Genomic DNA, 143369 nt, shown 5'->3' with positions numbered 1-143369 from the left:
ACACACACACACACACACACACACACACACACACACACACCTAACACAACTAACGTGTCTCCATCTCTCTGTGTGTAGAAATGGAAAAGTCCTGTACGGCTATGTTCCTCCTGCCTCTGCAGCTCCTCCTCCTCCTCCTCCTCCTCCTCCTCCTCCTCCTCCATCATCATCAAAGTAAGTCCATTTTGGTCAAAATGTACAACATCCACCTTATATTGAATTTCTTGCAGCTGTTGTCTGATTGCAGGTGTTATTTGTCCACCAAGATGATTTGCATTCATATAATTATCAGACTTTTTTTAATGGCACGACACAGAACAGGAAATCTTGTATTATTCTTGCTCATTTTAACGTTCTCTCTCTAAAGTCGTTCTTTTCTTTCCCTGTTTTTCCACAGCAAGAGAAGGCGTGCAGGACGATCGTCCTTACGTGAAGAAGCCGCCCAACGCATTCATGATATTCATGAAGGAGCAGAGGCCAAACTGTACCGCTGAACTGCAGAGCCGTGGGAGCTCTGCAGTTAACAGTGTCCTGGGGCAGAGGGTGAGTGTGTTTGATCAGATGCACCATGGGGGCCTGTGGGACCCCGGCTCTCATTCATGTGATTCCGTGTGCATATTAATACAGCTGCTAATACGTTTGTGTTCATGCGACCTGTAGTTGTGTGTCGCGGTGTGTGCTGACAGTGTGTTGTTGTCTCTCCACAGTGGAAGTCGCTTTCCAGAGAGGAGCAGGCCACATATTATGCAGAGGCAGACAGGGAGAAGGGCCTCCACGCACAACTCCACCCAAACTGGTCCTCCACCAACAATTATGTATGTACATTCTGCTGACGTACAACTCATACATGTTAAACACCGGCGCACGAGAGCTTGTGAACAAAAAGGCACTGAAACTAATCTTATGTTTGTATCGGCTCATGGTGATCCAAAGTCTAATGTGTTGGTTTTTTGTGTAGGGCAAAAAGAGGAAGAGGGAAAGGAGCAACGCTGCCAGAAAGGCTGAAGGTAAGTCAATATGTCTGTGGATGTCAAATAGAATGTAAACTCAATGAGGGATCATGTTGGACGATGTTAGAACGTTCAGAATGGAGAGAATAGGAAGCAGCACCTTTTACCACGTGTTAACAAGTCTTAGTGGATTGATCAGTGCTTTTGTTTGTTGCAGCTTCTGCATCTGGGGAGGAGACCAAGCCAGCCAAGAAGCAGCGTGTGCTCCCACAGCAAAACGTTGTGGAGGAGCCCTCCACCTCCTACACACCTGTGACTGAGCCCTCCACCTCCTACACACCTGTGACTGAGCCCTCCATCTCCTACACACCTGTGACTGAGCCCTCCACCTCCTACACACCTGTGACTGAGCCCTCCACCTCCTACAAGCATGTGGCTGAGCCCTCCACCTCCTACACACCTGTGACTGAGCCCTCCACCTCCTACACACCTGTGACGGAGCCCTCCACCTCCTACACACCTGTGACTGAGCCCTCCACCTCCTACACACTTGTGACTGAGCCCTCCACCTCCTACACACCTGTGACTGAGCCCTCCACCTCCTACACACCTGTGACTGAGCCCTCCACCTCCTACACACTTGTGACTGAGCCCTCCACCTCCTACACACCTGTGTCTGAGCCCTCCACCTCCTACACACCTGTGACTGAGCCCTCCACCTCCTACACACCTGTGTCTGAGCCCTCCACCTCCTACACACCTGTGACTGAGCCCTCCACCTCCTACACACCTGTGACTGAGCCCTCCACCTCCTACACACCTGTGACTGAGCCCTCCACCTCCTACAAGCATGTGGCGGAGCCCTCCACCTCCTACACACCTGTGACTGAGCCCTCCACCTCCTACACACCTGTGACTGAGCTCCCCTGCCTCTCCTCTGACTTATGTGCAGAGTTCGCATTCTTGGAGGAAATCCAGAATTTTGGCTTTGAAAACTTGGAAGAGTTAACCAAAATGGCATTTCAGCTGGCAGCGCAGTTCTAGCCACTTGTTTTTTCTGTTTGTATAGTTTTGTAAATTAATTGTATATTGTATATTTTGTAAATTAAACTGCAAATTAAATAAATTGTAAAATACCTTTTTGTGTCCATATCTGTAATTCACACTGGTGGTTGTCTACTTTACCTCAAAGCATGTGTTGTGTGTGCAAATAAGAAATCAACTAAAAAGAGTGGAACATTACGCAGAATGAGCAAACATGGTTTTACTTCCCGTAAACTACAAAGAGGGAACCGACAAATAGAGAGGTTCCTGAAGTGTCATAGGCAAAGATTCAATTAAGCATCTCCAACTGGGAGTACCTGCTTGGAAACCACAGATGTGTACAATATTTGGCAGATATGATTCTTTTAGATGATTCTTCAATGATTCAATCAGTCATCATGCAGCCCGGGGGCCAGCAGCATGGGGATCCCGACCCCGAGGACCAGAGTGAGGCTCTCCAGGAGCCCCAGGTGCCGCCGGTGGTGGGCCTCGGCCCCGGTGTGCTGCTCGTGGTCCGAGGGGGGAAGGCCCGTCTTGCTGCTGCTGACCTCGGGGAGAACGTGCACCGTGGCCACGTAGAGGAAAGTCCGGCCGAGAAGAGCATCCACACACCTGTCGCAATGAGCTGGTTCTGAGACGAGCAGCCAGACTGCAGACGCAAACACAACGGATCAAATAACGGCCAAGTTGAAACTGGAGGAAAAAAGACCCAAGATGGCTGAAGGGTGCTTTCTTACTGTGTGTAATATGAAGTAAGTGGGGACGGCAAGTAGAGGTGCTGCAGCTGAAAAGGCCAACAAATGTCCCTGAATGTATGTCTTTTCAAGGCCAGCATGCATCCAAAAAGAGACCAAACCAAAAGCTGCAGGCACCTATAGATAAGAGACCATCTCTATTCCATCTCCTTACATACTTCTATACATCCTTCAATGAAATGTTCTGTCAGGGAAACTCACCTTGTGTAGCATCACTGCTAAAAATACTACAACTTGCACCGTCACTTGACCCGTGGCCACAGCTGCACCCACAGCGAATCCATCAGCTACAATGCAAACACCAACAATCAGATTCATGGGCCCAACAATCTAAATAAACTACATTTACATCAAACTGGTGGATGAGAGTCATTTGATGTGTCTGTCTGCACGCCAAGTTTTTCACAAAGAACGGGTGTGTGAGGAAAAGTAGGGCACTTGGAACAAATCACATGAGATCACATGAGGAAATGAACTCCAGGGCATTGTTGGCTTCATGAAAACATACAATAAAGCAGTATAATAAATGCTGTATAAGTTACCTGCAGCGTGAATAACCAGCCCCAAAGTGGCCGTGATGCCACACTGTTGGACAATCGAGTCGCCTGGTCTGAGAGAAACTTCCGATCTGATTCACTACGAACATTAGGATGAACCTGAAAGTCAAAGAGACCCTGATGATGAAGGATGAGGTGAGGATGGCTCGGCTCACCTCTCCACGACTCTCCCAGTAAGCCCACTCCCTCAGGGATGGTGATGCCAGCGCTGTCCCACACAGGAGTCCTGCCCCCAGGATGGACACGAACCGCAGGCTCCTCTGTGGAGCCACACCAGATTTAAACAATACCATATATATCATGATTGTATTATAGAATTATGAATATTCTAATAACAATATTTCAATTTGACATACAATAGCTGGAGCGAGTTCTCAGATTTCCATGATAATAAACACTGGTGCTCATTCACAAGAACGTCAACAACATCCTCCAACAACACAACAAAAGAAGAGAAACTCCTCCTCCTCCTCCTTCTTCTTCACAAGTGATGATGTGCTACATCTTATCGTCGCTTCTGCTGGAAGCTGACAGTCTGTTCTCACCGTGTCACTTGTTGCAAACCACAATACCTGCGTGCCATTCTGCCTTCCACGTCACACCTCGAGGTTTCCTTGAACACCACTGTAGCAGGAGGAGGAGGAGGAACAGCAGGAGGAGGAGGAGGAGGAGCAGTAGGAGGAGGAGGAACAGCAGGAGGAGGAGGAGGAGCAGCAGTAGGAGGAGGAGGAACAGCAGGAGGAGGACGAACAGCAGCACCCAGTGTTGGACACTGAGAACTGCACAGGCCCGCCCCATCAGATCTGGTCCTCCAATCATCGACCTCCATTCTTCCAGCCTCAACTATAGTAATGCATCATAAGAGCTTGAGAAACAGTGTTTCCACGACAGGACAGGAACGAGAAAAAAACCTGTTACCTGTGTTGTCAGTTATTAGATAATTTTACCTCTTTGAGCAGCCAAAAGTAATATAATAATATAATAATGCACACAAAGGTGCTATTCTGAGTATGAAGTGTGCTCACACTGGAGAAGTATGCAGACCGCATGCATACTAGATATCCAAATGTTTAGCTGCCGTTCATATTCACTGGTTTCTCTCAATGCGATGCACAAAGAAAATGAAGGAGTTGCTCAGAGCTGGAATAAACAAACTGTGTAGTGGTGATAACATTTTAAACAGAAACACTTCATATTAAAGATATATTGGTGTTTTTTTGTGTGGTTAATTGTTGATGTTGCATTTATTGTATTGTTTTCTGTATAAATGGTTAATTGTGTTGTTGTGCATACTATTCCTTTATCATTTCTTTGTTTTATGTGACTCTAGTTAAAAAGCAACACTTGTTGTCAACAAACTTGATGAAATAAAGATTTATTGTTCAAAGAGCTGGGGGGGGGGGGGGGGGTCATGATGGATCTGTTGTACTGACGGCCCTTTGGAAAGAATAATAAAATGAAACTGTCAAATGATGACATCTGCTATTATTACTCTTCCTATCTAGAAAAACAGAAAATGCCAAACTATAAAAAGGCAAAGCAAACAGACAAACACATTCTAAGTGTTGACAGTTCTGACAACGCAGAGACATTGTGTTACCATTACAATCTAGAAACAAGCTGAGAACTTCTATTAGAAAGTGATTGGCTGTTGACAAAAACCACAAGTCCCACCGTCTATACAGAGTTTACGAAGATAATCTGAAATAAAAAGGATTCATCACGAACACTTGGAGTTAGAAAAAGACTACTGGAAATCATTGCAACCGTCAGACTGACAAAGGTAGATCATGTACTCAAATGGAATGCCGTGACATGATACTAGACGCTAGTATTTTGTATGTAAAGTATAAAATGTATAATTTCTGGTTAGCTATTGAACAGTCCTTTTGAAGCTGTGTAAATACAGCTATCGCACCGTTACTTTAGCACTTTCAACTTACCAAACGTTGTGGAATGAACCTCCATTCAGAGTTAAACACTGGAGTTTTTAGAAAAGATGAGATTCTGGTTTTCTAAGTATCTCCCTCAGACCTTAGAGGCTTGAATTCTAGATACTGTGTTTTATGAATAACTACTGGTTGGAACCCAGCTATTGCAATAGGCTATAGTTTTGCCATTGGCCGATATGGAGACGTAGGCCTATGGAGGCAGCATGGTGGAATTAGCAAACTAACCACCTACTAAATGAATCCAGACCAGGCTGCGGATCCTCCAGCAGGGGGCGCCACTCGATTCGTTCCACCGCGGCCTTGTAGTTGTGCAGGAATGAGATGTCCTCGGCTCTCAGCTGCTCCTCCGTGGTTCTGAACGTGTCTGAGAGATCTGCTATCTCTCTGCTCAGAGCCTCCATCTTCTCCTTCATCACCTGGCTCTTCTGCTCCTCTTCCTCCCTCAGTGCAGCCACCCTGGCCTCCTCTTCCTCTTCCAGGAATTGATGAAAGTTCTCAAACTCTTCTTTAATCCGCATCTCTGTGCGTCGAGCCTGGACCTTCATGTGTTGCTCTATTTGATTTAGGTTTGTTTGAACTTCGTTGAAAACCTTCAACTTGTCCTGAAGGTCCTTCAGGGACTTCTGCAGCTCCTCCCTGTGATCCTGTGCAGCTTCCTCGACGGGTCTGAACCTGTGGTCCGTGTGGATTTTGCTGTCCCGGCAGACGACGCACACCGGCTGCTGATGGTCCAGACAGAAGAGCTTCAGCTTCTCCGAGTGCAGAGGGCAGAGCGTCCCCGACCCCGACGAGGTCGTCTGACCCCTCGCTTGTAAAAAGGTCTCACACAGGTTCCTCAACGCCAGGTTACGAGGCGGATCGCTGCATCGAGATACCGTCCGACAAACCGGACAATCCTGGAGTTTCTTCGCCGTCCACCAGCTCTGCAGACAGGCTCTACAGAAGCTGTGGCTGCACAACAGGAGGACTGGGTCTTTGAAGATGTCGTGGCAGGCAGGGCAGCAGAAATCCTCCTCTGATCTAGAAGCCATTTCCCTCCGAAGCCGAAAACACAGCCGGCAGACAGGAGATGGTGTCACTCCTTCCTCTGGAAAGCTTCCCCCCCAAACTCACTTTCACTTCTAGCTAAACGCTTGTGAAGTCGGCTGCTGCTGTTCGTGGCGTTGGTCCAGATATCCTGGAATTCCCAGCATTCCTTTGTGAGGCTCCTTTGTCAGTGGAAGTCTAGAGTCGGTCTGAAAGCGAGTCTCATGGTCCCTCGGTGAGGTGTATTTCCTGGTGTGTGTCAGGTGAGTCACACGTAGGTGGAGCTCTGAAGGATTACAGCGCTTTGCTGCTCACTGGGAAACAAAGGTGCATGAATGTCCATCGCACATACGGCTATTACTTGTTCTATGATAAAACAAAATAAAAAAAAACCTGCTCCACTTTCAGGAGGACGGTTTGGGATTCTCGGTGTCACAAACGTCCAACTAGAGCTCCGATGCTTCTGAGAGAAGTGCAAAAGAAGTGATTTATTTGGCTACGTGTTACTGAAACACACCGACGCTGGAGAACCAAGAACGTTTGTGGACAAATTCTCTACATTGCACGTGGGAAAGCAAATATAAAATCTATAAAGTGTTAACTTATACCACACGTTAAACTGAATGCAGAGCCAGTGTTTTATTCTGTCCCCCATTAAAAAGGAAACAAGGCTACATGTGTGCAAAAACAAACCCTTTCACATTTACAAAAAGGACATAAAGAGCCCGACAGTTAGTGTGTGTGATGCATGGAAAGTCAATCAACCTCAGAATAACAAAATCCTTGCAAAAATAACTTCAGAAATCAGCTCTTCGGTTAATGACACAGGAGGTGATGAAACCTGGACCCGATGAAAGGAAACCCCGTGTGATGAAACCCACAACCAGGAAACATCTGCACCGCCAATCTGAGAGTTAAAGACACACGACGAAGCTCGGGGGAAATCATTTATATTCAATATCATAATCACATAAGCATCAATAATTCATATAAAAAACCTCTTTAAAATAAAACTTTTCAGCATCTGTGATCAACGTCCCAAAAACAAACAAAGAGTCTTACAGGAGGTGGAGAAAACAAACACACCTGGCAGTGTAACTAAACCCGGAGCGATCGCTTCCTGTGAAGCTGATGATGAGATTTGAGGCGTGTTGTTGTTGTTCTGGGTCTCATTAGATCGTCAGCTGTTCCTGTTATTTTGTCCACCTCCCGCTCACACCATCAAGTACAAGATCTGCTGCTCAGTTACTAAAAATATCAACAGAATAAAACTCAGCCCCCACAAATAAACACGTTCACTGCTCAACAAAGTGTCTTAAATTCCCTTTTAACCGCACACACACACACACACACACACACACACACACACACACACACACACACACACACACACACCTCTCAAGTGTACATTCAAAAATCTTGAATCAAAGAAATCCTCGTCGATCCGTCTGAAGCGACCTCGAGCTCCACGTCTGACGAGGCCCGTGTGCTACATGTACTGGTGTTACTGGTGTTACTGGTGTTACTCTTTCAAGACCCACAATAAGGAGGGACTTGTAAAATGTAACATTTTCAAGCTGTGTACATTCTCAAAAGAAAACATCAGCAAAACAGTTTCATTTTTAAAGGGATTCAAATAGAGGAGAGAAGGATGCGGAGAGGAGAAGAAAAAGAAGGAGGTGAAGTCATTCAACTCTTAAATGCCTTCTGTCTAGTTGAGTTGACAGAACTCACCACTGCCTCCACAATAAAGATAAAGTCCAGCATAGAGGGGCTCAGTGAACGTGGTCTGGACTCTGTGGAGGAGAGTCATGGTCTTAGAGACGCTGTAGAAGGACAGAATACCTGCTCTGTGATCCAGGAACACTCCTACTCTGGAGGACCAAGGACCTGAGACGGGAGTTTCAACAAAGTTGTAGAAGAACGTATATATGTTGTTGAAACAATATAACGACCAGGATTTGTCATTGAATCCAAAGCCTTCTGTTCTACTGGTACTCTTGTATGCGACTGCTACACCAACTTCATCTCCTCTCTCCACCTCCCAGTAACAACGGCCAGTCAGACTTTCTCTACTCAGGACCTGAAGACTTCCAGTGAATTTGTCTGGGTGACTAGAATAAGACTGGTTTTGACTCCATGTTGCTTTTCTGTTCCCCTCAGATAATAACAGATATGCGTGTGCTGTGTTTGGATCCAGTGTGATTTCACGTGAATATTTGAAGAATCCAGCTCTGGTCTTGGGTTCTGGTTGTGGCAGTGAAACATCCACTTCAGTCCCTGCCAGTGAGACGTTTGTCCATCTGTGTGTCAGAACTTCCTGTAGTCCATCTCTGACTTCTGACAGCGCCGCCGTCACGTCCTCAAAGTAGCGGCGAGGAGGACGGGCGTTGATGCTGGATGAGTGTGTGGACTCACTGAGTGGTGACAGTGACGGGTAGTCGTGTAGAAACTGGTTGTGATCCTCTGTGTGTGAGAGCTTCTCCAGCTCAGCGTCTCTCCTCTTCAGCTCACTGATCTCCTGCTGCAGCTTCTCCTGAAGCTCTCCGACTCGACTCACTTCAGTTTCCTGCTGGGATCTGACCTGCTGCTTCACGTCAGAGCGTCTTCTCTCCATGAGACGGATCAGCTCCGTGAACATCTCCTCACTGTCCTCCACTGCTTTATCAGCAGAGTGGTTGATGGCCTCCACCTCCTGGTGGAGCAGCTTCACATCTTTGTCTCTGTCCTGGATTCTCTGCTGGATGTTTAGTCGACTCCCCTCCAGCTCTCTCTGCCTCTCGGTCCTTTCTGCTGCAGCTGAGACTGTGTCGTGGCCTTTATGTTCGTCCACAGGGCAGAGATAACAGATAGACTGCTGATCAGTACGGCAGAACATCTTCATCACCTCATCGTGACGAGAGCACATGTTCTCCTGGAGCTTGTTGGAGGGCTCCACCAGCCGGTGTTTCTTAAATGCTGCTGATTCATGATGAGGCTGGAGGTGTTTCTCACAGAAAGAGGCCAGACACACCAGACAGGACTTGAGGGCTTTCAGTTTCCTCCCAGTGCAGGAATCACAGGCCACATCTTCAGGTCCAGCATAGCAGAGACCAGCAGGAGCTTCTTGGAGTCCAGTCTTCTTCAGCTCCTCCACCAGATCTGCCAACATGGTGTTTTTCAGCAGGACAGGCCTCGGTATGAAGGTCTGTCTACACTGAGGGCAGCTGTAGATCTCCTTCTCATCCCAGAAGCTTCCAATACACTTCATGCAGTAGTTGTGTCCACAGGGAATAATCACCGGATCCTTCAGTGGATCCAGACAGATGGAACAAGAGAAGGTTTCCCGGTCCAGCTGAACTCCTTTCTGCGCCATTTCACCTCTCAGCGACGACGACTGTCTGAGTTTCACTTAGTGAGAAGTGAAACTGGTCTGAGGTCTGATCTCAACAACACTGTGTGTGTGCAGTGAAGGTGGCCTGTCAGCTGCTGCACTTCACCGCCATGTTGGTTACACCCGTCCACACACAGTAGATCTGAAGGGGAGGGAACAAGGAAGTGTGTGTGTGTGTGTGTGTGTGTGTGTGTGTGTGTGTGTGTGTGTGTGAGAGAGAGAGAGAGAGAGAGAGAGAGAGAGAGAGAGAGAGAGAGAGAGAGAGAGAGAGAGAGAGAGAGAGAGAGAGAGAGAGAGAGTGAGAGAGAGAGAGAGAGAGAGAGAGAGAGAGAGAGAGAGAGAGAGAGAGAGAGAGATTTTTTGATTTTAACAACACACTTTATTTACTTAAATATGGTTTTTACATTTCAGCGGTTCAGAAAAAGTGCTAAAGTGCTTTAAGATCCCAGTATGTTTTAAAAAAAAATATATATATAACTCATCCTTTAAAAACTTGTGCAAACACCAACTCTTCGTCAACCACTGAGCAGACAATGTCATTAAAACACCAGCGCTGTTTAAAAGAGTCCAAATCTCTAATGTGTTTGTAAAATCCTTTGCCTCTTGCCCTTCTCTGTTCTCCACTCTGTTTTTTCTGCTAATATATATAGCCATCTTTGCCTCACCTGAGAGGAAATTAAGGAGCTGCCATTTTTCTTTTTTTTCTTTTTTGTAGGCAGCTCCCATGATAAAAACCTTCTCAGTAAAAGCCACATCAAAAAAACTAAAAACCAATGTTAAAAGAGAGAAGAAACTTGTGAGTCTCTTGCACTCTGTAAAAACATGATAAATAGTCTCTCGAAGGCAACAAAATGGACAGGTGTTAATAACAGAAGGATTAAGAACAGAGATAAAAGCATTGGAGGCTACGGCACCATGAAGAATTCTCCACTGAAGGTCGGCAGTCCGTTTTTTTAGGGGAGGTTGGTATAAAATCCTCCACTGTGGGCCGGGTCCATTTGCTCCCAGTCTGTTGGACCACACAGTGGGGGGACGGTGGCACAGTCTGGCCTTGTGAATGGTTTTCACACAATTAAAATACCAAGTCTTTTTGTCAGCCTTGTGTATCGTCAGCTTCTCGGGGTATGCTGAAGCTAGCAGGGGGCCGGCGAGTTCCCCCAGGCCCGGGCTCAGGGAGACGTCAGGGAAGGGGTCTGCTGGGTCCGGTCTGGCCTTTCTTTTTCCATAGTCCATGAGGAGGCTCCTATCTCCCCCAGTGAGCTTCTGGCGCCACAGCTCCAGGAGCCTCCCCGCCACCCGGACAGAGTGCAGGCCCAGGAGAGAACCCAAGGCCCGGGCATCACTCAGCGCCGGCCCCACTGCATCCACCAGCTGCTGCAGGCACAGGGTCTTGGCTTTAATGAGCGCCACCGTCAGGCCGGGGGTGACGCTGCTGCTGATGTCCAGCTTGGCCCTGTGAATCAATGGCTCTCTCAACAACCAGTACAGAGAGTCAGACTTTGGGCACCTTTTACAGTTAAAAAGGCCCCAAGACTTAAAAACACTCTGGTAAAACGGAGGTAGCCCAGTTAATTTTAAAAATTTAGAATCAATTAAAAACAAAGCAGCATCCAGCCCCAGGTTATCTGCATGTCTGAGAATACAGCTGGCCACATCTCTCCACACTAGGTCAGCCGGGCCTGTGAGATATTTCTGTAAAAACTGTAGTCTAAAAGTGGCTGTCCGGCTGGCCAGGTGGACGAGGCCCTGTCCCCCCTCCTCTCTGGTTAAAAACAGCACCCCTTGTGGCACCCAGTGCAGACCATCCCAAAAAAAATCTACCATTTTCCTCTGTAACTGGGCTAGCAGGTCTGAAGGGGGGGCCACACAGGTTAAACGGTGCCACAGTTGGGATGCTACAAGATTGTTTAAAACCAATACCCTACCTTTAAAAGACATTTGAGGGAGCAGCCATTTCCACCTGGAAAGTCTCCCCTCAATTTTCTCTGTGACGCCCTCCCAGTTCTTCTTGACTATGTGCTCTTTCCCAAGGAACACCCCCAGGTATTTAAAACCATCTTTCTGCCAAGTCAGGCTCTGGGGAAGAACTGGGAGAGCGCCACGCCACTCACCGACAGCGAGGGCTTCGCTTTTTTCCCAATTCACCCTCGCTGCCGATGCTACGCTAAAACTTTTTACAATGTTGGTTAAAATGTCTACATCCCTCTGGTTTTTAATAAAAACAACAATGTCATCAGCATAAGCGCTTAAAACAATGTTACTATTAAAACCCGGTAAAACCAAGCCTTGTAAATTGTTTCGTAATTTGTTAAGGAGGGGTTCCAGGGAGAGTGTGTAGAGCATGCCGGACAGAGCACAGCCCTGCCTGACACCCCTACACACCCTGAAAGGAGCACACAGACCGCCGTTAAATTTCAGCACACTCTCAACATCACTGTACAACACCTTGATCTTAGCTATGAAACCAGCGCTGAACCCAAACTTTTCCATAACTTTCCAGAGGAAGTTGTGTTCAACGCGGTCAAATGCCTTTTCCTGGTCTAGAGAAATCAGACCAGTGCTACAACCCAGTGAATTGGAGATGTCCAAAACATCCCGAATGAGGTGGACATTGTCCACCATGGACCTGCCGGGCACACAGTAGGTCTGGTCCCGGTGGACGAGATGCTCCATAGCTACCCCCAGCCTGGAGGCAAAGAGCTTGGACAGAAGCTTGTAATCCACACACAGTAGAGACACAGGGCGCCAGTTTTTAATGTCCTGCAGGTTTCCTTTTTTGGGGAGCAGCGTGATCACAGCTCTCCTGCAGGATGTGGGCATTGAACCAGAGGCCAGACTTTCATTAAGAACATCTAAAAGATCTCTGGCAAAGATGTCCCAGAAAGCCTTATAGAATTCTACGCTCAGGCCATCTATGCCGGGAGCCCGCCGCCCCTGCATGCCCTGCAGAGCGGCTACCAGCTCCTGCATTTCTAATGGCCTGTTTAGCTGTGCATTGATCTCCTCAGAGACCTGAGGCAGTCCGTTGCAGAACCCCTCCACCTGAGCTTCCTGCTCCTCATACTCACTGCTGTAAAGCGATGAATAAAAATGCACAGCTCGCTTCCGTATCTGGCTTGGTTCTGTAATTGTTTGCCCTGTGTCTGCTAACAGTGAGTGGATTACCCGCCTCTGCCCGCTCCTCTTCTCCAGGCCGAAAAAATAGCTAGTGGGAGCATCCATCTCCGCACTGGCTTGAAACCGGGACCTGACCAGTGCACCCTGTACTTTGACATCCAACAGGTCTGCTAACGCTAGCTTTTTGATTTTGAGGATTTCAATATATCCTCGATCTGCTGTGGACTCACTCAATCTTTCTAGTTCCACTATATCAGTCTCCAGGTCTTTCATAGATCTGGTGATGTCTCTGGTGACATTGAGGGTGTGCTGTTGACATAAAAGTTTAATCTCAGTCTTACCATGGTCCCACCACTGCCTAATACTGCTAAAATCACCCTTCCTCTGTCTAAAAACATCCCAGAAATAAATAAGAACCTCTCTAAAATGTTTATCAGATGCTAAGACTGAATTAAAATGCCAATAAGCGCTTTTAGGTATAATATTCTGAAATAAAACATTACACAAAACTAAAGAATGATCACTAAAACCAGAAGGAACAATACTGCACATTTTAAAAATATTAAAATGATGCTTAAAACAATAGATACGATCTAATCGAGCTGAGGAGATCCTACTCTCTCTGAGGTGGGACCAGGTGTACTGACGGCAGTCTGCGTGCGTCCTCCTCCACACGTCCACCAGGCCATGAGAATAGACCAGCTGCCTCAGAACATGTTGGGAAACTGGATGCGGCTCTGCATGGTTGCGATCTAGCGCAGCGTTTTCAGTACAGTTAAAATCCCCCCCCAAGAATAAAAAATCCTCCGAGGCACAGCCATTTAAAACATCATTAGTTTTTTGTAAGAACAGCTTCCTCTCTGTACCGGTTGTTGGAGCATACACATTGATAAAAACAGCAGTAAAAAGGCTGAACCGTGCTCTCATTAAAAGCAACCTCCCCTCGATAAAATGCTCGACCTCCAGTGAGACCGGAGTAAAAGATTTGGAGAGGAGGAAGCCAACTCCTCCACTCAGGGAAGTGTTGTGACTTAAAATGACTTCCCCTTCCCACTCTCTCCTCCAGTCTGCCTCATTGGTGCTGTCACTATGTGTCTCTTGTACATAAAATACATCAATATGTTTCATTTTGGCCATTTCATAAATACTTGCTCTTTTTCTTTGTTCTCTGGCTCCATTTACATTTAGACTTCCCACTCTGAAATTATCCATAAGTAAGAAGTTAAGAACAAAAATAAAAACCAATAAATTACTTAAAACACACATTGGAGTTCTTCCCATCATCATCCTTGTTCATTTGTCGTTTAACTTTAGGTAAAAGTTTCCTTAATCTAAAAACCTCTTGATCAGTAAAACCAGACTCCTCTTTTTTGCTCATGTGGAGTCTGGCCGAGGTATAAAACAAACTTAAAACTGGGAAATGTTCTTCTATTTTAACCCCTTTAGCATTTTTGGTTTTGGTTAAAAACGACTGTATTAATTCTACAGAGTAAAGTTTTTTTTGTTGACTGTTGCTTACTTTAAAACCAGATATGTCACTGCTGTCAGAGACACACTCATCACTTTCACTTTCCTCTGTCTGCCCCCTTACAGTCTGTCTGTCCTCCACCTTACTGCTCTTTGCTTCCTGCTTTGTTCTGGCTTTTCCCCTTCGCTTGGAAGCAGTTTTCACCTTCACTGCCTCCTCTTCCTCCTCCTCCAGCTCAGCCTCCTCCACCTGTTCCCCCCATGTGGGCTTACCGCCCCCCACACCTGTCTCCTCTGCCTGTATTTCCTCCTCCTCTGATAACCCTCCCTGCGTTTCACTAACGCCACCATTATTTATATACACTTCACTCACACTTTTTCCAGCTGTTTCCTCCCCCGCTCCACTTTCTACCACACCATCACCCAAAACCTCTCCCTCACCTATCTGATCATCTTCACTCACACCGTGCACATCATCCATACTCACCCCCCCCCCGTGCTCCCGGTCGGACACAGCAGCAGCGAGAGGCGGTGCGCTCCGCGGCGCTGCTATCGGCCGCTCGGATGCCGCAGCCCGGGCTGCAGCAGATGAAATCTCCGCCGCAGCCGAAGGCTGCGGGGCAGCGGCCTCCCGCCGCTCCGCCGCAACCGGCGGAGCGGCGGAAGGCTCCGCCACAGCGCCGAGCGTCACCCCCCGGCCAGGCGGAGTCGGATCCCCTTGTCTCGGACAGGCTTTTACGGTGTGTCCCTCTTCGTTACAACGAAAGCATTTCATAGCCGACGAGGTGGCGAATATCACGTAATCGTAATCATCTACTTTAACATGGAATCGGAGGTTGAGCTCCGTATCCCGATTGTTAAGTATCATAAACAGCTGTCTACGGTGAGACACTACGTGTTTCAGCAGCTGAGATCTACATCCAGACATTATCTTTTTAATGGGCGACACCACCTTCCCATGTCTGGAGAGTTCTCTGCTAAGAAATTCGTCGGTTATGAATGGAGGGACATTTGATAGTATAACCCTGGTGGATGGCTGTGTCAGCGGCACCACCTGCACAAACATTTGATTCACCGTAATGCCTGTCTCAGACGACGCGGTTCACCTTCTCCACCTGATCCAGGAAGATGACCACGGCACTGTTCATCCGAGCGGCCGACCTCACGCTGCCGTGCCCCACCTGCTCTCCCACCGCAAGCCCAATATCTTCCACACTGCACGGAAAGCCGGCATTAACTTTAATGCCGTGCTTCCGCGTGAGGTGGTCGAAAGTGACTCCATTTACCATGGCGTCTGAAAGACGCCGACCGGCGAGACACCGGCAGGAGGAAAAAAGAAACGCACTAACACACACACTAACAATAAACTTAAAGTGAAAATATACCCAATAAACCACATCAAATTAAGTCAAATACTACGGAACAAACGCTCAGCGTCTCACTCCACACTACGACTCACTCCCAGCATGCAGCAGAGAGAGAGAGAGAGAGAGAGAGAGAGAGATTTTTTTTATTTTTACAAAAAACACTTTATTTACAATATTCTATTTGTGCATAAGGTTAATAAAAAGAGGACTTTGTCTGATAAAAAAACTGTACAAATACTAAATCATCATTTTTTAAGGAGCAGATAAAATCACAGAAGCACCACCGCCGTTTCAAATTTTCCACATCCCCAATGGTCTTATAAAACTTAAACTCTAGACATATTCTTGACTTAATGTTACAGAGAAACACAGGAAGGGCCTCATGCCCCGCTCTTTCTTCTACCTTGTTTCTCCGACTGATGTAGACTGCCATTTTTGCTTCTCCTAATAGGAAGTTTATCAGCTGCCATTTGACACAATCTGTCTTTTTCTATCCTGCACTAGTTTTTGATTTCTTGCAGGTTACCTTTTTTTGGTAGGAGAGTGATAACTGCTCTGCGGCAGGAAGTGGGCATGGAGCCAGAGGCCAGACTTTCATTAAAAACATCTAAAAGATCATTTGCAAAGATGTCCCAGAAGGCTTTATAAAACTCGACTGTGAGGCCGTCGATGCCGGGAGCCCGCCGCCCTTGCATGCCCTGCAGGGCAGCGTGTAGCTCCTGCATCTGCAGCGGCCCCTCGAGACAGGTGTTGGTCTCCTGAGAGACCTGAGGCAGTCCACCAGTGAACCCCTCCAGTAGAGTGTCCTGCTCCTCATATTCGCTTGTGTAGAGGGAGGTATAAAACTCCTCCGCACACCTTCGGATCTGGCTTGGCTCCACGATCTCCTGCCCTGTGTCTGAAAGCAGTGTGTGGATTACTCGCCCCTGCCCATTCTTTCTCTCCAGGCCGAAGAAATAACTAGAGGGGACATCCATCTCTTCGATGGCTTGAAACCGGGACCTGACCAGTGCGCCCTGTGCTCTACTTTCCAGCAGGTCAGCTAAAGCTAGCTTTTTGACTTTGAGGACTTCAATATGTTCTCGATCTTCTGTGGATTCACTTCAATTCTCAAGTTCCACGATATCTATCTCCAGGTCCTTCATAGATCTAGTGATGTCTCTGGTGACGTTGAGCGTGTGCTGTTGACAAAAGTTTGATTTCAATCTTACCATGGTCCCACCGCTGCCTAAGAGTGCTAAAATCATCCTTTCTCTGTCTAAAAACATCCCAGAAATAAATAAGTGCCTCTCTAAACTTTTTGTCAAAAGTTAAAGCCGAGTTAAAATGCCAGTAAGTGCTTTTAGGCTTTACATTTCTAATAAAAACATTACATAAAACCCAAGAATGATCAGTAAAAATAGCTGGGGTAATTGTGCATGATTTATAAATATTAAAGTGATGCTTAAAACAATAAAAACGATCTAGTCTGGCTGAGGAGATGCTGCTCTCTCTAAGGTGGGACCATGTGTACTGTCGGCAGTCTGCGTGCATCCTCCTCCACACATCCACCAGGCCATGAGCAGAGACCAGCCGCCTCAGAGCATGCTGGGATGCTGGATGTGGCTCTGCATGGTTTCGGTCTAAACCCTCATTTTCAGTACAATTAAAATCCCCACCCAAGAATAAAAAATCCTCCGTGGCACAGCCGTTTAAAACATCACTTACTTTTTCTAAAAAAACCTTCCTCTCTGCACCGATTGTTGGAGCATACACATTAATAAAAACAGCTGTAAAATTGTCAAATGGAGCTTTGACTAAAAGTAGCCTCCCCTCGATAAAATGCTCAACCTCCAGTGAGACTGGAGTAAAAGCCTTGGAGAAGAGGAAGCCTACTCCTCCACTCAGAGAAGTGCCATGTCTCAAAATGGCTTCCCCTTCCCACTCTCTCCTCCAGTCTGCCTCATTGCCTTTGTCACTGTGTGTTTCTTGTAAAAATAAAACATTTTACATTTTTGCTGTTTCATAAATACTTGCTCTTTTTTTGTCCTCTCTGGCTCCGTTCACATGAACACTTCCCACTCTAAAACAATCCATGTTGAGTGAGAGGTTAAAAACGAGGCTTAAAAACAATAAATTAATTAAAACACACATTAGAGCATTTTCCATCACTGTTCATTTGTTTTTTTACCTTGACTACAAATTTCTTTAGTCTATAGACTTCTTGGTTGGTCAAACCGGACAACTCTTGCTGGCTAATATGGAGCCGGGCCGAGGAGCAAAACAAAGTTAGATCCGGGAAGAAATCCTCTATTTTTACCCCATGTTGGTTTTTTGTTCTTCTTAAAAAATCCTGATTTTTTCTGGAGTGTATTGTGATTTTCTTTGGCTGTTGCTGAGGCTAGGAGCTTCACTGCCGTCGGACACATATTCGTCACTGCTCTCGTCTGTGTTGGTCCTCCTATCCGTCTGCCCGTCTTCTTCACTGGCTTTATTCGTTTTAGCATCACTTGTTGTGTTTTTTGTTTTTCTTCTACGTTTTATAGTAGGTTTTTCTCTAACAACCTCTGCTGCAGCCTCCTCTTCCTCCATCTCATCCTCCTCTCCCAGATCACTCCATCTTGTATTACCTTGCCCAATCTCTTCATTTATGTTTCCTTCATTAACCTCATCTGCCTGCCCTTCACCTGTTTCCCCTGCCTGTCCCTTTTCACTGATCTCACCCTGTTCCACACCTGCATTTTCACTCGTTTTTTCCTCCTTTTCTCCCACCGCTACACTTCCCACCGTTTCAGACACATGTTTTTTAACATGTGAAACAACCCTAGTGATGTTTGTACACGTGCAAGAAAGATTTGTTTTAGTGAAATGGCTTTCAATATGCTAATAGTGGAGGATCAACTTTGTTTTTAAAGCCATTCCAGTTTCATTTGTGTTCATGAAGTTGCAGGATTTCATCCATTGACTCAGCTGAAATCAAGGAGGAACATTTTTTTAATTGGATTATCTATGTTTACTTTCAATTTAAAGACAGCTTCTCATTTGTAAATATTTCCAAAAATGTTGTTTGCCTTTGTAACAGATGTGGATCGGGCATGAAAGGACCCAAGGACTTGTTTTCCAGCATTTATTCTCTGCAGAAGGCAGTAATACACATGAATTGCCTTTTGTTCCTTCTCTGCACCTCTGTTCCATCAACATGCAAGGCAGCAGTGTCTAACCTCAAAATACATTATACCTTTTTTAATATTACCGTATGTTCTAAGAGCTATTTAAATTGGCAGGATATCATTGAAACTCAACAACAAATCTCCTCTAAACCATGACGAGATATTCAAAGGGAGAACAGCGACCTCTTTTGGGCAAATTAATACGTGGATGAGAGTGACTAAAGAGATAAAAAGATGTCAGGAATGTTCCACAAGGATGAATACTGTTGTACATCATGTGATAACTTATTTACTTCATGTATTTTGGTCCATGCATCCCCAGAGTGAACAAGAATTGGATTTGTTGTGTTGACTTGTTGAGACAGTCTCTCAAGCGGATTAAAGAGAGAACACAAATTTTTCTCATTGTCCATCCAGTCGACTGTGTCTCCAGTCTCTTTTCCAGTGTTTGGCTAATTTTGACATTTGGAATACTAAGTGGTAAGATCTTGGTACAAACCTGGTCATCCTATTCCCCCTTTCTCCCTAAGGGGCACATCATTTACTCAATTTGATTCATGCTTTTTTTCCCTTCCCAGAGAAAATGTTTCACTATATTATCATACCTCCTAAAAATGTCACGTATTGCTAATTTTAGAACTTAAACCCTTGTAAGTTGCCTGCGTTCATTTGTACTCTCCAAAAGTAATAGCTTGTTAATAATAATTTTGAAGCTAACTTTGACGACCAACAAGATTGTTTGCCTGTAGCACAAAGGCCTACCTCTGGTAAACCACTACTCACCTACTAATACTCTCTTATTGTTGTGAAGTATGTCTTCACAACAAAGGTAACAATGACTTCATGTTTTATTGGGTTTTATATTTGGCTGGTTTGCATTGTATTGTATGTTGCCCTGTATGTATTTGAATACATTTAAGTTTTCAGAGTCCTCCATGGTGCAGGGAGCTCAGTGAACACATTCATCCTCAGCAGAGGTGGAAGAAGTACTCAGATCATAAAAGTACTAAAACCACAAATTAAAAAAATCATAGTCCTACATTCAAAATGTTACCTAAGGAAAAGTGAAAAAGTATTAGCATCAAAATATACTTATAGTTCAAAAGTAAAAGCATTCATTATTCCCAATATTATATGAATATTCTCCTGCGCAGGCCTGCTCCAAATACCTCACCCCCATCCCACCCACCCCCCAGAAGTCCTGCAGCAATGGGGAAGGGCGGTAGGTACAGGTCAGGATGTCACTGGGAGTATCTCGCCCAACCCTGCACGCTAGGCGGCGTGAGATAGATGGTCACCGAGGAGTGGGATGGAACATCACTCCGCTCCGGCAGCTCCTCACGTGACTGAGCAGTTCCTCCCTGCTCACCCTGAATAGGAAAGGGCCTAGAAAAGGTGGCCTAAACAAGGTCTGTTGTTTTAACCTGGGCAGCTTGCCACAGCTGCCAGGTCATCCCTTCACGCGGTAGAAAATATAAGAACAAGAAAACCCACATCAATCTCACGATTGCAACATGGAACGCACACTTTTGGATTCACATGACGACTCCTACATACATACTATCCAGTTTCTTATTGCAGATGTTTAAGTTGGAGCTGATTTGAACTACATTACTGGCTAGTTTAATGATCATGTGTGAACTGATTTTCCCACTTTCTATTTTTATTTATCTTTAGAGAGAACTGCAGGAAGTTGTTCACCTCTGGAACCAGGGGTGGATTGGCCATCGGGAGTACCGGGACTTTTCCCGGTGGGCCGGTCACTAATGGGCCGATGGACGGCCGTTTTTTTAATTTATTTATTTAATTTATTTATTTTTTTGCCATGCCTCGCCTTGCTTTGATAACTAGTGTAACTCTCCCGGGCGGCCCGGGGAGAGAGACGTGCACCAGCTCGGCCCACAGTGATCAGCTGCAGACAGAGAGGTGAGAGGTGATGATTGGCCCGGTGGCTTGTCTGTCTACAGAATGGTCCTATGAGAGGCTTTAGAGGCCCAGGAGTCCCACCCACGCATGTTCTAGACCCCCCCTCGTCCAATCACTTTTAATGATGAGGAGTCGATGATGAGAGACGGCGCGAGAGAAAACAACAACAACAACATAACACCACACGAAAAACAACAATGGAGAAGGAAAGTAAAAAACGCAAAGCCGGTGCAGAAAAATTGAGGGAAAAGAAAAGAAAAGCTCTAGCAGCACAGGCTGCTAAAAGTTGAACTATCACGCAGATGTTTGCAGCAGGGGCCGGCCCGGCCGGAGCTAGCAGCACCGAAGCAGGTCCGTGTCCTTCACGTGAGTCTGACAGTGACAGAGAGGCTCCCATCACTGCCCTTATGGTGCAGGAGGAGGCTGAAAGAAATGATGAGGAAGAAGAGACTCCATGTGAAGGAGGTAGCAGGTATGTGCCTTCCAGAATAGTGTGGATAAACATTCATTAAAATAAATGGTTCAGAACGGTTGCTTAACTGTCTATGAACTTTACTTGACATAATAAATAGCAAACTCTGGATGGTGTGGTGTGTTACAACTAAATCTAGTTATCTAAAGTATTGGAAAACAATAACCATATTCACCTATAATGACATCCCCCAAATCAGGTCACCAGAGTTAAAGTGTTTACAACTTAACAAATATGTATGCTTTACATACTTTTTTCAGTCAGTGTTTATGGTTTATTGTCCTTCAACAGTTTAACATACAGTTCAAATTAATAAAACGCTGATTAACTATATTACAGTAAAACATCTGCATACATACTCATGATGCAGTACACAAATTACAAGTATTTCAAGTATTATGTCATGCTTCATTGTCTATACATTATGTTGAGCTGTACTATCACTAACATAGTGTATACATCTTTTGTTGTCTGTCTTTCACAGGGCTCTCTATTTGTGTGTGGTTTCTGAGTGACCTGCAGTACCTGGCTGCCAGCCTGCCAATGTCATGATTCACTGCTTGTACCTGTATGAGTGAGTGATAAATAAACACTCTTGAATCTTAAATCCTTTCTCCAGTATCCTTCTTAAGAGCAAGTGAGCAACACAATGCGTAGTTATCATTTATTTTATTCAAGGCTTCAGAATATAAAGGGATATTGTTTAGTATAGTGGTGTTATTAAGAACTTATGTGTTTGTACATCAACGGGGCGATATCTGCGCGTGGATTGTAGTGGGCCGGTCTGGACCAAAAAGTCCAGGGCCAAATTTTTGTCCCAGTCCACCCCTGTCTGGAACACTCACAGAATTGGCCCATGCAGAAATGCTATGTCTCCATGTGGGCGCCCAGTGATGATGTACACCCTACCCAACTTTTTGGTGCCAGAGAGTACCTGAAAGAGGACCGTATCTCTGTGACGATACAGTGTTTGACATTTGCTGCCTTGCCATGGCAGAAAACAGTCTTCATCCACCCACTTCTCCAGATGAAGCCATTGAGCTTTACATGTTCTTACCTGCTTACATACAAGCTCAAATTTAATGATCACAACCTGCTCTACTGGATCAAATGACTGGATGTAAGCCTCCACATAAGGGTAGAAAATCGTATGGATCATGAATTTCTGTGTGAACTCTTTAGGAATGGACATCTCCCATTTGTGCTTTGTATATCCTCTTTCTATTCATTATGGAAAAATTATACATCATAATAAGTGCTGGCAGTTCAATGGCTGCATATGAAATATCGCATCACATCTTACATGATGTGAAAAAATGGAAAATCTTCACAATTGTAAAAACAGCAGCCTACAAAAAGGAGTCATTATCAATTATAAATCAAACAGGTTATAATATCTTGTCCTTAATGGTGTGTATACTGAATTTCAAATGTAGCTCTTACAGACACAATACCTGTTAATAAAGAGCAGTGAAACCTTTTTCTCTTTTGATATTTAGTTATTGTTTATTGTAGCATTTAGGAAATATACCTTCCTGGTTTTTTGTTTCTCTCATGAAGTTATTGTATGTCATTTGCAGCCAAACAATTACATGTTACAATATTTGGTGAATATGTGTGTATCTAAAATGAGTCGGTGATTATCATGTCATTTCTTAAACATATAAACAGATCAGATCAACTATTCCTATGTATTTGAATGAAATGTCACTCTGTAGATTTATGTTGAAATACAGTTATCAGTAAACTTTCAGGAAATGAAGCATATGGTTATCTTTTATTAGGGCATGCATCTTTCCTTGAGTTTACACATTTGATAACTTTAACATTTTACAATACAAGCATCCCATAACAAAAGGAACACGTTTTAAATTTTAAATTGTTTTATTTAACATATGGGCCTATTCAAATAAATATGTGCATGGACGTTTCATGCAGGATCCTTCCTCAGTGTGTTTCAGGTATGCATGCATGTATTAAATACATAGGAAATAACAAAGGGGAGGGAGCCCATGAGCAAACCACAGCAACCTCAGCCACTCAAAACACTCGTCATGGTCCATCAATGGTGTCAATATAGTGACTAGTCTGCTGGCAATGCTCTGTTTGTTTACATGTTTACGTGCCCCATATTAAACAACTTCTATGTTAATATCCTCATGTTATGTCTCTACAGTGTTAGTGTATACTATTAGCATATAACCTAATGTTATGACGAATGGCTCGTTCTATTTGTGCAAAGCCAATATAACGAAAGAAACGCGATTCATTTTTGATGAGCAACAATGTCCAGCATGATGGAAACAAAACTGCTTTCCATCCACCAACACCAGGTTGCACCACAGACTGTCCGGGAGTTGAAGGATGCTTTAGTCCAGGTCTGGGAGGAGATCCCTCAGGAGACCAGCCGTCGTCTCATCAGGAGCATGCCAAGGCGCTGTAGGGAGGTCATACAGGCACGTGGAGGCCACACACACTGGATGATTTTGACTTGTTTTAAGGATATACATCAAAGTCAAAACACAGCTTGAAGTGTTTTTCCACTTTAATTTTGAGTATGACTCCAAATCCAGACCGCCATGGGTTAATAAATTTGATTTCCAGCGATCATTTTTGTGTGCTTTTGTTGTCAGCACATTCAACTTTGTAAAGAACAAAGTATTTAATAATATTTCATTCATTCGGATCTAGGATGTGTTATTTTAGTGTTCCCTTTATTTTTTTGAGCAGTGTATATTTATTTATATATACGCGCAAACACCTTGTGAACCTCAGCGCTCACAGGGAGAGGAATGAAGGACGACACAGCTTGGTTTGAGGTTCCAAGCGTTTATTTTCGCTCTCACAAAACATGGCTCAACGTAGCAAAAACAGAAGACAAGATGAACAGCCGTCTCTCCGATGGCTGAGGGTCGGGTCGGTCTGTGCTCCTTGGGTTCTCCACCTGCTCCTCTCACAGGACCCAGCCTACTGCAAGAGACCAGAACCAGGTTAGAAGCATGCTTATATAGCCGACTGATTAGCTGATTCTGTCCTGCTGTCTGAGTGTCGGCTGAGCCACTCCTCCCTCTCCCCCAGCAGCCGGCGCCTTAACCACACCCCACTGCCACAATCCTTTACTTTAAACAAAGTACACCTACCTCAGGAGACTTCTTGGAAGCCACGCCTACAACGGCGCCCCCTACAACGACGCTGCCTACGATGCTCCACCTTCTAAATGTAGAAAAGCGACAAAAGAAAGACGTATTGAAAACAGAGCTCCTTTTTTTTCTACATCAGGAAAAACATCATTAAAAAGTGGAAACTTTAAAACATGGCATAAAAAAAACAGATCTCACATAAATGCTAATTACCCGTTGGCCTTCTGGAGCTGCAGTGGCCCACGGGGGCACTGAGGTCCGCAGGCACGAGCCGGTCCGTGGACTCCAGCACAACCGGCTGGGGACGGCGACGCTGGGCTGGAGGCGATTTCCGGGGGGGAACCACGGGCGGAGGCGGGGGCTCCAACTGCTGGAGAGCGTAGCTCCACATCAGCTGGACCAGGACACCCATCCCATGGTTGTCACTCAGATGGACCTAAAAAACAAATCACAATCACAATTAATTGACTGAACAGACATTTGACAGTAAATCTCCCATGCACTTAAATACTCGTATACTTACACCATCCCGGCTCCACAGCTCAAGGCGGTTCAATGGGAAGTGCTCCGCGATGCAGCAGTACCGCACGTCTACAATAAATACACAGAGATGGCATAGTTAAAAGTCTGCTATCCAACACATGACACACCATACATGTAAATGTACTTCACAAACATCCTTTTAAAACGTACCCATGACTGCTGCAACGCGGCGAAACTCCTGCCTGAAGTTATCCTGGACATCCACGTCGACCGTCAGGCGAGGAACGAAGTCCAGGACGAACACCTTGGGCCACCGACTGCAGGCACTGGCGATGAGCTCACCGAAGTCCTCCCCTGCCTGCTCCACCGTCCTCCTTGCCGTCAGGTTGTTGCTGGGGGCAAGAACACATACAAGGTCTGGTGTACGTGGCACAACTGCACTCACCAGCTCGGTCCTCAGGTCCCTGGCACAAGTCCCCGGCGTCGCCATGGCACCAAACGACAGGCGTCCCTCCGGCATCGTGACGAACCCGTCCACGATGCTGCGAAGGTGGGAGTCCCCGACAAGAAGAACAAACTGGAACGACACAACGGAGAATTATTATCATGCAAACAAGATTATGATCAACATCAAACATCATTTGTCGAATGACTTCCAACACAACATTACCTTTTTGTCTGGAGACTCCGGCGGGATGACCAACTTGTGGCTCCGGCCGGTGTGAGCAGAAGTTGGCCACTTCCTCACGGCATGGCCACGTCCAGTTCCACGGGCTAGTGAAACAGTAAAAAAAAAAAAAAAAAAAATCACAGTCAGAAATTTCATTCATAATTTATAATAAGTATAGAGCAACGGTACTCAGTAGGCGGACCCCGGGCCGCATCCGGGCCGCCGGCCACCTATTTGTGGCCCCGGAACTATTATTTTTTCAGTATGTGTTTTGGTTGGGTCAGCACGTGTATCGGGACTTGTCTCCATGCCAACGATACACAGACAGCCTGTTATTGGGTCGCGCTACGAGCGCATTTTTAAGTTTCACTTTCGTTTTTGAAGCGGTTCGCATATTGCCACTTTGCCAGTAGGAGCATAGCCAGATAGCATAGACGGGAAAAAAGATGACATGAAAATGGCGTGGTCCAAGTTCTCTGCCTAAAGAAAGGTGGACAGTGAAAATCGCCAATTTAAAGAAGAATGGACTGAAAAGTTTGCATTCATTATTTCTCCAACCAGCACAAGACCCATGTGTTTAATATGCCAGGAGACTATCTGTGATGAAGATTTCCAATTTGAAGCGGCATTATGAGACAAAGCATACACATTTTGAAGAAACATATCCTCAAAATACAGAGGTAAGAACAACAAAAAGAAATGCACTAAATACAGTATATCACATGTGGCCTGACCAACCTCAATAAATGGACCTTTGAGTCATTGAAAAACATCTTTGTGGCCCTTGAGGATTTGTATTTGAGTACCCCTGGTATAGAGGCATAGCTCTTTCCACTAGGTTTGCACTAAATATAGTGAGAAAACATCTAACAATTAATAAAGTAAAACATTTAATCATAAAAGAAAACATTTGAGTACATACCAGGGGGTCTGCCCGAGAAGGAAATGACAGGCTCCTGCCCGTCACACCGATCCTCCATCCTCCGCCTGGCAGCAGCGGACAGCCGGTGGTTCTTCTGAGGCATCCTAAATGGAAAAATAAAAAAAAAACTGGCCAAACAAGTTATCAGGAATATAACCGTGAAAATTAATTAAATGTGTAAAACAAATAGAAATCTCTTCCTCTGAGACTCAGTGTCCACTAGTCTCCTCCTCAGATGTTCTCCTCTGCAAATAAATAAAAATAAATCCAAATACATCAAATATTATATACCGTAAAAAGTAATCTCAGACCACTAATAATACAGAGCTGGACTCTAAATCTATTCTCTATAATATAAAAACAGTCTTAAACATACTTGTCAGCAGTAAAAACACAAATGTAAAAAAATTAAAACATAAAAATGTTTTATTTAAAAATCCCACAGTGAAAAAGTCTGTAATTTCTGGATACCTGAGGTCATCTGAAATGTACCTGAAGTGGATTTGTGGAGTGAATTTGAATTATTTTTAAGATAATGTAATATTTTACTGCACAGGAAATATCCAAAGGCATTTTATTCTGATATTCCACAGTGAAACGTTATGTGAATATTATGCAATTAATCTTATTTCCGTATTTATCCTGTATATGAGCCTGGTTGTGCAACACTTAATTGTGAAATCTTCCTTCATGTTAGCTCCTCCGAGCAGTTGCAATGCATTTACCATAATTATCACAATACGGGCGCAGTGCAAATTTTCGGGCGGCTGGTTTAACTTCGGAAAAACGAATGACGGCTCACTCGACCGCAGTAACTGCAACTGGGCTGGCTGCCATCCGTTTTGAACTGTCACAAATTGGCTGATTAAAATACAGGGACTCCCAATCTGCCTTATATTGTTGTTCCAATGGCGTAAGGAACGGGTTAGTCCGCTGTGATGGCGGTGGCGTGGGGGGCAGAGCTACGTTGAACTGCCGCTTCGCCCGCGGCTAACGTTAGCTCCATGCTAGCGGCGAACGGGTTAGTGCTGTCGGCTATCGGCCGCTCATGTCCATATAATGTCCATGTCCATATAAGTGTCTCTTATGTCCATCAAAAACGGGTTTTTGCTTACGTTTGGGGGTTCCATTCCAATGGGTCTCTTATTCCAAGCGCTAGCATTAGCAGTAGCTTTAGCTCTAGCTCCAAGCGCCGTCATTCTGCTTCCGACTGTTGCGACGTAACTTTTTTTTCTTTTCTCTCGCTTGTATCCTTGCTCGTTGGATCCCGGACGAGCCCCCAGTGTTACCTTCGCAGCTCCTCTCTCCGAACCGTAGTTGGGAGCGGGCTGATATTCTTGCTAACTTGGCTCGTGGCAGGTAACTTGCCTCCGGTGGTCCGGGTTAACAGCCGAAGGACTGGACAGCGAGGCGGTGGTTGCAACAACATGAACTCGGGCTTTATTAAGCATTAAAGGCACTTCTTCTTATTAGACTCTCGTCTGGAGCATGGACCGCATTCACCCCCGTAGACTCACCCAGAGCTTACACACAACACCTTTAGTTACACTACCCACAACACACCTGCCCGACTACGTCACACATTCATGTATTTTCTCAATAAGCCGCCAGGGGGAGACTGATTGCAACACTGTGATGAAGTTCAACAACCGGAGGAAAGATTTTGTCAGACATTAATTTCAGGATTTATGGATCTCGTTGTCAACAAATGAAATTGTGAAGTATTGATCATGAACCATGATTTTAAACTGAGTGTCTATTGTTGGAATTTTTTCATTCACCTCATTCATTTTTTGTTTTTCTATGAAATGAAGGTGTATTGTAAGGCCAACAATACTACTACTAGTAGAAGTACTACTAAAACTACTACTCATAATAATAATATTGATAATGATAATAATAATAATTACATGTGAATAAATCATATAGGCGTCATGGACGTATGTCTACGTGTTGTTAACGTGTTAGAATTCACGTGTGTTTATTTGAACTGGATGGCGTCCATAACAACGCGTTGTCTTCGTGTTGTTAACGTGATAGAACGCACGTGGATTTGAACCACAACACAGAATGACGTCAGCCACACCTCACAGCCAATAACGCGGGCAGGATTGGAGATCAGACCGCCAGCAGACCAGACTCAGACTAGACGTCTTTGTTTCTCGTCCTGGAAAGTCGATACTTGAGCGCGAATAGAGCCGCCAGTCACTCGTATCGTAAGTACAGAGGTGACACGTGATGATACGTGTGCTGCGTTCACACACAGTCGGATTTAAAACATCTCATCACGTTGATATTATTAGGCCTACTGATATCTCTCTGAGCACATTTGTTAAAAGTATCATCAGCAAAACTGCTCAAAATCAGTATTTATCCTGATCCTGATTTTACATCCAATAAAAGTGTCTCAACGTCAGCTTCTTGTCCATCTTTGTCACAGGTTACACGTTGCATTCAGATTAAAAATGAACTCGAAAGCATCTCCTTCTCCTCCTCCATCTCCTCCTCCTTCTCCTCCTCCTTCTCCTCCACCCCCTCCTCTACATAGCCAGGCACCGGTAAGATACCCAGTAGAGGTTAGGGACAGTTGGCAGAAGAGTTGCATTAAAAACATGAGCATTTTGTGGTTTTGGACTCTGGTCAGACCAAAAAGGGAGTTTGAAGACGTGAATGTGTGATGGGCATTTCTTTGACTGTTTTCTGAAATCCCACGGACCAAACGTTTCATCAAAAAGATATTAGACGGATCATTTGTGTCCTGTACAAACTCCAATAGAAAACACGTTTTAGAAGTATTTAGAAGACGAGGCTGTACAGTCTTAGTTCAGATGAATGTATTTGTTAGGATGAATAAACAATGTATGAACTTATTTAGGTTTTTATACTAATTTTACATGAAATTGTTATTAATGTATTGTTCCACCAACATGCAGGGACTAGAGGTTAAAAATACCTAGTTTGCTGAAACCTGGTGCACTGCATCTCTCCTTGTTTTCTATAAGGCTAATGTTTAAATGAATCAAATACAATCCAGTACAACCGTCAGGATGTCTAACCAGCTGCTCTGTGTGTGTTTGTCTCCAGCTGAACCTTCCAGTGGTGCGTCTGTGTGATGAGGTGTTGAAGAGGCTGACTCCTATTGGATTCACGTAAGTAACACACACACACACACACACACACGCACACACACACACCTAACACAACTAACGTGTCTCCGTCTCTCTGTGTGTAGAAATGGAAAAGTCCTGTACGGCTATGTTCCTCCTCCTCCTCCTCCTCCTCCTCCTCCTCCTTCTCCTCCTCCATCATCATCAAAGTAAGTCCACTTTGGTCAAAATGTACAACATCCACCTTATATTGAATTTCTTGCAGCTGTTGTCTGATTGCAGGTGTTATTTGTCCACCAAGATGATTTGCATTCATATAATTATCAGACTTTTTTAATGGCACGACACAGAACAGGAAATCTTGTATTATTCTTGCTCATTTTAACGTTCTCTCTCTAAAGTTGTTCTTTTCTTTCCCTGTTTTTCCACAGCAAGAGAAAGCGTGCAGACGAGCAGGACGATCGTCCTTACGTGAAGAAGCCGCCCAACGCATTCATGATATTCATGAAGGAGCAGAGGCCACACTGTACCGCCGAACTGCAGAGCCGTGGGAGCTCTGCAGTTAACAGTGTCCTGGGGCAGAGGGTGAGTGTGTTTGCTCAGATGCACCGTGGGGGTCTGTGGGACCCCGGCTCTCATTCATGTGATTCCGTGTGCATATTAATACAGCTGCTAATACGTTTGTGTTCATGCGACCTGTAGTTGTGTGTCGCGGTGTGTGCTGACAGTGTGTTGTCGTCTCTCCACAGTGGAAGTCGCTTTCCAGAGAGGAGCAGGCCACATATTATGCAGAGGCAGACAGGGAGAAGGGCCTCCACGCACAACTCCACCCAAACTGGTCCTCCACCAACAATTATGTATGTACATTCTGCTGACGTACAACTCATACATTAAACACCGGCGCACGAGAGCTTGTGAACAAAAAGGCACTGAAACAAATCTTATGTTTGTATCGGCTCATGGTGATCCAAAGTCTAATGTGTTGGTTTTTTGTGTAGGGCAAAAAGAGGAAGAGGGAAAGGAGCAACGCTGTCAGAAAGGCTGAAGGTAAGTCAATATGTCTGTGGATGTCAAATAGGATGTAAACTCAATGAGGGATCATGTTGGACGATGTTAGAACGTTCAGAATGGAGAGAATAGGAAGCAGCACCTTTTACCATGTGTTAACAAGTCTTAGTGGATTGATCAGTGCTTTTGTTTGTTGCAGCTTCTGCATCTGGGGAGGAGACCAAGCCAGCCAAGAAGCAGCGTGTGCTCCCACAGCAAAACGGTGTGGAGGAGCCCTCCACCTCCTACACACCTGTGACTGAGCCCTCCACCTCCTACACACCTGTGACTGAGCCCTCCACCTCCTACACACCTGTGACTGAGCCCTCCACCTCCTACACACCTGTGACTGAGCCCTCCACCTCCTACACACCTGTGACTGAGCCCTCCACCTCCTACACACCTGTGACTGAGCCCTCCACCTCCTACACACCTGTGACTGAGCCCCCCTGCCTCTCCTCCGACTTATGTGCAGAGTTCGCATTCTTGGAGGAAATCCAGAATTTAGGCTTTGAAAACTTAGAAGAGTTGGCATTTCAGCTGGCAGAGCAGTTCTAACCACTTGTTTTTTCTGTTTGTATATTTTTGTAAATTAATTGTATATTGTATATTTTGTAAATTAAACTGCAAATTAAATAAATTGTAAAATACCTTTTTGTGTCCATATCTGTAATTCACACTGGTGGTTGTCTACTTTACCTCAAAGCATGTGTTGTGTGCAAATAAGAAATCAACTAAAAAGAGCAGAACATTAAGCAGAATGAGCAAACATGGTTTTACTTCCCGTAAACTACAAAGAGGGAACCGACAAATAGAGAGGTTCCTGAAGTGTCATAGGCAAAGATTCAATGAAGCATCTCCAACTGGGAGGACCTGCTTGGAAACCACAGATGTGTACAATATTTGGCAGATATGATTCTTTTAGATGATTCTTTTATGATTCAATCAGTCATCATGCAGCCCGGGGGCCAGCAGCATGGGGATCCCGACCCCGAGGACCAGAGTGAGGCTCTCTGGGAGCCCCAGGTGTCGCCGGTGGTGGGCCTCGGCCCCGGTGTGCTGCTCGTGGTCCGAGGGGGGAAGGCCCGTCTTGCTGCTGCTGACCTCGGGGAGAACGTGCACCGTGGCCACGTAGAGGAAAGTCCGGCCGAGAAGAGCATCCACACAGCTGTCGCAATGAGCTGGTTCTGAGACGAGCAGCCAGACTGCAGACGCAAACACAACGGATCAAATAACGGCCAAGTTGAAACTGGAGGAACTCAAGATTGCTGAAGGGTGCTTTCTTACTGTGTGTAATATGAAGTAAGTGGGGACGGCAAGTAGAGGTGCTGCAGCTGAAAAGGCCAACAAATGTCCCTGAATGTATGTCTTTTCAAGGCCAGCATGCATCCAAAAAGAGACCAAACCAAAAGCTGCAGGCGCCTATAGATAAGAGACCATCTCTATTCCATCTCCTTACATACTTCTATACATCCTTCAATGAAATGTTCTGTCAGGGAAACTCACCTTGTGTAGCATCACTGCTAAAAATACTACAACTTGCACCGGCACTTGACCCGTGGCCACAGCTGCACCCACAGCGAATCCATCAGCTACAATGCAAACACCAACAATCAGATTCATGGGCTCAACAATCCAAATAAACTACATTTACATCAAACTGGTGGAAGAGTGTCATTTGATGTGTCTGTCTGCACGCCAAGTTTTTCACAAAGAACGGGTGTGCGAGGAAAAGTAGGGCACTTGGAACAAATCACATGAGATCACATGAGGAAATGAACTCCAGGGCATTGTTGGCTTCATGAAAACATACAATAAAGCAGTATAATAAATGCTGTATAAGTTACCTGCAGCGTGAATAACCAGCCCCAAAGTTGCCGTGATGCCCACACTGTTGGACAATCGAGTCGCCTGGTCTGAGAGAAACTTCCGATCTGATCCACTACGAACATTAGGATGAACCTGAAAGTCAAAGAGACCCCGATGATGAAGTATGAGGTGAGGATGGCTCGGCTCACCTCTCCACGACTCTCCCAGTAAGCCCACTCCCTCAGGGATGGTGATGCCAGCGCTGTCCCACACAGGAGTCCTGCCCCCAGGATGGACACGAACCGCAGGCTCCTCTGTGGAGCCACACCAGATTTAAATCAATACCATATATATCATGATTGTATTATATTTATTGTGTAATTATAGAATTATGAATATTCTAATGACAATATTTCAATTTGACATACAATAGCTGGAGCGAGTTCTCAGATTTCCATGCTAATAAACACTGGTGCTCATTCACAAGAACGTCAACAACATCCTCCAACAAGACAACAAAAGAAGAGAAACTCCTCCTCCTCCTCCTCCTCCTCCTCCTCCTCCTCCTCCTCCTCCTCCTCCTCCTCCTTCTTCTTCACAAGTGATGATGTGCTACATCTTATCGTGGCTTCTGCTGGAAGCTGACAATCTGTTCTCACCGTGTCACTTGTTGCAAACCACAGTACCTGCGTGCCATTCTGCCTTCCACGTCACACCTCGAGGTTTCCTTGAACACCACTGTAGCAGGAGGAGGAGGAGGAACAGCAGGAGGAGGAGGAGGAGCAGCAGCACCCAGTGTTGGACACTGAGAACTGCACAGGCCCGCCCCATCAGATCTGGTCCTCCAATCATCGACCTCCATTCTTCCAGCCTCAACTATAGTAATCCATCATAAGAGCTTGAGAAACAGTGTTTCCACGACAGGACAGGAACGAGAAAAAAACCTGTTACCTGTGTTGTCAGTTATTAGATCATTTTACCTCTTTGAGCAGCCAAAAGTAATATAATAATATAATAATGCCCACAAAGGTGCTATTCTGAGTATGAAGTGTGCTCACACTGGAGAAGTATGCAGACCGCATGCATACTAGATATCCAAATGTTTAGCTGCCGTTCATATACACTGGTTTCTCTCAATGCGATGCACAAAGAAAATGAAGGAGTTGCTCAGAGCTGGAATAAACAAACTGTGTAGTGGTGATAACATTTTAAACAGAAACACTTCATATTAAAGACATGTTGGTGTTTTTTTGTGTGGTTAATTGTTGATGTCGCATTTATTGTATTGTTTCTGGATAAATGGTTAATTGTGTTGTTGTGCATACTATTGCTTTATCATTTCTTTGTTTTATGTGACTCTAGTTAAAAAGCAACACTTATTGTCAACAAACTTGATGAAATAAAGATTTATTGTTCAAAGAGCTGGGGGGAGGGGGGTTGTGATGGATCTGTTGTACTGACGGCCCTTTGGAAAGAATAATAAAATGAAACTGTCAAATGATGACATTTGCTATTATTACTCTTCCTATCTAGAAAAACAGAAAATGCCAAACTATAAAAAGGCAAAGCAAACAGACAAACACATTCTAAGTGTTGACAGTTCTGACAACGCAGAGACATTGTGTTACCATTACAATCTAGAAACAAGCTGAGAACTTCTATTAGAAAGTGATTGGCTGTTGACAAAAACCACAAGTCCCACCGTCTATACAGAGTTTATGAAGATAATCTGAAATAAAAAGGATTCATCACGAATACTTGGAGTTAGAAAAAGACTACTGGAAATCATTGCAACCGTCAGACTGACAAATGTAGATCATGTACTCAAATGGAATGCCGTGACATGATACTAGACGCTAGTATTTTGTATGTAAAGTATAAAATGTATAATTTCTGGTTAGCTATCGAACAGTCCTTTTGAAGCTGTGTAAATACAGCTATCGCACCGTTACTTTAGCACTTTCAACTTACCAAACGTTGTGGAATTAACCTCCATTCAGAGTTAAACGCTGGAGTTTTTAGAAAAGATGAGATTCTGGTTTTCTAAGTATCTCCCTCAGACCTTAGAGGCTTGAATTCTAGATACTGTGTTTTATGAATGACTACTGGTTGGAACCCAGCTATTGCAATAGGCTATAGTTTTGCCATTGGCCGATATGGAGACGTAGGCCTATGGAGGCAGCATGGTGGAATTAGCAAACTAACCACCTACTAAATGAATCCAGACCACCATCCATTATATAATTGCAGTGCAAAGTATTGTCTATTGCCATCTCACAAATTAATTTTGCACTGTTACAGAGACCTTTAGAGGCAGTATCTTCAGAGTGAGGGCCGTCCTGGTGCAGAGGTACGGACACAGTTTCTCGGTGAACGTGTGTGTGGAGGTGTGTATGTGTGTGTTGGTATCTGGATCAGAAAACGACAGCTCTCCTTTGTCCCAGTCCAGTTGAACTCTGATCTTCTGGAGCTTCTCCCTGAGGGGCAGATCTGTGTATTTATCTGCCGGGGAGTACGCTCTGTAGACGACGTCATTGAAGTCTAAGCTCCACACCGTAGACCCCACGAATCCTTTCCTACAAACCGACTCCGCTATCACCCCCAGCTCCCAGTCTTTGTTGTCTCCCACTTCCACGTCCCAGCTGTGAGTCCCCGAGTCGAACCCCGAGCCCAGGATGGATCCTGTGCAGCTTCCTCGACGGGTCTGAACCTGTGGTCCGTGTGGATTTTGCTGTCCCGGCAGACGACGCACACCGGCTGCTGATGGTCCAGACAGAAGAGCTTCAGCTTCTCCGAGTGCAGAGGGCAGAGCGTCCCCGACCCCGACGAGGTCGTCTGACCCCTCGCTTGTAAAAAGGTCTCACACAGGTTCCTCAACGCCAGGTTACGAGGCGGATCGCTGCATCGAGATACCGTCCGACAAACCGGACAATCCTGGAGTTTCTTCGCCGTCCACCAGCTCTGCAGACAGGCTCTACAGAAGCTGTGGCTGCACAACAGGAGGACTGGGTCTTTGAAGATGTCGTGGCAGGCAGGGCAGCAGAAATCCTCCTCTGATCTAGAAGCCATTTCCCTCCGAAGCCGAAAACACAGCCGGCAGACAGGAGATGGTGTCACTCCTTCCTCTGGAAAGCTTCCCCCCCAAACTCACTTTCACTTCTAGCTAAACGCTTGTGAAGTCGGCTGCTGCTGTTCGTGACGTTGGTCCAGATATCCTGGAATTCCCAGCATTCCTTTGTGAGGCTCCTTTGTCAGTGGAAGTCTAGACTCGGTCTGAAAGCGAGTCTCATGGTCCCTCGGTGAGGTGTATTTCCTGGTGTGTGTCAGGTGAGTCACACGTAGGTGGAGCTCTGAAGGATTACATCGCTTTGCTGCTCACTGGGAAACAAAGGTGCATGAATGTCCATCACACATACGGCTATTACTTGTTCTATGATAAAACAAAATTAAAAAAAACCTGCTCCACTTTCAGGAGGACGGTTTGGGATTCTCGGTGTCACAAACGTCCAACTAGAGCTCCGATGCTTCTGAGAGAAACACACCGACGCTGGAGAACCAAGAACGTTTGTGGACAAATTCTCTACATTGCACGTGGGAAAGCAAATATAAAATCTATAAAGTGTTAACTTATACCACACGTTAAACTGAATGCAGAGCCAGTGTTTTATTCTGTCCCCCATTAAAAAGGAAACAAGGCTACATGTGTGCAAAAACAAACCCTTTCACATTTACAAAAAGGACATAAAGAGCCCGACAGTTAGTGTGTGTGATGCATGGAAAGTCAATCAACCTCAGAATAACAAAATCCTTGCAAAAATAACTTCAGAAATCAGCTCTTCGGTTAACGACACAGGAGGTGATGAAACCTGGACCCGATGAAAGGAAACCCCGTGTGATGAAACCCACAACCAGGAAACATCTGCACCGCCAATCTGAGAGTTAAAGACACACGACGAAGCTCGGGGGAAATCATTTATATTCAATATCATAATCACATAAGCATCAATAATTCATATAAAAAAACCTTTAAAATAAAACTTTTCAGCATCTGTGATCGACGTCCCAAAAACAAACAAAGAGTCTTACAGGAGGTGGAGAAAACAAACACACCTGGCAGTGTAACTAAACCCGGAGCGATCGCTTCCTGTGAAGCTGATGATGAGATTTGAGGCGTGTTGTTGTTGTTCTGGGTCGCATTAGATCGTCAGCTGTTCCTGTTATTTTGTCCACCTCCCGCTCACACCTCAAACGTACATTCAAAAATCATGAATCAAAGAAATCATCGTCGATCCGTCTGAAGCGACCTCGAGCTCCACGTCTGACGAGGACCGTGTGCTACATGTACTGGTGTTACTGGTGTTACTGGTGTTACTGTTTCAAGACTCACAATAAGGAGGGACTTGAACAAAAATGGTAGAATTTTCAAGCTGTGTACCATTCTCAAAAGAAAACATAAGCAAAACAGTTATTTCATTTTTAATGGGATTCAAATAGAGGAGAGAAGGAGGCGGAGAGGAGGAAGAGGAGGAGGGAGAAGAAGAAGGAGGTGAAGTCATTCAACTCTTAAATGCCTTCTGTCTACTTGAGTTGACAGAACTCACCACTGCCTCTAAGATTAACACTAAGTCCAGCATAGAGGGGCTCAGTGAACGTGGTCTGGACTCTGTGGAGGAGAGTCATGGTCTTAGAGACGCTGTAGAAGGACAGAATACCTGCTCTGTGATCCAGGAACACTCCTACTCTGGAGGACGGAGGACCTGAGACGGGAGTTTTAACTAAGTTGTAGAAGAACGTATATCTGTTGTCGATACAATATAACGACCAGGATTTGTCATTGTATCCAAAGTCTCCTGTTCTACTGATACTCTTGTATGCGACTGCTACACCAACTTCACCACCTCCTCTCCTCTTCACCTCCCAGTAACAACGGCCAGTCAGACTTTCTCTACTCAGGACCTGACAACATCCAGTGAATCTGTCTGGGTGACTAGAATAAGACTGCAATGGACTCCTTGTTGCTTTTCTGTTCCCCTCAGATAATAACAGAAATCTGTTTACTGTGTTTGGATCCAGTGTGATTTCACGTGAATATTTCAAGAATCCAGCTCTGGTCTTGGGTTCTGGTTGTGGCAGTGAAACATCCACTTCAGTCCCTGCCAGTGAGACGTTTGTCCATCTGTGTGTCAGAACTTCCTGTAGTCCATCTCTGACTTCTGACAGCGCCGCCGTCACGTCCTCAAAGTAGCGGCGAGGAGGACGGGCGTTGATGCTGGATGAGTGTGTGGACTCACTGAGTGGTGACAGTGACGGGTAGTCGTGTAGAAACTGGTTGTGATCCTCTGTGTGTGAGAGCTTCTCCAGCTCAGCGTCTCTCCTCTTCAGCTCACTGATCTCCTGCTGCAGCTTCTCCTGAAGCTCTCCGACTCGACTCACTTCAGTTTCCTGCTGGGATCTGACCTGCTGCTTCACGTCAGAGCGTCTTCTCTCCATGAGACGGATCAGCTCCGTGAACATCTCCTCACTGTCCTCCACTGCTTTATCAGCAGAGTGGTTGATGGCCTCCACCTCCTGGTGGAGCAGCTTCACATCTTTGTCTCTGTCCTGGATTCTCTGCTGGATGTTTAGTCGACTCCCCTCCAGCTCTCTCTGCCTCTCGGTCCTTTCTGCTGCAGCTGAGACTGTGTCGTGGCCTTTATGTTCGTCCACAGGGCAGAGATAACAGATAGACTGCTGATCAGTACGGCAGAACATCTTCATCACCTCATCGTGACGAGAGCACACGTTCTCCTGGAGCTTGTTGGAGGGCTCCACCAGCCGGTGTTTCTTAAATGCTGCTGATTCATGATGAGGCTGGAGGTGTTTCTCACAGTAAGAGGCCAGACACACCAGACAGGACTTGAGGGCTTTCAGTTTCCTCCCAGTGCAGGAATCACAGGCCACATCTTCAGGTCCAGCATAGCAGAGACCAGCAGGAGCAGCTTGGAGTCCAGTCTTCTTCAGCTCCTCCACCAGATCTGCCAACATGGTGTTTTTCAGCAGGACAGGCCTCGGTATGAAGGTCTGCCTACACTGAGGGCAGCTGTAGATCTCCTTCTCATCCCAGAAGCTTCCAATACACTTCATGCAGTAGTTGTGTCCACAGTGAAGAGTCACCGGATCCTTCAGTAGATCCAGACAGATGGAACAAGAGAAGGTTTCCCGGTCCAGCTGAACTCCTTTCTGCGCCATTTCACCTCTCAGCGACGACGACTGTCTGAGTTTCACTTAGTGAGAAGTGAAACTGGTCTGAGGTCTGATCTCAACAACACTGTGTGTGAAAAAGTGAAGGTGGCCTGTCAGCTGCTGCACTTCACCGCCATGTTGGTTACACCCGTCCACACACAGTAGATCTGAAGGGGAGGGAACAAGGAAGTGTGTGTGTGTGTGTGTGTGTGTGTGTGTGTGTGTGTGTGTGTGTGTGTGTGTGTGTGTGAGAGAGAGAGAGAGAGAGAGAGAGAAAGAGAGAGAGAGAGAGAGAGAGATTTTTTTGATTTTTACAAAAAACACTTTATTTACAATATTCATATATACATATACATACAGTATTCATCAATATCTCAACAGAGAAAATGCAATGCATCAATAAAGTGCTATTTGTGCATAAGGTGAATAAAAAGAGGAGTTTATCTGATAAAAAACTGTGCAAATACTAAATCATCATTTTTGACAGAGCAGATAAAATCACCGAAGCACCACCGCCATTTAAAATTTTCCACGTCCCCAATGGTTTGATAAAACTTAAACTCTAGACATATTCTTGACTTAATGTTACAGAGAAACACAGGAAGGGCCTCATGCCCCGCTCTTTCTTCTACCTTGTTTCTCCGACTGATGACTGACTGACTGCCATTTTTGCTTCTCCTAATAGGAAGTTTATCAGCTGCCATTTGACACAATCTGTCTTTTTCTATCCTGCACCAAAAATAAAAACTCTCTCTGAAAAAAACACATTAAAAGAGCTAAAAACCAACGTTAAAAAAAGAAAGAAAGCTTGTGAGTCTCAGGCATTCAGTAAAAACATGGAAAACTGTCTCTCTTAGGCCACAGAAAGGACATTGGTTTGAAACAGCAGGATTTAAAACTGAGACAAAGGCATTTGAGGTGATGGCACCATGAAGTACCCTCCACTGGAGGTAAGCTGTCCGTTTTTTAAGGGGAGGCTTGTATAAAACCCTCCACTGCGGGCAGGCCCCGTCCCACCCCGCTCTGTTGCTCCAAGCTGTGGGGGGCCTACTTTTCAGTCCTTTCCCGTTGACTGATTTGACAATGTTGGTATACAGCGTTGCCTTGTCGGCTCTGTGCAGGCTGAGCTTGCCCAGAGTAGAGCTAGTGACAGTTAACAGGGGTCCAGTCTCTTCTCCAAACTCTGGGCTCAGGTAGATCTCAGGGAAAGGGTCCGTGGGGTCTGGCATGACCTCTCCCTGACCAAACTGTATGAGGAGGTTCCTCTCCATCCCACAGAGTTTGTGCCTCCAGAGCTCCAGCAGCTTCTGGGCCACCCTGACAGAGTGGATGCCCAGGATGTGGCCCAGGGCCCCGGCCCCTGTCAGCTCCGGCCCTGCAGCCTCCACCAGCTGCTGCAGGCTCACAGTCTTTGAGTTGGACAGCTTTGTCACCAGCCCGGGCGTCAAGCTACAAACGTCCAGCCTGCTCCCGTGTATCAGAGGCTCCTTTAATAACCAGTGCAGAGAGTTAGTATTTTCAAACATTTTACGAGTAAAAAGGTCCCATGACTTAAAAACGCCCTGATAAAAAGGAGGAAACCCATTTAGTTTTAAAATCTTAGAATCAGTTAAAAACAGAGCAGTATCCAGCCCCAGTTTACTCACATGTCTGAGGATACAGCTGGTCACATTCCTCCATACCAAATCGGACGGCCCTGTCAGAAACCTTTGTATGAATTGAAGCCTGAAAGTGGCCGTTCTGCTGGCCAGGTGGATGAGGCCCTGTCCCCCCTCCTCTCTTGGTAAATATAGCACCCCCTGTGGCACCCAGTGCAGACCCCCCCAAAAGAAATCAACTATTTTTTTCTGTATTTCAGCCAGTAGGCCAGAGGGGGGGTCTATACACGACAGACGATGCCACAGGAGGGATGCAACAAGATTATTTAAGATTAAAACTCTACCTCTGTATGACATTTGAGGGAGCAGCCATTTCCATTTTTTTTTTATTTTACTCTCTACTCTTTCTAGGACGGTCTCCCAGTTTCTCAGCACCACAGCCTCATTCCCGAGAAACACCCCAAGATATTTCAGCCCGTCTTTTTTCCAGGCAAGGCTCTGGGGGAGAACCGGGAGACCGTCAGCCCATTCACCAACAGCGAGGGCTTCGCTCTTTTTCCAGTTCACCGTCGCTGCTGATAAAATAGTAAAATTGTTTACAATATTTTCTAAAAATGTCCATCTCACCCTGATTTTTAATAAAAACAATGAGGTCATCAGCGTAGGCTGATAAAACAATGCTTCCATTAAAACCAGGTAAAGTTAGACCTTCAATATTAAAACGTATTTTGTTGAGGAGGAGTTCCAGGGAGAGCGCGTAGAGCATGCCAGACAGAGCACAGCCCTGCCGAACGCCTCTACATGCTCTAAAAGGAGCACACAGACTACCGTTTATCTTCAGCACACTCTCAACCCCACTGTACAACACCTTGATCTTAGCTATGAAACCAGCGCTGAACCTAAACTTCTCCATAACTTTCCAGAGGAAATTGTGTTCAACGCGGTCAAAAGCCTTTTCCTGGTCTAGACAAATCAGACCAGTGTTACTGAGCTGGAGACGTCCAAAACATCCCGAATGAGGTGGACATTGTCCACCATGGACATGCCGGGCACACAGTAGGTCTGGTCCCGATGGATGACCTGCTCCATAGCTTTCCCCAGCCTGGAGTCAAAGAGTTTGGACAGAAGTTTGTAATCCACACACAACAAAGACACAGGGCGCTAGTTTTTGATTTCTTGCAGGTTACCTTTTTTTGGTAGGAGAGTGATAACTGCTCTGCGGCAGGAAGTGGGCATGGAGCCAGAGGCCAGACTTTCATTAAAAACATCTAAAAGATCATTTGCAAAGATGTCCCAGAAGGCTTTATAAAACTCGACTGTGAGGCCGTCGATGCCGGGAGCCCGCCACCCTTGCATGCCCTGCAGGGCAGCGTGTAGCTCCTGCATCTGCAGCGGCCCCTCGAGACAGGTGTTGGTCTGAGAGACCTGAGGCAGTCCACCAGTGAACCCCTCCAGTAGAGCGTCCTGCTCCTCATATTCGCTTGTGTAGAGGGAGGTATAAAACTCCACCGCACGTCTTCGGATCTGGCTTGGCTCCACGATCTCCTGCCCTGTGTCTGAAAGCAGTGTGTGGATTACTCGCCCCTGCCCATTCTTTCTCTCCAGGCCGAAGAAATAACTAGAGGGGACATCCATCTCTTCGATGGCTTGAAACCGGGACCTGACCAGTGCGCCCTGTGCTCTACTTTCCAGCAGGTCAGCTAAAGCTAGCTTTTTGACTTTGAGGACTTCAATATGTTCTCGATCTCCTGTGGATTCACTTCAATTCTCAAGTTCCACTATATCTATCTCCAGGTCCTTCATAGATCTAGTGATGTCTCTGGTGACGTTGAGCGTGTGCTGTTGACACATAAGTTTGATTTCAATCTTACCATGGTCCCACCACTGCCTAAGACTGCTAAAATCATCCTTTCTCTGTCTAAAAACATCCCAGAAATAAATAAGTGCCTTTCTAAACTTTTTGTCAAAAGTTAAAGCCGAGTTAAAATGCCAGTAAGCGCTTTTAGGCTTTACATTTCTAATAAAAACATTACATAAAACCCAAGAATGATCAGTAAAAATAGCTGGGGTAATTGTGCATGATTTATAAATATTAAAGTGATGCTTAAAACAATAAAAACGATCTAGTCTGGCTGAGGAGATCCTGCTCTCTCTAAGGTGGGACCAGGTGTACTGTCGGCAGTCTGCGTGCATCCTCCTCCACACGTCCACCAGGCCATGAGCAGAGACCAACCGCCTCAGAGCATGCTGGGATGCTGGATGTGGCTCTGCATGGTTTCGGTCTAAACCCTCATTTTCAGTACAATTAAAATCCCCACCCAAGAATAAAAAATCCTCCGTGGCACAGCCGTTTAAAACATCACTTACTTTTTCTAAAAAAACCTTCCTCTCTGCACCGATTGTTGGAGCATACACATTAATAAAAACAGCTGTAAAATTGTCAAATGGAGCTTTGACTAAAAGTAGCCTCCCCTCGATAAAATGCTCAACCTCCAGTGAGACTGGAGTAAAAGCCTTGGAGAAGAGGAAGCCTACTCCTCCACTCAGAGAAGTGCCATGACTCAAAATGGCTTCCACTTCCCACTCTCTCCTCCAGTCTGCCTCATTGCCTTTGTCACTGTGTGTTTCTTGTAAAAATAAAACATCTATTCGTTTCATTTTTGCTGTTTCATAAATACTTGCTCTTTTTTTGTCCTCTCTGGCTCCGTTCACATGAACACTTCCCACTCTAAAACAATCCATGTTGAGTGAGAGGTTAAAAACGAGGCTTAAAAACAATAAATTAATTAAAACACACATTAGAGCATTTTCCATCACTGTTCATTTGTTTTTTTTACCTTGACTACAAATTTCTTTAGTCTATAGACTTCTTGGTTGGTAAAACCGGACAACTCTTGCTGGCTAATATGGAGCCGGGCCGAGGAGCAAAACAAAGTTAGATCCGGGAAGAAATCCTCTATTTTTACCCCATGTTGGTTTTTTGTTCTTCTTAAAAAATTCCTGATTTTTTCTGGAGTGTATTGTGATTTTTTTTGGCTGTTGCTGAGGCTAGGAGCTTCACTGCCGTCGGACACATATTCGTCACTGCTCTCGTCTGTGTTGGCCCTCCTATCCGTCTGCCCGTCTTCTTCACTGGCTTTACTCCTTTTAGCATCACTTGTTGTGTTTTTTGTTTTTCTTCTACGTTTTATAGTAGGTTTTTCTCTAACAACCTCTGCTGCAGCCTCCTCTTCCTCCATCTCATCCTCTTCTCCCAGATCACTCCATCTTGTATTACCTTGCCCAATCTCTTCATTTGTTTTTCCTTCATTAACCTCATCTGCCTGCCCTTCACCTGTTTCCCCTGCCTGTCCCTTTTCACTGATCTCACCCTGTTCCACACCTGCATTTTCACTCGTTTTTTCCTCCTTTTCTCCCACCACTACACTTCCCACCGTTTCTATCAGCTATGTTTTGAAGGGGAAAAGTACAAAATATATGCTGAGTCCAGAATGTGGAACAAAAAGGGAACATTTGTGGTTTTGGTTGAGTGATGATGTAAACAAGTCATGCCTCAACGCTAGAGTCATTATTTTTTTTCAATGATTAATCAAGACCACAGTCTCTCCCTTACTTTAACCAGGAAGTAGTTTCATCATGCAATCCTTAAAAGTCATATTCATAACATTTTTAATTAAAAGAAGTGCAGAATCAAAGTATCACGTCTCGTGAAAAACGTTTTTTGATTGTGAATTAATCATTTTAAAAATGTTGACGGGTCCAAAATGAATGTTCTGATTACCTCTGTGTAGATGTGTGACGTGTGGCTGCAGCTTGCTTGTGAGCCAATAGAATAACAACGTTGGTATCACGTGGTATCTCTGCGTAGTCAGGGGTCAAGAGTCTTTGGGGTTGCCAGTTAGTGTGGAAAAAACGGAAAAATGGCTGAGTTTGACGGTAAGGGGCGGCATTTTCAGTACCAGTCCCAAGAAACACCACCGCACAAAGTAACCCAAATGTAAAGCTTCATGTTGGAAAATTAATTCATACCACGAAAGATTCATTACCTGACATGACTGAGTCTGTCACTCCACTCGACCATGAAAACGCCCATTGCATGTGCTTCGAGCAACAGAATGCAATGGAAGGGGGAGTGCGTGTGCGACATCTAGTGGCTGGATGTTATCAATGTTGTCAATAGCACCTTAAAAAGTGGTTGTTTTGGGAATTTCCTTGAAGATTAATGAAGTTATATCTTATCTTATATTCCATTTTACTTGAAATAAGCTTAATGTGTGAATCTAAAGATACTTTCATGGGGTCTTTGAGGTGTAAATAAAACAGCAGTGATCTCCAACTCAAAAAAGAGAGAAATGACTGGACCATCTGGTTTGTTCTTTCTTGTTGTAATTGAATTGATCATCAAATAAACTATCTACGACTAGGAAAGTCTGCGATACAGACACAAACAAACAAATCCGGCCTTTTCGCTGTTTTTGTGGATAAAAGTGTCTCCGTGTCCTAATATTCAAGATGTGGAAACGACTCCAGATCTGGACGGTGGGTCCTGGCTGTTCTTTCATAGGACCTGAAATGATCCCGGGACTTGTTGACATGCACCACGCTGTGGCTGTCTGGTTCTTCAGGGGCAGTCAGGTCATCTTGGCAACAAGCCTCGCTTCTTCAAAACCTCAGACACCCCCAGTTACTGAGGAGCGCTAAGCCTGGCTGAAATCCCTGCGTGGCATGCTGCGGCCCCCTCTGCCAGCACCAGTCCCCCCCCCCCCCCCCCCCCCCGCCAGCCAATAGACCAGTGCCGCTGTACCGTGAGGGGTTCAATGCCCCGAATGTTACGCCCCGTTGCCGGGGAAAAGATAATGTAAAAAAGGTGGAAAAACTACACGAGCACGACACGTTAGCAGCCAGTGTGTATTCTCATCAGTCAGCCATACTGCTTCTTCGACAACACGGAAAACAGGCATCAACAATCGATCACCGTGCAGCACATTCGCCACAGACTTGATAAAGAAAATAAAAACAATTGAAGTTCCAAAAATATAACTTATGCAAGTGAATTTTGATAAAAGGTAAATAAAATGTTGTAAACAAAATGTGATATAAAATAAACTATTTTTATCTGTAAGTGCTACTGTCTCTGTTGTCGTTTTCCATACCTGCCAGGCAAAAGCAGTTGAACACCGAATAGATGATCAATCATCATTTTAACCTTTTTAACTCAAGACACATGAAAACAATGAATTCTTCTTCTTCTTTAACTCACTCTTTGTAATGAATTGCTATATTAACATATGAAAATCACGAACTATCTTATTAATCAAGTCTTTCCATGAATTACTATTATTTTCATTGCTTATATCCTGTTTTAAACAACATTCAACATTATAATCATGACACAGTCCTTTTAACCACATTTTACCATGAATTATTATTATTAGCCATAAGCTCTTCTTTTAAACTCAGCTTTTTATCATGTTCAGTATTATACCCGATATTATAACCATAACACGAGCAGGCGTTGGTCGCTGAGAACCTGGCAGAGGTTTTGCGGACGCACCTGGAGTGTTCAACATCACACCGTTCTGGAGAATAGACTGGCACAGGCGCTGGCATCGGGTCTGGCAGCACCGGCTTTAAAAACAATTAGGCCTTTGACATCCACCAGATAGCAGCTGTAGGACCGAGCCTGGCAAAGGCAGAGAGGAGGGAAGCCAAGTGACTTACCGCCCCAGTCAACTCATCTCTCCCACACACACAGATATGATCTTCCAGCACTTCCAGGGCTCCATGGAGGGAGGAACAAAACAACACCATCATGCAAAGCAAATCTTGCGAATATTGCTGGCTAGAGATGCATCCTCCTAGACATGGACGGACCTACCGGGAACAGACCCTAAAGCCCTCACCCCAGCCTTCGCCTACAAAGAAACATGAACCAACCAGGAAGAGACTCAAAATGATCTTAAAAGGTATAAAACAACTTCACAAAGAGACACAAAACACCTACAAAGTAACACAAAACCCACAACAAAAAAGGCTTAGCAAGTATTCTGGTGGTCGTCTAGAAATCTCCAGTTGACAAATGATGCAAATTAACCTTTAATCATCTTGGAAGCTGAACTGTGGTCTGTTGGGTCCATAAGACAGTAACAAAGTTGGACAACTTGTTCTTACAAGCACATAACTGATCCTGTGCTGCTGTCTTTCACCACTAGATGTCAGAGTTTACACACATTCTCTCTCTCTCCGCCTTATTGATCTCTTCCCTTGCCATCTTGTTTTCTCTCATTTCTCTAATCTCCCTTTGTCTTCTGTTTTTCCAGTCTTACTGTCTTTTGTGATGTCTCTTCTGTTTTACCGTCTCACCTCGTCTCCCGACCTCCCTTCCCGTTGCCCTGCCGTATTCGAGGGAACGTGACCTTTGACCTTTGATTCCTTCATTTCTTTATCTGTGATTGCACATGACTGAACACATGGAGACTGAGGCGTTAGATCACAAGACTCACAGATAGACAAAGGGTGGATGAATTAGCTGAATGTGAACCAACAGGGCAGATGTTTGTGTTTGTGTTTTGGACGTAAAGGTGACTGATGGATGATATAAATGTGATTTCTGTATGACTTGATTTGGCTTCCCTTCCTGTCACATGCAGGCTAATTATATATATATATATATCACTGATTCTTGAGATAAGGGACAAAACACGTCCCACATCAAAATGTTGCAATTTGTCTTAAAAAACAATAAATGATTTATTTTTAAAAGGCTTTAAAAGATGGATATGAAAGACTTTTGTATGTGTACACCCTTAGTTTTGTATATATTTATATTATTTCATAGTAATTTGATAAAACTGTACTATGAAAGCCCATGCAAATGAACTCGTCCTCCGTAGAGGTCACAGTATCAAACTGCCGAAAATAAGTGTTTTAAAAAGCCCAAAATGTCCAAATATTAATATGAGGTTAATTGTATGGCTTAATAAAATACCACAAAACATTTAAAGTGGACATTCCATTATTTTATACATGTACAACAGCCTCTCAAAGTTTGTCCTTAATTCAAGTCAACTCCGTAAGATATTTTTCAAATTCTAAATAAATCACGCATATTTTGGTCAGCCTTAACCCTGAGGACCCCCTTTGACTCCTTCCTGCTGATGGATGCAGAAGTCCAACACATGGTCTCTTAAGTTTTACATTTTTAAAAATATTCAGCAAACAAGTTGAAATCTCTGTGGTCACAGCTAGTCTGTCTTCAAATTAGGGATGATTTCAATCAATAATTTTGAAATAAAAGTTGGTATTTAGGTTTAGTTTAGTGGCAGCTAACAACTGAGAAAAATCAAAATGGCTACCATTTACTATATATGAGTAATTTGAAAAAACATGTCATTTTTTCAACTCCGTCAGACGTCAACTCTGTCAGATATTTCGTCTGACGGTGTTGACATGTGAGCTGACGGAGTGGAAAAGTGCTCCCAAATCCTTATTAATTAATGCATAACAACTACATAAGATGATAATATAATCTAAGTATACATTTTGATTGAATTAAATCAAATCAAACTTTATTTATATGGCACTTTTCATACTTTAAAAGTAGCACAAAGTGCCTCACAGAAAATAAAAGCGAACAAAACAAAAACAAAACAAGATATTAACAACAAGAACACCTTGAAACCCAAGCCTCCCACCCCCACAAATATACACACAGAGATACACAGAGACATACACACTCACGCACACACATAGCCATATGCACAGACATACACACCCACACACACCCACACACATACACTAGCTGTTGCTGAGGAGTAGGGTTGCAAAGGGGCGGAAAATTCCCGGTAAATTTCCGGAAAGTTTCCGGTAAATTTCCACGGGAACTTAAGGTTGGGAATTTTGGAAATATTCCATATTTGGAAACTCTCCATGGGAATAATGGGAATTATGGGAATTAAGGGGAATTTAGGGGAACTAACTGGGAATATATTATATCCAAGCATAAATATGAACAGAAGTCATAAGAAAACATCCATACAAAATGTTTTCAACAGATATTTCAACAGATTTATTTGAAAGTAGAACAGAACATGTTTTAATTAGTTGCTTCATGGGTGAAGTCAAAAACAGGAATGTTAGGTTCAATACTCCCAACCCCACTCATTCAAAAATGGAATGGAATGTTCCCATTCATGTCTATGTAAGAAGCCGTGCAATGCCGTCACGGAGCGGCGAATTTCGAGAGACGGAGCGCCGCTGCCCGCAAGCAATCGAAAATCTTTTAGACTGACCGGTGTCGATCTAAATTAAAGACAGATTCAGCAACTGCATAGCTTATTTCTCGCCTAACATGTTTTCAGAAAGACATTTCAGTGAACTATTTTCGTAAAATAGAGGGAGGTGGGAGGCTGCGAGGGGAGAACGATACGAGCTCGGAGGAGCACAGAGGGGAGGGGAGGGGAGGGGTGTGTGTGTGTGTGTGTGGGGGGGGGGGGGTGCTTTTCAAACCTTTCAAATCGTAGACTAGAGCTGTAATAAATATATTTCCCCATAATAGCATCAAAACGTACTTCACTTTGTTTAGTCCAGAAGCTCAAATGTGTGCCTTCAATAGTTTTTGTGCTTCAGGCTCAAAAGTGTGGTCCAGTCTTCTAGTGATCTTCTGTACATGTGATGGAGGCATGCACAGTGCCAGTAGGGAGTGTGGTCTCAATAGCCTGCACTAAGCAGTGTGCTCTGTGCATGTGGTTGAGGAATGGCATGGATATTCAAGTGTATTTGAATGGCATCTGTTTGTTTTAGTCAAGATTATGCTACAAAATAACTCCTCAGCTATATTTTTTGTCCCCTTTGAAGAGCCAACCATCAATTTTAAAAATGTCCAGTTTATTCCCGTTTATTCCCATAAATTCCCATGGAAAGTTTCCACTTTTGAAAATTCCCGGAATTTTGCAACCCTACTGAGGAGACATGGCTGGGCACCAAGATCTGAGGTGAGGAAGAAGCTATACCTTTGGGGGCCGTGCACACTGAGAGGAATCATGGTCCATGACTGCAGGGGGCGCCACCACAGGGACCACCCCAGCCCAGGCAGACAGGAGGCTCCACACCAAGGTGTAGAGCTCTCCTGCCACCCGGGCCATGGCCGTCCACGGGACAGCACCCCCAACGGTGAATCAGAAACAACTCCCGGTGTGGTAGACCCCCAGGAGGAAACACTGGAAAACCGAGGGGCTAAAACAGCTAAATAATATACAAGGTAGAAGCTAAAAACTGAGGGAATAAAAACAATAAAAACAGTAAAATGTATCAAAATGTATAAAATAAAATAAAATTGACCCAATAAATAAAACAATAAAAATAAATAAAATGTATAAAACAGTAAAACAGGATAAGCTAAAATAAACAATATAAAATAGAATAATAATAAAAAATGTAAGAAGCATAAAAGAAATTAGAAAACATGTCAGTTAAAAGCCTGATTAAAAAGGTGGGTCTTGAGCTTCTTTTTAAAAACATCAACATTCTCTGCGGCCCTGAGGTTCTCCGGCAGGCTGTTCCACAATCGGGGGCCATAGTAACTGAATGCCGCCTCCCCGTGTGTTTTGGTTCTGACTTGTGGTATGGTTAAAAGGCCAGCATCGGAGGACCTCAGGGTCCGCGAGGGTTGATAGGGTAAAATTTGTGCAGATAAATAAGAAGGCCCGAGACCGTTAAGACATTTAAAAACTAGTAAAAGAACCTTAAAATCGATCCTGAAACGCACAGGGAGCCAATGCAGCGATTTTAAAACTGGTGTAATGTGCTCCCGCCCTCTGGTCCTCGTCAGCACGCGTGCGGCTGAGTTCTGTAATAATTGTAAATTGTTAATGTTCTTTTTGGGAAGACCAGAGAGCAGGGCATTACAATAATCTAAACGACAAGAGATAAAAGCATGCATCAGCACCTCGTGCTGGCCTGAGAGAGAAACGGGCGGACTCTGGCTATATTCTTAAGATGGTAAAAACCTATCTTTGTTATGTTTTTGATGTGTGGAATAAAATTCAGCTCAGAGTCAAAAATCACGCCCAGATTTTTTACAGATTTTGAGGGTTTAAAATCCTGTAACTTTGGTAAAAGTTTCTCTCTCTGGCCTTCAGGACCAATTACTAAAACCTCTGTTTTGTCCTGGTTGAGCTGCCATCCATGACTTGATGTCTACAATGCAGTTAAAAAGGGCATCAATTGGCCCTGTGTCATCAAGAGACACGGTGATGTACAGTTGCGTATAATCAGTATGAAAGCTGATGCCGTGCCTCCTGATGACGTCCCCAAGGGGAAGCGTGTAAAGGTTAAAAAGAGTTGGACCTAAAATTGACCCTTGGGGAACCCCACACTTTATCTTATGGGTTTCTGAGGAACATGTATCCATACTTACAAAGAAACTTCGATCAGTAAGGTAGGACGTGAACCAGGTCAAAACAGTACCAGAGAGGCCGACCAGGTTCCTCAGTCTATTTAATAAAATGTGATGGTCTACTGTATCGAAGGCGGCGGTTAGATCCAGTAGTACCAAGACTGTAGGTTTATGATTATCTAAATTACACCTGATGTCATTTAAAATCTTTAAAAGTGCTGTCTCTGTACTGTGGTTCCTCCTAAAACCAGACTGATCAGTCTCTAAAATATGGTTTGAGTTTAAGAAATCATTTACTTGGTTAAAAACAAGTTTTTCTAAAAATTTTACTTAAAAATGGTAAGTTGGATACAGGCCGGTAGTTATTTATTAATTGGTGAATCTCTGTTGATTATAGTACGAATAGTTAATCCAATCAATTGGTAATGTTGTTCTAAGTGTCTTACCACCGCAGAACCACCAGATGTCCTCCCTGGTCACAAGTTGTCTTCTCACCCACGCATCCTGCACACCCCAGTCTCCTGCTGATAACTTCAGGGTTAGATTACAGGGAGCCAAAGTTCCTACACTAACCGTACCTTCTTCTCTAGACAGACAGGTGTAGTTGCCGTCATATGGCTCAAACCAGGGTGGCCGCGTGTGAGTTGGCACAGGGGGAAACAAGTGGTGTAACATTGGTGCAGTTCCTGTCAGCGGGTAGAGACACAAAGTTATACAATTTGCGGTCCGATTTCTCTTTTAGCTCTTAATTTGGCTGGTGTTGAATTAGCTAGCGTTGTATTGGCTAGTGTGGAATTTATAATCAGTGATTCAGCTGCGGTGCGATTGTTGTTGCCATTCGATTGTTGAGACTGAAGTTCGTGTACCGAGAGTATCGGAATTACCACTATCACTGCTACCAGACTGATTAGACGCAATGTTCCTCTCATACCGCATCCCGTCCTTCGGTATGGATTCCATGGTCTGTCGGCCATGGTGTGGTGCTTTTACTTATCTGTCCCCTCCGGGGGACAGTGTGTCAGATGAACCCACGTTCCTCTCTCAGCGATGTGGACTGCTGTCGGTGTAGATAGCAGAACCTGATATGGACCTTCCCAGTGAGGAGATGACCAGTGATACCAATGATAACTGCAATGAAACTTTAGTTGGATGTTAAACATTTCTGATAATTTAGCCATGACTTGGTTTCTGAAATGTGGACCGTTATCGCAATAAATTGTTTCTGGGAACCGAATCTTAGTGCAATAACAGTAGCAAGGATTTTTGCTACCACTATAGCGTCGTTTGTTGCTGTTGGTGTGATTTCAACCCATTTTGAGAACATATCTCCTGTTACCAGACAGTATTTTTTCCCCTCTGATTTGTTTAGTTCGATGAAGTCCATGCATATTGTTTGGAAAGGATATTCAGCTTTCGGGAACGCTCCTCTTTTAGGTCTCATTCTTCCTTGTGAATTGTGCTTGGAGCAAATCAAACAGGATGCACAAAACTTTTTAGAGTAATTTTGGAATCCATATGTTGTAAAACATTTACCTATCATTGCCACCATCCCTCCTGTTGAGACATGTGTAATTCCATGGGTCAAAATAGCTGCAAATCTATAGAGGGTTTTAGGAAGGATGGGCTATCAGCTACTAAAATCTAATCTGAACCCTGTCCCTCTGTTGCTGCGCGTTTAGCTTCTTCATCTGCTTTGCGATTTCCTCGTGAAACTGGATCAGTCCCGGTAGTGTGCTGCGCATTTACAGACTGCAACTGCTTTTGGTAGGAGAATAGCATCCAATAAAGTTAGAATCAAATCTTTGTGTTGAATAGATTTGCCTGTAGATGTTACCATGCCTCTGTTTTTCCACTGTTGTGCGAAAACATGCAGTGTGGAGAACGCATACTGGCTATCTGTGTAGACTGTGATAGCTTTCCCTTCCCCCAATCTACATGCCTCCATCAAAGCTACTATCTCTGCTGCCTGTGCTGAGAAATGTGATGGCAAAGGTGAGGATTTCAACACCCTCCCCTGTGTCACCACCTCCTTTTCTGTGGGCTCCTCCAGTGAACACTCTCCATCGGCCGAACTCTCTTTGATAAAAGAATGTCCGCCAGATCCGGAGGGACGGTTGTAGTGTGAAAAGGTGATGGAGCTCGGTTTGTGCTTCACCATGCGTAGGAGATCCAGGACTTTTGGCCCAGAATCAGGAACAGTTGCGAGGATAGTGAGTAGAGGACTGGAGTCCAGATTGAGAATAGGGCACAGACCCTTTGCTTCATGAACCTGTGGACTTGGGTCCACGGGTGCTCTGCTGAGAATGAGTGTCCAGGCTCCTGCAAGCACACAGCTTCCCGCTTGTGTATGTCTTCATCCAGTTCCAGCAGTGAGCTTCAGGGAGACAATGATTCCCTCTGTCTGGTCTTTGGAGAACTCGCTCATTCAGGGCTTGTTGTAACGTGGACTTTGAAAAAGCATCCAAGGGTGCAGGGTGTGTCGGAGGGGGAGGAGTTTGCACTCAGAGCCCCCTCTATGTCTAGATTAAGGTGGTCCAGTTTCCTTATCAGCTGGTTCATTGACTCCGACCAGGAAGACTTGACCTGCGGAGACTCCTTCTTACTGCTGGTCTCCTCCTCCATGTCATAACCATACCTCCTGGTCGTGCGATTGATTTCTGTACTCACAGTATCTCTGCTCCTCTGTTTGTCTTTGCCTGTGTTCCTTTGTCTGCCATTGACAAGATATTCTCCACTCTGAGGCAGCTCTGGAAACACATCATCGTCGTCACCATCTTCGTGGATGATTTTGTTGTTGTGGAGGACTTTTCCAAAGGCTCTGCAATGTTGGAGGAGTCGCATACTGTAATTCACAGATGAGGAAAAAGTGCCATTACTAGTTAGTGATAGTAACACACATGCTTCTTCTCTCAAACTCCAACCATGCAACCTGAAAGGGTGCCATGGCTTCATTGTTGGACAGAGAACGTCTCCTACGTCACCACAACTGTCACACCTTCTTGACGTGTATTGAAGCTCGGAGTGTGGGCAGGACCCAATCTGCACTCCTCCCCTCGCACCGGGGTGTTAGGTTGTGGTGATGCGATTGACTACTCACTGTCGGTGGTGACACAGCTGTCACTTGTTGGAGCTTGGCATGCTACTGGTGGAGGAAGGTGTTATTTCATCCTTGCCTCTTAGTCGAACCAGTGACAGGATCTTCTCCCTCCGGACTTGGAATGTGCTTGCATTGAATGCACTGCTCTCTTTGTGGTCAGGAGAACTTGGAAGGGATCCGTGTCGTGTCTTTGCTTCCAGGGTTTTCTCCTGTGATTTTTGATGATCACCCAGTCTTCAGGTGATGCTGGAATGCAGTAGGTGGTGATGGAAGTGCAGCTTTCACCTGTGCATGAAGGCCATTTCCAACAACGTTGTATGATATCCAAGCCATCTTTGAGCAGATTGATGAGATGTTTTCTCCATCCATCTACCGCTTATCCTGTATTCAGGATTACGCCGGGCTGGAGCCGATCCAGGCTGTCATTGGGCGAAGGCAGGGTACACCCTGGACAGGTCGCCAGTCTATCACAGGGCCAACATGTAGAGACAAACAACCATTCACACTCACATTCACACCTACGGGCAATTTAGAGTCACCAATGAACCTATCCCCATCCTGCATGTCTTTGGACTGTGGTAGGAAGCTGAGCATGCAAAATATGGGAAACAGCAAGTTTTACGTCTGAGTAGGGTTTTGGTGTACGTGGCTAAACCCATTTAATTTATGCAAACGGTTGAACTGCATTTGTCCTAACAACACGTTCTGCAAAATTAAAAACATCAGAAACCTATGCCGACGGCATCACATTTCAGTTGAGGTGGGAGGGGGAGATGCGTGCGCCGTACCTTGTGTTTATTTACGTCAATGTTTTGAAGATGCGTTACTAGACAAGCTGAGTTTAGCTGAGAACGTCGATCCGAAGCAGATAAAAAGCCGGTAGTTGCTCGTACAAGGCCGTCGTTGTACACAGCAACACGTATATGATGCACGGCAAATTTAAGCTAATCGTAGTTCCGACACTCATTGAATACGAGGGGAGGAGTCACTGACACAGCAGAACATTCATCTGTCCAATAGAAATGCTTCAAACAACTTTTCTGGTTCTTTCTGTACTACATACCACACTTTCTCAAAATCTCTGTCTATCCCTACGTTTACGTGCAAGGTGCAGTGTAATGACTGCTCCTGCATCCACTATGTATCACATGCTTTCTCTTTCTGTCTCTCTCTTCTCTGACTCACATTTCCACATCCCAAATGCCCCCAGTCTGCACTGAATGGCACAATCTTTCTCTGCTTTCTCTTGGACAGAGTTGTGTATTGAGCTGCACAAGTTATCTCCATTCTCCTCAGTTGAACCTTCAACTGTCTTAATTGATTATTACTTACACCGCAAAGCAAAGTTATTTATAAATGGTACGATCGCAGCATATTTTCACTCTCCTTTCTGTGCAGTTGGCACAAAACTGATGTCATGTAACAGTCCTTCTGGTCTATCAACTGAGTGAACGATAAGTCTAGTCTAGACAGGCCAAAAGTCGGGGCCTGAGATAAAGAAGTCAAAGTTTAAGTCGTCAAAACTTTTAAGCTTCGAGAGTCCAAGTCAGTTTGTCATGCGCGCTAAGAGTTTTACCTCTTTCTAAGTAATTTTGGGATCCACTACCTACAGTATGACGTCATCAATTGTTTTCAGCATGGATTGAATTGCTGCAATACATTTGGGAGAGAGGAATTTGCCCCTCTTGTGATCACATGTCCCAGATAGATTACTTCTTTTACAATTTGGAGTTTTTTCAAGGCTAGCCTTGTGTCTAAAATTTTAAGTAGCGCTACTGTGTCAATTTGGTTTTTGTCACAAATCTTTTAACTAGGAAAATAGGTGTGCACACACATGGAACAATAATGCCTAATTTTAATAAAGATTCCAATATAATTTTTATACCATCGAAGGCTTCTTGTTTGAGTGGGTATTGTTTAAGGCACGGCCTATAATAAAATTTGAGGTGCACTATCAATAGTGCGGCGCCTTTCATGAGTCCCACATCATATTTATGAGTGGTCCGTAGTGAAGGAGGAACCTGGGACAGCGCAGCGTTTTCTATCCACTGATATCAGTGAATACAAATCCGTGCTGTTCATGTACCTCCAAGAGCTCTGCTGTTCTTTACAGTACTGTTCTCATTCCTGCGGCTTTCAACACTTTACCGCTAGCGCTATATTCCCCCCTGGGATCCCTTGCAGCAACCGGTCTGAAATCTATAAGGCCAAGACAACGCTGCAACCACAGCTCCCCGTTTCATTCTTCGCGCTTGTCTCCCCTTACGACGGTTGCCCATCCCTAGTTATCTGTCTCATTATTACCCGCTGTGCATGTCAATGAATTACCAGGATTCACCGGCGTATACTAACGAATAAATACAGGTTTAACTATGACACGTCTGTCAACAACTCTCAGTGGTTGTGAGAAATACGTATTCAACATTCTTTCGCTCTGACTCTGTAGGCTGTTTTAGACCATTTAAAATTTCTCACCACGTTTCCTGTCCTTTCAACTGGATTGGATCGGCAATCGGGGCTCCGCTGGAGGGCAGCTTCTCACCCCTTGGGGAGGAATACGGCCTCCTGTCCATCCGACGGAGTCCAGATCACACGTCCAATCCCATCCTCGTCGCCAAGTTTGTGGTGGAAATCAGTTTATGATCACCTGATGAGAAATAAGAATACAACTCCTAACAGCGCTTTTAGTAATTTATTCTATAAAGAGTCCAAAACAGGCTAGCAGTCGCTACAGACAGACTGTAAACAGACAAAGTCGAATAAGTCAAAGCCCTCGCAAACAGGGTGTCCAAGCGGACCGCATCACCGACATACAGCTTCAGAGCAAACTATCTGGCCAGATAGGGGCAGACTCCTTAAGAGTCTGACCATGTCTTCAGTCTTGAGAAGGGCTTTTTATACAGTTGTTTGTGATGTGTCATCAGAGAAGCATTGTTCCGTTGTTTGTGTAGACGGAGAACTTTGTCCAGAATGTGGTGTTTGAACCACTCATCAGTGTCCATAGATCCATATTGACTTGCCAGCTGTGCTGGTGTCACAAGATGCATTTCACAACTCATGTAACACATGACATGACATAAGTGCAGAATACAGGTTACCTCATGACACACATGGAATAGTATGAGTTAAAACTACTCAAACTACTAATTATACTATAATGAACTACTAAATGAAAAATTCCCATCACAGATTCAATGTATTGCAACGTTCGATCGTCAAATGTGGCTGCACCATTAGTATTGTCATACAATTGAGATGCCGTGCTGGTGACATGAAAGCTACTTTGTTTCGCATCAGAAGTACAGAAACCGCATGTGAAACCTTCGATGTCAATGGATGAAACAACACGAGTGAAGCTGAACTTTGTACAGCAAAAGCTGCTGCCTGCACTGCCTGCAAGCATGGAGGCATAGCTCTTGCTATGGGATCAAGTTTAGAAGAGTCGTAAGGCTGTATTAGAACGCTGGTCATGAATCCTTGTCTCGCGTCACGTTTGGATGAAAGGTTTTTTGTAGTCTGGGAGTGCTTATACTGATGTGCTCACTAAAACCTGTTTTAGTTGTTTGAAGGATTGTTCTGCCTCCTGTGTCCAAATAATATTATCCCTGGCTGTCTTAGGTTGATCATAGATTACACCCTGCAGTGGTTGTACTAATTCAGCATAATTAGCAATCCATTGCCTGCAAAAGCCTGTCATGCCTAAGAATGACATAATTTGCTTTTTTGGTTTTTGGTTTTGGAGCTTGCAGAATAGCTTCTTTGTGTTTGTCATCGAGATGTTTTCCTTCCTGAGATATGTTAAAACCCAAATACTTCACCGTTTGTTTCCATAACTGGAGTTTGTTTCTACTTGCTTTGTGACCTTGTTCAGCTAAAAACTTCAGCAGCACCAGAGTGTCTGTTTTACAGTCAGCTTGAGGTTTTGAAGCTATCAAAATATCATCGACATACAACAGAATTTGACTTTGTTTTGGTGGGTTAAATTTGGCTAGATTTGATGACATTGCCTGCGAGAAAATGGTAGGACTTTCACAATATCCCTGAGGGATCCTTGTGTAAGTGTACTTCTTTCCTCTGTATTGAAAAGCAAACCAAAACTGTGAGTCTGGGTGCACTGGAATAGAGAAGAAAGCATTCGCTAGATCAATGACTGAGAAGAATTTGGCCTGTGGACTTAACTCATTTAGCAGCGTATGTGGATCTGGCACTAGGGGCGCCCTTGGTATCACAGCTCTGTTGACAGCCTGCAAGTCTTGAACCTCCTTTCTCTCTTTTTCTTTTTTGTAACTGGTCGACTGTCGTCAACACAGTTCTCTGTGTCTTGCTAAATGAGTAGAAAATATTTCCATCCTATTTGGTAAAACCATTCTCAGCAAGTTGAGAATCCTGGATTCAGCTACGCGGTGCTTTTTGGGCCTCAAACCCACGGACTTTAAACCTAGCTGCACTACTGGGTTCAAACCATATTTTACCGAATGGTGGAAACCACCCTCACTCAGGATTTTTTTTTTTTTTTTTTTATATATATATTGAGTAAACCTTATTTTTTTTATCTGATTGGTTAACCAAAACATTATCCCACACTAGCATGACATTTAGCCAGTAGTTATGTAACCAATAACTTGCAGAGTAATATCTATCAAAAACGTTTTCTAATGTAACCCTTTTACCACCGGCTCGTGTATTAAGGAACCCACCTTATGCTCTAAAGTGAAGCCTTAACCTTAATTCAATATTTTATGGTAAAAGAAGCATCTCAAATAGCAATAACTGTCTAGGGTAATATATGATTCTCACTCTCATCCATAAAGTTCAGAGGCTATAGGGAATACACTCCGACCTGTAAACTCTGATGTCATGCAGAATGCAATACTTCAAAGGAAAAAGACAATGCAATAATACAAACACAGGATATACATTTTAGAAAAATGTATTCACAAGTATGCAGGAGAAACACATTCACCATTAATGAAAACAACAAACAGAAACCCCGGGTAGTGATAGTTTGTCCCTCAGACTATCTAATTTTGAGTGCACTCTTAGTTTAGTTTCGTTGGCGCGCTTAGTTGGAGCTCATGATGGAAACCTTTTCTAACGGTACCTCCGTGTGTCGGTGAAATCAGCGGGACCCGGCCGCAGCTGATGAATGGCACCTTCGTCGCGGTCGCAACCGTCTCCGTCCGCAGCAGCTCGCAGCGACGAAGCTCCGTCTCCCTCGGCAGCAGCGAAGCAGCCTTCGTCGCCGATACTCTCCTAGACGACCCGGCGAAGCTCCTCCCGTCCGCGCAGACGGTGGGTGCAGTCGAATAGTCAGAAAATAAGGTCCTCCTATTCCTAACTCCTATTCCTTGACCTCTGGGGAAAACGTCACGGGGTTAAGGAAAGGCGATAGGAGAACTCAGAAGGATTTAGGAATAGTCGACCGCGGTGCTCAGAGAATCCGACCGGACTTTCACTAAGCTACGTCATTAAAACACGGCCGCTGATGATTGACAGCTGATGATCGGCACCGGCGATTGACGTCCGTCTGCGCTGGAGAAACTACAATAATGGACTACAAAAAGCGCATCGTCCACTTCTCCACATGTTGGTTTTATAAACAGCTGATTCACTGACCGGCTTCAGGTCCAGCAGCTCCTCCTTCCTGTTTGACCGTTTGCTGTAGGCCTATTTACATTTAATTTGTGGTTTTAGTTTCGTTTTTGTCAAACATTTGTAACATGATTGAAATAAATAAAAAATATCATTAAATTATTATCACTGTCCACACACATTTATCAACACAATTCCAATGACTATATGTCTGCATGAAAGTTAATGCTAAATATGCAAATACACATATCGTTTGTTTTCATGAACGGCCGAGGTGTGCGGCACTTTAAATGTTGCTCTCGCAAAGAATTGTGGGTCGGTGTAATCTCCTTTCCTTTCGTATAGGAAGGTCTGTTGCATCCTATGTTAAAGGAGCTCTGAAAGGAAGCATTGGAGCTCCTTTCCTTTGCATTTAGAGAATCTCTTATCATGGCGGCCACTTGTTTACTTCTGGGTCACTTCTTCAGTTAGGAACCTTCCTAAGCAAAACCTAAGTGTTCTTTTATCATTAAATGTTTTACTTTATTAATTGTTAGATGTTTTCTCACTATAGTGGAAACCTAGTGGAAAGAGCGATGCCTCTATACTTATTAGGCTATAAATTATTATTGACATTTCTGACTGTGATTTTTTTTTTTTTTTTTACTTTTTCACTAGCCCGTGGAACTGGACGTCGCCATGCCGTGAGGAAGTGGCCAACTTCTGCTCACACCGGCAGGATCCACAAGTTGGTCATCCCGCCGGAGTCTCCAGACAAAAAGGTAATGTTGTGTTGGAAGTTGTTAAAATATGTTTATGTCCTCAGTTGTATGTGATGTGATGCTGTATTGTTCTTATGTGTTCTGTACTGTGTATGTGTTTATGCCACAAGGAGGCGCTAATGTGCAGGCTATAGAGGCAGGGCGCAAAAGCGTCATTAGTTTTTTGTTCCAGTTGATATGCCGTAGGTTTTGAGACGAAGCTGTATGACCGTGAGACTGATGTGTCTACAGTTCGCAAATAAATATGCCAAGAAAGGCTGAAGAAAACCCGCTGACTCTTTTCATCCGAATGCAACGTTAAGCTGCAACAGTTAATATACCATAACTCAACAGGTTATGGGCCCAGGAGTCGTTCGGATGATAAGTTTGCTATCACCGTTTAGAAAGTCGCAACGGACCGCGTGCTGACGGGATTGCTAACTAGAAAAAGAGCAAGCTAACATGGCGGAACAACGAAGGAGATTGCCTCGACTGACGTTCGACGGAGATGAGACTAAGTATGAGCTTTGGGAGACCAAAATGTTGGGACATTTTCATTTGTCAGAGCTAAAGAATACAGTGTTAAGAGAACCGCGGACAGAAGCAGAGATAGCAGCAGATCCAAAGAAAAATGCTGACGCTTATGCGGAGTTGATTTTGCTGTTAGATGACAAAAGCCTCTCTTTAGTTATGAGGGATGCGCCCAACAATGGAAGACAAGCTCTGAAAATATTGAGAGAGTATTATGCAGGGGGAGGAAAGCCCCGTATAATCAACTTGTACACCACGTTGACATCGCTTCAGAAGGCAAACGATGAAAGTGTAATGGACTACATCATCAGAGCTGAAACCGCCATCACAGCACTACGAAACGCGGGTGAAACATTAGGAGACGGCCTGCTAGTGGCTATGGCCTTAAAAGGATTGCCTGAGAGTTTTAAGCCATTTGCAATACATGTGGCACATACAAACGATAACATCACGTTTGCAGAATTCAAGACTAAACTACGTAGTTTTGAAGAGACAGAGAAGATAAAAGCAGCCGACTCCAGCGACAGTGTGATGAAAACTCAAGGGAAAACCGGATGGCGGCCCGCCAAGACGAGCGCGCGTGGCTGGAACAAAGACGACACAGAAATGGTGTGCTTCAAGTGTGGCACCAAAGGCCACAGAGCGAAAGCGTGTCGTCAGAAGACATGGTGTAGTTTTTGCAGAAGTGACACACACAAAGACGCCACGTGTAGGCGTAAGGACAAGGACAGTAAAGACAAAAAGGATGGTGTGAGTAAAGCCTCAGAAGATGTTGAGGAGGACTACATGTTCAAGGTGAGAGACGGAGGGACCCAGCGGCAGCCGGCACGCAGCATTCAGGAGAGGGGCCTGATGGTGGACATGGGGGCTACCTCTCATATCGTCACCGACATCACCATGTTTAAGAGTTTCGACTGTGCATTCAGGCCAGAAACGCACACAGTCGAGCTGGCAGACGGGACCCGGTGCAGCGGGGTCGCTCAGCGGAGGGGAAACGCTGAGGTTTCCCTCATCAACAGCAGAAGACAACGACGCAAGGCGACGCTGAGAGACGCTTTGCTCGTACCGTCGTACCCCCAAAGCATCTTCTCGGTGAAGGCGGCGACTACGAGTGGGGCTACGGTTGTCTTTAAAGAAGATAAAGACGCCTTGATAACCAGAGACGGTACCAGATTTAACATTCATGTTTATGACAGGATGTATTATTTGCATACTGAAGCTGAGCCTAATGATAAGTGTAATGCATGTCACGACATACAAGCATGGCATGAGATATTAGGCCACTGTAACTATGAGGATGTTCTTAAGTTGCAAAATGTTGTTGAAGGTATGCAGATCAAGGGTAAAATGGGTAGACCTGAACAAGAGTGTGAGGTGTGTATTCAGGGGAAGTTTGCCCAAACCAAAAATAGGGACCCTGATACCAGAGCACAGGCTCCCTTACAGATGGTACACACAGACCTTGCAGGTCCTGTAGCCACAGAGTCGATAGATGGGTACAAATATGTGCAGTCATTTACTGACGATTACTCAAGCGCAGTGTTTGTTTATTTTCTGAAGAAGAAAAGTGACACAGTACAGGCTACGGAAAAGTTCCTAGCAGATATATCCCCTTACGGGAAAGTGAGGTGCATGAGATCCGACAACGGAACAGAGTTCACATGCGGTGATTTCCAAGCACTGCTCAGGAAAAACAATGTAAGACATGAAACGTCAGCTCCGTATTCCCCACACCAAAACGGAACTGCAGAGAGGGGTTGGCGTACTCTTTTTGAGATGGGTAGGTGCATGATAGTTGAAAGTGCACTGCCAAAGCAGTTGTGGCAATATGCAGTTCAAACGGCAGCAATGGTACGCAACAGGTGTTATAACAGGCGTACAGGGCAGACTCCTTATGAGCTGCTGACCAACAAGAAGCCCAATGTGTCTAAAATGCAAAAGTTTGGGTCTGCATGCTACACCTACAAACAGGACAAGGGAAAACTTGATTCCAGATGTGATCAGGGGCGTTTTGTAGGTTACGACAAGAACAGCCCGGCGTATTTGGTGTATCATCCAGATACGAATAAAGTACAAAAACACAGGCTAGTGAAGTTTGTGAGCAAGGCAGCTGTGGAGAAACAGACACAGACAGGTGAGCCAGATCCAAGCGATGGCGATGACAGTGCGAGACCCAGGACTAGTGAGATCACGCAAGGGGTTAGTAGGGGTACAGAAAATGCTCCAGAGCCAAGTGTACGTAGTAGAAGTGCACATAGTGATAGTCCAGGTACAGTACCTAGGTCTAGTGACCATAATCACACAGCAGAGTGATGAACCCGAGAGTAGAAGGTATCCAGTTAGAGAAAGGAGAACACAGAGTTACTTAGGTGACTTCATAACTGATGACTGTGATAGTGATGGGGTTCATATCACGGTAGACTACTGCTGCAGAGCGGTGTGTGGCGTCCCACAGACATTTGGGGAAGCAATGGGGTCAGCTAACTCAAAAGAATGGGTAAAAGCCATGGAGGAGGAAATTCAGTCTTTAAACGAGAACAAAACCTTCACCCCGACAGCGTTGCCAATAGGCAAGAAAACAGTGGGGGGTAGGTGGGTTTACGCTGTTAAGACTGATGTAGATGGAAAGGATAAATACAAAGCACGGTTTGTGGCCAAGGGTTACAGCCAGAAAATGGGAGTTGACTATGGGGAGACGTTTTCACCCACTGCAGACCTGACGAGTGTAAGGGTAGTGCTACAGAAAGCGGTACAGGAGAATTTACTCCTGCACCAAATGGACGTGAAAACGGCGTACTTGCACGCTCCCATAGACCATGAGATCTACATCAATCCACCAGAGGGTTATCAAGAGAAAGAGGGTATAGTGTACAAACTAGAGAAATCACTATATGGTCTTAAACAATCCGGGCGAAATTGGAATAGGGTTTTGCATGATTGTCTAACTGAGAATGGGTTCACGCAAAACCCAGCCGACCACTGTGTTTATGCCCAAGAATCAAAAGAAGGGAAGGTGATCATAATCATATGGGTCGATGACTTGATTATTGCGGCAAGCAATGAAGAGAAACTGAAAAAGGTGAAAGAGATGCTTGCAGAACAGTTTAAAATGAAAGATTTAGGCAAACTCAAGCATTTTCTGGGAATCGATTTCAGTCAGTCAGATGGATGTATAAAGATGTCACAGGAAAGGTATACTAACAAGATACTACAGCGTTTTAATATGCAAGACTGTAGGATCAGAGAGACACCCTGTGAGCAAAAGCTAGAGTATACTGAGGATGCAGTAAAGATGGAAGACGTCAGGCTCTATAGGGAGGCCGTAGGAAGTCTTATGTACCTAACTACTTGTACCAGACCAGATTTAAGTTTTGTAGTGAGCAGGTTATCACAGTACTTTGCTGAGCCTACAGAGGAGCAGTGGGTCACTGTGAAGCACGTACTTAGATACCTCAAAGGCACTGCAGAGAAAGGGTTAAGTTTTAGGAGAGACGACAGTGAGAAGCTAGGTATACAGGCCTACAGTGATGCCGACTGGGCGGCTGATACCAGTGACAGACGCAGTACCACAGGCTACTGTGTGAGCCTTAGTCAGAACAGCTCCCTAGTCTCGTGGAAGACTAGAAAGCAACCTACCGTTGCGCTATCCACATGCGAGGCAGAATACATGGCGCTGGCATCCACCATACAGGAGTGTCTATACCTAGAGCAGTTATTGGGAGGCATAGATAACTACAGGTACACACAAACTGTAGTACATGAGGACAATCAGGGAACAATCGCTCTTGCCAAAAACCCTGTAAATAGAAGGAGGTGTAAACATATCGACATAAAATACCACTTCATCAGGTCTACTGTGAATGAGGGAAGAGTGACTTTGATGTATTGTTCTACTGACAACATGGTTGCTGATGTAATGACCAAACCTGTAAATAAGTTGAAACTGGAGAGGTTTGCAGGTGCTCTTTTTGGGGAGTGATGTGTGTATGACAGGGGTCCACATTCATTCTGTCTTTGTTTTCTTTTTGCTTAAGAGTGTAGCAACCTGAGTACAAGTGGGGGTGTTAAAATATGTTTATGTCCTCAGTTGTATGTGATGTGATGCTGTATTGTTCTTATGTGTTCTGTACTGTGTATATGTTTATGCCACAAGGAGGCTATAGAGGCAGGGCGCAAAAGCGTCATTCGTTTTATTGTTCCAGTTGATATGCCGTAGGTTTTGAGACGAAGCTGTATGACCGTGAGACTGATGTGTCTACAGTTCGCAAATAAATATGCCAAGAAAGGCTGAAGAAAACCCGCTGACTCTTTTCATCCGAATGCAACGTTAAGCTGCAACAGTTAATATACCATAACTCAACAGAAGTCATTTGACAAATGATGTTTGATGTTGATCATAATCTTGTTTGCATGATAATAATTCTCCGTTGTGTCGTTCCAGTTTGTTCTTCTTGTTGGGGACTCCCACCTTCGTAGCATCGTGGATGGGTTCGTCACGATGCCGGAGGGACGCCTGTCGTTTGGTGCCATGGCGACGCCGGGGGCTTGTGCCAGGGACCTGAGGACCGAGCTGGTGAGTGCAGTTGTGCCACGTACACCATGTGTTCTTGCCCCCAGCAACAACCTGACGGCCAGGAGGACGGTGGAGCAGGCAGGGGAGGACTTCGGTGAGCTCATCGCCAGTGCCTGCAGTCGGTGGCCCAAGGTGTTCGTCCTGGACTTCGTTCCTCGCCTGACGGTCGACGTGGATGTCCAGCATAACTTCAGGCAGGAGTTTCGCCGCGTTGCAGCAGTCATGGGTACGTTTTAAAAGGATGTTTGTGAAGTACATTTACATGTATGGTGTGTCATGTGTTCGATAGCAGACTTTTAACTATGCCATCTCTGTGTATTTATTGTAGACGTGCGGTAGGCCTACTGCTGCATCGCGGAGCACTTCCCATTGAACCGCCTTGAGCTGTGGAGCCGGGATGGTGTAAGTATACGAGTATTTAAGTGCATGGGAGATTTACTGTAAAATGTCTGTTCAGTCAATTAATTGTGATTGTGATTTGTTTTTTAGGTCCATCTGAGTGACAACCATGGGATGGGTGTCCTGGTCCAGCTGATGTGGAGCTACGCACTCCAGCAGTTGGACTCCACTGCAGCTCCAGAAGGCCAACGGGTAATTAGCATTCAAATGAGATCTGTTTTTTTTAATGCCATGTTGTAAAGTTTCCACTTTTTAATGATGTTTCTCCTGATGTCAAAAAGGAGCTCTGTTTTCAATACGTCTTTGTTTTGTCGCTTTTCTACATTTAGAACGTGGAGCATCGTAGGAAGCATCGTCGTAGGAGGCGTCGCCGTAGGCGTCGCCGTAGGCGTGGCTTCCAAGAAGACTCCTGAAGTAGTCTAATAATTGTAATTGTGTTGATACATGTGTGTGGACAGTGATGATAATAATAGAATGTTATTTTTTATTTTTTTATTTCAATCATCTTACAAACTTGACAAAAACTAAACTAAAACCACAAATGAAACGTAAATACAGCATATTACTGTATAATATACTTTTACTGAGTCAGTTGTTTGACCAACATGGGCGTCTTTACAGTTATGTTGAATTTATGCAACGGTATGGAATCCCTGTTACACCCAAGGATTTTTCTATTGTTTTTGATGCTGTGCCTTCGGGTATTAGTTTTTATTCATTTTTTTTAACCAACAAGGTCAAAGAGATCTCATTTAAAATGCTTCAGTTTTAAATTCTAAATTCTCAGTTTTATATGATTAATTTGTTAATTATTTTATCCAAATTTTCCAAACAAGTCTAAATTTTCTGGTAAGAAGCCAAACTTCCTGGAACTGTCTGCATATGTTGGTCAATATATCTCCTCCCTCTGTGATTGTGAGACTAAAAAAAGCTGTTAAAACGTATGATCTTTGTAAGCTTTACAAAATATTTATTTACATTTTGTTTTTTAGTTTGTTTGTTTTTCTTCCATCTTGCTGTCTACCCCTGGTGTATTTATGATGGTTGGGTTGTGTATTAATGTTGTATACATCTCATCTAACTGTATTCAATCCATCAATGTTCTGTTTTTGCTACGTTGAACCATGTTTTGTGCGAGCAAAAATAAACGCTCTGAACCCCAAACAACGCTGTGTCGTCCTTCATTCCTCTCCCTGTGAGCGCTGAGGTTCACAAGGATGGATATAGAATGGTGTTTGCATGTATATATATTTATTACAGTTTTTCTCCATTGGTTTGGCTCTTTTCTTGAAACAGAAATTACATTCTCAAAACAACATGGACAAATCTCCAAACCACTTGGCAATTGTCCACAACAGAATTGCATTTCTCATTAATTTCATCAAATTGCAATTGTCTTAGTACATGTCTCAATATCTCATTACATCTTTGCAAATGATTAAGTACAGGTAGCCTACATTTAGCACAATTTCCAGGTGAATAGATCTTGTTGATCTAAACTGATTGTGGATTCTCAGTCTAATGGTTGTTCTCTGCTAAACATGTCAGCATCATTTCATTGTGTAAGTCATCACTTGAACAATAGTCTGATCAATTGTCAAAATGAGTCAAGAACATAATACCATGAATACCATATATGAATCTCTTGGAACATTTGATAAATTGAGTTCAGTAATTGACAGTCAGGTGAAACTAGAACTTGACTAACGAAGGAGGAGTTTCACTCATCTCAGATGACCAATCAAACCGTATGTTTAGTTACCTGACAGGTGCTGTCTATGATTGTGAATGCTGCCAAACATATACAGTATATATATAAAGGTTGACCAGGACCAGTACCATTTCTGAACATGGAGGCACCTGGCCAAGCAAATGAACAAGGGCAACTGCCTGCTCCATGAAGAAGAAGAGGAAGAGGAGTAAGGGTGCGTGGTGGTGGAATAGGAGGAAGAGGCCGAGGAACACGAAGACACCATGTTGTCCCGGATGAAATTCGGGCCACAATTATAGACCATGTTGTCAACCACCGTCTCACAATGGTGGAGGCAGGTCGCAGAGTGCAGCCTAATGTGCCTCGCTCTACAGTCTCCTCCATCATCCAAACCTTTCACAGGGAAAACAGGTATGTACTCATATCAGTCTATAATTGAATCATATGTTGTATACTGTAGGACTGGACACTGTGCATAAAGCAAGAAATGTGCATTTACCTATTCATTTAGTGTGTGTGTGTGCGTGTGTGTGTGTGTGTGTGTGTGTGTGTGTGTGTGTGTGTGTGTGTGTGTGTGTGTGTGTGTGTGTGTTATAGCCCTGCAGTAATGTACCTCAATGGGATACAGTAGTATTCCAGTCACTGTTCAGTGATGCATTAGAATAGTGGTAAAAAGTAAAGCAACAATACAATTTCATTGGTAACTCATTCTGTAAGAAATACATAAGACATACATTATGAATGGAGTGTTGTCCTTTGAATTCTATGTTTGAACGACAACCTGGCACGGGTGGCTACTCTCACCGTAAAATCCTATTTTTTTTTTCAGTTTTACACACAATTGTATTCTGTTAGCTAGACAAAAAAACGAGTACAGTAACCATTGTCAATGAAGGACTGGGCTAAGACTTAGTGGTGGACATGAGGGATATTTCAATTGTCCTCTGCCATAGTGACAACACGTCTAAACATTTTGACTTGCAGTGCTTACACAATGCCAAAGGGATGATGCATTTTGGGGGCACTGACTATTTATATGTTTCACCATGTTTTTTTTCTATTTGTCTCGGTCAATGTCATCATGTTGTGAGAATGTGTGTTGATCACAAAAACTACATTTTGTAGGAAGTGGCGCTGTGTGTGGCTGTGTGAAAATACACGGAATTACAAGGCTTTAGAGAACAGTGCGCTATTGTATGCTTAACATGTAAAGTTATAATTACATTATTTTAATATAATAGGTCGTGATCTAAAGTGGGCCGGTCTGAGGTATGAAACTCCAGGGCTGAAAATGAGTCCCACTCCGGCCCTGCTGTCAATAGACTTTAATGGTGAAGCAAAGAGTGTGTTGTTCCACGCAGTGAAACTATACAGTCGAGGATTACGTTTTTGTTTGTTTGTTTTTGTTTTTTACTGCCCCTCGGCCCCTGAGCGTCTCCGTGGTCTAACGTGAGTGGGCTTGGCCTCTGCTAGCCAAAAACTGAACTCCTGGGCTTTTGAATGATCTGTCTGTCTTTTTCTGGTGTTATTGGAGACCGTACCTGTGTTTGGAGAGTCCGAGTTTTGATATAGCAAACCAGCTGATGATGACAGTCAGACTAATTTACATAGTGGTAGTGTTATTAATAAGTTAGCTTTTAAATCATGCAGCTGAAATCGCTATGTTTAGTATTACCTGTGGCCACGAAGGAGTGTGTGAGTGGGCAAATTTCTGATTGCGTTTTATTAACAGTACTTTTTACTTTTGATACTTAAGTACACTACTTTTTTACTTTTACTCAAGTAATATTCTAGCAGGCAACTTTCACTTTTACTTGAGTAATTTTCCAGTAAGGTACTTTTACTTTTACTCAAGTATGGCTTTTGGGTACTTTATACAACACTGGTAAAAAGTAAAGCAACAATACAATTTCATTGGTAACTCATTCTGTAAGAAATACATAAGACATACATTATGAATGGAGTGTTGTCCTTTGAATTCTATGTTTGAACGACAACCTGGCACGGGTGGTTACTCTTACCGTAAAATCCTATTTTTTTTTCAGTTTTACACACAATTGTATTCTGTTAGCTAGACAAAAAAAACAGTACAGTAACCATTGTCAATGAAGGACTGGGCTAAGGCTTAGTGGTGGACATGAGGGATATTTCAATTGCCCTCTGCCATAGTGACAAAACGTCTAAACATTTTGACTTGCAGTGCTTACACAATGCCAAAGGGATGATGCATTTTGGGGGCACTGACTATTTATATGAGAAAGGAATTTGATTTTGACACATGAGCGAACTGTTTTGGGAGAGATATGAGCTTTTGCAGGTGAACCATGGTGTTGTGCTGAACCATCCAGGTTATTTTTTGGCAAAACCACCAAGAGTGTTGAGAACGTCCGGTCTGTTTCAAGAAATGAGTCAAAGCAACTGAGAAAGATCTTTGCAATTTTGTGGCACTGACTCTTTATATGGGGAAGGAATTTAGTTTTGAAGCATAAGTGAACAGTTTTGGGAGAGATATGAGCTTTTGCAAGTGAGCTATGGTGTTTTGCTGAACTGTAAGACTGTTATGCCAAATGATCTTAGAGTTTTGAGAATTTCTGTTTCAAGAAATTAGCCAAACCAATGGAGAAAAACTGTAATATAAAAACAAAACTTAAGTGTCATTTATGCTCATTAATAATTCATTCACATTATGTGTAAATAAATGTAACTTAAAAAACAAAGTGTTCTACACACACTTACCACTCGTTCATATGCAAATTTTGCTTACTTTTGTCAATATATGTTAATGAGGACTTGTGACAGGGTCTCGGGGGGGCTGGAGCCGATCCCAGCTGTCATTGGGCGAAGGCAGTGTTCACCTGGACAGGTAACCAGTATATCACAGGGAGACATGTAGAGACAGACAGGTAACCAGTCTATCACAGGGCCGACATGTAGAGACAGACAGGTAACCAGTATATCACAGGGAGACATGGAGAGACAGACAGGTAACCAGTCTATCACAGGGAGACATGTAGAGACAGACAGGTAACCAGTCTATCACAGGGCCGACATGTAGAGACAGACAGGTAACCAGTATATCACAGGGAGACATGGAGAGACAGACAGGTAACCAGTCTATCACAGGGCCGACATGTAGAGACAGACAGGTAACCAGTCTATCACAGGGCCGACATGTAGAGACAGACAGGTAACCAGTCCATCACAGGGCCGACATGTAGAGACAGACAGGTAACCAGTCTATCACAGGGCTGACATGTAGAGACAGACAGGTAACCAGTCTATCACAGGGCTGACATGTAGAGACAGACAGGTAACCAGTCTACCACAGGGAGACATGTAGAGACAGACAGGTAACCAGTCTACCACAGGGAGACATGTAGAGACAGACAGGTAACCAGTCTATCACAGGGCTGACATGTAGAGACAGACAGGTAACCTGTCTACCACAGGGAGACATGTAGAGACAGACAGGTAACCAGTCTACCACAGGGAGACATGTAGAGACAGACAGGTAACCAGTCTATCACAGGGCTGACATGTAGAGACAGACAGGTAACCAGTCTATCACAGGGCTGACATGTAGAGACAGACAGGTAACCAGTCTATCACAGGGCTGACATGTAGAGACAGACAGGTAACCAGTCTATCACAGGGAGACATGTAGAGACAGACAGGTAACCAGTCTATCACAGGGCTGACATGTAGAGACAGACAGGTAACCTGTCTATCACAGGGCTGACATGTAGAGACAGACAGGTAACCAGTCTATCACAGGGCTGACATGTAGAGACAGACAGGTAACCAGTCTATCACAGGGCTGACATGTAGAGACAGACAGGTAACCAGTCTATACAGGGCTGAAAACGACTCAGCGCGCTGTAGTACATATTCCAGGCCCTTATGCGGCGCTGTTTCTGCTACAAAAACGCAGAAGAAGAGCAACACGAGAGCGTTACTAATCTCCGCCCGACCACCTGATCAATAAACAGTGGTGGACAGTAACGGAGTACATTTACTTAAGTACTGTGCTTAAGTACATATCCAGAGGATTTGTACTTTACTTGAGTATTAGATGTATTTTATTACTCTTACTTGAATACATTTCCAAGACAAATACTTTTAGTTGTACTCGAGTTCATTTCTAGAAAGGCTGAAAAGTAGGCTACTCGTTACTTTCAGGTCTGCTCTTTTTTTCCCCCCTTTCTTTTTTTTTAAAAAAAACTATTGGACACAAGCTGTGTTTGTCAAAGAAGGAAACCTATCACAGTGCAGGCTCTCCACTGGGATCTACGTAAAAGCGGAAATACGTAATCCCTCCCCATAAGGATACCGCCAAAGTAGCCACGCTCTCGACTGTGTTTGTCAACACAAAACCGCGACAATGGCTGAGTCTCAGACTGAGTGTGATAATGATCCGGAGGAACTTTCAGAAAATCCTTGGCCTTATCTGGACTCCATGTTTGAGTTTTACAGAGTAAAAAAAATGGACGCAGACAAACAGTCATATATTTTCAAATGTGTATTGTGTTTGCCGAAGGAAAACTACATCTCTGCTTTCAACAACTCGTCCAACTTAAAGAAACACGTTGACGTAAGTTAACCAGACTTTCACCATGTTTTTTTCTATTTGTCTCGGTCAATGTCATCATGTTGTGAGAATGTGAGTGTGTGTTGAGCACAAAAACTACATTTTGTAGGAAGTGGCGTTGTGTGTGTGTGTGTGTGTGTGTGTGTGTGTGTGTGTGTGTGTGTGTGTGTGTGTGTGTGTGTGTTGTTGTTGTGGTTTGAAACGATGGCCGAATGAAACGCTCTCATAACGTAACGTTATTTGTTATTAACACTCACCAAACTTTTGTCGACCCCCTTGCTTTGCTTTAGTTAATCCATTTGCCATATTACTGAGAAATGCTGTTCTAGTATAATCCTGGGGGAACGCTGCTTTTGGGCTGAATAAACTGGATGTATACTTTGTCGTACAACATCCTTGCATGCCTGATTAACAGGCAGGCTCACAGCAGAAGTCAGAAGTTATGCGAGCTTGTAGATGGGCTATGTTCCGAACATAGCTACGACAGTGCAGTTTCCTTGGCAATATTACACCGTAAGATACATTATGATAATCTAGTCATACTAGTTAAAGGTATATGTATTTTATTTATTTTACTTATCTTGTGTGACTGTATAGTGCATAGCAGTGGTTGGTATTTACTGGTGGTGCAGGAAGACATGAACCCCCAAAGCCTTTTTTACACAAATATTTATTAACTATGTTAAGCCTATAAACATTCATTTAATTTTAAATTTACTCTTACTTAAAGTAAATTTAAAAGCATTTACTTTTGGATACTTACCTTTAAAAGCAAGTACTTTTTTACTCTTACTCGAGTACCATGTCAACTGAGCTACTTTTACTTGTAACAGAGTACATTTTGACCAATAGTATTTGTACTCTTACTCAAGTACTGTGTAACCAATCTTAGTGATATAAAAGTGAATTACAGTATAATAACAACTTGGACTAATAACTAGACCCTGGCCAGAATCAGAAGACACCAAATTCGTAAGGAGCCAATGTGTTGAGCAGCAATAATGAGGCAGCCACTGGAATAACTGTTGAGTAGCTACTCTTGTATTTTTACAGTGCATGAAGAGACATATTCAATTTCTACGAACATACAAAATAATGACCCAGATTTCCCAAAATAAATAGTGTGCACACTTAAATAAAAGAAAAGTGTCCATTGGAGCCCTTATGAAATAAGAGTTGTTGCAGGTGCACCTGATTTAAAGGTCTATGGAGTGTAATGTGAATGTATGTGTGGGAGTGTGTACGTGTATATCTCCTTTGTGGTGATTCTTCCTCAAAGTGGTTGGCTCGCCATCTGTCACGACCGGAATCTCGTCCTGGTCCTCGGATTTTCTCCGTCCTCTCAAAAACCTGACCTATACACAAGGTCATATAAGTTACAGTCTATTCTCAGATGCATCATTAAGGTTTAAATGTCAAAAATCAATATATTGCATCAAACCTCATATGTAAATCTTCAATCTTATCAAATCTTGAAGCTTCAGTTTTAGTTTTTATAGTTGTACAACATTCAACAATCATGAGCTGTGTCCCAATTCAGGGTCTGCAGCCTTCGGAGGACCCAGCCTACGCGGTCTACGGAGGCAACACCTTCGGAGACTCCTCCGGAGGCTGGGTCAACCGTCGGTAAATGGGACGGTCTAACCTACGGAGCATTTCCTGATTGCGTCGCGACGTCATCACTTCTGCCGGCCAAGCCCGGGAAAAACACCGGTCACAACTTAAAATACAACGGACAGACGACATTACATTAATACAACTGACAAACGACATTACAGAAAACACAACTGACAGACGACAGACAATACAAGTGACAGACGACATGGAGCCAGAGGTTTTGCTTTTGATTTTTTTTTTTGTATTTTTTGTTGGAGGAACAGGAGAGGCGGATGCGGCGACACCGGCGGCTCGTTTATCTCCGGCTGGGAGAGAGCCGTGGGGAGGTAACGTTAAAGCTGTTATTTTAACCGATATTAATGTTCATACATAGCTAGCGTACTCCGTGGTAATTAATATTCCTGTTAATAAACGATACCGTTAAATGACAAGCCATATTAAGTATAGATTGACATGGTTAATGTCATTTAACCATAAGACTTAATACAGGGTTTGTACAGGTGTTTCCAATCTAAAATCTTTGAAAATGATGACATTTTAATGCTGTGTTTTTCAAGGTCTGAAAAGTGCTTGAATTTTAGTTTAAATGCTTGGTTTATAAAGTGAATGAATTGAATAGTAAAATGTGTACGAGCCCTGTAAATATTGAGAAGCCAAAGTGTATAGATGGACAGATAAAGCATTATTGGCTTTAACATTAATTAGAATAGTCGTATTGACTGAAATTCAATAGCTATTGTTCAATCATGTATGTCCTCCTGTTCTTACCCCCTTTATCCATCCAGACAATGCCACTGTACTGCCGCATCAACCTCACCGTTCCCATTTTTCAACTTTACTTGACAATCACGACACGACCAAAGACTTCAGGCTGAGCAGAGAGTCCCTGGCGGTGCTGCTGGACCTTCTCCACCAGGAAAGACGACGTGGATGGGGTGCCACAATAGAGACCTTGGTCTTTCTCTTCTGGCTGGCGAGTGGGACATCATACAGGGTGGTCTCAAGGGTGTTTGGGATGCCTCGCTCCACTGTTCACTGCATCGTCCATCGAGTTACTGAGGAGGTGGTGGCCATTCGCCACAGGGTCATCTACCTCCCCGAGACCGCAGACGACCTGGCGGCAGTAACTCAGGGGTTTGCAGGGCTGGCAAGACACAGAGCTTTTCGAAAAGCTGCTGGAGCAATCGACGGCTGCCACGTCAGGATCAAGCCACCAAGCGGCCCTGATGGTCAGTGCTTTAGAAATAGGAAACTCTTTCCGTCTATCCTCCTTCAAGCAGTTTGTGACAATCAGGGCCGATTCATTGACACGTATGTGGGCTGGCCGGGGTCGGTGCATGACTCCAGGGTCCTCCGGCACAGCCCACTGTTCAGGCGTGGCACCCTCCTCCAGGGTACTTCATCTTGGCAGACGGTGGATACCCATGCCTCCAACATCCACTCCCCCTCTAGTCTGGTTTTCACCATACTAAGGTCAATCTTTTAAGATTGAACATTAGTCTGGGGAAGCTGCGCTTTGTTTCTACTGCTCAAGAGGCGGGATCAATGGGCATCGTTCAAATGACTCCGTACGCAATTGGATAGTCCTACAACCAATCAGAGCAACTTTCCGGACAACAACTGCTGCTTCGCGTCGCTTATGTTTCGTCATCGTCACGTCACCGGCCAATAGCGTGCCAGGAGAGAATGGCCGTTTCTGATAGGAGCCAAAGATTCTGGCAATGTAACAGCGAAAGTAAGCCTGAGGGTGTCCAGCCTAAACTGCCGAGCGAAATCCAAATTTCCCGGAAGTTTCAGGCAGGGTTCACCCAGCCTACTCCCCCTCATCACTCCCTACAAACGTCCAGTGCAAGGTGTGGGAGCCCAGCGCTTCAACGCTCATCACTCCAGGGCACGCTCCATCATAGAGCGTGCCTTTGGGATGATGAAGACCAGGTTCAGGGCCATCTTCCTCCAAGCGCTGGAGGTGCACCACACCTTTGTGCCTCAGGTATGCCATTACCCAACAGAACAGAATTATTGTTAAATGGTGAATACCACTAAATTAAGTGAATTAAAATAAAATTACAATTACTTTAAATTAATCTTTTTTTTTCTCGTTTTCTACAGGTCATAACAGCATGTGCCGTCCTGCACAACATTTGGACGACGACGACATGCAGGAGGATGAGGGGGAGAACGGGTTGGAGGCAGCCAGTGGAGCACCGTGGCGGGACCAGCTGTCTGCCCTGGAGGAGGGTTTACTCGACCATGATTACCTTTAGAGGGCAAGTAAAATCATTTTAAAGCTATTCCTATTTTAAGTGTTTTGTAAACAGTTTTGTTTATTGAAGTATTTTGTGGTGGGATGTTTAAATGTTGTGCAGTAGTATTTAGTATTAATATTTTATTCTTGCCTCTCTATTAAACATTTTAGTGACATGGCAGCCGTCGATTGCATCAGCCCTGCAAACCCCGATGATGGACGACGTGGTGGACAGTGGAGACATGCATCCCACACCCCCACCTCCCAGATGATGTCCCACTTATTGCCAGAAGACTCCAGGGTCCTTATTGTGGCATCCCATCCAGTCCAGCAGCACCACCAGGGACTCCTGCTCAGCCGACACTGTATATATGTTCCCTGTAAATAGTTATTTCTGATGATCTTTTTAGTTCTACATGTTAACACCCACTTGTCTTACTGTAACTGTAAATATTTAATGACAAAATAAATGTACTTTCTTGTCACTGAAAAGCAGTTCAAAAGTTTACTTTAGTTGTAAATAAGAAGTGGAAAAGATAGTGTAGGTAATAAGATTTTAATTGAACTATATACACAATATTTTTCATTAACAACTTACTAACAGAACTTAATTGAACAGAAAAAAAACATCCGCACCCAAAAGAAAATGAACGCCTCTCAATCACTCTCTCCAACAAACCAAAAAGTCTTTCCATTCTCTCTCTGCTCTCTCTCTCTCTTCTTTCCTCAATCTCCCTCTGTAATATCATGTCCTCTCTTATTAATTCCATCAACTCGTCCCTTTTCCTCTTTCTTCTCCTTCCTGCTGGCCCTGGCTGCCTCTCCTCCTCCTCCTCCTCCTGCTGCTGCTGCTCCTGCTCACCCACTGCAGCACTTGGCCCTGGTGTGTCCTCGGGGATGGAGGCAATTAGGACAGGCGGCGTAATTGACGGCCTCTGTCCCAATACCTTATCCATGAGGACAAACCAGGGCCAGGTGGCAGCAGTGGGCCTCCCACCGACTCCCTGCCCTGTCCCTGGATCTTTGCATTCCTAAGGCAGAGGAAATCAATCACTTAAACAACAGCAATTGTCTGTAAAGTGTTTATTTAAAAAGTCTTGAAAAAGGAGTGCTTCATGGACAAAATTTTTTTTTCAGGTACTCTTTGTAATGGGATTCATGTAGTGATAAAGAAACGAAGAAAATGAATGTTTAACTTCCTGATGAAGGCTTGATGGCAAAACACGTTGAAGGACTGTGTTTTTGAAGTTTGACCATACCATGAGGTGCCTTGGAGGTTTTTTCTATGTTCCTTTATCAAAGTATTCATTAACTTGGCAAAAACAAATGTAGTTTTCATATCATTATCCAAACCTGCACATACTTTATATTTCTTTTTCAAATTGTCCCATTTCTTTTTTGCCTGTTGGGGCTCCACGGTTCCCTCCAGGCCCATTTTTTGCAGGATTGTTCTAAACAAGGCAGAAGCATTGATACAAGTTAAACACACACAAGATCACATAACAAATATGTAAAGATTCATCTCTGTACAGAACTTGGGTTAATGTATGTAACTCTTACATACAGATATGTATAGAGAACAAATGGTCTATTTATTTATGCCTTAACAGTTACCTCCAAGTGTGGCGGTGTTTTTGGCCCCTGTAAAAAGGTGGTCGTTCTCACCCCGGAGTTTAATGAACTCCTCCGTCTGCTCCTTGCTCCCTACAACAACGACATGTAAAGCACATTTCCTGTTATGTCAACAGGCAAAATGATTGTACGATAAAATAACGATATTAACAGTAATAATGCTCCTAAGGTTAGCTCTGTATTCAGCCCAAACGTTTACAGTTTTACAGCCTACAAATACAGCGGGGCTCACAACCCATCGTTAACGTTATATATTCAGCTGCATTCAGCTTTGGGCGCAGGAGAGGAGCGAACTGTAGCCTACACAACTTACGAGAACAAATTAACTTAACAGCTTCACGGTTACAATAAGATATAAGTTACCATCGGAGCTTGTAACATTTGAAAGTGAAGGCGGAGGAGGAGGGTCCGCCGACGTGACCCGCCGGCTCCCCTCAAAAATTAGCGTTTGTATTCGCGTCTATCGCGTCCGGTGTGAACGCCGCATTAAGCTACATCACGTAGCTGGCCCTACATTCCGGTGGCTACACGTATTAGCATTATTAACTTAACGCATTTTAACATTTAAATATGTTTTAAGGCCCCTTGAACGTCCGGCGTTAAGCAAAAACCTGTTAGTTACATTTAAATGTGTATGCGGCACTGCTGCCGTTTCCCGCCGCCATTGTTCGTTTAACAGCGGCGCGCAAAGCATCTTGGGATATGGGAGGCCGCGAAGGATAGTAGCGGTGCATCCTCCGAATACGAGAGGGGTCTGTCTGCGGCCTGCAAGAGGGAGGCGTTTCGCGTAGAGGCGTGTCGCGTAGTGACGTCACTACGCGACACGCCCCCTCCACACGGGAAAGTCACGTTGAACCACGCGAGATGTAAAATGAGACCGCCAAAACGGATAACAAAACAGGAAGTAAACCAGTTCCGCCGTAAAACTTGACTAGTCTGAATGGCCGAACATATGCAGACTGTAAGTGTCAGTGTAATTTAATTAATTCATCGATTAATGTATATAATAATTGTGTTTAGCGATGGACTAAGGAAGTAAGGCTATATTTATCCATATTATTAAATATAAGTGTATAAACAGAACGAAGCCAGCCCGTTGCCGACTCAGCAAAATGTAACGTTAGCAAAGTTTCAGAGGGTTATTTGCCTGTTTGATAAGTGACATGCAGCGTATACATACGTTTTATTGCAAATGATCCTAAAAGGTTGAGCCAAATAGAATTGGGTGTTGTAACTTAGCCAGCAATCTGGTGTAACTAATAAATTGTAACTCTGCTATAATATTGACCAGCTCATTCAAAAACATTATTCTCACCGTGGTCTAGTGCAGCAATAGTTTGTTTGAAATTATTGTTCACATTTACATTTAAACACGTACTTCCTACAGTCACAAAAGTGACCATTTCTTAAAGGTTAGGGGAAGGGAACAATAACACAATACCAGACCGTTGCTAGGTAAAACGAGCCGTTGCTAGGGACTCAATAAATGTGCATCACCCTGAGCAGACGAACAGGCGATTAACAGCCACTCTACTCAAGACTAGCTCACTAAATATTATGTATCAAGAAGTGATTCAATACAGTGCAGAGGAAGCCATTTGTACGTATGGGTTTCTCCTGAGGGTTTAGCTATGTGCCATCAGGTTATGCCAGTAACAGAAATATTTGGCCGAACTTGATCGTGAGGTTACATCCTTGTGTTTTTGATAGTGTTGTGTGCACACATTTAAAAAAAACTTTTATGTTTGCTTTCAGCTCCATCCAACCATCATCATAGATGGTAATAAACCTCAGGTGGTTTCAACAGATCAAACACATACATGTGTTATCTGTTTGAAAAAGGGAGAATATGCGAAAATTGCTGCACACGTTCAATGCCATGAAAGGGCAGTTGTTCGTCATGGAGGTACTGTATGTTTTAATTTTAAATCCAGAGACATCCATGCAGATGTTTTTCAATGTTGTAAATTTGGTCTTTATTTAAGTGAATAGTTTATATCAAAGTGTGCAAGAATGTTGTTGGTGAACATATATAAGAATTTAATGCACAAATTGTTTGTAAATCCAATTTCCATTTGTTTGCAGGTTATAAAATGTACAAGTGCCTGCGAGGCTGTGTCAAAACACCACATCACCATTGCTGTTACTGTGGCCGCACAGTCACTAGGCAGGATGTATTCATATGTCATGTCAAAACCTGCAGCAATACTTTCGGTATTCCTTTGTTCGGATAAGTTATATTTTAACATTTACATGCAAATTAATTTCTCACAGTTTTCAGTTAAAATGCATGCTTTCTTTCTCTGTCCTCCATCAATACTGCAGCCTCCTCCATCTCTGCAGTCCCCTCTCTTTCTGCAGCAGCCAGCGGGTCTCCAACTTCCAGTGTCTCTACTGTTGCCCATGCCTCAGTAGCCTCCTCAGCAGCTTCCCCTGGAGTCTCCTCCTCTGTCTCGAATGCTGCCCGTGCCCCTGGAGTCTCCTCCTCTGTCTCGAATGCTGCCCGTGCCCCTGGAGTCTCCTCCTCTGTCTCGAATGCTGCCCGTGCCCCTGGAGTCTCCTCCTCTGTCTCGAACGCTGCCCATGCCTTAGCAGCCTCCTCAGCAGCCTCCTCTGTCTCTAACGCTGCCCATGCCTTAGCAGCCTCCTCAGCAGCCTCCTCTGTCTCTAACGCTGCCCATGTCTCAGCAGCCTCCTCAGCAGCCTCCTCTGTCTCTAACGCTGCCCATGTCTCAGCAGCCTCCTCAGCAGCCTTCAGACCCCCATTTTTAGAATATTAGTGCCTCTTACAGTGTAAGATTTGACAAAAGGAAAAATAATTGCAAACTGGACACAACATGAGGCTACATTCAGATCAGTGACTTTTTCATTTAAGTTAACAAATGTCAATCATCCTGCCAAGGCAACGATTCAGACCCTGGTGGAGAAATTCAACATAACAGTGCCAGAGGCTGTGGCGAGATTCCGAATGGGACCTCAATATCAACCGTGGTAAGATTAATAAAGAATTGATGATAGACACATGACACATCAATGTGTGATGTAACATGTAATTGAAAACCTTTATTGTTCTTTTTTGACAGTGAGTTAAATGTGATGGCCGAAGCCCTGGTGGGGCACATGTCCAAGGAGGGAGCAAAGAAGCTCCAAATTTACAAGGAGAAACTGGAAGAAGCCCTCTCCTCTGAGGCATTTCTGAGCAGGCTATAAAATAAAAAAAAAATGAGCCTTGAAATGTTTTGGTTTGGTTTTTTTTAAATAGATCTCTTCTTCACTACAAATACATTTGACAGACCAAATATAGTTGAGATGAATTGCTACTTGTCACAAAACGACCATGACAAAGAAAGTTATGGTCTATGATCAGTGCTGTGAGTGCATGAGTACAGTAGTGTGTGTGTTGTAGGGTGAAATAAAGGAAATCAGAATACCAAACAAAGCCCAAGAGGTGTTGCAGGTAGGAGAGAGGGCGAGAGGGCCAGCAACTCAAGCTCCAGGAGAATGCTGCTGATGATCCCTGCTGATATCAAGAGAGAAAGCAAGGGAGCAACACTGCTCAGTAACCTACAGAATGGAGAGATTCACAAATGAATTCCCCATTAAGGAATAATAAAAGTTATTGTCATCACATTATTTTAATTTTGTTATGTAGGCCACTACTTTTATTTATATATATATATATATATATATATATATATATATATATATATATATATATATATACATACACTATATATATATATATATATATATATATATATATATATATATACATACACTATATATATATATATATATATATATATATATATATATATATATATATACATATATACATATATATAAATATATACATATATATATATATATATATACACATCTACACATTACGCTCTTACTCCCACATAAGCACTGACATTATTATTTACTACTTTTATTTATTTATATAAATAAATATAGGGTAGGCCACTACTTTTATATATATATATATACATATATACACATCCATTACATTGTACACACATGCACATCCTACACTACTGATAGACTGATGGTCACATCCCATTTGTTTATTATTTTCCTTTGTTGCACATTGCGTTGCTTTATGTTAAATAAATATACTTTGCTAAACCTTCTTAAATTCAGTGTGTCTCCCGTCTTGTCGTGGCCCAAAGAGCCAGGTTGTGACAAATGGGGGCTCGTCCGTTCGTGGTTTTCAGTAACATGTTTATGGGTTGTAGATTTGTTTGACACGTGTTTGTTTTTACGCGTGGATCAGCTGATGAGGGCCTGGTGCGCGTGTAGGTCGGTGGTGAATGCCGTTGTGTTTCCTTGTTGCCTGAAATTTTTGGGGGGGGGGGGGTCGCGCTGAAGGGAGAAGGTTTCGCGTCCGTGGAAGCATTTGGATGCGTTTTGGTTTTTTTTTCCCCTGTCGGTTGTGCGTAGTCCAAAGAGAAGGTAAGTGTTGCCGCCCTGATGCGTTGTATTTGGAGTTTCCCTGTTAAGCTGTAGGGGCGTTTCCCCTTTGGGTCACGTCGGTTTTTTTCTTTGTGTAGTGTTGTGGCAATGTGGTTAGTGTCACCTGTCTACGGACAGGTGTCTCGGGAGCACGTCCGTGGGATCTTGCGTGGCGGCCTGCTCGCAGGTGGCTTCTCAGACCCGCTGGTTTCCAGTGCGTAATTACCCGCCGCACGCCGCATGAAGACTAGGGGTGAGTTTAGTAAGATTTTGGGTTAGGCAGTTAGCGGGAAATACTCCTCGAGGTAAGTTTGCCTCGTTTGTATGCGTTTGAGGGGGTAATACTGTGCATTCTGTTTGGTCTGTCTGTTATTATGGCTTCTTTGTCGGAGTTTTTTGATGCGCCCTCGGAGGTGTTTGTTAATGGCTGTACTAAAGAACAGCTGATGCGAATAGCCGAACATTATGAGATTAATGTGGCAGATAAAAAACCCAAGGCTGAGGTTAAAAGTATTATTTTGTCCGCCTTAGTGGAGAGTGGGGTTTTGAAGAAGGGAGAGTTTTTGTCGGACGTGGCAGCGGTGCCAATGTCCGTACCAGTGTCCATGGCAGGGCTGACTTTTGCGCAGCAGAAGGAACTGATGATGATACAGTTTGAGCAGGAGAAAGTACGGTTAAAAGTAGAAATGGAACGGCAGCAAACAGAAAAGATGAAACTGGACTTGCAGCAGTATAAACTGAGTTTGATCCGTGATGGTAAGCTTTCACAGAACATGGCAGAGGAAAGTTTTTTTGAGTCGGGGCAGGTTAGGTTTGATGTTGGGGCTAATTTGCGCTTAATGCCTAGGTTTAATGACAGGGATCCGGATATATTTTTCACTTTATTTGAGCGGATTGCAGATGCAAAAAATTGGCCTGATGCAGACAAGACTTTGATGCTCCAGTGCGTCCTTACGGGTAGGGCCCAGGAGGCGTATTCAGCGCTGAGTGCGAGTGATTGTACGAGTTATGTTAAGGTCAAATCTGCTGTCTTGAAAGCATACGAGTTGGTCCCCGAGGCTTATCGTCAAAGGTTTAGGAACTGGGGGAAAGGTGACGAACAAACAAATGTTGAATTTGCTCGTGATTTGCTATGCCATTTTAACCGCTGGTGTTCCGCTGCGAGTGTCGAGAGTTTTGAGGGGCTTTGTGAGTTGATGGTGCTGGAACAATTTAAAAATTCTATTCCTCAGCGCATTGCAACTTATGTAAGTGAGCAGAAAGCAACCACCGTACATAGAGCGGCTGAGCTGGCTGACGATTTTGTGTTAACGCACAGGAGTGGGTTTGGTGAAGTGTACGCGGCCAGTGAGTTAAGACGTAGAAGTAATAACCACGGTAGCTCGGGTTACGGTGTTCAGTCCTCAGTAGCGGGTCCCTCGCATACATTTAAAGCCTCACGGGTGAGAGATGATGGTGGCAGAGGGGGCTTATGTCATTATTGTCGGAGCGCGGGCCACTGGAAGGATCAATGTCCGGTGTTGCAGAGTGTGAATAAACATAAATCTTATCCATCTGCTCCTGCTCCAGCCTTGTCCTGTTCCAGTGCTCAGGGGCCAGGTCCTGAATGTGTTGGTCCAGAGAGTGGTGGTGATTTTGAGCCTTTCATTGCTGACGCTGTCGTTTCTCTGGTGGGTAGTGACGAGCGTGTGCCTATAAAAGTTTTGAGAGATACAGGCGCTAAGCATTCTTTCATTTTGGGATCAGTATTGCCTTTTTCGCCTGCAACAGAAACGGGGGATTTTATTCTGATGCGAGGTATGGAGATGGGATTGGTACCTGTACCGCTGCACAACATGGTTCTTGATTGTGATCTGGTGCAAGGTGTTGTTGCCATTGGTGTGCGTCCAGCATTGCCAGTGGATGGAGTGGAGTTGATTCTGGGAAATGATCTGGCTGGTAGCGCGGTGTGGGCTAGTGTGCCGCCGTCTCCTGTAGTTACATCTAAGCTGTTGGTAACAGTTGGGCCAGATGAGTGTGGTCAGAAATATCCAGCTGCGTTTCCAGCCTGCGCCATGACCCGTGCACAGCGTGCTAGGGATGCGTCAGACTTGGTCGTTAGTGGAGAGCAAAAGGAGATGAAAGTTGTGATTCCTCTACCTGATCTTCCCCCATCCATCCCTCGAGCGGAGTGGGTTAAATGTCAGCAGGTTGATCAGTCTCTGTCCAGTTTGGTGACCAGTGCTTTGCCGGAGAGTGAAATGGGAAATGTTGCTCGTGGCTATTTTTTCCAGGATGAGTTGCTTGTGAGGAAATGGGTGCCTTGTGAGGGTGACTATGTTGGTGAGCCTGTGTTTCAGGTTGTTGTGCCCGAAAAATTCCGTGACACAGTATTAAAGACTGCACATGATGAATCAGGTCATCTGGGTGTGAGAAAAACTTATGACCGGGTTTTGCGATATTTTTTTTGGCCAAAGTTAAAGTGTGATGTTGCTAATTATATAAAATCATGTCATACATGTCAACTTACAGGTAAGCCCAGTCACTCAATCAAGCCAGCGCCTCTTTGTCCCATTCCAGCAATCAGTCAGCCATTTGAACATTTGATCATAGACTGTGTGGGGCCGTTACCAACCTCAAAAACTGGTTGCTCTTACCTGCTAACTGTAATGTGTCAGGTGACAAGATACCCTGCAGCATATCCTGTGCGTTCTATTTCTGCGAGATCAATAGTCAAGGCGTTGACACAGTTTATTTCCATCTTCGGCATTCCACGTGTGATTCAGAGTGACCAAGGCTCTAATTTTACATCTCACTTGTTTTCACAGGTGTTGAAGCAGTTGAAGGTGAAGCACAACCGTGCGTCTGCGTATCATGCCCAGAGTCAGGGAGCGTTGGAGCGCTTTCACCAAACATTAAAGTCCCTGTTGCGTGCTTTTTGCACGGAGATGGGGGGAGATTGGGAGGAAGGCCTACCTTGGTTAATGTTGTCAGCCCGAGAGGTTGTGCAGGAGAGCACTAGGTTTAGTCCTAATGACCTTGTTTTTGGCCATACAGTGCGGGGTCCCTTGGCAGTCCTGCGGGATGGCTTGGGTGATACTGATCCACCTAAGAATCTGATTGATTATGTGAACGGTTTCCGTCATCGTTTGTATACAGCTGTTGAAAAAAGCGCGTGAAAATCTGGAAGTAGCTCAATCTAAAATGAAAGCTGTGTATGACCGTCGGGCAGAGCGTCGCCAGTTTACTCCTGGGGATCAGGTTTTGGCCCTCACTCCGGTTGTGAGTTCACCATTTCAGGCAAAGTTCTCAGGCCCGTACACTGTGGAGCGACAAGTTTCAGAGCAAAATTATTTCATTTCTACTCCGACGCGTAGGAAGTCTTCTCGCCTCCGTCATGTCAACCTGTTGAAGCCGTATTATTCTCGTGACGAAACTGTTGCACCTGGGTCCAGTGCGCAGAGTTTAGATATCAGTCCTGTACTCACTGTGGGTTCTGTGCCCTCAGCTTTGATGGCTCCGGGTATGGTGAGCATGGAGGGGGATGTTCGAGCACCTGATGATCCTGTGATGTGTGGTAGGCTAAAAAATTCAGAGACGTTGTGTAACTTGGAGAGTTTATTTGTTCACTTGTCTGAAGTTCAAAGCAGTGAGCTGAAAGAGGTAATCAGGGAGTATCCAGTCCTGTTTAGTGATACACCATCGCGTACACACTTGATAGAACATGATATTGATGTTGGAGACAGTACACCAATTAAACAGCGTTTCTATAGGTGTGCACCACACAGACAGAAAGTAATGGAATCTGAGGTCAAGTATATGCTGGACCATCACATTGCAGTTCCATCGTCATCCAGTTGGGCGTCACCCTGTCTGTTGGTCGATAAGTCGGACAAGTCTCCTAGGTTCTGTACTGACTATCGAAAGGTAAACAAGGTCACTAAGTCAGATTCTTATCCGTTGCCGCGAATGGAGGACTGCATAGACCAGGTCGGTGCAGCACAATTTGTGAGCAAGTTCGACTTGCTGAAGGGGTATTGGCAAGTTCCACTATCTGCTCGTGCTAGGGAGATTTCTGCATTTATAACGCCTACAGGACTGTATGAATATACCGTGATGAGTTTTGGGCTACGGAACGCACCCGCAACTTTTCAGCGTCTAATGAATACGGTTGTTGCAGGTCTTGAAGGTTGCGCAGTTTATCTGGACGATGTAGTTGTTTTCAGTGACACGTGGGATGCTCATGTCGGGCGCGTCCGTGCCTTGTTCAGTCGTTTGGCTGAGGCGCGACTCACAATCAATCTGGCAAAGTGTGAGTTTGCCAGGGCGACGGTGACGTATCTTGGCCGGGTGGTCGGACAGGGGCAGGTGCGTCCAGTCGATGCTAAAGTTAGAGCTGTTGTGCAGTATCCTGTTCCAGTTACGAAGAAAGAATTGATGCGGTTCCTAGGTTTAGTCGGCTATTATAGGAGTTTTTGTAAAAACTTTTCAACTGTTGTTGCACCGCTGACTGACCTGTTGAAGGGCAGGGTGAAGTTTGTGTGGTCTCCTCACTGTCAAAGTGCATTTGAAAATGTGAAATCGCTCCTGTGCTCAGTTCCAGTCCTGGCTGCACCGTGCTTGCATAAGCCGTTTAAGATCCAGGCAGATGCCAGTCAAGTGGGCGCAGGGGCAGTGTTGTTACAGGAGGAGGGGGGAGTTGATAAACCTGTGTGTTACTTCTCAAAAAAGTTCAACTCATACCAGTTGCACTACTCAACTATAGAGAAGGAAGCGCTGGCCCTCATTTGGGCGCTTCAGCATTTTGAGGTTTATGTTGGTACTGGGGGGGAACCAGTAGTTGTTTTCACTGACCATATCCCTTTGACCTTTTTGAGTTCACTGCACTGCCCAAACCACCGTCTGATGCGATGGACTTTGTTCTTGCAGGGCCATAATTTAGAGGTCAGACACATTAAGGGCAAGGACAATTTAATGGCCGATGCTTTTTCCTCGTGCCCCTGTGGGTTAAATGGTAGTCTGTTATCCTTCCTACTGTTCTCATCTCCCTATTAAAATGTTTCATTTTCAGGTACCTGGTTGCAGTGGGATGTGTGTAAGGTAGTAGCGTAGTTGTTGGGTTTGGGTTTGTGGTGATCCCTGTCGGGACTCCATCTTAAGGGGGAGGGTGTGATGACCCCTGCTGTTGAGGCAGCAGGCTCCTGATGTGACTTGGGTTTGTGGGAGGAGTTTTGGTCAATCATGGGCACCTGGGCCCAGTGTTCCTGAGATTATAAAACGACCCATGATTCATTCATTCTCTCTCTCTCCTCTCCAGCAGATGTCCTACGGGTGATGTGGCAGCTGCAGTTTTCTTAAGTTCCATTATGCTCAGTTATGCACTTTACAACACACATCCATTACATTGTACACACATGCACATCCTACACTACTGATAGACTGATGGTCACATCCCATTTGTTTATTATTTTCCTTTGTTGCACATTGCGTTGCTTTATGTTAAATAAATATACTTTGCTAAACCTTCTTAAATTCAGTGTGTCTCCCGTCTTGTCGTGGCCCAAAGAGCCAGGTTGTGACAATATATATATATATCAACACATTACGCTCTTACTTCCACATAAGCACTGACATTTAGCTCATGAATTCCTGTCTGTTAATTATCTTGTGTTTTCTCTTGTGACAAAGTCAGAAAATTTTACATCTAAATTTTAATATAAATGAAATCCTGCCTTAATTGTTTTTACCCAATTAAAAATGTAATAATAACATTTGTAAGCTTTTGAATACATTCATTATAGGGCAAAGAACGCGTAGGCAAAGTCGTTAACTTTTGCATGCAACATGCAACTGTAGTGGGCTCATATCCCTTTAAGAACCGTGTGTAGGGCGTTCCCTGTAGTGGCGGGGGGCGTGTCGCGTAGTGACGTCATTACGCGACACGCCTCCTACAGTGCCTAATACTCGACACGCCTCCCTCTTGCAGGCCGCAGACGGATACACTTGCCGAATACAGGGAAAAGGAGGACGCATTTGGAGGAGCCTTCGAATTTAGACGAATTGGGACAGCCTTCGCGCAGCTCTGTGACGTAAGCGGCTTTCGAATGCAGCCTCCGAAGGCTGCAGACCCTGAATTGGGACACAGCTAGTGTATCAAATATGAGAACTAACCAAGTGCTCACCTATTTATCTGTTCATGTGAACAGTATCTCAACGATATTTACGTTAAGTAACCATTTACATTCAAAATATATCATAACCATATCAAAATAATGTGCAAATAACATAAAAAATACACAGAGATTTAGAGGTATCAAAGAAGTGTGCTTAATTACTCCAACACTATAGGCCTATTAATGCGAGATAAACTGCACCAAAAATTACCCTCTAAGTAACTTTAGACTCACATTGAAATGAAATAAATTCCTTCAGTAGTTTTCACATTACAAAATCAAATTATTTTACTCTCATATGATTTATCAAATTACTTCCTTTCCCTGTAAATTGGGAAAATAAAAAAAAACTCCTTTTTACATTCAGATATCGGCATAAAATAATAGATACAATACACACATGTTCAAAATATTGCATCATTATTCACTTCAGTTCACTCTCATAGCCTTTAATATCACCACTGCTCTCTTTCAGCACACTGAAAATCAACAGAGAAATAGCATCGGAGCAGCTAAAGAGACACGTGTCTCACCGTTGCTCTGTAGTTCAAAGCCGAGCACGCCGATGTCGGAGCTGCAGCGGCTCTCCGGATGGCAGGTAAGTGGTTAGCATGTTAGACAGATAGCTAGCATTAGCATGGACAACGACGTAAGTTGGCTACTAGCACGGTTTTTTTCTCCGGATAAACAACTCGTCTTACCGACGCGACTCGTCTCCTTCATGTAGTCACTCGGCTCCGGACTCCCAGTGGGTAAGTGCGCTGGCTTACTTTTCACAGGTTAGCTCGGGTTTCTGTCTTTTTTCTCTGTCTGCTAAGCAGGTAGCTGCGCTCACCCCGTGGCTAAGATGAAAAAAACCCGGAAAAGTGACGCACTTCACCTCAAGAGCTGAACGTGGTCTGCGTTACCCCTGATTGGCTGTTGGGGCTACACGTGGGATCATGAGAACTGAGCGGTGCATTCAAATGCAATGGGAGATTTAATACTTTGCCGATATAAACAAATAAAAATAAGAAAATAAATACTCTCTCTTCTTTCTCTTATCTAATTGTGTTCATTTTACATCTGGGTTACAACTGCGGTCGAGTACTCTGTCCATCTCTGGTGGACAGGACATAAGTCCTCGCTCTGAGGAACGCGCAGCCCCCCCAAGCCGCGGTATAGTTCGCACACTGACCGTCGTCAATTGTCGTGGAAACAGAACGATGCCCCCAGAGCGGGTATAAAAGGGCTATCGACCATATTGTGTTCTCTTTTCGCACTTGTACTTGACACACATTGGTAAGACTGGAGAGTTGATCCAAACTGTAGAGAGTATCAAATCGCTGAAGACCCAAACGGAGAGTTTCACACGGCCGAAGAAGAAGGACCTGAACGCATCTTTGCTAGGAAGCCGCACGAGAGGGATCGTCAACGAGCTACTGCGGGAAAGAGGGCGACGAAGCCCCTCGGGGCTGCGGAGTGCGGACCCAGGAGCAGCCCCAGCAGGCCCGGATCTGAACCGAGGCATCGGGGTAAGACAACTTTGTTGGTTTGGTTTTTACGTTTTACTTGTTGATGCATCCCTTAAAGACGCTAAAAGCGCCCAAAGTCAGAAATCAGTATCACTTTTGGAGTTTGACGGTGAACAGTTCACATCAGTTCATGAGGACTGGTGGGAAAACCCACATTTGGTGAAAGCAGACACTCGCTCTACGATGTCTTCGTGTAAATGTAATATTTGTGTGGGACAGAATGTGTTAAATATGGCGGGAGAGCCGTGTAGTGTCGTAATAGAAAGTGCGGTGGTCGGAAAGTTGTGTTGTTTGGATTTTAAGGCGTCAAATGTTCCACATCTGACATGGAGATTTGTGGGAAAGAAATGGCGGCGGCGCCATATTTCATAAAATGCCAAACATGTGTTTTAGTTGTTCACCATGGAAACGACGTTAGTGTTCGTGCTGCGGTCGAGTGAGCCGTCATTCGTTTTTCCGAAGTTAAACCAGCCGCCCGTAAATTTGCAGTGCGCTCGTATTGTGATACTTATGGTAAATTCATTGCAACCATTTCACAACCAGGCTCATATACAGGATCAATACGGAAATAAGATTAATTGCATAATATTCACATAACGTTTCACTGTGGAATATCAGAATAAATGCCTTTGGATATTTCCTGTGCAGTAAAATATTACATTATTTTAAAAATAATTAAAATTAAACCGTCTGTTTCCAATGACTGATTCCACTGGTACATTTCAGATGACCTCAGGTATCCAAAAATTACAGCATTTTTCACTGTGGGAGGTAACTGTTTTAATTTTTTTACGTTTGTGTTTTTACTGCTGAAAAGTATGTTTGAGAATGTTTTTATATTATAGAAAAATAGATTTAGAGTCCAGCTCTGTATGATAAGTGGTCTGAGATGACTTTTTATGGTATATATTATTTGATGTAATTGGATTTATTTTATTTTTTTGCAGAGGAGGACATCGGAGGAGGAGACTAGTGGACACTGAGTCTCAGAGGAAGAGATTTCTATTTGTTTTACACATTCAATACAAATTTTGATGGTTATATTCCTGATAACTTGTTTGGCCAGTTTTTTTTTCATTTTTCCATTTAGGATGCCTCGGAAGAACCACCGGCTGTCCGCTGCTGCCAGGCGGAGGATGGAGGATCGGTGTGACGGGCAGGAGCCTGTCATTTCCTTCTCGGGCAGACCCCCTGGTATGTACTCAAATGTTTTCTTTTATCATTAAATGTTTTACTTTATTAATCGTTAGATGTTTTCTCACTATATTTAGTGGAAACCTAGTGGAAAGAGCTATGCCTCTATACTTATTATAAATTATGAAAATTTCTGACTGATTTTTTTTATTATTTTTTTTACTTTTTCACTAGCCCGTGGAACTGGACGTTGCCATGCCGTGAGGAAGTGGCCAACTTCTGCTCACACCGGCAGGAGCCACAAGTTGGTCATCCCGCCGGAGTCTCCAGACAAAAAGGTAATTTTGCGTTGGAAGTCATTTGACAAATGATGTTTAATGTTGATCATAATCTTGTTTGCATGATAATAATTCTCCGTTGTGTCGTTCCAGTTTGTTCTTCTTGTCGGGGACTCCCACCTTCGTAGCATCGTGGATGGGTTTGTCACGATGCCGGAGGGACGCCTGTCGTTTGGTGCCATGGCGACGCCGGGGGCTTGTACCATGGACCTGAGGACCGAGCTGGTGAGTGCAGTTGTGCCACGTACACCAGACCTTGTATGTGTTCTAGCCCCCAGCAACAACCTGACGGCCAGGAGGACGGTGGAGCAGGCAGGGGAGGACTTCGGTGAGCTCATCGCCAGTGCCTGCAGTCGGTGGCCCAAGGTGTTCGTCCTGGACTTCGTTCCTCGCCTGACGGTCGACGTGGATGTCCAGGATAACTTCAGGCAGGAGTTTCGCCGCGTTGCAGCAGTCATGGGTACGTTTTAAAAGGATGTTTGTGAAGTACATTTACATGTATGGTGTGTCATGTGTTGGATAGCAGACTTTTAACTATGCCATCTCTGTGTAATTATTGTAGACGTGCGGTACTGCTGCATCGCGGAGCACTTCCCATTGAACCGCCTTGAGCTGTGGAGCCGGGATGGTGTAAGTATACGAGTATTTAAGTGCATGGGAGATTTACTGTAAAATGTCTGTTCAGTCAATTAATTGTGATTGTGATTTGTTTTTTAGGTCCATCTGAGTGACAACCATGGGATGGGTGTCCTGGTCCAGCTGATGTGGAGCTACGCACTCCAGCAGTTGGAGCCCCCCCCGCCGCCGCCGCCCGTGGTTCCCCCCCGGAGATCGCCTCCAGCCCAGCGTCGCCGTCCCCAGCCGGTCGTGATGGACTACGTCGCCCCTGCCCCACTGGCCCAACGCTGGACCGTAGTTGGACAGGACAGGAAGGTAAGACTTGTGTGGTTGAGACTATTTGGAAAATGTCATATTTCAAATCAGTTTACTGTCATGACGATGAAAGGCCGCTTTTTGATCCAAACTGTTCTGTCCGTCATTACAGAGGAAGCGACCTGAGGGACTTGGCCAGTCCACAGGTGCTGGGAAGAGGAGGGTGGTTCACACGGTTTGTTATTTTTGATTACGTTTTAATTGAAAAATGTGTATATGTTTGACTGTGGATGCTTTGATTTTGATGAAACATTTCCACTAATAGTCTTTCTGTGTTTTTATTTCACAGGGCGTGTGTTCCACCCCCCCCACTCCTGTCCGGTTCAGCTCGGAGATGCTGGAGTCCACGGACCGGCTCGTGCCTGCGGACCTCAGTGCCCCCGTGGACTCCACTGCAGCTCCAGAAGGCCAACGGGTAATTAGCATTTAAATGAGATCTGTTTATTTTTATGCCATGTTGTAAAGTTTCCACTTTTTAATGATGTTTTTCCTGATGTCAAAAAGGAGCTCTGTTTTCAATACGTCTTTGTTTTGTCGCTTTTCTACATTTAGAACGTGGAGCATCGTAGGAAGCGTCGTCGTAGGAGGCGTCGTCGTCGTAGGCGTGGCTTCCAACAAGACTCCTGAAGTAGTCTAATAATTGTAATTGTGTTGATACATGTGTGTGGACAGTGATGATAATAATAGAATGTTTTTTTTTTTTTTTTTTATTTCAATCATCTTACAAACTTGACAAAAACGAAACTAAAACCACAAATGAAACGTAAATACAGCAAACGGTCAAACAGAACACAAAAACAAATCTATTTTCCTCCAACAATGGTTTGATAACAATATACTTTTACTGAGTCAGTTGTTTGACCAACATGGGCGTCTTTACAGTTATGTTCAATTTATGCAACGGTATGGAATCCCTGTTACACCCAAGGATTTTTCTATTGTTTTTGATGCTGTGCCTTCGGGTATTAGTTTTTATTCATTTTTTTTAACCAACAAGGTCAAAGAGATCTCATTTAAAATGCTTCAGTTTTAAATTCTGAATTCTCAGTTTTATATGATTAATTTGTTAATTATTTTATCCAAATTTTCCATACATAAGTCTACATTTTCTGGTAAGAAGCCAAACTTCCTGGAACTGTCTGCATATGTTGGTCAATATATCTCCTCCCTCTGTGATTGTGAGACTAAAAAAAGCTGTTAAAACGTATGATCTTTGTAAGCTTTACAAAATATTTATTTACATTTATTTTTGTTTTTTCTCTATCTTGCTGTCCACCCCTGGTGTATTTATGATGGTTTGGTTGTGTATTAATGTTGTATACATCTCATCTAACTGTATTCAATCCATCAATGTTCTGTTTTTGTTAGTTGAGCCATGTTTTGTGTGAGCAAAAATAAACGCTCTGAACCCCAAACAACGCTGTGTCGTCCTTCATTCCTCTCCCTGTGAGCGCTGAGGTTCACAAGGATGGATATAGAATGGTGTTTGCATGTATATATATTTATTACAGTTTTTCTCCATTGGTTTGGCTCTTTTCTTGAAACAGAAATTACATTCTCAAAACAACATGGACAAATCTCCAAACCACTTGGCAATTGTCCACAACAGAATTGCATTTCTCATTCATTTAATCAAATTGCAATTGTCTTAGTACATGTCTCAATATCTCATTACATCTTTGCAAATGATTAAGTACAGGTAGACTACATTTAGCACAATTTCCAGGTGAATAGATCTTGTTGATCTAAACTGATGGTCGATTCTCACTCTAATGGTTGTTCTCTGCTAAACATGTCAGCATCATTTCATTGTGTAAGTCATCACTTGCACAATAGTCTGATCACTTGTCAAAATGAGTCAAGAACATAATATCATGAATACCATATATGAATCTCTTGGAACATTAGATAAATTGAGTTCAGTAATTGACAGTCAGGTGAAACTAGAACTTGACTAACGAAGGAGGAGTTTCACTCATCTCAGATGACCAATCAAACCGTATGTTTAGTTACCTGACAGGTGCTGTCTATGATTGTGAATGCTGCCAAACATATACAGTATATATACACTCAACAAAAATATAAACGCAACACTTTTGTTTTTGCTCCCATTTTTCATGAGATGGACTTAAAGATCTAAAATTCATTCCAGATACACAATATAACCATTTCTCTCAAACATTGTTCACAAATCAGTCTAAATGTGTGATAGTGAGCACTTCTGCTTTGCTGAGATAATCCATCCCACCTCACAGGTGTGCCACATCAAGATGCTGATCTGACATCATGATTAGTGCACAGGTGTGCCTTAGACTGTCCACAATAAAAGGCCACCCTGAAATGTGCATTTTTTTTGCTTTATTGGGCGTCTGGGGACTCAGAACCAGTCAGTATCTGGTGTGACCACCATTTGCCTCATGCAGTGCAACACATCTTCTTCGCATAGAGTTTATCAGATTGTCAATTGTGGCCTGTGGAATGTTGGTCCACTCCTCTTCAATGGCTGTGCGAAGTTGCTGGATATTAGTGGGAACTGGTACACGCTGTCGTATACGCCGGTCAAGCACATCCCAAACATGCTCAATGGGTGACATGTCCGGTGAGTATGCTGGCCATGCAAGAACTGGGACATTTTCAGCTTCCAAGAATTGTGTACAGATCCTTGCAACATGGGGCCGTGCATTATCTTGCTGAAACATGAGGTGATGTTCATGGATGTATGGCACAACAATGGGCCTCAGGATCTCATCACGGTATCTCTGTGCATTCAAAATGCCATCAATAAAATGCACCTGTGTTCTTCGTCCATAACAGATGCCTGCCCATACCATAACCCCACCACCACCATGGGCCACTCGATCCACAACATTGACATCAGCAAAGCGCTCACCCACACGACGCCACACACGCTGTCTGCCATCTGCCCTGAACAATGTAAACCGAGATTCATCCGTGAAGAGAACACCTCTCCAACGTGCCAGACGCCATCGAATGTGAGCATTTGCCCACTCAAGTCTGTTACGGCGACGAGCTGGAGTCAGGTCAAGACCCCGATGAGGACGACGAGCATGCAGTTGAGCTTCCCTGAGACGGTTTCTGACAGTTTGTGCAGAAATTGTTTGGTTATGCAAACCAATTGTTACAGCAGCTGTCTGAGTGGCTGGTCTCAGACGATCTTGGAGGTGAACCTGCTGGATGTGGAGGTCCTGGGCTGGTGTGGTTACACGTGGTCTGCGGTTGTGAGGCCGGTTGGATGTACTGCCATATTCTCTGAAACGACTTTGGAGACGGCTTATGGTGGAGAAATGAACATTCAATGCACGAGCAACAGATCTGGTTGACATTCCTGCTGTCAGCATGCCAATTGCACGCTCCCTCAATGCTTGTGGCATCTGTGGCATTTTGCTGTGAGACAAAACTGCACATTCCAGAGCGGCCTTTTATTGTGGGCAGTATAAGGTACACCTGTGCACTAATCATGATGTCAGATCAGCATCTTGATGTGGCACACCTGTGAGGTGGGATGGATTATCTCAGCAAAGCAGAAGTGCTCACTATCACACATTTAGACTGATTTGTGAACAATATTTGAGAGAAATGGTAATATTGTGTATCTGGAATTAATTTTAGATCTTTAAGTCCATCTCATGAAAAATGGGAGCAAAAACAAAAGTGTTGCGTTTATATTTTTGTTGAGTGTATAAAGGTTGACCAGGACAAGTACCATTTCTGAACATGGAGGCACCTGGCCAAGCAAATGAACAAGGACAACTGCCTGCTCCATGAAGAAGAAGAGGAAGAGGAGTAAGGGTGCGTGGTGGTGGAATAGGGGGAAGAGGCCGAGGAGCACGAAGACACCATGTTGTCCCGGATGAAATTCGGGCCACAATTATAGACCATGTTGTCAACCACCGTCTCACAATGGTGGAGGCAGGTCGCAGAGTGCAGCCTAATGTGCCTCGCTCTACAGTCTCCTCCATCATCCAAACCTTTTGCAGGGAAAACAGGTATGTACTCATATCAGTCAATAATTGAATTATATGTTGTATACTGTAGGACTGGACACTGTGCATAAAGCAAGAAATGTGCATTTACCTATTCATTTAGTGTGTGTGTGTGTGTGTGTGTGTGTGTGTGTGTGTGTGTGTGTGTGTGTGTGTGTGTGTGTGTGTGTGTGTGTGTGTGTGTGTGTGTGTGTGTGTGTGTGTGTGTGTGTGTGTGTGTGTGTGTGTGTGTGTGTGTGTGTGTGTGTGTTATAGCCCTGCAGTAATGTACCTCAATGGGATACAGTAGTATTCCAGTCACTGTTCAGTGATGCATTAGAATAGTGGTAAAAAGTAAAGCAACAATACAATTTCATTGGTAACTCATTCTGTAAGAAATACATAAGACATACATTATGAATGGAGTGTTGTCCTTTGAATTCTATGTTTGAACGACAACCTGGCACGGGTGGCTACTCTCACCGTAAAATCCTATTTTTTTTTTCAGTTTTACACACAATTGTATTCTGTTAGCTAGACAAAAAAACAAGTACAGTAACCATTGTCAATGAAGGACTGGGCTAAGACTTAGTGGTGGACATGAGGGATATTTCAATTGTCCTCTGCCATAGTGACAAAACATCTAAACATTTAGCAGTGCTTACACAATGCCAAAGGGATGATGCATTTTGGGGGCACTGACTATTTATATGAGAAAGAAATTTGATTTTGACACATGAGTGAACTGTTTAGGGAGAGATATGAGCTTTTGCAGGTGAGCCATGGTGTTGTGCTGAACCATCCAGGTTTTTTTTTGGCAAAACCACCAAGAGTATTGAGAACGTCCGGTCTGTTTCAAGAAATGAGCCAAAGCAACTGAGAAGGATCTTCAAAAGTTGCACAAATTGACATTGAAATAAGAAAAACCTTATTTTAGTTTCATTCACATTATGTGTAAATAAATGTAACTTAAAAAACAAAGTGTAATACACAAACTTGCTGTGACCCACATGGTTACGAAGCCCATATATGTCATCTGAATGTAGTTCCTGTGTCCCGTCACTAGGTGGCGTATGAGCCCCGCATTCATTTGTATTGCCGTTGAGCACGCTCTGAGCACGCACTGCTCACGCCCATACACAGACCCACAGTCATTACTATGAAGGTATTATTGGTGCAAAAGGTTTGAGCACCTGTAACAGTTGAATTTGTAGTTGTGACAGTGATTGTGTATGTGTATCAGTACATTTGAAGTCACAGACTCTATGAGTTGTGTACTACTATGCAAAACATATTTGTGTACCTGTATCAGACAATGTGAAGTTGTGGACAAAATTTGAATGTGTGCAAATCTGAATGTGAACTTGTGCAATAAATGTTCAATGTATGTAAAATAATTTCCCACGAAAATATTTGTGTTCTTTTCAAACACAAACACAAACCGAGAAGTACAACTGCGCAAATCTTCCCCACGAGTCACAGATTCTGTTTCCTTCACCTACAAATCACAAATCCCACCTCCACTGAGATATGTGGAGCAAAACCGTCTGTGCATTCAGTCTATGGTGCAAAAGGCGGGTGCTGATCTGAGAGCGACTGATCCCACAGCCAATCAGAGGAGAGGGGCTTTTCCCCCACAGCCAATCAGAGGAGAGGGTGGATTCAGCACATGCTAAACTAACAGCAGCAGAGACAGCGATATAGGCAACTTTCAAGGTAGGTTGTATCTTTAACCACATTAATAAATAAACCCCGACGCGAAGCTGAGACATTTAGCGTCCTGTCACTTTTCCTCTGTTTTGGTAACCATCCTCCCGGCCGTGTGCATTTGTTTTCAATGAATATACGTATGTGTGTGTATTGTTGTAGTCTTATCTGTCATAAACTGTAAGAGAGGAGAGCTGTGACCCCGGGTCAGATCGGCTCATGCAGGTTTCGTTTTCAGAAAACAGACGTGTCAGGAAGAGAGTCAGATTCATATAACTTATATGCTCTTTTACAAGATGATTCTTTCTAGGTTTAAAACATGGATCTATAAAAAAGACTAGTTAATATCTATGCTTGAAAGATCTCAACGTAGTAAAGTAAATTACTCCTATTCTCCTCTGCCTTCTAGGAAAATGACAGATCCTGGTGGTTCATCTCAGGTGAGTGTCATATGGGTAGGCTAATGGAACCTTAAAGAAATTAGCACGCTAAGACAAAGTTGTTGTTTTTTTCTAAAATGCATATTTGACAAACTATTGCTTCCGACTGTTATTACGTTACATTCAATTTAATTTTGACATTTTTCAAAATCACCAGAACACAAACATTGAAACAGCAGTCCGCATGCTTTTGAGCTGCATAGCAAATGAGACTGGAGCTAGGACAGGAGCTGGGACTGCAGGGATTGGATCTGTGACTGCAACTGGGATTGGAGCTGGGACTGCAGGGATTGGAGCTGGGACTGCAACTGGGATTGGAGCTGGGACTGCAGGGATTGGAGCTGGGACTGCAGGGATTGGATCTGTGACTGCAACTGGGATTGGAGCTGGGACTGCAACTGGGATTGGAGCTGGGACTGCAGGGATTGGAGCTGGGACTGCAGGGATTGGATCTGTGACTGCAACTGGGATTGGAGCTGGGACTGCAGCTGGCAGACCAACAACCGTGCAACATGAGATGCAGAGGTAAGTGACTGCCTCGAGGATCCAAAAGCATTCCCAGGCCAGCTGAGTGAAAGAGTCCCTCCAGCATGTCCTGGGACTTCCCCGGGGTCTCCTCCCAGTGGGGCATGCCCCTAACAACTCCCCAGGGAGGAGTCCAGGATGCATTTGAAAAAGATGCCTGAGCCTCCTCAGCAGGGAGGTATTCTTTTTAAAGTTGGATATTTAGACTTCACATATTAATAACTGTCTACTCTTCATCCAAGGTGCTTCCCATCCATGTTCTCTGGTCAGAAGCGTAAAAGGAAAGGAGGAGATCCACCCCGTGTCACTGTGTGAAAGTACACAGAGATACAGTTCTGCTTGCTGTCACAAAACACCGACAGAACCCCCAAAGATGAGGCAATCCTACTCCAAGCAGGTCTTGGTAGAAGGACTGTCAATATAGCTGACAATGCCCTCCACACAGAGGTGAGTTTTAAAGACATTTTTAAAAATCAATTTGAAATAAGTAGAGGTTGATGTGTAATGACATTAACAGTGATATTTGTTGTACTGCATTGAAATAGCTTTCATTATGCCACACAGCTTTGTGGTTTTTAACATACTAAATGAGATTATTGTCAGCTGCTCTGAGCTGGAGCAGACCAGACACCTGCCTAATATTGGCAGGTGGTCATAATGTTCCCCCTTTGGTCCTCCTTTGCTATCAAATACACAACTGCTATCAAATACACAACAAACTGGGATGCACAGTTTATTCTAACACTGTTCTAACACCAGCCTTAACCTCCCCAGCAATTTGAGCAACAGTAGCTTGTCTGGTAGATCAGCCTTCACTCCCCACGTGTATCAGTGAGTCTTAGCTGCCTATGACCCTGTCATCAGTTCAGCATAGTTCCTTCCTTGATAGATACTGACCACTGCAGACTGGGGATACCAAGAGCTGTACTTTTTCCAGATTCTCTGACCCAGTCATCTAGTCATCACATCACACATTTGGCCCTTGTCATACTAACTCAAATTCTCAGGCTTGCCCATTTTTCCTGCTACTAACACATCAACTTTGAACATTTTTTGTCACGAATATACCACACCCAATACCAGGTGCCACTTTATATTCACTTTACTTGACAGTCACCACAATATTATGCCTGATCGGCGTACATCTTCAGCAAACTGTACAACTCTGTGTTATCAATTACCACTAACCTTAACCCATTTCTGGAAACATGACAAGTTAGTCCATCAGAGACATTCAAGATCATACGGTGCACACTATGACAGTTTGTAACTTTTTACAGATAAGCAGTACACTACTTCTAAATGATCCCAAAATGAGGAGTCTGTGTGGTGGCTGGCTCCTCCAAAAAGCTTCAGGTAAGATTACTTTGCCTTTGTTGTACACTATACAGTACCTTTAAGTATAATATGGTTATAACTTTTTTCACAATTACATGTACATTCAAATGCTTCACCGAAAGTATACACGTGTTGAAGTGCTACAGGTTTGTTTGTGTTAAATATTCAGAATATGTGGTGGTGTTTTACATTGAATACTAAAAGTATCTTTTGATGGAAGATTGAGCACTTCTTCTAACAAAATGTTATCTTTCCAAAAGGCGGCAGTGGACAACGCCGTATAACCCACTGCCACAGGGGTCAGAGGGCTATACAGCAAACATTTTGAAAACATCTTCGAACGGTGGGAAGATTGTCATCTACATCATCCCACTACAAGAGAGAATGGACACCACTCCTCTACCCTATGACGCAGAGGAGTTTCAACACATGCCCAAACATGCATGCATGTCATGTGGACAGTCAGTTCCCCTGCCGCTGCTACAATACCACATTGATTCCTGTGGTGATGTAAGTTATCTTATGGCTATGTAAAAAAGGAACTCTTTATTAACGATGTTGCAATTGGCTAAAAGTATTTTACTGTAACCTTGTATTCAACTGAAAAATGTATGTTAAAAAGTATCACTGATGGTGTTTTTAAATTTCTCTTGAAGAAACATGAATCTGATGTGAAAATTGTTTCTAATGAAGAGGAGTCTGAGATTATTTCTCTGGTAAGCTGTCACTGAACTCTCAGTTTCATAATGCTGCATTTCATAACAATGGCACAAAAGTATTACTTATGGTTATGTGCATATTATGGCTGCATGATGATTTAAAAAGGGATACTTAGCAGTTATTATGGACTGTATTGCAGTGGCATGATTGTGATTATAATAAACGAGTAGTGTCATTATTAGAGACAGCAAAAGGATAACATTCAACTTAGAACTATTCCTCTGTCAACTTGCCTTCCAAATGAGATTCTTCATCTATTCCTGTGGTTTTTCTGTTGGTGAAAAAAGTAGGCCTATACAGGTTTTCATTTTCAACAACAATTAACAAGATGGCTAACTGCATTCACAACAGATGTTGTTACTGCTTTGTCAGTCATCTGAAAATACTGCAGTACATTTTAATGATAGACTGGACCCTACATTGATTCAGGTGTCTGAATATCAGCACCGCCACTAACATTTAACTTGCTCATTACTAGTGAAAACAACATTTAATAATAATAATAATAATAATAATAATAATAATAATAATAATTGAATTTGTTAGCATAATTGATAATGGTCTTGATATCAGTACAGTCCTATCAATTCATACCCCCACTTGTGTGGTGTTCTTGTTTTCTTTTTTTTGTTTTGACTCCAGCTCCATATCTGCCTGCTTGTTGAATTCTGTTTCCACCTTGTCTCAAAAGAGACTGCAAACCACACACACTTGCTTAGGTAGTGATATGTGACATAGGTAATGCTATGTGAATATTGAGCTGCCTACACAACAATAAAACCTTTGTGGATTTAGAATCAGATAGAATAAAATTGTGATGGTGAGTGCAGTAAGTGCTGCAGCAACTCCTGCTGGACAATTGTCATGTTCATTTTAATGTATGTGTTGTATTATAACTGTTTGGCTCCTAGGAAACCTGTCCGGTTTGTGGTGAGCAGGTCCCCACATCAGTCATTGAGTACCACGCCAGCACTTGTGGAGAAAGGTAATACAGGTCACATAGAGTCGGTTGATATATTTCTTGAGTGTAATTACACTTTGAATAATGGTGATAACCAAGAGTTACATAACAACTTTCACAGTGCATGGTTGGACAGCTGATGGCAACTGCTAAACACTGTGTAAAACCATTCTAAATTAGTGTGCATTCTTGTGTTTCCTTCTTTATTTGTATTAAGCTGTCCTGTGATCATGGATAATGTTGGCATAGCTTCTGGGAGCTGCAGTCGTGCCTCGACCTCATTTGATGCAACATTCAGCGCCTCAGCTGCCCTGCCCACAGAGGACATTCCATTATCCACACCTGTTAACAACAAAGATTTAGGTTTGCATTTATTTATTTATTTGTTTGTTAGAATTATGTTATACAGCAAGTAATTAGGGTGTGTATTTTTAAAGAATGTGTGACAGACATGTGTGGACTAAATGGGCTCACAGACATAGTGTTGTTAGATACATATTCTGACTATCTGGTTCCAACAAATGGCAAACATTGTAGATTGGCGATGACATTACACTCCTACTGGCGGAGGACAATGCAAATGACAAAAAGTAAGACATTATAGTGACTGAAAACAGAAGCGTCCTAACTTCGGCTTAGTTTCATAAAAAATGATGTTATGCACCATTGGGAGTCAGGCACAGGATGCAATGACAGCAACAACAACTGTTAGAAGTAATCTATCTTGTTCTGTATTCAGACTCTCATAATCAAACTTGTGTTAGTGATACAGAGAAGCTCTACAGGCCTACTGTTTTCCTGTGCAGGATCTAAGTAACTATTGTCTATTGTGACTTTGAACACCTGTTGTATTTTTCTTTGCAGGCTGGAAAAGCATGGTTGACCCAGAGCAGGCTGCAGAGGAATACAGAAAACAATGTCTGCACAATAAAGAAGATGAGCCTACGCTTAAAATAAAATTTGACATCAGAGAGGATGTAGAGGACCAAGAAGTCAGTATCTTCAACTTCTATAAGGCTCCTAACACTGACTGGGCCAGGCCATTTCAAGCTAAATTACAAGGTACTGTAATACCAATCAGGAGTTCTCAAAATCCTAGACTGTGGGCTTGATATGATGTTACAATTTGAAGTGAGCATAATGGATGGGGGACATAATTTACAGAAGGCCAACATTTCCGTATTAAAATTGCGTTTTTTGATTTGTCTTGTGTAATATTCAATTTCTTTGAGATATTGAATCGGGATCTTTATTAAGTGAAGCCATAATCATTACAATTAAAATAAATAAAAGAAAACAAGACTTGAAATATTCCACTTAGTGTGTAATGAATCTATATTTTAAATTCAACCATTGAACCTTTATGTTTGCAGGAGATGTAGCCATTGGAGATGGGGTAAACCGCCACTTCTTTAGCATGGTCATGCACAAGTTGCAGCATGGTTTCACTACTGATTTTGGTAAGTTATGTATATGTCAAGACAAGTTAATATAGATATGAATATCTATTAAAGAAGACAACATAAATAATGTTCTTACTACACACTTTTGGACTATCCATCCCAGATTTGATTCATAGCATACCAAGACAGAAAAAAGACAACAACACAAGTAAACCTGTTATACAATTTAAGTGTTTGTTGTCACCATGTAAATATGCATTTCTGCATTCACTACTGGATAGTTATGAAGTCAAAAAGCCTTCAAAACAAAGCATGAGGGAATCACATCAGCTGCATGAGCATGTTGATATTGTAGTTCCTAAGTACTGACCACATCCTTTTCAGAAACCTGTCTTCATTTTGATCTCAAGTATACAACTTTTTAGCAGGTAGTCGAGTGGTTAGAGCGCATGCTATGTACGCATATACACAGCAGACCCCGGTCCGAATCCCGGCCGGAGGTCCCTTGCTGCATGTCACATCCCCCTCTCTCTCCCGTGTTTCCTGACTGTCTACTGCTAAATAAAGGCGTCTATGCCAGAAAGAATCTTTAAAAAATAAAACTTTTGCAACAGTATGTCACAGATTGGGACACTTGTCTAACTCATGTGGCATAAATCTGTCTACAGTCGTCACATTTATATTGTGTTCTCTGTGGTGTTATTTCCCTTTAGGAAATGCATGTGGCACTGTGCTCTTTGAAGGCCAACCTGACCACCTAATCCCTTCCACGTCCCAAGTGTTGGCACAGAATGACATATTTGTCATGGCAGGGAGAATGATAGGACATTCTTTCCTTCATGGGGGCCCTCGTCTGACAGGTGTTAGCCCAGCAGTGCTTCATGTGCTGTCAGACAATCCACCCCAGACAGCCACCATCACCCTTGAAGATGTGGCAGACATAGACATCAGGGAGACCATAAGACTGGTAACACCAGAGAACCATAATACAGTTCATTTGTGACAGTTTGTATTGTTTGATTTCTGTAGTCTGGTCCTGCATTTTTTGCTAATTTAGCTGTGGCGATGTGAGCGTTTATATTATAGGCTTTTAAACTTGCATATAAAAGGCCTTGAATGTGTCATTATTCCTCATGGAAGTGGCTATATGTGTCATATGTGATTGCCATGTTTTCTTTATGATACAGAAGCTTGAAGATGGACAAGGAGAGAAGAAAAGAAAATTAAGTGTACTTACTGAGGATGAGAGGGCAGCTGTGAATGCTTTGGCACTGGCATGGGACCTTCCTGTGTTAACTGAACGCAACCGCACCTGGCTCCTGCATAATCTCCTCCAGTAGGCAGTAAGTATAAATGTCCAGTCCACTGTGGAAGGACTTGCTCAGTTCAGAGTTAAAGTTATGCTAGTATTTCTTGATATCTATATAACTGGAAAAATCTCTATCCAGTCGAGTAATTTAAGAATAACTATCTGGAACACTGTCAAGCTCAATCATAAGACAATAATGATACATTGTTATTTATTTTAGAGCTCAGTAGCACAGAAAAATACATAGCTATGGTTGAAGTGTGAATTAAAAGATAAAAAACATGGCCTTGAAAAGAGAAAGTCCCTTCACGTTATCCCTCTGACATTTTGAAAGTCCTTGGGTGGAACATGCGCCAGCTAAAGCAGCTCAAACAAGGGCTCAAGGACTCTTCGATTTGGCCATTATTGGAAACTCGTCCAGATGCAGTGGCATCATTGTTTCCACGTCAGGCAGCAGCTGGATGCAGTGCTGAGGTATTCAACAAAATTGTTTGACAACAATATATCCTGAAATGACAGCTGGTTGAGCGATTGTGTTGTGCAAGCAAGTCACATAAGCAACAAAAGAATGAAACCTGTGTATAGTTGCCATAAATATACAATGGGTACGGAAAGTATTCAGACCCAATTCACTATTTCTTAAGGTGAAGCCTCATGTCAAAATAAAAAAGAAATCAGTTCAGTTTGGCTGGACCTCCAGCTGTAGGTACTGGTTGACCCAAACTTCTTCCATATGAGAATTAGTGAAAAAAAAAAAGAAATAGTGAAAAATGTAAGAGTGTCTGAATACTTTCCGTACCCACTGTATTTATTTCCAACAGGTCCTGCTACAGCAAATACTATGGCCCGAGGAAGGACATTTGGAAGATGAGGACGATGGGGTCTCCGTTGAGAGCAAGTGTCGGGTGATGGGATACTTGCGCCAGTTTGTGACAACAGGTGAATCATGTACTGATATTCTGTCAGTTTCAGTATTCTGTCCCCTTGGAATGTCCTTTTTTTTTTTTTTTTTTTTACAAACTTCTTGTTCAGTTATCTGTTAGGATGATTGAGTAGGGAATTTAATGAACTGAAATGTGAGCACTATCTGTGGCTCTGAAAGTGTTTTTAAAGTCTGATATTTGTCTATTGAGGCATGCTGTAATCCAATGATGTTAATGCACTAATACAACTATTGATGTGACTCTTTAATTTTCGTTTCACAAGATGAGCTGAAGCAGCTTATCAAGTTCTGGATTGGATGGGAGATACCCATGGCTGATATGAGAGTGGAGGTGGTGCGAGCAGAACATCCTACATCATCGACATGCTTCCGCACCCTTGGTTTGCCTGGCAGTTACAGCAGCTACAACTCATTTAGTTCTCACTTAAACGCCTGCATTGCCACAAGCGACACTGGATTTGGACTGCTGTGAACTACTTTAGTTAGTTTAAGACCATACAGACATACTCTTCTACTAGTATTGTTTCATTCAGTTGCTATTGCTTATTTAAAGTTTGTGGTTCATTAATAAGCTTACAAGACACACTGCCGCCATTTTGGAAAAAGACACTGACATACTGTTTTAACAAGACACACTGGCACATTGTTGTACTAACATTGTTTCACAAAGTTATTTGTGTTCATTTATAGCTATTGGTCAATTAAATACCTAAATTACTTGACTCACAAGTCGCTGTGTCCTGTGTTTCTATAGACATTCTAGATCACTGCCAGTAGAAACAACTATTTCAGATGTATAGTTAGGTCCATATATATTTGGACACATGATAGCTCACCTGTTTACTGGTATATATTCAAATTACAGTTATGTAATGCTTATGGACTGAAGCTTTAATTTGAGGGTATCCACATCTAGATTGGAGGAATGGTGTAGGAATTACAGCTCCTTAAAGTGTACCACCCTCATTTTCAAGGTACCGAAAGTAATTGTACAACTGATTCAAAAGCTATTTCATGGACAGTTGCAAGCAAATCCTTCATTATTTCATCATCAATTAATCAGATAAAAGGTCTGGAGTTTATTCCAGGTGTACAGGAAAACAGATACAAACATGAGAGAAATCACAAGGATATTATGAGTGGAAAAATCCACAATTTGGTACATTCTGAGGAAACAAAGCAGTGGTGAACTCGGAAACACAAAAAGGCCTGGAGGTCCACAGAAGACCACAGCAGTGAATGATCACAGAATAATCTCGATGGTCTTGAAAAACACATCACAACATCCAGTGAAATGAAGAATGCTCTCCAGGAGGTAGGACTTACAATATCCAAATCTACTATAAAAGCAAATACAGAGGGTTCACTGCAAGGTGTAAACCACTATTAAGCCTAAAGAACACAAGGCCGGTATATTCAGACGTTGGTTGATCAAATAAATTATTAATTAAGTACAAATGTTTCCATTTGACTTTTTAGTTAACACCTCAGCATCCATACACCAACATTGCATTTTGCAGCCCCACGGTGAATCCGTTTCCTCAGGGCATTTTGTGCTTTTTTGGCAGACCCATACTTTGGTCCAGTGTTCAAGTGTTTTCTTAATACAAGTTTGTTTATATAGTCTATCTTTAAAGTTTGTCTGACATGGCTTTGCACAGCATACAGCATAATAACAACATCCTCTGAGGAAAAACTTGGAGAAACCACTGGGTGTGTACCAGAGGAGGGATCCCTCACTCAGGACAGAGGAGAGGGGGAGGCTCCATGTAACCTAGCTGTGCCCCCCAGCAGTCTAAGCCTATGGCAGCATAGCTATAAAATGGTTGAGGGCTACCTGAGCCAGCCCTAACTAAAAGCTCTGTCATAGAGGTAGGTTTTAAGTCTGGACTTCAATGTGGAGAGAGTGTCTGGCTCTCTGACCCAAGGAGAGCAATTGAGGTATGTGTTTCTACATGAGCATCTATTCATGCTGTGCACTGTGCAGTCTGAGATGGACCAACTCTGTTACATATTGTTTTTTCAAGTTCGAACCGCCAATCTTCCAATTGGAGGATGACCGCTCTACCTCCTGAACCATAGCCACAGCCGCCCCCTAAATCTATATTTTTTAAATGCAGTAATGACACAGCAGCCAGGTCAGTTGTGGAAACGAAGAAAGGTTTGAGTAGGCCCAAAGTTAGAGGATGCACCCCAGCATTGTCTCAGTCTGCTGTGAGGGAGCATTTTGGGTGAAGTGCTACTTTGAGGTGAATTAAGATGACTCTACACATGCCCTCTGCGTTGCATATATTCGAGTGCAGTTAAATATTTGTCCACTCCCATGGATGATGAGGGTCCCATTGGGTCCACAGCAGCATGAATTTCAGCAAGGCCTTCAGGTGTAAGAGGACAGTCGATCTCAGGGACATGGACACCACTGTCAGGATCGCTGGGTATGAGACCACTACACTCCCAGTCAATCACTGGGATGCGCAAATCCTGTAACATAAGGAGTAATCACTTATCTTGACTCATTCCATGCATAGTGAGTGTGCTTCACAAATACTTACCCCATTATTGTATTCCTCAGAGCTGTGCCGTAGTCCCATGTGCCACAATTGGTTTGGGGTGAGATTCCTCTCTGTAGAAAGAGGGTGATTGTCCCAGCCCTCTCTGAATGTGTCCAGATGAGCTTGGAGGCGAGGAATGAACACGTAGTGGCAGCAGAAGAGGTGAACACTGCTGGACAGGTCAAGAAGACCATCTTCCTCCAGCTGGTGCAGCATAGTGTAGAACCAGCATGTGACCGCTGTGAAAACATCTCTCCACAGACGTTCAATTCTGTTTACAGGACATGATTTGCATTCACCATTTTGAATGATGTAGACAACAGAGTAAATGACTGTGACAACGTTTGGGGATTGACGTGGTTAATATGGCTATTGATGTTATTGTTGTTGACAATATGAGTAATATTTATGTATCTGACGGACTCTGGGAAAACTGCTTTCCATCTTGGACAGCACCTGAACCCGGCATTTTTGTACAGTTTGTCTTTTCACTGGATGTCTAAAATAACCTTGATGAAAAAGTAAATATCTATGGATGATTGTGAATAATGCTAGCAGTCACTTCAAACTAGCGCAGTCTCCATTACAATATAATTGTCCAAGACTAATACCCAAATTGTTTGAACTGCATTCTTTATAATAAAGGTAAAATATGAGATTGGTGTGCATTGTTATCACCATAACTGTTCTGTTGCTACAGAGATGTCATGGAAAACAAATCATCAAGATGTGAAGAGACATGTTTGACATCACAGCAGTTTTATAGTTGAAGTGAGTAAGAAGTGAAATAAAAATGACAATTCACACTGTAATTTCATATCTTAAAGCCTGTCCATATGGTCCAGCATGATGTTCTCGCATACTATGAAGTCCTAATAGAAAATGACAATATGAGTATCAGCCCTGTGGTAGAATGGTGATGTCAGCTGAGACTGTCTGAGATATCCATCTCTGAACTCTATAGGTAGCTCTATCCTCCTCATAGTTTCTGCTCTCATATGCATGACAGCTGGTGTGTGTCCTTTCACATCATTTCAGTCAACTGAGTGTGCCAATGTTGGACTCAGGCAAGGTGTGAGCACATGCGATAATGAAATGAATCTTAAAATAAATCATATTGTGAATGGGTTGATAATGGGTATTTCTCATATGATAAAAGTGGGGAGGGTTTGTAAGTATTGTAGGTGCATGCGTGTATCTTTGTGGTTACCTCTGGTTATGAACACTTTTCCCAGCAAGGAAGCCGTTTCTTCTGGTTCCTCGAACAGAAAACATCAGACGGGCAACATCAACGTTTTCCACCCCGTGGTCACCCCGAACCCTTGAGAGATGATTGTGGAATTTGTGAGGACTGAAGTTTTTAATTTATTGTAATGGTAGATTTAAGGCAATAGGTGAGGTCACTTATATGACAATGTGAGATATTGTATATACAGCTTGAATATATCGATTTAAATGTACAAGATTTACCTTTGTGGAAAGCCATGCTTCTCTACAGCTTCACTGAAGAAGGCATGGGTTGTGCTAGCCTTGTTGTTGTTGCTAACCCCAAGATACATAATCTATGGAAATAATAAAGAAGACCATATTGTATACAAAACATACATATTTTCAAAGATTGATTTAGCTAAATATGAAAATATAAACTGATTAAACCTAGTACTACATATAGTCTACATGTTCAGACGAAACACTTGAACTTCACTTCAACATGGTACTAGTCTTTAAATAATCACTACGCCATGAACATACATTCTGTAACAATATTCTTCAAATTATAATCCCTACCTTCCTTGAGAAGCCATCAATCCCACCGAAGATCACGATGTTGTACCTTATTGTAGATGGGGGTAAAACAAGTATAACCATGGAACCATTTATCTTGTACATTTACAATAAGCCCTTGAATGGGGTGGTATTAGACAAAAAACTAACCGTATAAGTTTGTGGTTGGTGTCTATGTGCATCAGGGATCTGGGGTCTGGGACACAGTATGACCTGCGCACCACACAACGCAACTCAGACATCCTTGTCACAACCCCCAAAGTGTCGACTCTATGCATTGATGCACGGATCCGGCGCCACTGCACGCGATGTCCTTGTGCCCGTAGCAGTCCCATCACCATCCGGTATCCGGCATTTGGGTTGGTGGTGTGGATATCTGAGATCAAGCTGTCTAGCTCCTCATCTGATAACGTACTGTATAGACCCCTAACAGAGAGACCCCACTCTGTCATCCGTCTCTGGAGTGTCCACCTGGAAAACCCTTGAAGATGGGCTATACAGGTTACTGATAACCCCATACTAAGAAGCTCAGACACATATTCCTCGCTTAAAATAAGTCTAGGGCGACCAATCTGTCCTCTCTCCAGGGAAACTGCAACAACTTGATCTTGTTCATTTATAGCAGCCACAAGGGCGTGCAATTCTGTTAACAAACTGAAAATATTCTGCGGTATCTGAAGCTGGCCAGAACACGCGCTGAGCATGACAAGCTCCTGAGAAATGGTGAACTCTAGAAAATCATAATCTTGAGGGGCCCTTTCAAGCCAGCCTGACAGCCGGTTGTAAAGCCTGTTCAGGATATGGTCAAGCAACATTGCCTAGACAGGAGGAAATAACAAATGTTATAAATGTGGGTGTTGACTGAGTGATGGATACTGGAAATTAAAATACAATACTATTTTTCAATTTGTTATGGCAACTCAATGTCTCATAACACAAAATGCAACAACATAAATATGCTAAATGGGTTCATTGTTTAAATGATATGACACTCACCTGAGATGAACCACCAGGATCCGTCATTTTCCTAGAAGGCAGAGGAGAATAGGAGTAATTTACTTTACTACGTTGAGATCTTTCAAGCATAGATATTAACTAGTCTTTTTTATAGATCCATGTTTTAAACCTAGAAAGAATCATCTTGTAAAAGAGCATATAAGTTATATGAATCTGACTCTCTTCCTTCCACGTCTGTTTTCTGAAAACGAAACCTGCATGAGCCGATCTGACCCGGGGTCACAGCTCTCCTCTCTTACAGTTTATGACAGATAAGACTACAACAATACACACACATACGTACACTCAACAAAAATATAAACGCAACACTTTTGTTTTTGCTCCCATTTTTCATGAGATGGACTTAAAGATCTAAAATTCATTCCAGATACACAATATTACCATTTCTCTCAAACATTGTTCACAAATCAGTCTAAATGTGTGATAGTGAGCACTTCTGCTTTGCTGAGATAATCCATCCCACCTCACAGGTGTGCCACATCAAGATGCTGATCTGACATCATGATTAGTGCACAGGTGTGCCTTAGACTGTCCACAATAAAAGGCCACCCTGAAATGTGCATTTTTTTGCTTTATTGGGCGTCTGGGGACTCAGAACCAGTCAGTATCTGGTGTGACCAACATTTGCCTCATGCAGTGCAACACATCTTCTTCGCATAGAGTTTATCAGATTGTCAATTGTGGCCTGTGGAATGTTGGTCCACTCCTCTTCAATGGCTGTGCGAAGTTGCTGGATATTAGTGGGAACTGGTACACGCTGTCGTATACGCCGGTCAAGCACATCCCAAACATGCTCAATGGGTGACATGTCCGGTGAGTATGCTGGCCATGCAAGAACTGGGACATTTTCAGCTTCCAAGAATTGTGTACAGATCCTTGCAACATGGGGCCGTGCATTATCTTGCTGAAACATGAGGTGATGTTCATGGATGTATGGCACAACAATGGGCCTCAGGATCTCATCACGGTATCTCTGTGCATTCAAAATGCCATCAATAAAATGCACCTGTGTTCTTCGTCCATAACAGATGCCTGCCCATACCATAACCCCACCACCACCATGGGCCACTCGATCCACAACATTGACATCAGCAAAGCGCTCACCCACACGACGCCACACACGCTGTCTGCCATCTGCCCTGAACAATGTAAACCGAGATTCATCCGTGAAGAGAACACCTCTCCAACGTGCCAGACGCCATCGAATGTGAGCATTTGCCCACTCAAGTCTGTTACGGCGACGAGCTGGAGTCAGGTCAAGACCCCGATGAGGACGACGAGCATGCAGTTGAGCTTCCCTGAGACGGTTTCTGACAGTTTGTGCAGAAATTGTTTATTTTATAGAATGTTAATGAAATGTAATGTAAAGCCCTGCTCCGCTCTGTGAGCACAGACTTGTATTGTTGATCCAGCATGACACACTACACCCCAACAATGAACGCTTCAACAGCCAATGGGTTGCAGATAAGAGAGCTGTTACCATTTGTAAATGTCGAATAGACACTGTTTCCATAACTGTTTTCAAACATGTCACTTTAAATGTTTTTTCTGTTACATTGTATATATTTGTGAATAAATCTGAAAATTAAATAAATTATAAGATACATTCTTGTGTCCATATATGTAATCAACACTGGTGGTTGTCTACCTCAAAACATGTCGTGTGTGTGCAAATAAGAAATAAACTAAAAACTACAAAAGAGTAAGACATTAAGCAGAATGAGCAAACATGTTACTTCCCGTAAAGTCAAAGAGACCCCGATGATGAACTGAGGTGGACGGTCCGTCTCTGTGGACCTTGCATTTGTATTGTTCAGACTGGATGGCACATGAGGGGGGAGGATGCTGCAGAGAGAAGGATTTTTTTTTTTTTTTTTAAGTAAATCCACATAAAAGACAACAAGGAAGAACAGCTTGTGCTTCATCGCTGATGTCATGAGGTGAGGTGAGGATGGCTCGGCTCACCTCTCCACGACTCTCCCAGTAAGCCCACTCCCTCAGGGATGGTGATGGCCAGCGCTGTCCCACACAGTAGTCCTGCCCCCAGGATGGACATGAACCGCAGGCTCCTCTGTGGAGGCCACACCAGATTTAAATATATACAGTCATAATTGTATAATATTCATTGTGGAATTATATAATTATAAATATTCTAAAAATAATATTCCAATTTGACATACAATAGCTGGAGCGAGTTCTCAGATTTCCATGATAATAAACACTGGTGCTATTGTGGAGGCTGCTAGTGTGCGTTTGTTATTTTCATAAAAGGTGTATTAAAAATGACTATGGTTTAAAATCAGGCGAGAGAGCAGTTGCTAAAACCAAGAAGACCACCGATGCTAGAGCAGAAACGCTGATGTTTATTACAGAATAAAAACAGGTTAAAACACGGGTAAGAGACTAAAAATGGTAAGACAAATAATAAAAGGGCATTAAAATGAGGGAAGCTAAGAGCTGAGAGCCGAGGGAGTCTAATGAAGCAGTCTAGAGTCTTATCTGCAAAGGCAGGGGCTGCAGCACACACTCGGGGCGCTCACGCTTAGTCGTAGATCGCTCCTCACGCGGAAGAGTATCACTCTGCCCGCTTCTTCATGGGGCCTTCTAACACTTCGCCCCTGGCTCTGGCGTGGCTGCTGCGATCGGTCCCCTCTGTTCCTGCTTCGGCTTCCTGCTCTTCCCGCTTGGTCCGTTCTGTTACAAGAGTAGGTGCATAAATAACAGACAGAGTCGAGCTGTGTCTCTCGGTAACGTGTATTCACAGGCTGTGCCGCCAGGGGGGGCTGTATAACACCGCCCTACAGCAGAACCCTTTCTTAAAGCTCTAGTCTCCTATTTTTCATTTGAATACAACTTTAGCCAATAGTAGCCATCCGGGATTGTGGCGAGCGATCGCCGAGCAGTTTGGGATCGGGGATGTTCTACAGTCAGGGTGTGAGAGGAATCCGACCGGCACCCGCTGCATTTACACCTATAATGTTTCATCATTCATGGCCGTAATAAACACTATTACTGCTTGGTACATGTTGTGGAAGTCCTGGACACACCGGGAAACTAAACAACGTCCTGCCCGAGCTCATCAGCGGAGGGAATGTTCCCATTCATTGTCTATGTAAGAAGCCGTGTAATGCCGGCACGGAGCGGCGAGTTTCCAGAGATGGCGCCGCCGCCCGCAAGGTCTCGAAAGTCTTTGAAACTGACTGTTGTCGATCTAAAATAAAGACAAATTCAGCAACTGCATCGCTTATTTCTTACCTAAAATGTTTTCAGAAACACATTTCGGTGAACTATTTTCATAAAACAAGAGGGAGGTGGGAGGCTGCGAGGGGAGAACGATAGAGCTCTGAGGAGCACAGAGGGGAGGGGTGTGTGTGTGTGTGTGGGGGGGAGCTTTTTTCAAATCATAGACTAGAGCTTTAAGCAGAATACAACACCGAACAACAACATCAAAATAGTGCAAAGGAAATAGCCTATCAGGAAGAGAGAGAAATTCAATACCCATCAGAACTTTTGCAGAAGAAAACAAACAGAATAGTCGAATCAGAACATTCGAAGTGAACATCCCATCTTCTGTTTCTTATCTTCTTTTTTTTTTTTAAACCAAAATACTATATATATAGTCCACTGTCCTGTGTGTGTCTGTGTGTGTGTGGACCTGTAACTCACGGCATGGTTTGGTCACAGCCTGTGGGGAAGATGGCGGTGACCTCGGGGCCGACGACCTCGAAGATGATGCAGGGCTGCTGACGACTTCCTCCGTGCTGCCCCTGCCCGCATGGCCCTCTACAGCTGCACCTGTGTCCCCAGGCTGCTCAGGTGGCCGTTCTGTGTGGGCTGAGGGCTGTGGAAGGGCCACTCCGCTGGTCCGAGATCAACTCTGTTGCGACGATAGGCGGTTCCTTCCACGTTGATGATGGCGACCGCGGCCCCACCTGCTGCAGGCATACACCTCTCCTCCATCGACCCGTCCCGTCACCTGGAAGCGGTTTCATCCTGATGGGCTGGCCTATGTCCAGCTCCGGAAGATCCCTTGCAGATCTGTCATACATCAGCTTTGTGGATTGATGCTTCATTCTCAGCTTGTCAGTGACCCCGGTGATGACCTGAGGCTCCAGCAGCTGGTCGGCCACAGGGAGAAGAGCAGCTCATGCCCTCAGTGGGCGTGTTCCTTACAGTGAAGAAAAGCCTTCCAGGGGTCCAAGTAGGGCTGCACAAAAAATCGTGATCTCGATTCACACATACACGTGATCTCATTTCTACACACAGCGATTCTGAAGCATTTTATATCTCGAGCTGCATCACAAATGCTCCTATTTCCTTCCGGATTTTTTGAAGCGCCCCAAAACGCAGCACTGCCGCTGCCTCCTCCGTCAACCTATGGTAAAGCGTCTTTACAACACGAGATTCAGTGGAGGAAGCCGCCTGCAGTTGAGTGTTTGGAAAGATGGTGCGTGTCCACAAGCAGCGGTGTTTCCCCGCGTCCCATTCATTGCGCCGGGCTCGCCTCGCCGCCTCGCGAGCGCTCGCGAAAATCTTCTAAACTGAATGTTGTCGATCTAAAATAAAGACAGATTCAGTAACTGCATAGCTTATTTCTCGCTTAAAATGTTTTCAGAAACACCTTTCGGTGAACTATTTTCGTAAAATAAGAGAAAGTTTCCAAACGAGCCGCCATGTTGGGCTGCGTGAACTCCGGAGCAGACAGGACAGCAGTGAAAGCGATCGTCCAATCAGGTGCAGCCATGAAGTGTGCGCGTGATTGTATGAAGGAGAGCGCCTGTCAATCATCCTAGATCAGGTGTGTCAAACTGATCCAGTAAAGGGCCGCTGTGGCTGCAGGTTTTCATTCCAACCAAGCAAGAACACACCTGACTCGACTTATTCACCTACCTGATTAGCCTTCACACCTTGATTGGTTGGATCAGTTTGACACGCCTGTCCTAGATCGACAACATTCAGTTTAGAAGATTTTCGCGACCGTTCGCGAGCGTTCCCGAGGCGGCGAGTCGAGCCCGGCGCCTCTGATTAGCATAAAGTAGATTCGACTTCAACTTTATGCAAATGAGGAGCGGCCAACTCGCGCGCCGTCTCTCGACATTCGCCGCGACGCTACCAGAATGCATTGCACGGCTTTTCACATAGACAATGAATGGGACGCGGTGAAACACCGCTGCCTGGAAACACCGCTGCGGGGTGTTTTTTGTTTTGTTAAAGTTCATCAGTGCAATAAACATTTTGTGGAAAAAAATTGTGCAAGAGAATCGTGATCTCAATTCTAAGCAAAAAAATCGTGATTCACATTTTTTCCAGAATCGTGCAGCCCTAGGTCCAAGTCACCACAGTTTGCTTTTCTGCATAGGCCCTTCACAATCTTTAATTGCCTTCGGGTGCCTTGGGGACAGTGTTGCCAGGTGTACGATAATTATCGTATTTGTACGATAATGTTGCCCTCTGTACGATGTACGATCAATAATCCCCAAAAAGACCAAATATACGATAATTTGACCATTCAGTGAATGTGTGGTTGTAATTGGTTGTAATCAGCTTGTCGCAACTGTCTGTCAGAGTTTTTTTGTGAATCTGAAGGCATCTGTTTCACGATTGGCTGGAAATTCCAGCCAATCCTGCTTTTCTAAATGTGAGCTACGAGTGACGTGTATTCGTTTGCCTCAGAACAACGGCCATGATTGGCTGAATAGTCCGCTTTGCCCGCCCCATGAGTGAGGAAAAGAAAAAAAAAAAAAGAAATGAAGAAGAAGCAGAGCCATTTTGAGCTGAAAATGAGTGAACATGATAGACGCTATTCAACACTAGAGTGACTACAGCGCATCGATAGACTTAATTTTGGTTATGATGGGTGTACGATAATTTCCCTCAAAATACGATAATTTTATGTCTCTGGTACGATAATCCTACATTTCTCACCTGGCAACACTGCTTGGGGAGGACATGACATGTTCGAAGCCCCACTCCCTCGCAAACGCTTGAAACTCTCCACAGTCAAACTGACCTCCACAGTCAGAAATGACCCGGTCAGGGATAGTTGATAGATAGTTGTTTCTGCTGCCAGGTCTGGGAGTAGATCAATCTCCCAGAAGTCAGAATAGTGATCCACCATGAGCAGGAAGTCCTGCCTTGTGTAGCTGAACAGGTCAATGCTCACCAGCTGCCAGGGACGCGTGGGGAGCGGGTGTGACATTGTCTCCTTCTGTTGTTCATGTGCATACTCGTTGCACACAGAGCACTGCTGCACAGTCTTTAATTTCCCCCTGCATATTTAACCCAGTTGCTGTTGTAGCGGGTCCCGGCTAGGCCCCCGCTGACAGATAATCCTGACTGGAAACACAGGACAGCAATAAGTGAAACAGGACCACTACTGCCCAGTCTCCAAACCCTTTGGATTATCTTTATTCTCACATTCATATTAAACATTTAACTGCAATCATAGATTATTCCTGTTATTTTGGTTTGCATTAAAGCACTGGTATATGAACCACATTTGAATGACATTCCCATAAATGTCTAATATTCCACATATTTCTGAAGAAATACTTATCAAAATTTGTATTAAACCAAAGAAACATTTTCCCTTCATCATGTCATCAGCCTATCATCTATCATGTAATCACTTCTCCTTTTAACACAGATCAGTCCCTATCCTCTCATCAAAAGAGTAATAGCTGTACATTAACCTACATTAAGTGTTCACTTAATACAACAGAATGAATCTTTGCTGCAGGTTAACTATCTCACATTTACACTGCATGAACACAAACCGAAATAATAAACATGGCTGGCCCATAGCTTGCCGCTTTAACCCGCGAACTCTCGAACCGTAGCTGGTCTTAACCTGCACATTAGCATTAGCTTCCACATTTACAGCTTCCACAATGACTAAGGTGACCAGATTTCTGAAATGAAAATCGGGGACATTTCCAGCACGGTGGTCAAAATTCCAATGTTATCATTATGAAATAAATAACAGGGGCAATTACATGTTAATTTTAATATGTAAAAGCAGTCTGCAGCAATTAACATTAGAGCTGTAAAAACCACAGATGAAACAAAAACAACAAAACAGATTCTTATCTTATTCAACTTATTTATTATTTAGCTGATGATTTTTTTTCAGTTCACAAGCTTTATGGAGAAAACAAGAACACATTTGATGGTGCACATATGAAGAACCACAGTGCAGACAACTGACTTTAAAAGAGGTCTTCTCAAAGTTATAGAAAAATTGTGAATGCTGTGAATTCATTGTGCGGAGCAACAACGTTACAATCCTGTCTACTCAGGCCTGAGGTAAGAAGGTATTATGTCTTCCACCTTTTTAATTCCAATGACTGTAACGTCAGTACGTTAGTTTCACTGGCTACCGTAATAACTGGAGTTTGCGTCGGTGCGCAACTTTTTACTGGCTACCGTAATAACTGGAGTTTGCGTTGGTGCGCAACTTTTTTTCTCTCCCATTCAAATCGGGGACATTTTCGGGGACAGCTTTAACCGGGGACAGGTCGGCCAAATCGGGGACTGTCCCCGAAAATCCGGGACGTCTGGTCACCCTAACAATGACACACTCCACATATAATAATAATTTCCATTCATGATAGCCCACAAACATCCATTTCAAATGATGTACCACACACTTTTGTTTTACACATACAGCATTGTCCCACAAATGCTGAGAAGCCAAAAGAAAATAAACATTATCGGCTACAGTGACAGACGCCATTTTAGCCCTACAATAGTCACGTACGTTGGCACTTTAGTTGGTTTACACACTTGACGAGCTTCTAGCTTCATGACCCCACATCACCGGGGATTCATAGGAGCTTATGAACATCTTAAGTCAGATAACAAGTTAATAACCAACCTGGAAACACAGGACAACAGTAAGTGAAACAGGACCACTACGGCTCAGTCTCCAAATCCTTCAGAGGAGCCTCACTTCCGGATGCGCTGTAAAGAGCGCCAGTGACGCTGCAGGTAAGTGCTGCCACCCAGTGTCCGTTTCCTGTTACTTCAAGTCATTGTGCGTGTCTCGTTCTTATTAAATAGCAGAGTAAAATATAATAAAATGATAGCAATAAGAGCAATAAACCAAAAAGTGACTCCAGGCTAAATGAAACAATAATAATAGCACTTGTGTGAGTATGACACTGTGAAGATCCCTGGTCATCTTCATGCGCTCTGGTGGCGGAATGTTGGAAGCCATCGTCTTGACGCGATGCTAATGCTAGCAGGCTAACTGAAACGTCTAACAAGCCTATCAAAACAAATAAACGCATGCTGTTCCAGCGACAGGCAAAGTCACACGCACTCTGGGTTCCGGTACAGCTTCTGACACCATGTTACAAGTGTAGGTGCATAAATAACAGACAGAGTCGAGCTGTGTCTCTCAGTAACATGTATTCACAGGCTGTGCAACTAACAGGACTGAGGCATGTAACCTGAAGCAAGTACATACATCTGTGCCGCCAGGGAAGCTCTAGTCTGTATAACACCGCCCTACAACACGCTCCCTCCGTTTCTGCTTCGGCTTCCTGCCCTTTCCGAATGATCCGTTCCCCTCGTCGGTTTCCTCTGGAAGCTAATTTAAAGTCCGCCAATTTGACGCGCCACAGGTGCTGGCAATTACGCCGTGGGGAGTGATATCCGTATGGGCTTTTCAGAATAAAAGCATTATACAATCCCAGAATGCGACATGCAATAAAACACAAACGGAAACTACACACTAGAATCAGAAATATTGTTAATTAAAAACACACTGGGATCTAAAAAGGCACAATTAAATCTTACTTTACCCATGCAACACATTCACAAGAACGTTAACAACATCCTCCAACAATACAACAAACAAAGAGAAACACTAACCTCGGAGAGTCTGAACAACAGTGGAATGAATCCGAGCCCAAACAAGGAGGAGGAACAGCAGGAGGAGGAGGAGGAGGAGCAGCAGGAGGAGGAGGAGGAACACCAGCACCCAGTGTCGGACCCTGAGAACTGCACCCGCCTCACTCAACTATAGTAATGCATCATAAGAGCTTGAGAAACCCCGGCTCTCATTCATGTGATTCCGTGTGCATATTAATACAGCTGCTGATACGTTTGTGTTCATGCGACCTGTAGTTGTGTGTCGCGGTGTGTGCTGACAGTGTGTTGTCGTCTCTCCACAGTGGAAGTCGCTTTCCAGAGAGGAGCAGGCCACATATTATGCAGAGGCAGACAGGGAGAAGGGCCTCCACGCACAACTCCACCCAAACTGGTCCTCCACCAACAATTATGTATGTACATTCTGCTGACGTACAACTCATACATTAAACACCGGCGCACGAGAGCTTGTGAACAAAAAGGCACTGAAACTAATCTTATGTTTGTATCGGCTCATGGTGATCCAAAGTCTAATGTGTTGGTTTTTTGTGTAGGGCAAAAAGAGGAAGAGGGAAAGGAGCAACGCTGCCAGAAAGGCTGAAGGTAAGTCAATATGTCTGTGGATGTCAAATAGGATGTAAACTCAATGAGGGATCATGATGGACGATGTTAGAAACGTTCAAAATGGAGAGAATAGGAAGCAGCACCTTTTACCACGTGTTAACAAGTCTTAGTGGATTGATCAGTGTTTTTGTTTGTTGCAGCTTCTGCATCTGGGGAGGAGACCAAGTCAGCCAAGAAGCAGCGTGTGCTCCCACAGCAAAACGGTGTGACGGAGCCCTCCACCTCCTACACACCTGTGACTGAGCCCTCCACCTCCTACACACCTGTGACTGAGCTCCCCTGCCTCTCCTCCGACTTATGTGCAGAGTTCGCATTCTTGGAGGAAATCCAGAATTTTGGCTTTGAAAACTTGGAAGAGTTAACCAAAATGGCATTTCAGCTGGCAGAGCAGTTCTAGCCACTTGTTTTTTCTGTTTATATATTTCTGTAAATTAATTGTATATTGTATATTTTGTAAATTAATCTGTAAATTAAATAAATTGTAAAATACCTTTTTGTGTCCATATCTGTAATTCACACCGGTGGTTGTCTACTTTACCTCAAAGCATGTGTTGTGTGTGCAAATAAGAAATCAACTAAAAAGAGCGGAACATTACGCAGAATGAGCAAACATGGTTTTACTTCCCGTAAACTACAAAGAGGGAACCGACAAATAGAGAGGTTCCTGAAGTGTCATAGGCAAAGATTCAATGAAGCATCTGCAACTGGGAGTACCTGCTCGGAAACCACAGATGTGTACAATATTTGGCAGATATGATTCTTTTAGATGATTCTTCAATGATTCAATCAGTCATCATGCAGCCCGAGGGCCAGCAGCATGGGGATCCCGACCCCGAGGACCAGAGTGAGGCTCTCCAGGAGCCCCAGGTGTTGCCGGTGGTGGGCCTCGGCCCCGGTGTGCTGCTCGTGGTCCGAGGGGGGAAGGCCCGTCTTGCTGCTGCTGACCTCGGGAAGAACATGCACCGTGGCCACGTAGAGGAAAGTCCGGCCGAGAAGAGCATCCCACACCTGTCGCAATGAGCTGGTTCTGAGACGAGCGGCCAGACTGCAGACGCAAACACAACGGATCAAATAACGGCCAAGTTGAAACTGGAGGAAAAAAGACCCAAGATGGCTGAAGGGTGCTTTCTTACTGTGTGTAATATGAAGTAAGTGGGGACGGCAAGTAGAGGTGCTGCAGCTGAAAAGGCCAACAAATGTCCCTGAATGTATGTCTTTTCAAGGCCAGCATGCATCCAAAAAGAGACCAAACCAAAAGCTGCAGGCGCCTATAGATAAGAGACCATCTCTATTCCATCTCCTTACATACTTCTATACATCCTTCAATGAAATGTTCTGACAGGGAAACTCACCTTGTGTAGCATCACTGCTAAAAATACTACAACTTGCACCGTCACTTGACCCGTGGCCACAGCTGCACCCACAGCGAATCCATCAGCTACAATGCAAACACCAACAATCAGATTCATGGGCTCAACAATCTAAATAAACTACATTTACATCAAACTGGTGGATGAGTGTCATTTGATGTGTCTGTCTGCACGCCAAGTTTTTCACAAAGAACGGGTGTGCGAGGAAAAGTAGGGCACTTGGAACAAATCACATGAGATCACATGAGGAAATGAACTCCAGGACATTGTTGGCTGGAATTCATGAAAACATACAATAAAGCAGTATAATAAATGCTGTATAAGTTACCTGCAGCGTGAATAACCAGCCCCAAAGTGGCCGTGATGCCCACACTGTTGGACAATCGAGTCGCCTGGTCTGAGAGAAACTTCCGATCTGATCCACTACGAACATTAGGATGAACCTGAAAGTCAAAGAGACCCCGATGATGAAGGATGAGGTGAGGATGGCTCGGCTCACCTCTCCACGACTCTCCCAGTAAGCCCACTCCCTCAGGGATGGTGATGGCCAGCGCTGTCCCACACAGGAGTCCTGCCCCCAGGATGGACACGAACCGCAGGCTCCTCTGTGGAGCCACACCAGATTTAAATCAATACCATATATATCATGATTGTATTATATTTATTGTGTAATTATAGAATTATGAATATTCTAATAACAATATTTCAATTTGACATACAATAGCTGGAGCGAGTTCTCAGATTTCCATGCTAATAAACACTGGTGCTCATTCACAAGAACGTCAACAACATCCTCCAACAACACAACAAAAAAAGAGAAACTCCTCCTTCTCCTCCTCCTCCTCCTTCTTCTTCACAAGTGATGATGTGCTACATCTTATCGTCGCTTCTGCTGGAAGCTGACAGTCTGTTCTCACCGTGTCACTTGTTGCAAACCACAGTACCTGCGTGCCATTCTGCCTTCCACGTCACACCTCGAGGTTTCCTTGAACACCACTGTAGCAGGAGGAGGAGGAGGAACAGCAGGAGGAGGAGGAGGAGCAGGAGGAGGGGGAGGAGCAGCAGTAGGAGGAGGAGGAGGAACAGCAGGAGGAGGACGAACAGCAGCACCCAGTGTTGGACACTGAGAACTGCACAGGCCCGCCCCATCAGATCTGGTCCTCCAATCATCGACCTCCATTCTTCCAGCCTCAACTATAGTAATGCATCATAAGAGCTTGAGAAACAGTGTTTCCACGACAGGACAGGAACGAGAAAAAAACCTGTTACCTGTGTTGTCAGTTATTAGATCATTTTACCTCTTTGAGCAGCCAAAAGTAATATAATAATATAATAATGCACACAAAGGTGCTATTCTGAGTATGAAGTGTGCTCACACTGGAGAAGTATGCAGACCGCATGCATACTAGATATCCAAATGTTTAGCTGCCGTTCATATTCACTGGTTTCTCACAATGCGATGCACAAAGAAAATGAAGGAGTTGCTCAGAGCTGGAATAAACAAACTGTGTAGTGGTGATAACATTTTAAACAGAAACACTTCATATTAAAGACATGTTGGTGTTTTTTTGTGTGGTTTAATTGTTGATGTTGCATTTATTGTATTGTTTTCTGTATAAATGGTTAATTGTGTTGTTGTGCATACTATTCCTTTATCATTTCATTGTTTTATGTGACTCTAGTTAAAAAGCAACACTTATTGTCAACAAACTTGATGAAATAAAGATTTATTGTTCAAAGAGCTGGGGGGAGGGGGGTTGTGATGGATCTGTTGTACTGACGGCTCTTTGGAAAGAATAATAAAATGAAACTGTCAAATGATGACATCTGCTATTATTACTCTTCCTATCTAGAAAAACAGAAAATGCTAAACTATAAAAAGGCAAAGCAAACAGACAAACACATTCTAAGTGTTGACAGTTCTGACAACGCAGAGACATTGTGTTACCATTACAATCTAGAAACAAGCTGAGAACTTCTATTAGAAAGTGTTTGGCTGTTGAAAAAAACCACAAGTCCCACCGTCTATACAGAGTTTATGAAGATAATCTGAAATAAAAAGGATTCATCACGAACACTTGGAGTTAGAAAAAGACTACTGGAAATCATTGCAACCGTCAGACTGACAAATGTAGATCATGTACTCAAATGGAATGCCGTGACATGATACTAGATGAATCCAGACCATCATCCATTATATAATTGCAGTGCAAAGTATTGTCTATTGCCATCTCACAAATTAATTTTGCACTGTTACAGAGACCTTTAGAGGCAGTATCTTCAGAGTGAGGGCCGTCCTGGTGCAGAGGTACGGACACAGTTTCTCGGTGAACGTGTGTGTGGAGGTGTGTATGTGTGTGTTGGTATCTGGATCAGAAAACGACAGCTCTCCTTTGTCCCAGTCCAGTTGAACTCTGATCTTCTGGAGCTTCTCCCTGAGGGGCAGATCGGTGTATTTATCTGCCGGGGAGTACGCTCTGTAGACAACGTCATTGAAGTCTAAGCTCCACACCGTAGACCCCACGAATCCTTTCCTACAAACCGACTCCGCTATCACCCCCAGCTCCCAGTCTTTGTTGTCTCCCACTTCCACGTCCCAGCTGTGAGTCCCCGAGTCGAACCCCGAGCCCAGGACGGAACCCCAGTACACAAACCTCTCCGGGTTCTCGGGAAGCTGCTGGATCTTACCGTGTCTCACGCTGGTCAGATCTTCTGACAGGACCAGTTCTGGATTGGCGGTGTTCGGGTCCAGAATCACGGGGCTGTAGGAGACCATGTCCTTCATCTTGTCCAAGATGCTGAAGGTCAGGTTGCCCAGATGTTTCACCACGTCGATCAGAGCCCCGAAGAGTGGCTGCGGATCCTCCAGCAGGGGGCGGCGCTGGATTCGTTCCAACGCCGCCTTGTAGTTGTGCAGGAATGACACGTCCTCGGCTCTCAGCTGCTCCTCCGTGGTTCTGACCGTGTCTGAGAGATCTGCTATCTCTCTGCTCAGAGCCTCCATCTTCTCCTTCATCACCTGGCTCTTCTGCTCCTCTTCCTCCCTCAGTGCAGCCACCCTGGCCTCCTCTTCCTCTTCCAGAAATTGATGAAGCTTCTCAAACTCTTCTTTAATCCGCGTCTCTGTGCGTCGAGCCTGGACCTTCATGTGTTGCTCTATTTGATTTAAGTTTGTTTGAACCTCGTTGAAAACCTTCAACTTGTCCTGAAGGTCCTTCAGGGACTTCTGCAGCTCCTCCCTGTGATCCTGTGCAGCTTCCTCGACGGGTCTGAACCTGTGGTCCGTGTGGATTTTGCTGTCCCGGCAGACGACGCACACCGGCTGCTGATGGTCCAGACAGAAGAGCTTCAGCTTCTCCGAGTGCAGAGGGCAGAGCGTCCCCGACCCCGACGAGGTCGTCTGACCCCTCGCTTGTAAAAAGGTCTCACACAGGTTCCTCAACGCCAGGTTACGAGGCGGATCGCTGCATCGAGATACCGTCCGACAAACCGGACAATCCTGGAGTTTCTTCGCCGTCCACCAGCTCTGCAGACAGGCTCTACAGAAGCTGTGGCTGCACAACAGGAGGACTGGGTCTTTGAAGATGTCGTGGCAGGCAGGGCAGCAGAAATCCTCCTCTGATCTAGAAGCCATTTCCCTCCGAAGCCGAAAACACAGCCGGCAGACAGGAGATGGTGTCACTCCTTCCTCTGGAAAGCTTCCCCCCCAAACTCACTTTCACTTCTAGCTAAACGCTTGTGAAGTCGGCTGCTGCTGTTCATGGCGTTGGTCCAGATATCCTGGAATTCCCAGCATTCCTTTGTGAGGCTCCTTTGTCAGTGGAAGTCTAGAGTCGGTCTGAAAGCGAGTCTCATGGTCCCTCGGTGAGGTGTATTTCCTGGTGTGTGTCAGGTGAGTCACACGTAGGTGGAGCTCTGAAGGATTACAGCGCTTTGCTGCTCACTGGGAAACAAAGGTGCATGAATGTCCATCACACATACGGCTATTACTTGTTCTATGATAAAACAAAATTAAAAAAAACCTGCTCCACTTTCAGGAGGACGGTTTGGGATTCTCGGTGTCACAAACGTCCAACTAGAGCTCCGATGCTTCTGAGAGAAGTGCAAAAGAAGTTATTTATTTGGCTACGTGTTACTGAAACACACCGACGCTGGAGAACCAAGAACGTTTGTGGACAAATTCTCTACATTGCACGTGGGAAAGCAAATATAAAATCTACAAAGTGTTAACTTATACCACACGTTAAACTGAATGCAGAGCCAGTGTTTTATTCTGTCCCCCATTAAAAAGGAAACAAGGCTACATGTGTGCAAAAACAAACCCTTTCACATTTACAAAAAGGACATAAAGAGCCCGACAGTTAGTGTGTGTGATGCATGGAAAGTCAATCAACCTCAGAATAACAAAATCCTTGCAAAAATAACTTCAGAAATCAGCTCTTCGGTTAACGACACAGGAAGTGATGAAACCTGGACCCGATGAAAGGAAACCCCGTGTTATGAAACCCACAACCAGGAAACATCTGCACCGCCAATCTGAGAGTTAAAGACACACGACGAAGCTCGGGGGAAATCATTTATATTCAATATCATAATCACATAAGCATCAATAATTCATATAAAAAAACCTCTTTAAAATAAAACTTTTCAGCATCTGTGATCGACGTCCCAAAAACAAACAAAGAGTCTTACAGGAGGTGGAGAAAACAAACACACCTGGCAGTGTAACTAAACCCGGAGCGATCGCTTCCTGTGAAGCTGATGATGAGATTTGAGGCGTGTTGTTGTTGTTCTGGGTCGCATTAGATCGTCAGCTGTTCCTGTTATTTTGTCCACCTCCCGCTCACACCATCAAGTACAAGATCTGCTGCTCAGTTACTAAAAATATCAACAGAATAAAACTCAGCCCCCACAAATAAACACGTTCACTGCTCAACAAAGTGTCTTAAATTCCCTTTTAACCACACACACACACACACACACACAGACACACACACACACACACACACACACACACACACACACACACCTATTTTTAATGGGATTCAAATAGAGGAGAGAAGGAGGCGGAGAAGAGAAGGACAAGAGGAGAAGGAGGGAGAAGAAGAAGGAGGTGAAGTCATTCAACTCTTAAATGACTTCTGTCTAGTTGAGTTGACAGAACTCACCACTGCCTCCACAATAAACATAAAGTCCAGCATAGAGGGGCTCAGTGAACGTGGTCTGGACTCTGTGGAGGAGAGTCATGGTCTCAGAGACGCTGTAGAAGGACAGAATACCTGCTCTGTGATCCAGGAACACTCCTACTCTGGAGGACTGAGGACCTGAGACGGGAGTTTCAACTAAGTTGTAGAAGAACGTATATCTGTTGTTGAAACAACATAACGACCAGGATTTGTCATTGAATCCAAATATACAGTCTCTTGTTCTACTGATACTCTTGTATGCGACTGCTACACCAACTATACCTCCTCTCCTCTCCACCTCCCAGTAACAACGGCCAGTCAGACTTTCTCTACTCAGGACCTGATGACTTCCAGTGAATCTGTCTGGGTGACTAGAATAAGACTGGTTTTGACTCCATGTTGCTTTTCTGTTCCCCTCAGATAATAACAGACGTTTGTTTACTGTGTTTGGATCCAGTGTGATTTCACGTGAATATTTCAAGAATCCAGCTCTGGTCTTGGGTTCTGGTTGTGGCAGTGAAACATCCACTTCAGTCACCGCCAGTGAGACGTTTGTCCATCTGTGTGTCAGAACTTCCTGTAGTCCATCTCTGACTTCTGACAGCGCCGCCGTCACGTCCTCAAAGTAGCGGCGAGGAGGACGGGCGTTGATGCTGGATGAGTGTGTGGACTCACTGAGTGGTGACAGTGACGGGTAGTCGTGTAGAAACTGGTTGTGATCCTCTGTGTGTGAGAGCTTCTCCAGCTCTGCTGCAGCTGAGACTGTGTCGTGGCCTTTATGTTCGTCCACAGAGCAGAGATAACAGATAGACTGCTGATCAGTACGGCAGAACATCTTCATCACCTCATCGTGACGAGAGCACATGTTCTCCTGGAGGTTGTTGGAGGGCTCCACCAGCCGGTGTTTCTTAAATGCTGCTGATTCATGATGAGGCTGGAGGTGTTTCTCACAGTAAGAGGCCAGACACACCAGACAGGACTTGAGGGCTTTCAGTTTCCTCCCAGTGCAGAAATCACAGGCCACATCTTCAGGTCCAGCATAGCAGAGACCAGCAGGAGCAGCTTGGAGTCCAGTCTTCTTCAGCTCCTCCACCAGATCTGCCAACATGGTGTTTTTCAGCAGGACAGGCCTCGGTGTGAAGGTCTGTCTACACTGAGGGCAGCTGTAGATCTCCTTCTCATCCCAGAAGCTTCCAATACACTTCATGCAGTAGTTGTGTCCACAGTGAAGAGTCACCGGATCCTTCAGTAGATCCAGACAGATGGAACAAGAGAAGGTTTCCCGGTCCAGCTGAACTCCTTTCTGCGCCATTTCACCTCTCAGCGACGACGACTGTCTGAGTTTCACTTAGTGAGAAGTGAAACTGGTCTGAGGTCTGATCTCAACAACACTGTGTGTGTGCAGTGAAGGTGGCCTGTCAGCTGCTGCACTTCACCGCCATGTTGGTTACACCCGTCCACACGCAGTAGATCTGAAGGGGAGGGAACAAGGAAGTGTGTGTGTGTGTGTGTGTGTGTGAGAGAGAGAGAGAGAGAGAGAGAGAGAGAGAGAGAGAGAGAGAGAGAGAGATTTTTTTTATTTTTACAAAAAACACTTTATTTACAATATTCATATATACATATACATACAATATTCATCAATATCTCAACAGAGAAAATGCAATGCATCAATAAAGTGCTATTTGTGCATAAGGTTAATAAAAAGAGGAGTTTATCTGATCAAAAACTGTACAAATACTAAATCATCATTTTTGACAGAGCAGATAAAATCACCGAAGCACCACCGCCGTTTAAAATTTTCCACGTCCCCAATGGTCTTATAAAACTTAAACTCTAGACATGTTCTTGACTTAATGTTACAGAGAAACACAGGAAGGGCCTCATGCCCCCTCTTTCTTCTACCTTGTTTCTCCGACTGATGTAGACTGCCATTTTTGCTTCTCCCAATTGGAAGTTTATCAGCTGCCATTTGACACAATCTGTCTTTTTCTATCCTGCACCAAAAATAAAAACTCTCTCTGAAAAAAACACATTAAAAGAGCTAAAAACCAACGTTAAAAAAGAAAGAAAGCTTGTGAGTCTCAGGCATTCAGTAAAAACATGGAAAACTGTCTCTCTTAGGCCACAGAAAGGACATTGGTTTGAAACGGCAGGATTTAAAACTGAGACAAAGGCATTTGAGGCGATGGCACCATGAAGTCCCCTCCACTGGAGGTCAGCTGTCCGTTTTTTAAGGGGAGGCTTGTATAAAACCCTCCACTGTGGGCAGGCCCCGCCCCACCCCGCTCTGTTGCTCCAAGCTGTACTTTTCAGTCCTTTCCCGTTGACTGATTTGACAATGTTGGTATACAGCGTTGCCTTGTCGGCTCTGTGCAGGCTGAGCTTGCCCGGGCTAGTGACAGTTAACAGGGGTCCAGTCTCTTCTCCAAACTCTGGGCTCAGGTAGATCTCAGGGAAAGGGTCCGTGGGGTCTGGCATGACCTCTCCCTGACCAAACTGTATGAGGAGGTTCCTCTCCATCCCACAGAGCTTGTGCCTCCAGAGCTCCAGCAGCTTCTGAGCCACCCTGACAGAGTGGATGCCCAGGATGTGGCCCAGGGCCCCGGCCCCTGTCAGCTCCGGCCCTGCAGCCTCCACCAGCTGCTGCAGGCTCACAGTCTTTGAGTTGGACAGCTTTGTCACCAGCCCGGGCGTCAAGCTACAAACGTCCGGCCTGCTCCCGTGTATCAGAGGCTCCTTTAATAACCAGTGCAGAGAGTTAGTATTTTCACACATTTTACGATTAAAAAGGGCCCATGACTTAAAAACGCCCTGATAAAAAGGAGGAAACCCATTTAGTTTTAAAATCTTAGAATCAGTTAAAAACAGAGCAGTATCCAGCCCCAGTTTACTCACATGTCTGAGGATACAGCTGGTCACATTCCTCCACAGTGGCGTGCACAGACATTTTGGGGGGCAGGTGCTCAGTGAAAAATAAGGGCACTTTATGCGGCATGTAGAACTGACGGCTGCCTTATTATGGCAGTGTGAGATTTAAAAAATAAATAAACATTACAGGCACATGTTGAACGTTATATGCTATTGTTTTATTTCCCACAGAGCTGCTCCCCTGGGCTGCCTGCTGTAGCTCCCTTTCTTTTTCCCTTCTTATCCTCTCCTTTCTAGGCATTATGCTGCAATTGGTAAATAAAAAGAGACCAACAATATGAATAAGACTGTTTGGTTATATTTCAACAAGGCACAGGGCTACTTTTTCTGCAGGCAATTGGGTATTGCCTGTTTGTCATTTAGCAAATACATTACTGCAAGTGTTAATTATGTAGGCCTAGCCTAATGTAAACCTACACAATAGCCTACTAAATATTCATCTTAAGTAAGTATACAGATAGATTCACATGCTGTAGGATACCAATGACAAACTCTACTGGTGGTCATCATCATGTCATATCTATTACTGATTTTGGGTAGCGTCTAGCTTGTGAGCAGCCGATAATTTATGCCCAGCTGTGTGGCGTTGAGACCGGCTACTTCACAACAGAGACAAATAAATGCAAGTTGCAGCTTGGCAACTGAGGCGCGTTCACACTGCTTTTATTTTGAAAATTGACCGGATTGTCTCGTGTTTCTTTGTGTGAAAAAAACGAACTTTCAAAAGGGCACTTGCTTGGTCCAGAGGGCAAGGGCAGGTGCTTTAGCACCACCTAGTGTCCTCTGTGCACGCCACTGACGGGGAGTCAGCTGAGCCGTCAGCTGATCTCCTCGGTTTTGACAGCTATGCTGTTGCTGCTGATTTAGGCTTGACTTCGTGGCCTGCCAGAACTAACGCTACGCTTGATTTCTGCCATACCCGACCTTTTCACCCACGGCCAAACTAATGTCCTCCACGCTACACAGAAAGCCCGGACAGGTTTTAATACCTTGCTTTCTGGTTAGCGTGGAGAGGCCGTCTCCATTTACCATGGCGGCCACACACGCCGACCGACGAGACGCCGGCAGGAGACAAAGAAAAAACGCCCAAATAAACTCTAACTAAACTTTATGTGATCCACTACCAATAAACTATAAAGAAATAAACGTGAATACTAGTCATGTGACTTCCGAAACGGGCGTGTCGGCGCGTCTCTGAAGTCCCGGATTGAAACGTTTCGAAACGATGTGCCGAAAAGCGCTTCTGAGACGCCCATGTGACTGTAGTTCAGTGATTGAAGGAACGCCTCTATGGTTCGAATCGGCTATCGCTGAGTTTCGATTGGTGCCATGGTTTGCAGTGCAATTACTACATTGGTTCAATTAACAATCTCAAAAGCTTAGAAACCATGCAGAAACACAAGTTCTTTGAGGGTTTTCGTGGTTGGAGTTTGAGACATAGTTTGAGAGAGAGTTTGAGTTTGAGAGAGAGTTTGAGTTTGAGAGAGAGAATTAGAGATTTTGTGAGAGTGACTTAGTGAGTATATATTGTTAGATATTAATATTATTATTATATATTGTTATTAGTAATATAGCCTCAGGTATTAGTATTAGTATTATTATATATTAGTAATATAGCCTATTGTTAGATATTAGTATTATTAGATATTATACTTTATTGTTAGATAAGATTAGAGGCTTAGGTATGGAAGTCCCACCCAAGAGAACACGATCTGTGGTGTGGGAGCATTTCACACTGGAAACCCCAAATAAGGTGAGGTGTATGATTTGTAATAGGCAGCTTGCCTATTGCAATAATACATCCTCAATGATGCGCCACTGAGATGCACTCATCCTGGAGTTCTAACCCCAGAGGGTCACAATGATCTCCCCGGGCCTGCTGCTGCTGCTGCTGCTGCTGCTGCCACTGATGCCAGACCGTTGAGTAGAGGTATGCTTTAATACTTGTTTTCCATTTTTAAATTGTAGTGGGATTTCCTGAGACTATGGAAACCTGGTCGTTCTCCTACTTATTCACTGTGACAATGTTACTGTATCCAAATTCACCTTGCAATGCTGATCGCATTTTGAGATCAGTCTAATAGTCTGAAGTTTTTTTTTTTTTTTTGTGCTCTTTTAGTCAGGCAGAGGGATTTGGATGGTGCTTTGGTGGATATGGTTGTAAAGGATCTCCAGCCATTCACCATTGTGGAGGACCAAGGCTTCAGGGCTTTTGTGCATAAGCTTGAGCCCAACTATGTTCTCCCATCTCGGAAGGCGCTGACTGACATGGTCACTGAAAAGTACACCAGCACGAAGGAGAAGGTCAAGGCTGAGGTGCAGAAGGCTGTGTCTGTGAGTCTCACTGCTGAAATGTGGACTTCCATCAACACCGAGAGCTATCTTGGAATAACCTGCCATTCCATCACACCCCAAGATGAGATGGCTACGTATGTACTTGGTGTTGCCCGGTTTCATGACACACACACGGCACAGCACATTATGCAGGCCAATCATGAGCTCCTGGAAGAGTGGGGTTTAACCTCCAAGGTACACTGCATGGTGACTGACAATGCAGCAAACATGGTCCTGAGTGTGAACCTCCAACACTTCTATCATTTGCCATGTTTTGCCCACACTCTGAACTTGATTGTGAAGAAGGCAGTGGAAGAAACTCCACTGAATGAGATCCGCCTGAAGGCCAAAAAAATTGTTGGCATTTTCCACTCCAGTTGCAAGGCCAGGGAGAAGCTAACAGAGATGCAGACACGTATGGGCAGGCCTGCCCTTAAACTCATTCAAGATGTTGAAACAAGATGGAATAGTACATATGACATGCTACAACGTTTATATGACGAAAGAGAGACCGTGGCTGCTTCCCTGTCCTGTCTGACTACACACCAAGCACCTCTGAACAACTATGAATGTGAGGTCATTTCTGAGTGCTTGGATCTTCTTCGACCATTCAAATTGGCAACTGTGGAGCTGTCTGAGGAGGAAAGAGTCTCTGCATCAACGCTTATTCCACTCTACCGAATGATCCAACATAAAGTCAACGACAAAATGAGGGGCTCAACACACAATCCGACTCTTGAAATGGGTAGGCTATGTTGCAATAACATCAATGCCAGATATGACCATGCATATCATTATGTTAAATGTTATAATTAATGCTTGTGTTTGTTTGGTACATTAGGCACTCTGCTAAGAGATGGGATCTAAAGCAGATGTGGTACCTACGAAACATCAACCTTGTTAACCTTTGCCACATTGCTGGACCCACGTTTTAAATCCATTGCATTTGGAAACCCACAGAAGGCCCATGAAGCAGAACAGAAACTTATTTGAGTGTGCTTCGTTGATACGTGCTGCTACATTAACACCTGGTGAGTACTGTTTTTATTTCCGTGTACTGCATGATGTAGCATAATGTAAAGAGTAATATGTAAGATATGTACTGTAAAGTAATTACTGTTTTGCATTCAAAATAGACCCACAAGCTTCATCCTCAGGCTCACAAACATCACCTACACCATCGGCATCAACATCAGCAGCATCAACATCCCCATCAGCAGAGAGTTTGTGGGATCTGTTTGACAGTCGAGTGAACCAAACTCATATTGTGCAAAGTGCAACTTCGGATGCAACTGTGGAAGTGAAAAATTATTTAAGACATCCTTTTATTCCAGGACGGGCAGATCCTTTGAAATACTGGCAAGAGCGACGTGCTGTCTTCCCTAATTTGTACCAACTGACTAAGACATGTTTAAGTGTCCCTGCAACAAGTGTACCCTGTGAAAGGATTTTTTCAAAAGCAGGGGAAGTTTTATCAAAAAAAAGAAACAGACTCAGCTCAAAAAGAGCTGAACAGATATTATTTTTGAATAAAACTCTTTGATTATTGTATTGCATATAACAATGTGTCATTTATTTATTTTTAATAATGTTTCTTTAATTCAACCTGTATTCTACTTAAATTAAGGAAACCAAAGACCGGCTCATTTCATAGTGGCACATAATTAGGAGTTTTCTTTGGCCAGAGCATGTAGTTCACAGAAGTGGCCACTAGCTGCCACTGTAGAGTCAGGTTTCATATTCGTTTCAAGGCTTCAACACATACTGAAACATCGCTTCGAACTGTTTCGAAGCTTCCCTTTGCCCATCACTAGTGAATACTCCAAAAAAAGCTGAAATGAAAGTTTGAAAAACACAAACGCTCCACAGCTCACTCCCACATGTTCTCAGCACTCACTCACTCAGAGAGAGAGAGAGAGAGAGAGAGAGAGAGAGAGAGAGAGAGAGAGAGAGAGAGAGAGAGAGAGAGAGAGAGAGAGGAGCAGCACTTGGACTTTGTTCCATCAACATGTTACTTGTAAAATACGGGGAGCAAAGAAAATAAGACTTTGTAGATTCCACTGTCTGCTATTAGAATCGGGGCACCACCTGTTGGTCAACAGGAATTTACAAAGTTTAATTTAATGACTCTGATGACCACTATTAATCAGTTAGGAACCAATCAATATCATTTCAATAAATCAATCTCACTCTTCAGATCATAAGCTGTGAAATAGGGATCTTTGTATTCTGCTCAGAAGAAATATACACGGACAACGACTTAATGATTAATGTGTATTTATTGACTAACTTAAAGAATAAACCAAGTGAGTAAAAGAAGTGGTCTTAATATAAACACACAAGAAGTATAACCGACTTACAATGATGATAGTGGTGAGTGTGTGTTTTGATATGAATAAGGGAGCTTCTTAAGAATATAAGACGACAAACTCATGGATATCACGTATTAAGGAGGACACTAATTAGAGTTATCGTTTCTGGTCAACTGGCGTCCTGTCCAGGGTGTACCCTGCCTTCGCCCAATGACAGCTGGGATCGGCTCCAGCCCCCCCGTGACCCTAAATACAGGATAAGCGGTAGAAAATGGATGGATGGATGGATTCTGGTCAAGAAACTTGGAAGTCTCTGAGTTGAATTAAAAATCTTGGAACTACGCAGCAAAATCTAATCAAGACGGGACACGATAAGAACCCAGAACTAAGAAGTAGCTCCACCATTAACAGCTGGAAATGGGTTATTTTGTTCTTTTAAGAATATTTTGATGCTGATACTTTTGCACTTTGAATGTATAACTTAGTATTTTACAATGTAACACTTGTGTACATGTGTGAATACTTCTCCCACCACTGGTTTCCTTGTGTCAACTTCCATTTTTGCCCAACTTGTGAAATGTCACTCGTTTATTTTCCACCATCAATCCACAAAGTGACCATGAGAACTGGGCGAGTCAGATCAGTATCTGGATATCAAAGAAAAAAGAGAGAGAAAACAATCATTTGGATTAACGTTTATTCATGAAAAGGTCATTAAGAGACCGCAGAGTTCATCAGTGTCCATCCAGACGTGGGGTGATACAGGAGGAAAATACAGCACACAGCTAAACCACAGTCTGTAAAAAATAAAATCAGTGCACAGATGATCTTACAAAGATTGCATAATATAAAGAAAGGTAAGAAAATTTCCCAGAAATAGTGCAATTTCTTTTCTTTTTTTTCATACCACCACCAGGAAAACAAAATAAAAAAAAACCTGCTCCACTTTCAGGAGGACGGTTTGGGATTCTCGGTGTCACAAACGTCCAACTAGAGCTCCGATGCTTCTGAGAGAAGTGCAAAAGAAGTTATTTATTTGGCTATGTGTTACTGAAACACACCGACGCTGGAGAACCAAGAACGTTTGTGGACAAATTCTCTACATTGCACGTGGGAAAGCAAATATAAAACCTATAAAGTGTTAACTTATACCACACGTTAAACTGAATGCAGAGCCAGTGTTTTATTCTGTCCCCCATTAAAAAGGAAACAAGGCTACATGTGTGCAAAAACAAACCCTTTCACATTTACAAAAAGGACATAAAGAGCCCGACAGTTAGTGTGTGTGATGCATGGAAAGTCAATCAACCTCAGAATAACAAAATCCTTGCAAAAATAACTTCAGAAATCAGCTCTTCGGTTAACGACACAGGAGGTGATGAAACCTGGACCCGATGAAAGGAAACCCCGTGTGATGAAACCCACAACCAGGAAACATCTGCACCGCCAATCTGAGAGTTAAAGACACACGACGAAGCTCGGCGGAAATCATTTATATTCAATATCATAATCACATAAGCATCAATAATTCATATAAAAAAACCTTTAAAATAAAACTTTTCAGCATCTGTGATCGACGTCCCAAAAACAAACAAAGAGTCTTACAGGAGGTGGAGAAAACAAACACACCTGGCAGTGTAACTAAACCCGGAGCGATCGCTTCCTGTGAAGCTGATGATGAGATTTGAGGCGTGTTGTTGTTGTTCTGGGTCGCATTAGATCGTCAGCTGTTCCTGTTATTTTGTCCACCTCCCGCTCACACCATCAAGTACAAGATCTGCTGCTCAGTTACTAAAAATATCAACAGAATAAAACTCAGCCCCCACAAATAAACACGTTCACTGCTCAACAAAGTGTCTTAAATTCCATTTTACCACACACACACACACACACACACACATATACACACATATACACACACGCACGCACGCGCACACACACACACACACACACACACACACACACACACACACACACACACACACACACACACACACACACACCTCTCAAACGTACATTCAAAATGTCGATCCGTCTGAAGCGACCTCGAGCTCCACGTCTGACGAGACCCGTGTGGTACATGTACTGGTGTTACTGTTTCAAGACCCACAATGAGGAGGGACTTGAACAAAAATGGTAGAATTTTCAAGCTGTGTACCATTCTCAAAAGAAAACATCAGCAAAACAGTTATTTTATTTTTAATGGGATTCAAATAGAGGAGAGGAGGAGGAGGAGGGAGAAGAAGAAGGAGGTGAAGTCATTCAACTCTTAAATGCCTTCTGTCTAGTTGAGTTGACAGAACTCACCACTGCCTCTAAAATAAACATAAAGTCCAGCATAGAGGGGCTCAGTGAACGTGGTCTGGACTCTGTGGAGGAGAGTCATGGTCTTAGAGACGCTGTAGAAGGACAGAATACCTGCTCTGTGATCCAGGAACACTCCTACTCTGGAGGACGGAGGACATGAGACGGGAGTTTGAACTAAGTTGTAGAAGAACGTATATCTGTTGTCGAAACAACATAACGACCAGGATTTGTCATTGAATCCAAAGCCTTCTGTTCTACTGATACTCTTGTATGCGACTGCTACACCAACTTCACCTCCTCTCTCCACCTCCCAGTAACAACGGCCAGTCAGACTTTCTCTACTCAGGACCTGATGACTTCCAGTGAATCTGTCTGGGTGACTAGAATAAGACTGGTTTTGACTCCATGTTGCTTTTCTGTTCCCCTCAGATAATAACAGATATGTGTCTGCTGTGTTTGGATCCAGTGTGATTTCACGTGAATATTTCAAGAATCCAGCTCTGGTCTTGGGTTCTGGTTGTGGCAGTGAAACATCCACTTCAGTCCCTGCCAGTGAGACGTTTGTCCATCTGTGTGTCAGAACTTCCTGTAGTCCATCTCTGACTTCTGACAGCGCCGCCGTCACGTCCTCAAAGTAGCGGCGAGGAGGACGGGCGTTGATGCTGGATGAGTGTGTGGACTCACTGAGTGGTGACAGTGACGGGTAGTCGTGTAGAAACTGGTTGTGATCCTCTGTGTGTGAGAGCTTCTCCAGCTCAGCGTCTCTCCTCTTCAGCTCACTGATCTCCTGCTGCAGCTTCTCCTGAAGCTCTCCGACTCGACTCACTTCAGTTTCCTGCTGGGATCTGACCTGCTGCTTCACGTCAGAGCGTCTTCTCTCCATGAGACGGATCAGCTCCGTGAACATCTCCTCACTGTCCTCCACTGCTTTATCAGCAGAGTGGTTGATGGCCTCCACCTCCTGGTGGAGCAGCTTCACATCTTTGTCTCTGTCCTGGATTCTCTGCTGGATGTTTAGTCGACTCCCCTCCAGCTCTCTCTGCCTCTCGGTCCTTTCTGCTGCAGCTGAGACTGTGTCGTGGCCTTTATGTTCGTCCACAGAGCAGAGATAACAGATAGACTGCTGATCAGTACGGCAGAACATCTTCATCACCTCATCGTGACGAGAGCACATGTTCTCCTGGAGCTTGTTGGAGGGCTCCACCAGCCGGTGTTTCTTAAACGCTGCTGATTCATGATGAGGCTGGAGGTGTTTCTCACAGTAAGAGGCCAGACACACCAGACAGGACTTGAGGGCTTTCAGTTTCCTCCCAGTGCAGAAATCACAGGCCACATCTTCAGGTCCAGCATAGCAGAGACCAGCAGGAGCAGCTTGGAGTCCAGTCTTCTTCAGCTCCTCCACCAGATCTGCCAACATGGTGTTTTTCAGCAGGACAGGCCTCGGTGTGAAGGTCTGCCTACACTGAGGGCAGCTGTAGATCTCCTTCTCATCCCAGAAGCTTCCAATACACTTCATGCAGTAGTTGTGTCCACAGGGAATAATCACCGGATCCTTCAGTAGATCCAGACAGATGGAACAAGAGAAGGTTTCCCGGTCCAGCTGAACTCCTTTCTGCGCCATTTCACCTCTCAGCGACGACGACTGTCTGAGTTTCACTTAGTGAGAAGTGAAACTGGTCTGAGGTCTGATCTCAACAACACTGTGTGTGTGCAGTGAAGGTGGCCTGTCAGCTGCTGCACTTCACCGCCATGTTGGTTACACCCGTCCACATACAGTAGATCTGAAGGGGAGGGAACAAGGAAGTGTGTGTGTGTGTGTGTGTGTGTGTGTGTGTGTGTGTGTGTGTGAGAGAGAGAGAGAGAGAGAGAGAGAGAGATTTTTTTCATTTTTACAAAAAACACTTTATTTACAATATTCATATATACATATACATACAATATTCATCAATATCTCAACAGAGAAAATGCAATGCATCAATAAAGTGCTATTTGTGCTGTTGGGGTTGTAGCAGGAGCAGATTTGGTTATCAACAGCTAATTATTAATGTCAATATGATTATCGATATTAATAATCATATTTAATATATTATCATGATATAATCATGAATAAACGGGGCACCACCCTGGGATCAGGGAAAAGATAACCTAAAACTGTATTCAGTCTCAATATAAAGGTTTTATACTCACATGCCAATCATCGTGATCATTGGCATAGGAGTACAAAACCAATCGAACAATTAAAAAGGCGTGAAATTCAAGCACTAGCCTTCACAACCTGCTGTTATCCAGTGACATATACACAACAAGCACAAGAGACCGCTAGTTATAATATAATAAGATTCATTAAAATCAGTAATAATGATCACAATCAATAACACTGCAATTAACAAAGCCTTATTACCTAACTACCTAACACACAAAACTAAGCTAAACAGAAGGAGAGACACACGTGGAGTGTGTGTGTGTTTGTGTGTGCGTGTGTGTGTGCGTGTGTGCGTGTAGAGAGAGAAAGGGAGAGAGATATGGTCGGGCGCGACCATCAGATGGAGCTATTCCTCACAGCGTTCAGGGGCGGAGCCACTTACGTCAGACAGGATCGCGAGAGAGAGAGAGCGAGAGGTGGAGCTACGTCCTCAACGCGTTCAGGGGCGGAGCCACTGATGTCCGATGGGGTAGCGAGAGAGAGAGAGAGGTGGAGCTATTCCTCACAGCGTTCAGGGGCGGAGCCACTGACGTCCGATGGAGTAGCGAGAGAGAGAGAGAGAGAGATAGCCGTATGTAGCCACCAGATGTAGCTATGTCCCTAGCGTCCGCCGGGAACAGCTGGCTTAGGACACGTGTGTGCGGCGTGTATGTGTGTGTGTGTGTTAGCGGGACACAAACAAAGAGAGAGAGAATGCGCGAGCGATATTCTGAGGCCCAGAAGCCGTGCCGCTATCACACGGGCTCGAGTGAATAAACTGGCGTTTATTCCGCGAGACCGGTCTTTTAACTGATAGTAGAGGCTTTCTGAGCTCGCGAATATGGCGGAGGTTAGTCGCAAACACTGTTACAGAAATCAACCCAGCTGCGTAGGTACACCATCAGTATTCAAATACAGCAGCACATGAACCAACGGACTCGGGCGGTCCGCGATCAGAACTTAAAACACGTTAGCAAGAATTACAAGCATATCCTACACTATCACTTGTGTCTCTGCCCAGACTGATAGCCTCTTACTGGTATCGTTGCGTAAGACGATGACGGCGTTCCGTAACGGCGGTAGTTCGTGGGCCCCGGCGTCAGCGGGGTACGTGATGAGTCGGCTTCGTCCAGACGAGAGCGGAGCGGGTTTCCTCTCGTTGATCAAACTCAAATAAAGAAAACAGTTGGTGTTTCCTCCTTCCACGAGTGGCGATATAATCGCGGCTTGGCGATTTAGTCAGCTTACTTCAGACAGCGTCTGGTAGCTGGAAGGCAGGAACCGGCTTGGTTCCTCTTGTTGGAGCGGTGCGCTGCAGGAGGGGGTCGCCTCCCGTTGCAACGTGGTGTTGTGCCGGTTGTAGGAAGAGACGCCAGAGTAGGAGTCAGAGTAAGAGAGCGTTCTCCAGGCGGCTTCGGTTTATAAAGCTCAGGCCGCTCCAGGGGACCCCCCGGGGTTCCCTGAAGATTGTCAGCCAATAGGGCACTCACCTGGGTGAGATGTGAAACTAAAAATGGCCCTCTCCTCTGTGCGTGCACTCAATGGCTCTTGCGCGCACTCCGCGCAGCGCTAATTTGCTAGCATGTAGCTTGTCCCAGTATATTCCTTAGGATCCAAAGGGGGGTGAAGTTAGAAGCGACCAAGCACTTCCACGTTGTCCCTATTTAAATACGGTTACGTGAGTAGTTACACGACCCAAGTTTGGTTACACAAAATGAAACATGCCAATTTTTCTAAGCGGATAACAAGGATAACTATATAGTATGGCGGAATAACAACTGGAAGCACTTCGACGTCGGCGCAGTAATATCATCACTCAAAACATGACGGGACTATATACCTTCTGCTTGTTTTCACAACCCTGTACGATGCACGTTATAACCATGATGTTTGATTGTTCACAAACTATCTTACTACAACCTGATGCTTCCTCAACTGTGCACAAACTACTACAGCTGGTGCAGGCGACGGCGTGCAGGTCACGTAGGTTCTATTGACGGAAGTAAGAGGGGGAGCGGAGTGATGATATTACTGCGCCGACGTCGAAGTGCTTCCAGTTGTTATTCCGCCATACTATATAGTTATCCTTGTTATCCTGTGTTTCTGTGTGTAAAAATAAAACATCTATTCATTTCATTTTTGCTGTTTCATAAATACTTGCTCTTTTTTTGTCCTCTCTGGCTCCGTTCACATGAACACTTCCCACTCTAAAACAATCCATGTTGAGTGAGAGGTTAAAAACGAGGCTTAAAAACAATAAATTAATTAAAACACACATTAGAGCATTTTCCATCACTGTTCATTTTCATTAACCTCATCTGCCTGCCCTTCACCTGTTTCCCCTGCCTGTCCCTTTTCACTGATCTCACCCTGTTCCATCCATCCATCCATTTTCTTCCGCTTATCCGGTACCGGGTCGCGGGGGCAGCTGCCTGAGCAGGGACGCCCAGACTTCCCTCTCCCCGGACACTTCCCCCAGCTCCTCCGGGAGGACCCCAAGGCGTTCCCAGGCCAGCCGGGTGACATAGTCACTCCAGCGTGTCCTGGGTCTTCCTCGGGGTCTCCTCCCGGTGGGGCATGCCTGGAACACCTCCCGAGGGAGGCGTCCAGGGGGCATCCGATGCAGATGCCCGAGCCACCTCAACTGGCTCCTCTCGATGTGGAGGAGCAGCGGCTCTACTCCGAGCTCCCCCCGTGTGACGGAGCTCCTCACCCTATCTCTAAGGGAGCGCCCCGCCACCCTGCGGAGGAAGCTCATTTCGGCCGCTTGTATCCGGGATCTTATTCTTTCGGTCATGACCCAAAGTTCATGACCATAGGTGAGGGTAGGAACGTAGATTGACCGGTAAACCGAGAGCTTCGCCTTTCGGCTTAGCTCTCTCTTTACCACGACGGACCGATACAGCGACCGCATTACTGCAGCCGCTGCACCGATCCGCCTGTCAATCTCGCGTTCCATCCTTCCCTCACTCGTGAACAAGACCCCAAGATACTTAAACTCCTCCACTTGAGGCAGGAACTCCCCCCTGACCTGGAGGGAGCAAGCCACCTTTTTCCGGTCGAGAACCATGGCCTCAGATTTGGAGGTGCTAATCCTCATCCCGGCTGCTTCACACTCGGCTGCAAACCGTCCCAGGACATGCTGGAGGTCCTGGCTCGAAGGAGCCAACAAGACCACATCGTCCGCAAAAAGCAGGGATGAAATCCAGTGGCTCCCGAACCAGATCCCCTCCGGCCCACGGCTGCGCCTAGAAATCCTGTCCATAAAAATAATGAACAGGACCGGTGACAAAGGGCAGCCCTGCCGGAGTCCAACATGCACCTGGAACAGGTCTGACTTACTGCCGGCAATGCGAACCAAGCTCCTGCTCCGGTCATACAGGGACCGAACAGCCCTTAGCAGAGGGCCCCCGACCCCGTACTCCCGAAGTACCCCCCACAGAATGCCACGAGGGACACGGTCGAATGCCTTCTCCAAGTCCACAAAACACATGTGGACTGGTTGGGCAAACTCCCATGAACCCTCGAGCACCCTGCGGAGGGTATAGAGCTGGTCCAGTGTTCCACGGCCAGGACGAAAACCGCATTGTTCCTCCTGAATCCGAGGTTCGACTATCGGCCTAATTCTCCTCTCCAGCACCCTGGAATAGACTTTCCCGGGGAGGCTGAGAAGTGTGATCCCCCGATAGTTGGAACACACCCTCCGGTCCCCCTTTTTGAATAGAGGGACCACCACCCCGGTCTGCCAGTCCAGAGGCACTGTCCCCAACTGCCACGCGATGTTGCAGAGACGTGTCAACCAAGACAGCCCCACAACATCCAGAGACTTGAGGTACTCAGGGTGGATCTCATCCACCCCCGGTGCCTTGCCACCGGGGAGCTTCTTAACTACCTCGGTGACTTCAGCCCGTGTAATGGGTGGATGAACCTCTGAGTCTCCAGCCTCTGCTTCCCCAATGGGAGACGTGTCAGTGGGGTTGAGGAGATCCTCGAAGTATTCCTTCCACCGCCCGACGATATCCCCAGTCGAAGTCAGCAGCTCCCCACCTCCACCGTAAACAGTGTTGGTGGAGGGCTGCTTCCCCTTCCTAAGGCGCCGGATGGTTTGCCAGAATTTCCTCGAGGCCGACCGATAGTCCTCCTCCATGGCCTCCCCGAACTCTTCCCAGACCCGAACTTTTGCTTCAGCGACCGCCCGTGCTGCAGCACGCTTGGCCTGCCGGTACCCATCAGCTGCCTCGGGAGTCCCCCGAGCCAACCAGGTTCGGTAGGACTCCTTCTTCAGCTTGACAGCATCCCTTACTTCCGGTGTCCACCACCGGGTTCGGGGATTGCCACCACGACAGGCACCGGAGACCTTACGGCCACAGCTTCGAACAGCCGCGTCAACAATGGAGGCAGAGAACAAGGTCCATTCGGACTCAATGTCCCCAGCCTCCCTCGGGATCTGGTCAAAGCTCTCCCGGAGGTGGGAGTTGAAGACCTCCCTGACAGAGGGTTCCACCAGACGTTCCCAGCAGACCCTCACAACGCGTTTAGGTCTGCCAAGTCTGTCCAGCTTCCTCCCCTGCCAGCGGATCCAACTCACCACCAGGTGGTGATCAGTTGACAGCTCAGCCCCTCTCTTCACCCGAGTGTCCAAAACATACGATCATTGACCTCCGGCCTAGGGTGTCCTGGTGCCATGTGCACTGATGGACACCCTTATGTTTGAACATGGTGTTCGTTATGGACAAACCGTGACCAGCACAGAAGTCCAATAACAG

The 143369-nt window shown here is 44.3% G+C and overlaps 7 protein-coding genes, 2 long non-coding RNA genes and 3 pseudogenes across 12 annotated transcripts; 3 read left to right on the top strand and 9 right to left on the bottom strand.

Moving 5' to 3' along the window:
• Positions 1-2383: 2383 nt before the first annotated feature.
• Positions 2384-4558, bottom strand: LOC311032597 (zinc transporter ZIP9-like; annotated as a pseudogene). The gene is made up of 4 exons (XR_014599392.1): positions 3292-4558; positions 2951-3036; positions 2732-2866; positions 2384-2643 (listed from the first exon to the last, which is right to left on the bottom strand). The product of XR_014599392.1 is annotated as a zinc transporter ZIP9-like (transcript).
• A 162-nt stretch (positions 4559-4720) lies between these two features.
• Positions 4721-6763, bottom strand: LOC311032596 (E3 ubiquitin-protein ligase TRIM35-like). Its single transcript, XM_084039497.1, has one exon. It carries the CDS (start codon positions 6287-6289, stop codon positions 5471-5473), a length of 819 nt encoding a protein of 272 aa, XP_083895623.1. The 5' UTR covers positions 6290-6763; the 3' UTR covers positions 4721-5470.
• Positions 6764-6908: 145 nt separating this feature from the next.
• LOC311032593 (E3 ubiquitin/ISG15 ligase TRIM25-like) lies at positions 6909-9669 on the bottom strand. The gene has a single exon (XM_084039494.1). The coding sequence runs from the start codon at positions 9637-9639 to the stop codon at positions 7996-7998; it is 1644 nt and encodes a 547-aa protein (XP_083895620.1). The 5' UTR covers positions 9640-9669; the 3' UTR covers positions 6909-7995.
• Positions 9670-31469: 21800 nt separating this feature from the next.
• Positions 31470-119607, bottom strand: LOC311008509 (zinc transporter ZIP9-like; annotated as a pseudogene). The gene is made up of 6 exons: positions 119596-119607; positions 119364-119492; positions 32372-32647; positions 32031-32116; positions 31812-31946; positions 31470-31729 (listed from the first exon to the last, which is right to left on the bottom strand). The product of its transcript is annotated as a zinc transporter ZIP9-like (transcript).
• On the bottom strand, positions 35879-38576 carry LOC311032590 (tripartite motif-containing protein 16-like). The gene has a single exon (XM_084039491.1). It carries the CDS (start codon positions 38559-38561, stop codon positions 36912-36914), a length of 1650 nt encoding a protein of 549 aa, XP_083895617.1. The 5' UTR covers positions 38562-38576; the 3' UTR covers positions 35879-36911.
• On the top strand, positions 78811-79930 carry LOC311032604. The gene is made up of 3 exons (XR_014599194.1): positions 78811-79180; positions 79360-79488; positions 79600-79930. It is a non-coding gene; the product is annotated as an uncharacterized lncRNA (long non-coding RNA).
• On the top strand, positions 89274-92478 carry LOC311032589 (uncharacterized protein). Its single transcript, XM_084039490.1, has 9 exons — positions 89274-89398; positions 90346-90592; positions 90767-90870; positions 90964-91330; positions 91433-91500; positions 91588-91803; positions 91916-91978; positions 92093-92218; positions 92356-92478. The coding sequence occupies exons 2-9, from the start codon at positions 90433-90435 to the stop codon at positions 92428-92430; spliced, it is 1179 nt and encodes a 392-aa protein (XP_083895616.1). The 5' UTR covers positions 89274-89398; positions 90346-90432; the 3' UTR covers positions 92431-92478.
• LOC311032602 lies at positions 97385-98173 on the top strand. The gene is made up of 3 exons (XR_014599192.1): positions 97385-97502; positions 97903-97933; positions 98091-98173. It is a non-coding gene; the product is annotated as an uncharacterized lncRNA (long non-coding RNA).
• On the bottom strand, positions 106209-118440 carry LOC311032579 (uncharacterized protein). Its single transcript, XM_084039480.1, has 11 exons — positions 118363-118440; positions 114153-114693; positions 113027-113180; positions 112452-112557; positions 110466-112331; positions 109620-110287; positions 109473-109518; positions 109155-109246; positions 108895-109005; positions 107685-107955; positions 106209-107613 (listed from the first exon to the last, which is right to left on the bottom strand). The coding sequence occupies exons 5-11, from the start codon at positions 110553-110555 to the stop codon at positions 107398-107400; spliced, it is 1494 nt and encodes a 497-aa protein (XP_083895606.1). The 5' UTR covers positions 110556-112331; positions 112452-112557; positions 113027-113180; positions 114153-114693; positions 118363-118440; the 3' UTR covers positions 106209-107397.
• Positions 119608-120770: 1163 nt separating the features above from the next.
• Positions 120771-122754, bottom strand: LOC311008507 (zinc transporter ZIP9-like; annotated as a pseudogene). Its single transcript has 5 exons — positions 122731-122754; positions 121683-121959; positions 121337-121422; positions 121118-121252; positions 120771-121029 (listed from the first exon to the last, which is right to left on the bottom strand). The product of its transcript is annotated as a zinc transporter ZIP9-like (transcript).
• Positions 122755-123095: 341 nt separating this feature from the next.
• On the bottom strand, positions 123096-125818 carry LOC311032585 (nuclear factor 7, brain-like). Its single transcript, XM_084039486.1, has one exon. It carries the CDS (start codon positions 124986-124988, stop codon positions 123594-123596), a length of 1395 nt encoding a protein of 464 aa, XP_083895612.1. The 5' UTR covers positions 124989-125818; the 3' UTR covers positions 123096-123593.
• Positions 125819-125927: 109 nt separating this feature from the next.
• On the bottom strand, positions 125928-138042 carry LOC311008505 (uncharacterized protein; the record flags this gene model as incomplete). The annotated part of the gene is made up of 3 exons (XM_084002200.1): positions 125928-127852; positions 128899-129276; positions 136405-138042. The coding sequence occupies 3 exons, from the start codon at positions 138040-138042 to the stop codon at positions 126500-126502; spliced, it is 3369 nt and encodes a 1122-aa protein (XP_083858326.1). The 3' UTR covers positions 125928-126499.
• Positions 138043-143369: the final 5327 nt, after the last annotated feature.

This window comes from Eutrigla gurnardus (genome assembly GCF_963514095.1).
Source record: "Eutrigla gurnardus genome assembly, chromosome: 22".
In the NCBI taxonomy this organism is placed as follows: Eukaryota; Metazoa; Chordata; class Actinopteri; order Perciformes; family Triglidae; genus Eutrigla; species Eutrigla gurnardus.
This window is presented reverse-complemented; position numbering and strand designations above follow the sequence as displayed.

Excerpts from the sequence above, each read along its gene's own strand:
- LOC311032596 (XM_084039497.1), bottom strand. The coding sequence starts at position 6,289 with ATGGCTTCTAGATCAGAGGAGGATTTCTGCTGCCCTGCCTGCCACGAC.
- LOC311032593 (XM_084039494.1), bottom strand. The coding sequence starts at position 9,639 with ATGGCGCAGAAAGGAGTTCAGCTGGACCGGGAAACCTTCTCTTGTTCC.
- LOC311032590 (XM_084039491.1), bottom strand. The coding sequence starts at position 38,561 with ATGGCGCAGAAAGGAGTTCAGCTGGACCGGGAAACCTTCTCTTGTTCC.
- LOC311032589 (XM_084039490.1), top strand. The coding sequence starts at position 90,433 with ATGGTTATATTCCTGATAACTTGTTTGGCCAGTTTTTTTTTCATTTTT. Across the intron at positions 91,979-92,092 it reads AGAGGAGGGTGGTTCACACG|GGCGTGTGTTCCACCCCCCC; the intron begins GTTTGTTATTTT and ends TTTATTTCACAG. Across the intron at positions 92,219-92,355 it reads CAGCTCCAGAAGGCCAACGG|AACGTGGAGCATCGTAGGAA; the intron begins GTAATTAGCATT and ends TTCTACATTTAG.
- LOC311032579 (XM_084039480.1), bottom strand. The coding sequence starts at position 110,555 with ATGCTTGAAAGATCTCAACGTAGTAAAGTAAATTACTCCTATTCTCCT. Across the intron at positions 109,006-109,154 it reads AAGCATGGCTTTCCACAAAG|GGTTCGGGGTGACCACGGGG; the intron begins GTAAATCTTGTA and ends TCATCTCTCAAG. Across the intron at positions 107,614-107,684 it reads CTGAGGAATACAATAATGGG|GATTTGCGCATCCCAGTGAT; the intron begins GTAAGTATTTGT and ends CTTATGTTACAG.
- LOC311032585 (XM_084039486.1), bottom strand. The coding sequence starts at position 124,988 with ATGGCTTCTAGATCAGAGGAGGATTTCTGCTGCCCTGCCTGCCACGAC.